The sequence below is a fragment of the Peromyscus californicus genome, unplaced genomic scaffold, assembly GCF_007827085.1.
Source record: "Peromyscus californicus insignis strain IS unplaced genomic scaffold, ASM782708v3 Scaffold_9__1_contigs__length_137607984, whole genome shotgun sequence".
NCBI lineage: Eukaryota > Metazoa > Chordata > Mammalia > Rodentia > Cricetidae > Peromyscus > Peromyscus californicus.
This window is the reverse complement of record NW_026294617.1, coordinates 17,190,892-17,308,100: the sequence shown is the minus strand read 5'-3', so window position 1 is coordinate 17,308,100 and position 117,209 is coordinate 17,190,892. Positions and strand designations below refer to the sequence as shown.

Genomic DNA, 117,209 nt, shown 5'->3' with positions numbered 1-117,209 from the left:
CTACCAAGTGAGTTCCAGGAAAAGGTGCAAAGCTACACAGAGAAACCTTGTCTCAAAAAAACCAAAAAAAAAAAAAAAAAGATTCAAAGAATCTAGATTATCTATTCCATAAGAGACTTCTGGTAACAGGAGTGGGTTTGCAATCACTAAACAAGGAGAAACTAAAACCAGTGCTTAGCTGGTTTCAGCATTAGTTATTCTTTAGTCAGTAGGATTGTGCCTACAAATTCCACAAGTCTCTCCGCAGCATTAAACCTGTGTGGAAATACTCACACAGACACACCTGGAGATTGTGGTGTTTCTGTGAGTGTGTGTGTGTGCATGCATGTGTGCATGTTTTTCTGGACATGTCTTACTATCATAATCACTATGTAGATCAAACTGGCTCAAATTCACGAAGAGATCCCTGGCTCTGCTACTATGCTCAGATATATTTATTTCTAAGAATGATTTGACAAGGACCAGTGGTTGATACCTGAAAAGAGTTTAAGAGATATTGTCCAGAAACTCCAGTGCTCTTTATTATTCAGATTGGATCTTCTTTTGCATTGTTTGTGTGTGCACGTGTGCATATGTGAGTGTGTGTGACTAGATAGCATAGGCTTTCCTTGTAGCTGGAATTTTTCCTAGTCCTGCCTGGCACACAGTCAGGACAAATCTCTCTCACCCACCAGTCCCACAGCCACTCAGTCCCAACCAGGTAAACACACAGAGACTTATATTACTTATAACTGTATGGCCGTGGCAGGCTTCTTGCTAACTGTTCTTATATCTTAAATCAACCCATTTCTATTAATCTATAAGTCGCCATGTGGCTCATGGCTTACTAGTATCTTAACATCTGCTTCTCATCATGGTGGCTGGCAGTGTTTCTCTGCCTCAGTCTTCCGCTACCTCTCTCCTTGTCCTGTCTCTACTTCTTGCCTCTACTGGCCAATCCCGTACTTTATTTACCAATCAATCATCCACAGCACTTCCTCTTTTCTTTTTTTTCAAAAAGGAAGATTTTAATTTTCACATAGTAAAATTACATATAACAAAATAATTATCAAGCAAAAATTACAGTTACAATATCTAGTCTATTTATGCTTGGCAAAATTAAAGAAGATATCCTGTCTACCCTACATTTGTGAGTCTAAGATTTCATATCTAACTTATCTTTTATCATAACTAAGGAAATTTTAACTATCTAGCTTTCAACTACATCAAAGACTTCAGAAGGATATAATATTACCTGAGAAATGGGAGTCAGACGCAAGCAACTTTCAGGAGTCTTACAAGAGTAGACAGAGACAGCTGGCAGCCTGGACAGTTATCCAAAGTTCCTTTGTAAAGTTGGGGCATCTGTCTTTAGCCCACAGGCCTAGAGTCTCTCAGTCACTTTTCTCTGTGTCCTGTAGAATGTCTGGCAATTTTTTTTCCACAAAGCAGGAACCTGAAGGATGCTTTCGCTAAGCAAAGTTCAGTGGTCACCTTCCTATGGGTCCTGCAAGTCCAGTTGATCAAGCAGTCCAAGCATGAACAGTTTCTTGCCCAAATGGCTAATTCTGCCAAGAAGAAGATAAACTCCATATAGAGTGTCCTCAATGCCCATCCTCCTCTCGAAGTAAATTGGTGCTGCAAGGAGTAGACATGTCTCATTGTCCAGAAAGTATAATTTTTTAAACATTTTAAATGTGATATTCTGTAGGTCTTTGAAGTATTTGAAGATTACCTATCTATCTGAAATATATCTATGTATACCTAGAAAACATGACTAAATTGACTATTATAGAAGACTAATTGTTCCATTACAATTTAAATGAGTTGTATAAACATAATACCTTAAACAAGAATAAAAATGCACATTCAATATAACAAAATTAACATTAAATTTGTATCAGTAAACTAAAATCCATAGTGATGTAAAATACTTCTAAACAAGTTGTTACTTTTTAAAAGTAGGTTCGTCAATCTACCCCTTTATCTTATCATTATCTATATCATATTCCCTTTTCTTCTTTAGAAAGATATCACATTTATAATCAACCTGTTTTAAATAAAAATATTGGGTTTTCTCTGTCCCACACCAGAGGGCTCTTCTGATATGGGACATAAGAATCTCTTAACCTTTTCTTTTAGTAAAATGCTTGGGTTTAGAGAAGGAGTGAGCCAATTCCATCTCCAAAGCCAGCTTGCTGTATTTGGGGATATGGGCATAGCTTCTCTTACTACTTCCTGCTGGAGGGGGGCACTGTATCTTATGGGGACACAAAGAAAATTTTAGGATTATGGAGTAGTCTGTGAGGCTATATTGTCTGAGCCAGTTGCCTTGAATCCATTCTGGATGTTGCATCATCTGGGCCATGGTGTCATTGGAGACTTTTCAGGGGATCTTGGCTGGTCAAACCTGATGTATCTTAATCTGGAACAAATCCATAGCCTCAGGTTTCTGTGGAAACAAAAGCAGAGCCTCCTTTCCAAAGCAACATATCCTTAGATCCAAATTTTGAAGTCAAGGTATCTTTACAATATACATATTGGCTTAACTCAACCGCTTTACAAGCAAATGTTTTTCTGTAGTTAAGAATCCCAAAGACAACACAATCCAGATTCTCTGTGTAATATCCATCTTTATATGGCTTATTTCTTATACTATCTTTACTGTTTCTTTAATGACTTTATTTTTAACAACTATCTATTTGTTTATATAACTGCATATATTCCTTTTTCTCTCTCTTTCAAGCCTACGTACATTTTTACACACATTGTAAACAATTTAAAGTCTTGTTTCATCTGAATCTGCCTTATTGTATAACTCTTGCTTTAAACTGCAGCATTTGTAAAACTGAAACAGCTGCTGTGGCTGCTGACTCCACCTACCTCAGCTTCCCAACATGGCAGTGGTATGTTTACCACCAGCTCTGGGAGCCATCAACTCTCAGAAGCGGTAGGTCTATGCTTCTATCAAAGCAGCATGTAGTGCAGAAACCTCTTCTTTTTTTTTAACTAGCAAAAACTATATCCAACACACAGTGTAGTGCGCAGCTTCAAGACACCTCTGTCATAGCTTAGGTCAAGCCCACACACCATGAACCCACCATAGAGTACCTCAAAGGTGCAGGCTGCTGCTAACTTGAGAGAGACAACTAGGAAGCTGTTTTTAGCTCTGTTTTAGAATCTTTTTTCTCAGGTTTTAAGTGGAAACTCTTGGCCCATGTTGGGTGCCATTTGTAGCTAGAATTTTCCTGGTCCTGCCTGACCCACGGTCAGGACAAATCTCTCTCACCCACCAGTCCCACAGCCACTCAGACCCAACCATGTTAACACACAGAGACTTATATTTCTTATAAACTGTATGGCCGTGGCAGGCTTCTTGCTAACTATTCTTATATCTTAAATCAACCCATTTCTATTCATCTAAAAGTTGCCACGTGGCTCGTGGCTTACCGGTATCTTAACATCTGCTTCTCATTATGGTGGCTGGCAGCGTCTCTGCCTCAGCCTTCCACTCCTCAGAATTCTCCTCTCTCCTTGTCCTGCCTATTCTTCCTGCCTGGCTACTGGCCAATCAGTACTTTATTTATCAATCAATCATCCACAGCATTTTCTCAAACTGACAGTGGTTTCCTGCCCCGTCTCTAGTGTGGTACTATTACTGGCTTGTCCACCTATTTCTGGCTCAAGTGGGCTCTTCTAAAGCTATTTAATGAAACTTGAGAATGATTGGACAAAAATAACAGTTCTGTAGAAAGATTGAAGAATCAGAGACACAGCCTCATGCTGTTTTGTAACAAACTAGGTGTTCATAGGGACCTCTGCTAAAGTTAAGCTGGGACACTTTGCTGCATTTTGGAAAAGGATTTCAGAATGCATCAATACAAATTGGAGTTGGAATTTTATTTTATTTCAACAGAGGGCCTTTCTATGTTGCTCTGACTTTCCTGAAACTCGGAATGTAGCCCAGGCTGGCCTGAAACTCCCAGAATTCTGCCTGCCTCTGTCTCCCAGGTACTGAAAAAGAAGATGTGTGCCACATCATCCAATTTGTAATTTTATTATTTATTCACTTATAGTTGCTTTATGTATGTGCTCATTTCTGTGTGGGTGTGGAAGATGTTCATGTGTGCTATGGAATGGGTGGAAAAGTCAGAGGACAACCTTCAGTGTTGGCCTGTCTCTTCACCATGTGTGAGACAGGGTCTCTAGTTTACTATCAAACGCACATAGGATTGTAGGGTTTCTCCTCTCTGCCTCCTATGTTGCCTTAAAAGCATTGGATTATAAGAATGCAATGTTGCAACTGGCTTTATAATGCAGAATTTAAGGTATAATAACTCAGGTTCTCAGTTGCAAGGTGAGTACTTTGTCTGCTAACCCATCTTCTCAGGCCTAACCTTTAAGTAGAGATTTTTGGAGTGAGTGTGTTTTGGGACATAGTCTCACTTTCTAACCCTGGGTGTTAACTGCATCTGTGCTGTAGCTTTTCAATTGTTTGCTAAGTAATGCCCATCTCCATCATGAGAGTTGTCTACATTAATATATTTTAATTTCCTTGTTCCTAATGCTCTTAGTACTCTTTTAAGTGAAAAATAACCTTTATAAGACTTTTATTGTAAGGGAACATGCATTTTGCATTAATTAAATGTATGTTACTAGATCATGGTCAGGGATATTTGACTCCAGAATTAACTTTTAAAATTTGAAATGTAAAATATCCTCCACAGTTAGTGAATTTGAACCCTGGATCCCAAGTTGGCAGTGGAATTTCCTGTTCTTCAATTATTAGGAAATGGAGCCTCCTTTGAGAAATGTATTGCTGTGGACATTCAAGTTTACACCTGTAGGAAATTTCTATTTACTCTGATTCCTAATCTTGGACCCAATTCTGGAGCTAGACTCCCAACACTGTTTCCAAGTCTTCCCCACCATAATGGAGTATTTCCCCATGGAACTTAAGCTATAACATAGCTTTCATTCCTTACATTACATATTGTCAGTTACTTTGTTGCTGCAAGGAAGACAGTAACTCAGACAACTCTCTCATGTTCCCTTATAGGACAGAAGTATATGTTTGTGTCACTAATTTTTGAATCAATGTCAGAACTCATAAACAAACCTCTCATTGGTATAATTCAATGAAATAATAAGCCAAGTCAGTGCAAGGTACCAGTTTATACCCAATTATTTGGCTGTTTGGTTCCTGCAGAACTGTCTTTCCAGACAATTTTGAGTTGTCATGTGGGTGCCAGGAACGGAACCTTGTACTGTAGGAAGAGTCGCCAGTTCTCTTAACCACTGAGCAATCTTTCCAGCCCCTCTAACCTACTTTCAATTAAGTGAAATAGCAATCCATACACAGGATATTGGAAATATGAGGACCATGGTGGCATTGTATGAGAAAGCTGTAGGAATTTGGTGAGCTTCCCTAAAAGAGAAGTTGTGTGTGCTGCAGCTGACAGAGCTGGAGGAAAGGGAATACCTAAGCCCTTCGGAGACCAGGCAATTTCATCATGATTTCACAATGCTTGACAAGTTACTACAATATTTGATGTTTGCTGTGCTGAATTTTGGTCTTGCTTTGGTCTGTTCATTCCTTGTTATGCTCTGATTCTTTTTATGAGAAATGGGAATGTTCATTCTGTGCCATTGTATGTTTGAAACATAACAGTCTCACTTAAGGATAGAGGAGAGTGTGGTGAGATAAAAAGTCATTCTCAGTATTTAAGAAACATGTGGCAGTTAAATGAAAATGGTACCCATAGACTCATGTAGTCGACTGCTTGCTCCCCCAGTTGGTAGAACTGTTTGGGAAGGAGTAGAGGCATGTCATTTTGAAGGAGGTGTCTCATGGGGGTGGGCTTTGAGGCTCCAAAGCCTCTGACCATGCCGAGTGTGCTCTCTACCTCCTGCTTGAGGTTATTAGAGTGAACTCTCAGCTTTCTTCTGCCATGGGTTTACCGGGTCATCGTGGATTCCAACCTTCTGGAGCTGTAAGCCCAATTTAATGTTTTCTTTTAAAAATTGCTTTGGACATGGTGTGTTCCAGCAGAAGAACTGAATGATAACTATACAGAGGGTTCTGTGGAGGATCAGAACAGAAAAATCTCCCCTTCCAACTCTAGAAAACCATGGAGGAGTTTTTTATTTATTTCTTTAGCTCTGAAGCGGGTAGCATAAATCCTATGCTTTTGAGGTGAGGCATGAACCCAAGTTTGACAAGCCTAGACTTCCATGAAGAAATAACCCTGTTAAGAACATTTTCATTTATTTATAACCAGACTAATATCAACTTACGTTGAAACTCTCTCTTCTATAGAAGACTGTAATACTGGGAATATTGGTCCAAAGGCACGGGATTAAATAAATATATAAGAATTTATTAAAGACTCAAAGTGTATTATGCATTATAGTATAATTAGTGAATCAAGATCAACTGGCATATCAAATGAGACCCCATCTCAAACAAAGAAAGCAAATCAAATTATACATACCTTCAAATTTTTTTTTACCTTTTTTGAGATGAGCCTTACTTTGGAAGTGACTATGTCAAGCACCATGGCCTCAAATTTGTGGGTATCAGCCTGTCTTTGCCTTCCAATGGGTGGGATTAATGAAATGTGTTTGCATACTTGGTAATATTTATTTTTGAAAATGATTCTATGGGCACCATTGGCAGACACCTGAAATGACTTTAAGAGGTATTGTATTGTCCCAGTTTTTTAATGGTCCTTTCTGGTGTGTTAGTCAGTTTTGTTCTTTTCCAGTGTGTGGTGTGTGTGTGTGTGTGTGTGTGTGTGTGTAGCTATGTTTTAAAACTCACAGTGACCTTTCTGCTTCACTGCCTGGGGTGCAGTACTGATACTAAAAGAATGTAGTACCACACAGCTTGAAAAATAATTATTATGGTCAAGTATCCTCTTCTTATGGTGGACAGGGAAGCCAGGAGATGGTGTCAGAACCCCTTATACTGGAGTTACCAATAATAGTGAGCTGCGATATGTGTGGGGAATGGAATCTGTGTGCTCTAGAAGAATCTTCAGTATTCTTAACTGCTTAAGTATTTTGCACCCTAAGTTTTCTATTCTTTATTATATTTCCTGTCCTAGGAAGCCTAGTTAGGGTCAGATACCTGATACTTATTAAAAAGTAGAATTCTCCTCCAGTTGAAAACATTAGCCTCAGGCAGGGATGAGCTCTCTAACTGTTTATCCAATACAACAAGGTCAGCCCTTAAACTATATGCACACAACTAACAAAAGCAGATGCAGCAGGCTGTATTCTTGTATTTCAGCATACTTATTCACACATACTTAACAAGGAAGAAGTTAGGAGGGATTTGGGAAGGGATAGAAAGAAGTGATAGAAGATGAAACTGATGTAATATCATTTAATTGACAATTTGTGGAAATGAATTTAAATATAAAAAGAGGGCTCAGCAATGAAGAGCACTGTGTATTGTTAGAGAGAACTCAGGTTTCATTCCCAGAAAACACAGCATTTGCTGTTAATCAAGTCTGAGGCATCTCCTGACCTCTTCTGGCCTCTATAGGTACTGTGCAAGATACGTGCAGGCAAAACACCCATATAACTGAAATTTTACAATACATTAGGAAAAAGAAAACTGGAATTCTCTATAGTGATGTCACAACCCTGAGACAGACAGCAGCTAGGGGTAGTTAAAATGAACTCTTCTAGTCTTGCACAGGAGCAGCTGTGGCCTTCCTCTACCCCAGCCTGCTCAAAGGCAAAAGCAGCTTTCTTCTGAGATTAATAGAGCTCAGCATAATCATTCATCTAAGAGCAGAGTATATGGTGATGTTAGGTGACTTCTCCTTGATGTTTTCTGTATTTGTGTTCTCTCTCTTTTGGATTTGTGAGAACTGTGGCATTGATATATCTATCCTTTGGATTAAACATCAAGATTGACAGGTAGCATAGGCTCCAAAGCAATCAACTTTCACAGTGTCATTTATATGATTTTTTAGCTAAGGCTTTGTGGTATAAGATGAACATGCCTGAGGCATTTCTTTCCATCGTTTTTATAATTTATAAAACATGACAAGAATCCATTAAAAACCGCTTGGTTTGGCTTGGCGGCAGTTCCGGTTTCCGGCCTGGGCAGCCTGGCTCCCTAGCTTGGGCCCAGGCCTGACTGACTCGCAGCTGGAGCTACTTGCAACTGCTACAAACAACTCAGGCCTGCCCTGCCAAACAGGGCCCCTGCCTGTAAAGCCAAGGCTTGACTCAGCTCAAGTGGCTACACTTTCTCTCTCTCTCTCTCTCTCTCTCTCTCTCTCTCTCTCTCTCTCTCTCTGGATTCACACCTCGAACACCAGGTGGGATTCTACTGTTCTATGCAGACTTGGTAAGTCAATTAACATATCTATTTAAAAGAGAATTTTTTTCTACATTAAAAAAATGGGCTTTATGTGTACATTGTAAGAAAATTGGGCTTTGTTTGAAATTTTAGGCACTCTGACAATGGAACAACTATATGAAGAGATTAATATTGATTGAATTATTCAGTTTATTACTTTTCTTATTCTCATTTTACTATTTAAAAAGATAGTCAACTTAAGCGCCAGGATAACAGTCTTAGAAAAACCCGTTAAACCGGTAAAAATGAATTATAGAGAAATTCAAATTCAGACAGAAGAAATAAATAGTGAAGTTGTTTCAAAATTGGATCATAAGGTTAGAGAAAGAAAGCCAGTTTTCACACAATCACCCTTAATTTATCCGGTAGCCATACAGCAGCTACCTGATGAAGAGAATGAACAAAATACTTGGGTTCCAGTTAAAATGTTAGACTTACGAAGATTTAAGGAGGCAATAGCATCTTATGGCATGCATTCCCCATATGTAAAGCAAATGTTAAACACCTGGTCAACTTGTAATAGGATTCTACCAAAGGACTGGCGGGATTTAGCACAGGCTGTTCTTGAACCTGGACAAAATCTCCAGTGGAAAATGTGGTTCAATAATGAAGCTAAAAATATAGAAAAACAATGGAGGTATAGTGGAATACAAGTCTGCCAAGATCAGCTTATTGGAGAAGGCCAATATGCTTCAGTACAAACACAATGTTCATATGATGTCCAAACCCAAGTTCTATGTCGAACGGCAGCTTTGAATGCATGGGACAGATTTGAAGAACCAGGAAAAAAAACTGAGTCATTTACAAAGGTTATACAGGGCCCAAAAGAATCTTTCACAGATTTCTTGCAAAGATTGACTTCAGCAGTACAGAAAATGGTCCCGAATTCAGAGGCTAGTCAGATAATAATTGAATCTGTAGCCTTTGAGAATGCGAATGCAGCATGCAAAAGAATAATCAGGCCGTTAAAGGCAAGGTCTGCACCTTTGGAAGATTGGATTAGAGACACGGTTAATGTTGAAGCTTATGACCATGATGATATGTGGGTAGGAAAAGCAATTTCAAAAGGTTTGAAAAATATTAGATGTTTTGGATGTGGAAAGCAAGGACATTTGAAAAGGGACTATAAACAGGTCATTCCTAGAAATAATGTTTCTTCAAGGAAAACTGGCAACAGAATGCCCCTTCCTTCTGGAGTATGCAGAAGGTGTGGTAAGGGAAAACACTGGACCAACGAATGTAGATCAACAAGGGACAGACAGGGTAATCCTCTGCCTTGAGCTTCGGGAAACTCCCAGAGGGGCCTCAGGCAGGCCCCCACAGTAAATCCAGTTCAAACCTTTCCTGCAGTTGTAGAGGAAACCCCTACTCAAAGCAACTAAATAACCAAATGTCTATTGGAATAAATCATGTTAGTCGAGATGATGAAACAGAGAAAATAGGATATTCAGGAAAAAACATAAAGAAAAATTTTTGGCAAACTTCTATTAATGATCAAAGACCAAAACTAACAATAAAGATAAATGGTGTTTTGTTGTCTGTTCTGGTATACACAGGTGCAGACATTACCATAATTGCACCAGAATTTTGGCATCCAACTTGTCCTCTTCAAGAGGTAAACGTACAACTGTTAGGAATTGGGACATTATCTCAAGTGAAACAAAGTGCAAGATGGCTTGAATGTATAGGTCCAGAAGGACAGAGAGGAAAATTAAAACCATATATGGCTAACATAGCAATGAACCTGTGGAGTCGAGATTTGTTACAACAATGGAATACTCAGATTAATATCCCTCCAATCTCAGAAACAAATCATAAATTAGCACATGTTTCTGAGAGAAATATTGAAAGATATTATTCTAATGAGTGCTCACCAGCCATCCATGTCATACAAGAACAGGGCACAACTGATAATTTTCCAAAAACACCAAGAGCTCTACCTTTAAAATGGTCAACAGACAAGCCTGTATGGGTTCAGCAATGGCCTTTAACAACAGAAAACTCCAGGCTTTACAAGAGCTGGTGGAAGAACAGTTAAATACTCATCATATTGAAGAATCAACCAGCCCTTGGAATTCTGTATTTGTTATTAAAAAGAAATCTGGTAAATGGAGAATGGTAACAGACCTTAGAGCAATTAACAAAGTAATTCAGCCAATGGGCTCTCTACAATCTGGAATTCCTTTGCCTATTCTGTTACCAAAAGGATGGCCTCTCTTAGTTATTGATTTAAAAGACTGTTTCTTTTCAATACCCTTACAAGAAAAAGACAGAGAAAGATTTGCTTTCACAGTGCCTACTTATAATAATTCTCAACCGGTTAAAAGATTTCAATGGAGGGTTCTCCCACAGGGAATGTTGAATAGCCCAACTTTGTGCCAATATTTTGTAAAACAGCCATTAGAAGTGGTACGTAAAAATGTCCTAAATCTATAATTTATCATTATATGGATGATATTTTATTAGCTGACTCAAATGCAGATACTTTAGAAAGAATGTTTGAAGAAGTAAAGAAAATTTTGCCTTGCTGGGGATTACAAATTGCTCCTGAAAAGATACAAAGAGGAGATTCTATTAATTATTTAGGATATAAAATAGCACTTCAAAAATTTAGACCTCAAAAGGTGCAAATTAGGAGAGATAGACTACAGACTCTTAATGACTTTCAAAGATTATTTGGAGACATTTCTCATCTACGAACTATTGTTGGAGTAAAAAATGATGAACTAAATAATTTGTTTAAAACCTTAGAAGGTGACAAGGACTTAAATAGTCCAAGAGAATTATCACCTGAAGCTGAGAAAGAATTGGCCTTGGTAGAAAAGAAAGTACATGAAGGGCATGTAGATCGTATTGATCCAAAGTTGGATTGCATTTTGGTTATTTTACCTTCTAGGCATTCCCCAACAGGAATATTAATGCAAAGGGAAGATATTGTATTGGGATGGATATTTTTACCAAATAAACCAAATAAAAAATTAAAAACTTATGTGGAAAAAATCTCTGACTTGATTTGGAAAGGAAAATTGAGACTTCGTCAATTAGCAGGAATAGACCCAGCAGAAATTGTCGTACCTTTAACTAAGGAGGATGTTGAAAAATTATGGATAGAAAATGAAGCTTGGCAAAGAGCTTGCAGTAATTTTTTGGGAGAAATTAACAGCAAATATCCCAAAAGCAATAGAATTGATCTTATAAAGAGAGCTGATTGGATCTTGCCTCGAATTGTGAGGAAAAAACCCATATCTGGAGTTCAGACATTTTATACAGATGCCAACAAACAAGGAAAAGCAGGTTACAAATCAGAAAATTTAAGTAAAGTGGTTCAAAGTCCTTATAATTCCGTTCAAAAATCAGAATTGTATGCTATTCTGTTGGTATTAATGGATTTTTCAGAACCTCTCAATGTAGTAACTGACTCTCAGTATGCTGAAAGAGTAGCATTACATATTGAGACTGCAGAATTTATCCACGATGCTTCAGAATTAACTCACTATTTATTCAATTACAAGATACAATCAGGAAAAGGAGTCATCCTTTATATATAACTCACATTTGATCCCATACTGGTCTGCCAGGCCCTCTAGCACAAGGCAATGATGAGATTGATAAATTATTGATAGGAAATGTGCTGGAGGCCTCAGAATTTCATAAAAAACATTATGTAAATAGTAAAGGTTTAAAAAAGGATTTTTCCATAACCTGGCAACAAGCCAAAGAAATAGTAAAGAAATGTCCTACTTGTTCCTTCTACAATCAAACACCATTACCAGCAGGATGTAACCCAAAGGGTACTCAGAGGAATGAAATCTGGCAGATGGACATGTTTCACTTTGCAGAATTTGGAAAATTGAAATATATACACCACACTATCAATACTTATTCAGGATTTCAATGGGCAACTGCTTTGAGTTCTGAAAAAGCTGATTCTGTAATCACTCATTTGCTAGAAGTTATGGCCATTATGGGTATACCTGCACAAATCAAAACTGATAATGCTCCATCATATGTCTCTGTTAAAATGAAACAGTTTTTTGCTTATTATAATATAAACCATATTACAGGTATACCACATAATCCTACAGGTCAAGCAGTTATAGAAAGATCAAACATAACTCTAAAGGATATGCTAAATAAACAGAAAGGAGTAACAAAAACCCCCAGAAATTGTAGAGAACTGTGCACAAATTGTAGAGAGCTGTGCATGGCAGCGCTTCAAAGATGGCGCCGGCGTCTGGCTTCCGCCTTCCCGATGGCCGGTGTTCTCTGGGATAAACAACTCCTTATTTGGCTTGGGCATAGAATCTGGATTGCTTGCATATGTCTGACCCTATCGGCATTGTCCACGTGGCACTACGGGGTTGGTTGCCCAGTGGCTATAAAGGGTGTGGGCTGACTTTTCCTGGGGTCAGAAGATTGTTCAAGGTTCCTGAATAAACGGCAGAAAGAAGAGCTCAGTGTTGTGTCTTCCTTGCTGGTCGAGGTGGTCACAACAAGTGGTGGCCCGTATGGGGAACCTCAGCCTCTTCGTGGAGCTCAGATCTTTTTGCTGTCATGGTGGTATACCGGTAAGTCCTCAGGTTATTTGGGGAACCACGATAAAAGCCCATTTTGCTCTCATCTGTAGATAAAGAGAGAGCAGGAAAATGTAGAGCCGTGACAAATGCGGACGGGAAAATTAAAGAAAGTGAAAGCAAGTGAAGGCAAAAGTGTTGCAAGTATCATGGGCACATCTTCTTCGCACCCAATTTTTCTGGCTCTTAACGAGCTGCTCCTTTCACAGAAATTAAAGATTAAGAAGAGTACTTTAGAAAGATTTCTAGAGGAATGTGATGTCGTGGCACCCTGGTTCGCAGTTTCTGGAAGCCTCACAGTAGCTTCCTGGGAAAAGTTGGGCCGTGATCTAGACTTCGCTGCAGAACAAGGGATGCTTAAACATGGGGTTAGATCAGTTTGGAAATTAGTGAGAGGGTGTCTCGAAGACCAGTGCTGCAGCGATGCGGTAGAGAATGGGCAGGCAGCCTTAGAAATGTTGCAGGAGGAAAGATCAGAAAAGGCCATGTCTGCTAAAGCAGCATCTACCAGAAGTAAAACAAAAAAGGGGGAAGAAAAAGCAAGGTTATATCCTGACCTTTCGGACCTAGAGCGTTCCGAGTCCCCTATCTCTTCCCCTGATTCTGATGATGTAGAGTCATTATGTGAAACCTTGCAGAGCGTGAGAATAAGAAAGAAAAGGGGTAGAAATAAAGGAGAAAGAGAAAGAATTAAAGGATGTGAGTCTGAGTGTGGAGCCACTCCCTCAACTCCTCCACTGTATCTGGAATCTGCCTCCATGTCTAGAGTTGTCTCTATGGGGAATTCTTTTAACCCGGAGGTTTGGAGACAGGTTAGAACTGAAATGCAGCTAGCTTGCCCAGTGTTTCTCAATGCCCAGACTCAACAGAGGTACCATGAGCCTTTGGATTTTAAGGTCATCAAGTCTCTAGTGGAATCTGTCCGGACTTACGGCATCACAGCCTCATATACTGTTGCTCAAGTGGAGGCTCTGCATAGATTTTGCATGACTCCATCTGATTGGATGAATCTTGCTCGAGCATGTCTCAGCGCAGGGCAGTATTTAGACTGGAAGGCATTTTTGATAGAATTTGCCAGTGAACAAGCTGCGATTAACAGGGCTGCAGGTGGAGGTCAAGCAGCTTGGGATGTAGACATGCTGCTGGGACAAGGCCGATTTGCCAATCAACAAAATGGATATCCACAGCATGATTCTGCAGTGATATTGCGGATTCTGACCTTTTTACCTATGCCAGTACAAGTCAGGGAAGATAGTTTGCCTATTTTATTGAGTAGACAAAAAAGGGATTTTGGCATTACCGCAGCCATTGTGACAGCCATTGCCCTATCCACCATCGCTGTGGGTGTAGCTGCTGCCTCTCTTGCTACTGCTGTCCCCACCGCCAAGGCATTGAATGACCTGTCAGGGGCTACAGCTCAGGCTCTTAGCGCTCAAGCCGCCATTAATGGCCACTTACATCGGGGCATAATTTTGGTCAACCAACGAGTTGACTTGCTGCAGGAGCAGATGGATATTCTACAACAAGTGGTTACCACAGCTTGCATGGTACCCATGAGTGGCATTTGCCTGACAGCTGTTCAATATGAAAATTTTAGTAGGGCTGCTAACTATTCTAAAGCTTTGAGTGCTATGTTGACAGGAACCTGGTCGGCGGAGTTTGATAACCTGACCCAGATCCTGCGCAATGAGATCATTGAGGTCAACTCCACCGTGTGCACCTGGCCTCCGCTGTGGAAATGATGTCTTGGCTGTGAAATTCTATCACCTTTTTAAAGGAGTGGGCGGGATTAGGTGCCCTGGCAGGCCTACTGGTACTTGTCTCCCTGATATGCCTGTGGTGCATTGTTTGTTTAAGCGTTTCTCAGCACCACAATGCAGCCATGATTATCCAAGCCTTTACAGCCATAGAGGCTGGACAGTCTCCCCAGGCTTGGCTGGCCACATTAAAAGCTTGATTGCGCAGGATGCGAGGTTAGTGCACTGCACTTGGGTCTAGCTGTATTGCAAAACCCAAGAAGAGCAAGTCTAATTGCATGTGGGTTGATACCCTAATTCCCACCTCTGCAAAAAAGAGTATCGGACGGGTCAAGTGTTCTCTGGGTGGATGACACCTGGACTAACACCAGTACAATGTCCAAGTTGTATTTTGGCAGAGATTAGACCTCTGCTCTTGCCTGCTGCTTAAAACAAAAAAGGGGGAACTGTACAGAGCCGTGCACGGCTGCACCTCAAAGATGGCACCGGCATCTGGCTTCCGCCTTCCCGATGGCGGGTGTTCTCTGGGATAAACAACTTATTTGGCTTGGGCATAGAATCTGGATTGCTTGCATATGTCTGACCCTATCGGCATTGTCCATGTGGCACTACGGGGTTGGTTGCCCAGTGGCTATAAAGGGTGTGGGCTGGCTTTCCCCGGGGTCAGAAGATTGTTCAAGGTTCCTGAATAAACAGCAGAAAGAAGAGCTCAGTGTTGTGTCTTCCTTGCTGGTCAAGGTGGTCGCAACAACAAATCGTCTATACTAAGAAACAGTGAAATGGCATATGGGTATGTTATCTAAAAAAATTTATGTCTTCCTAAATGTTTGTTTCTGCTTTTCTTTAAGATTTAACACTATTGGTCTTCTAATAGTCCCAGTTCAATTAAAATTTAAAGCTGACTTTGGAGTTGGAGAATGGCTCTCTCCTTCTTTAAACTCAAGTATGTTGTTAAAAGGAAAATGCAAACTCCCTGTATCATGCCAGAAGAAAAGAGCCATCTTCTGCTATGGGACAGGAGAAAAGCCAAATTAATTAAAGGACTATTCTATTACTAATCTCAACTCTTTGATTCTATTCTGATTCTTTAAACTTTTCTTAAAGTATGAATTTTATATCAAAATTTACAAGATTAATATATATATATATATACATTTTAAACTTTGTTAAGATATAAATGGTCATACAGAGTACTAACTAATTCTAAAAAGCCGCATATATAATCTTTGTGTTCGAGTCTCTTATTAGTTTTTTGCAGGAAATCACGGTCAGGCCTAACATCAACTGAAGTCTCCAGGAAGAAAATGGGGCCCCACAACAACAACAATTCCACATGGACAATAATAACATCAGTAAGCTGACAAACATCATCTACAGATCAGCTTTGAACTACAAGGTGCTCAGAGCAATTTTGAGATGACTAGCTGAGATGATCCAGTCTCAAAGACTACTTGAATAAAGAGTTGAGATAAACCCTAAACTTTGGCATTATACACAGAATGGATAATGAAGGATATAGTTACCTTTCCTAGAATTTGACAATTAGCCTAAAATTTTTCTTTCAGGATAAAGATAACTTTGCCCATACCCAGCAGGAAGCAATTTTAAGAATACGACGCCCACATTCCCAAAGAGTTGGTGTGGGGCAAGTGGTTTTTTTGGTCTTTTTAATGGGTTTTGGGTCTGGGATAATTTTCATTGTTTAAGGGGGTTGGTTACAAGTTGTCATCATGGGTTAGGAAAAAGGCTAAGCAAAGGAGATTAGATTTAAGGTTCTTGTTTTAAAAAAAAGAAGAAAAAAAAGAAGAAAAAGACAATTACTAGTTTTAAATACTTTACATTGGATTGGATTGTTTTATATTGTATATAAATTATATATATTGAAATTGATATTGTTAGAAAATGCTATATGTATATTTCTAATTGTACTTATACCATTCATTTAACAATGCAATTTTCTGATCCTTGAATGTTATTATTACCAACTATTAGGATATAAAGAAATGAAAGTTATGAAATGAAATGAAAAGAAATGAAAGACATTATATAGTTTTTCTTATGTTAGTTATAAGCTTTTTCTTTTTTTTCTTTTTTATTATAATAGAAAAGGGGAAATATGGTGATATTTTATTTGTATTAAAATGTTATTTGTAGGCCGGGCGGTGGTGGCACATGCCTTTAATCCCAGCACTCGGGAGACAGAGCCAGGCGAATCTCTCTGAGTTTGAGGCCAACCTGGGCTACCAAGTGAGTTCCAGGAAAAGGCGCAAAGCTACACAGAGAAACCCTGTCTCGGAAAAAAAAAATGTTGTTTGTATGTTAATAAATAAAGTTGCCTGGGGGTCAGAGCTATTAGCAAGCCATAGGAAAGCAGGGCAGTGGTGGCATACACTTGTAATCCCAGCAGTTGGTAGGCAGAGCTGGGTAAGTCTCTGTGTGTTCAGGGATACAGCCATTATTGGATACACATGCCTTTAATCTCAATACCAATCATGGAAAACCTGGAGGCCTATACAGACAGGCCGTGACGAGGCGGTCATGTGGTTGGGTTTACAACCAATGAGAAGGCAGAACAGGAACTCTATATAAAGACTTTAACACAGGGGTAGCTCTGGTTCGGAGAGGTAGGACCACTGCAGGAGGAAGGGTAAGGTTTTAGCTCTTAGCTCTGACCTCTTGGCTTTCTTCTTTGCATTGGTTCTGTGTTTCTTATTTAATAAGAAGGTTGGTTACATCTACATACATACATACATACATACATACATACATACATACATACATATATATATAAAATGACTTTGAGGTAATATTGCCCCTAAATGTCTCTGCTTTTACTTTGTGATCATGTTCAGAAGATTTGTTAACTGAGCATGCTTAGGAATAGAGAGAACTCTACATGAACATGTTCAGCCTCCCTAAGTAAAATCCCCATGCTTTCCTTGTTTAGGAAAAGCATTGCTTTGGAAATAACTCCCATGCTCTCCTTGCCTGCAGGTAATAAATATTTCTTATTTCTTCTGTCTTGGCTGTTGTGATGGCTATTCTTGGTAGTCAAACTGACTACCTCTGGAATTAACTAAAACCCAGAGAGTTGGGTACACCTGTGAGGGATTTTTATTAAAGGTTTTGAAATTAAAGACCCATCTTTAATCTGGATCATTTGAGGTGATAATATCCACCTTTGGCAGCCTAGTACACGTGCACACCTTTAACTCCAGCACTCAGGAGACACAGGCAGTTGGAATTTCTGAGTTTGAGGTCAGCCTGGTCTAGAGAATGAGTTCCAAACCTACACAGATTAAACCCTGTCTGGAAAATACCACAAAACAATCAAACAAAGAATAAGATCCCTGCATCTGTTTTCATCAGTTTCTGGATGAACGCTCTATGATGACAGGGGATTTTCCAATCTGATTAGGCCAGTTCAGGCACCCTCTCCACTATTGCTAGTAGTCTAAGTTGGGGTCATACCTGTGGAGTCCTGGGAACTTCCCTAGGACCCTGCCTTTCCCTATTCCTATCTATCGTGGTGTCTCTTTCCTTGCTTTCCCACTCTGTCCCTGTTCCTTGGCTGGGTGCCTAGCAGAGCTCCAGGGGTCCAGTCAATGAGACAGAGGAGGGATTCTATGAGCAAGGGACATTGAGATCAGCCAGGCCAAACTAGTGGGAACTCATGAACTGTGGGTCAATAGCTGTGGAGCCCCCATGAGACTGGACTAGACCTTCTGAATAGGTGAGAAAGTTTAGTTTGAACTGTTTAGGAGGCCCCCTGGCAGTGGGGTTGGGATCCCTCATTGGTGCATGAACAGGCCCTTTGGAGCCCAGGGCCTATGCTGAGACACATTGCACAACCTTAGTGCAGGGGGAAGGGCTTGGACCTGCCTCAGCTGAATGTAGCAGGCTCTGCTGACTACCCATGGAAGGCCTTGCCTTGGAGGAGATAGGAATGGGGGATGGGTTGTGGGGGAAGGCTGGGGGCATGAGGAGTGAGGAGGGAGGATCTGTGATTGGTATGTGAAATGAATGGAAAATTTCTTATTAATAAAAAAGAAGAAGAAAGAATTTAAGATCCACCTACATATATAAAGGATATTGAAGAAGGAAGCTCCCTCTCTTTGCCTGCTTGTCCTACCTCTGGCTACCATGTTCATTCCTTTACTAGCATTACGGCCTACTTCCTCAGAATTCTGATGTATACTGAAGATCAGTTGAGACATACAGCCTCATGATCTGAACATCTACTGGGTTCTTCAATTTCCCCTTGGTAGACAGTCATTATTGGACTGGCTGGACCGCAGACTCTGAGACATTCTAATAAATCCACTTTTACAGATGTGAAGAGATTCATTCTACCATTGCAGAGTGCATCTCTGGAGATAAAAGGAATAAGAGAGGAAGAGATGGGAAGGGGGAAGAGGGAGTGAAGACATGGCTTCATAGGAAGAGAATTGGTGGGAAGAGAGAAAGAGAAAACAGACAGGGGCTGAGGAGAGAGAGACAGAGACAGAGAGAGACAGAGACAGAGAGAGAGAGAGAGAGAGACAGAGAGAGACAGAGAGAGAGACAGAGAGAGAGACAGAGAGACAGAGAGAGACAGAGAGAGCATGTGGGAGTGCACGTCCGGCTTTTAGGCTGGGACATAGTCGCCTGTTGATGATGTAATAAGGTGCCAGAGATATCCCCCAAGAAAACTGGAGTGCACAGGATGAGTGCTGGCCAGTTATTTCTTGGCAGTTTGATTTTGATTAGAATCTTGTAGTTCTTGTTCAAGGGACTATGATAATATATTTGTAGTTCTGTCTTTGTGTTTTGTTTTGCCAGTGTGCAATCTAGTTATTGATTTTGTTAATTATCACCTAATTATGTTATTTTTTGGAAAGTGATGGACCTGCACCAATTTATGTATTCAGAAAATTTACTATATTATGTTTTGAGTTCCTTGAGTTTTTCTTGGTTTGCGAACTTTCTGTGGAGAGAGAGTTTTAGTTTCTCTCTTGATCTTAGAGGCCTGCCTCTTCTCATTTCTTGGCATATCTGTGTTGCTATCTTCATGTTTGGATTTTTGCTGCTTAAGTGATTGATATGGTTAATACATTAGCTTTTGATTTTTAAAACCTTCTCATAAATTAATTAGCCTCAACTGTCAACATGACATAGCATAGTGTCATTTGAGGGAACATCAATTGAGGATGTGCCTAGATCAGACTATCCAGCTGCTGATTCTGAGAGAGATTGTCTTCATTGATGATGGATGTGGGAAGGCTCTTCTACTGAGTGGGTAATATGTCTACGCGTGTGGGCCTGGCCTGGGTAAGAGAGCTAGCTGAGCTCAAGACAGTGAGAAAACAAGAAAGCCAGGAAACAGCGTTTCCACATGTTTTGCCTTTGGTTACTGCTTGAGTTTCTATCCTATGCTTCCACAATGATTGCCACGCCCATGACGGTGTCACCCGCGTGACAAATGCCTTGGATGAGGTGGTTATGTGGGAAAGGGGGGCTCGCGGCCCTCGGGTCTATGCCCCCGGCGATCCCTTATCAATCTGCCAGAATCATGGTGCCAGGCTACACGGAACCACGCAAAATCTGCTTGCAGAGGCTGGCTGGCACTCTGCCCTTTTTCTCTTTGCAGCTGTGACTATTGCTGTTTCCTTGTGTATTGATTTCAGGGAGTTAGCTCTCAATGTTTCTGATGTGCCCCATAAAGAGAATAATGATTCCTCAAAAGTGGCATCAATACCCCCACCTATAATTCAAGCTTTTAGGCAAACAGTTAAAGAGGGTCCTAGAAGTTTGGGGGAATTTATGAATGATTTAGAGCAAAAAGAACTTATGACTCAGAGGGACAAGGATTCTAGCGAGGAGAGAATGAAAGTAAAAGTCCAGGAACTCATAAGCAATCCACACACACAGCCAACAGTAGCTGCAAGGAAGCAGTTACAGGAACTAGCCAGTCCTACAAGAATTATCAAGGGACAAATAGAGTTTCTCATCAAGGGTCGGTGGTGGCAACCCCCTAACTTTAATCCTAGATATAATAATTATTTGGAGCCATTGCCCTTTATGGGAGCTTATGATAAACATGGGAACCAATGGGTGAATCATAATCGTATGAAAACAGAATGGCATAAGTTACAGTTCATGGAAAGAATAGCTAGGTCCCAACCCGCCTGGTGCCTTCTCACCTGCAAGCAAAGGTTAAATATTTTCACACAAATGAAACCATGGTTAGAACGTGGTGGGAAGGGTGTAATTTTGATACAAAACAAAGGTCTAATAATTACATAGAAGGAAAACTTCAGCTAGGGCCATAATGTTCTCTATCTGGATGAGGAATCACAATAGAGGAAATAACACCTGTACTCATGAGATCTGTTAGTCATTCTGAGAAAATTGTGTGACCACATTGTTAATTCTATGTCTATCGCCCCACTGGCCGATTGCCATGTTTCCTCAAATGAATGTATAAAAAACACTGCTTGATCTGAGTAAAACTGCAGCAGTTTCACAGCATACTCTCGTGTCTGTGTCTGTCTGTCATTCGCCGAATCTCACTTATCCTGAGTACCTTCGACCTGTTCTCCCTCGGTCTGGTGTTCCTACTGAGACCCAGTCCGTGGCAAATGATGAACTGTGACTTAGGGGTTTCAACCAAATAAACCTGTTCATTACCTGAGTTGTTTTTGGTTAGAGAATTTTTTTTTCAAGACTGAGTTTCTCTGAGTAGCTTTGGCACCTGTCCTGGAACTCACTCTGTAGAGCAGGCTGGCCTTGAACTCACAGAGATTCACCCGCCTCTGCCTCCCAAGTGCTGAGACTAAAGGTGTGCACCACCACCACCTAGCTTTGGTTAGAGAATTTAATCAGAGCAACAAACACCAAGCTCTTTAGTCCATTCACTTTATTCTTCTGAGTCAGTTCTCTGTCTTCACAGCTTCTTTTCTGCTCTCACACTTAGTTCCTTTCTTGCCTGATTCTCTCTACATTTTCTGCTGTTCTCTCTATGATCTTAGTTTTTCCGTCTTATTTCTGCTCATCTTAGTTCTACTCCATCGTAGTTCTATTTTTTTTAAAGTCTCTGAGGTTTTCAGGGATATACCCATGCAATCAGCAATAGTCTGGCCAAACAAGGTCACACAGCTTGAATTCCTTCAGGGTCAAACAGAGAGGTGATAAGATCCACACAAAGAGCAGTAATTTCCAGCTATCATTAGCAACCCAAAAGGGAAGTGACTAATGGGCAATGAGTCAACTAGAGGCTAAATTGAGTTAATATATCTAAAGAGGGAATTTATGTGCTAAAACTATAGTTTTAGAAGTGGTCAGGTAAAATGTTAGGAGTCTATAAGTCACTAAGTCATGAGTGAAAATAAAACTGCCTTTTTTCCTTTGGTGCCCTACCTGTCCAAGGTTATCTTGGCTGTGCCATTTCTGGCAGGGCAGGGAGAGTGTAGCGTACTTGGTAACAAGACAACCTGCATCACAGCTTGATGTATCTGATATGTAAAAGACCTGCTAGTTAATTGTTAAAGGGATCTTTAGAACTAGAGATAAACACTTTGAAAAAGGAGGGTTAAGCTTAAATTGCACATTTGCCTGGCCTGGGTGGTTGTCCTTTTTTTTTTTTTAAGATTTATTTATATATTGTGTACACAGTATTCTGCCTATATATGTCCCTGCAGGCCAGAAGAAGGCACCAAATCTCATTACAGGTGATTGTGAGCCACCATGTGGTTGCTGGGAATTGAGCTCAGGACCTCTGGAAGAGCAGTTGGTGCTCTTAACCTCTGAGTCATCTCTCCAGCCCCTGGGTAGTTGTCTTAGTGTAAGTTTTTTATCTCATCTCAGGAACCAACAGATAGTCTGAATGATTATCTGCAGTCTGTCCAAGGAAATCTGGGAAGTATTTCAAATAAAATACTTTTGCCCAGAGATGGTCCTGGCCGGATATTTGCTGATGACTATAATTACAGAAGGGCCTGAAATTATAGTTGGGGATTTTATCCAAATACTCCAATTGTAGAGGGGAAATTGTGCCCAATGAATAATCAACCACACTGTGCATTTTAATGTTTGATCATTACCTACTTAGAGCAATTACAGAACATGAACATATAATACAAAAATAGCATTTTTTATTTTTACCTTATAAGACTTTTGAGCTATTATTTTTAGAGGTACATATTGTTACTCTGTATTTTTTGACAAAATGTAAGCAAGTTATAAAAGGTAGTGATAATGCAGTGACATTTTTATCAAAGTATATACCTTTGTACTTTTATTTATATATTTATATCAAGGTAAATACCTAGACCATCATGGTGAAAACAGACTCCCAGAACTAAGAATAAAATACAATTCTGGATTTTAGTCTGACTTTGAGGTTATTTAGGGGACTTTAATGGGTGATAGCATATTTTGTCAGATATTAAAATGGCTATACTAGCATGCTTCATAGGTCCATTTGCTTGGAATATTTTTTTCCAACCCTTTTCCCTGAGATAATGTCTATCCTTGGTATTGAAATGTGTTCTTGTATGCAGCAGAAGAATGCTTGTTTTCACATCCATTCTGTTAGTCTGTTTCTTCTCATTTGGTAATTGGGACCACTTATACTGAGAAATATCAATGACCAATGATTGTTCTTTCCTGTTATATTATTATTGCTCTTATTGTTTGTGTGAGTATGAGAGAGAGAGAGAGAGAGAGAGAGAGAGAGAGAGAGAGAGAGATCCATCCCTGCTTTTGGCTTTGCAGGTATGAGACTATCTATTTCCTTTGTTTTCATGGTTGTAGTTACCTTTTGTGGGTTGGAGTGTTCTTTTTTTTTTTTTTTTTAAAGATTTTATTTTTTTATTATGTATACAGCATATATGACAGCAGGCTAGAAGAGGGCACTAGATCTCATTACAGATGGTTGTGAGCCACCATGTGGTTGCTGGGAATTGAACTCAGGACCTCTGGAAGAACAGTCAGTGCTCTTAACCGCTGAGCCATCTCTCCAGCCCTGGAGTGTTCTTTTTAAGAATCACCTTCTTTAGGGCTGGATTTGTAGATAGATACTATTTAAATTTGATTTATCATAGAATACCTTATTTTCTCCATGTCTGGTAATTGAAAGTTTTGTTGGGTATAGTAGTTTGGGTTGGCATCTGTGGTCTCTTAGAGTCTGTGCCCAGGCCTTTCTGGCTTTTAGAGTCTCCATTGAGAAATCAAGTGTAATTCTATTAGGTTTGCCTTTATCTGTTACTTGGTGGTTTTCCCTTGAAGCTTTTATATTCTTTTATTATTCTGTATGTTTAGTGTTTTGATTATCCTGTGGTGAGGAGACTTCTTTTCTGGTTCAATCTATCTGTGTTCTATATGCTTCTTTTATGTTGATAGGCTTCTTCTTTAGGATAGGATGTTTTCTTCTATAATTTTGTTGAACATATTCTCTGTGTCTTTAACTCGAGTTTCTTTTTTCTCTATTCTTTATTATTCTTATATTTAGTCTTTTGTAATATCATAGATTTCCTGGATGTTTTGTGTCAGGAATTTCCTTCAGATTCAACATTTTCTTTGACTGATGTTTCCATTTCTTCTGTCTTATCTTCAGTGTCTGAGATTCTCATTTCTATCTCTTGTCCTCTGTTGGTGAAGTTTGCATCTGTAATATCTGTTTGCATTCCTAAACTTTTCATTTCCAGAATTTCTTCAGTTTATATTTTCTTTGTTGTTTCTATTTCCATTTTCAGGTCTTGGACAGTTTTGTCCATTTCCTTTAACTGTTTGTTTCCATTTTTGTGCCTTTATTTAAAGTTTTTATTCATTTCCTCTTTAAGGTCTTCTCCCATCTTCATATAGTTAGGGTTAAGGTCTTTTTCTTGTGCTTCAGCTATTTTGGAATATTCAGGGTTTGCTCTGCTAGAATAGCTGGGTTCTGGTGGAGACATATTGCCCTGGCTGTTATTGACTATATTCATATGCTGGCATCTAGGCATCTGGGTTTTGATGATTATCGGTCTAGGTGTTGATTTCTGGGTTTGTCTTAGTTGGGTGGGGAGTATGTTCTTTGTTTTTTTATTCTTCTCTGGATTTATCTAAAGTGTGATGGCTGTGTATTACCTGATTTAGTGGCTTGCTCTGCTGGTGTATTCACAGGGAATGACCGCTGGTGTTGGTAACTAGGAAACAGCAGAGTGTGGGAAAAGAGGTTTAGAGAGGAAGGTCTGTGGGATTAACAGGAGATATGGGCAGGGGGAAGGGAAGCTTTATGTTCTTCCTGCTACATCTTCCAAAATGATCCTTAGGACTTAGGAGGGGATTGAGCTATACATGTTATATTAGACTGAGCATTCCCCAGTAATGCTTTATTCTCTTCACTTTGGCCAGATATATATCACCATGTAAATCACAATCTACTTTAATCAGAAACATTTAAGTTGAGGGATGAGAGGTCCATTGATCAATGGATATAATGGTAAATTATTTTTGGTCAGTTTAATTCTTTGTCCACTTAGCAGCATAATAGCAGTACATTCTTCCCTAAGGCCCTTGACTTGTCTATCCTTAGGTTCTCAGTCTGATAATGGTGCCAGGCATGTGTTTCATCATGTGAAGAGGGATTTAGATACAGTCAGGTAGTTGTTGCTTACTCCCATACTTGCGCTACTATAGCACCAGGTCTGTTATTACTGTAGGTAGAAATGTTGTAGTTGAGCATGACTGGTGATTACTTGTCTCCTCAAGAAGCTTGCATAGCACCTTCCAGGACTTTGAAAGCAAGTCAGGAGAGATAAATCTCCTGCTTCTTTACCACTTTGATTTTGCAGTGCTATATGACTCAAGTATAAGGACTCTTTAGCAGTAGGGTTTTATCATCAAGTTCCTGAGGATAGCCAAGAGCAATTGCAATACAATGTAATGTTTCAGTGGTCTTTGGGACCTAATTGGCAAGAGCTCCAAAAGAAGTAACTTCTACATGGCACAGAGTTTTTATATGTTATCCAATGTTGTCTAGTAGGGGCATTATTCCTCTGTTTAAGAGTAACTCCATTTTAATTCTGTCTCTCTCTTTCTACTCTCTCTATTTTCTTTTCTGTGCATATGTTTGTGACTCTCTGTGTATGAGTGTATGTTAGTAATATTAAAGCACATTAAATTTTGATGTCTTTTTCAAAAGGTCTTTGGTTTTATTTATCTCTTTCCCTTCTCCCTGTGGTTGCCCACCTCCACTCCCCCATCTCAGTTTAATTCCATTGGTCCATTTTTCCTATTTTATCTGTGCATTCTATCTCTGCTCTATTCATAGCCGTTCCCATGGCACTTCATTAGTTTCATGAATATTTTGAGTCTTGCAATTGAAACACATATCTGAAGATTTAACACCAAGTTCCACAGGGACAGAAAACATGTGATGTTTATCTCCCTTGGTCTGGGTTACCTTTCTCAAAATAATTGTGCCCAGCTCCATCTGTTTAGTTGTGAATTCTATAGTTTCACTTTTCTCCATATCTGAATAACATTATCCTGTATGACTCTAACAATTTTCATTATTCATTTATCAGTTGATGCAAATCTAGGATATGGTGATATTTTACTTGTACTGAAATGTGATTTTAATTGTATGTTAATAAATTAAGTTGCCGGGGGTCAGAGCTATTAGAGCCATAGCAAGAGCGTGGTGGTGGTGGTGGCACACGCCTTTAATCCCAGCACTTGGTAGACAGAGCTAGGTAGATCTCTGTGTGTAAAAGGATACAGCCACCATTGGAGACACACGCCTTTAATCTCAATCCCAACCATAGAAGACCTGGAAGTCTCTACAGACAGGCAGTGATGAGGCAGTCATGTGTTTGGGTTTACAACCAATGAGAAGGCAGAACAGAAAGAACAGAAAGACTATATAAAGACATACACACAGGAAGTAGGTCCCTTTCAGAGAGCTCTCTTGGCTGAAGCAGGAAGGGTAAGGCTCTTAGTTCTGACCTCTTGGCTTTCTTCTCTGAATCAGCTCTGTGTTTCTTATTTAATAAGACAGTTGGCTACATCTACACTAGAGTGCTTCCATTTCCTGGCTATTGTAAATATAATCACAATGAACATGGTACTGCTGTGGGATGTTTTGTTTTTAAATGTGTTGCTCTGATTGGATAATAAATAAAATACTGATTGGCCAGTAGCCAGGCAGGAAGTATAGGAGCGACAAGGAGAGAGGAGAATTCTGGGAAGTGGAAGGCTGTGTCAGAGAGCTGCAGCCAGATGCCACCATGAAAAGCAAGATGTAAGGTACTGGTAAGCCACGAGCTACATGGCAACTTATAGACTAATAGATATGGGTTAATTTAAGATATAAGAACTAGATAACAAGAAGCCTTGTGCAGCCATACAGTTTGTAAGCAATATAAGTCTCTGTGTGTTTACTCAGTTGGGTCTAAGTGGCTGTGGGACTGGCGGTGAGAGATATTTGTCCTGACTGTGGGCCAGGGAGGACTGGAGAAAATCCAGCTACAGCTGGGTCGTATGGCATATCTAGAGTGACCTTTTTGAATAACCTCCATACTGATTTTTAAAATTGTTGTACCAGTTTGCATTTCCTCAAGACTTGAAATGGAGTTCTTTTTCCTCTTATCAATGACAGCATGTGTCATTTTTTTGTTTTTTGTTTTTTCACCTTAGGCATTCTGCTGGGGTGATATGAAGTTAAAAAGAAGGTGTAATTAGCATTTCCTCAATAGCTAAGTATGTTAAACATTCTTAATTTTTTGTTAGCAGTTTGTATTTTATTTTTTGAGAATTCCCTATTTAGTTCTATGCCTCATGATAAATATTTAAAAGATAAACCCATTACAGCTCTCTTTTCCTTCCTCTTTCCAATCACTTCATGCTCCCCAGTTACTCCATCTCAAATTGATTGTCTCTTATTTTTGTTGTTGTTGTTGTTGTTAATATTATTGCATTTATTTTATATGTCTATGCACATAAGTATTTAAATATAAGCTGCGGAGTCCATCTGGTATTTCATGTACTTATATGATTTCAGGGCAGACCACTTTTTTTGGATAACCAGAATAATCCTCCTTCTCTCAATTATCAATAATTTCCTGTAATACTTTGTCTAGGGATAGATTCTCGTTAGATTCCTTCCCCCAATATTATGCTAGTATGCCTACTGATCATGTTTTCTCCTCTACCCGAAATCTTGCATAATGAAAATTTTGAGGTCCAGCCTCTTAATTTCCCTCCCAGGGACCTAGAAGAGACATAAATAATGGCGAGGAAAAGAATCTAGATACATGGAGCTCTTTCGTCCAACTCGTTTATTCGCCTGCCACCATAATTCTGCCTGGTTCTCTGGTGTCCGGTCTATATCTCTCCAAAAATGGCAACAACCTTCATGTTTACAATATAACACAAGAATTGCAAGGTCCCCACCAGAAGCTTCCTGGTTAACTTCCTTTGCAACCCAAAGGGGGAGAAAAAAGAGTTAGGTAGAAGCTGGAATAAATCAGAAAAGGAATTTCTGGGCTATAAATATATCCTCATATGTGGTTAGGTGAATGTGCTCAAACTACGAACTTACAGGTGATGAGGTAAAGAAATCTCTAAGTCACTAAAAATAAAACTGCCTCTATCTTCCTATGCCTCCAGTTTTTTGACAGGGCCGGGGAGGAGTGTTGACAGCCAGTCAATCTGCATCACAGCTTGAAGCACCTGGTGAGTAGAAAACCCTTTATTCTAGGAAGTTGCTGTGGGGCAGTGAGGGGAGATCTGACTTGATTTGCACCAGAAGTAAAGCTGTGCACCTAGGAGCCAGGCACTTGGCCAGGAGCCAGGTTGTCTACAAAGGATGTTTCACCTTAGTTTAGGGGCTTCAGACGCCTAGCAGGTGGTCTGGTCCACTATTCTGTTCCTTGCTTGTCCTTCAATGCTTTGTTTGGAGCTGGTCTTGTCTTTAGATGTAGCTAAAGGGGATATTCGCAAAAGTCAGATACCCCATTCAAATGCTAAAAAAGGGAGCAGGGAGCTCAGAGGCAGAAGTTGCTTGTGATTTGAATGTTCCTGGGTAGCCACACTAATCTTCATAGGTGAGCTCCTAGATAAAACTGCAGTTTTTAGGCAGAGGAACTCATAACTGTTGTTTTCAGGCATTTGCTGTTTTGTATTTTAAAAACTATTTATATTGGTCATAATAGAATGATGGAGGTTGTTGATATTATAAATTGTTCCTCTTTTAGAAATAGGAACAGGTTTTGGTCTCTAGGTAAGAATTGTGGTAATTGCAGTCAGAAAGGCAAAGACCCACTAATCAACTGACAACAAATGCTGGAGAGGAAGTGGGGAAAAGAGAAACGTAATGAACAAGAAGGTGGATGTGCATAGTTAGTATAACAAATGTTATACTTTATTATGCTGATGGCCATCACACAAGGTTCACTGTCTGAATTCCCAACTATGGTCCTAAGCCTATCTCCCTAGGGCTGTGTGCAGTGGATCTTATCTGAAGGTTAGGTCCAGTGACAGAAGTCTCTGATTGGAGGTCAGGATCCTGGGTGAGACTCTCCAGCCACAGTGCAGACCTCCAGATGTGGAGAGCCAAACATTACTCTTTGTTTCTGCTTATGTACTGTCCAGTGGGCATCATGGGGTTCTAGGACTGTTATCTTGAGTAATGTGATTGAATTCTGGTTAGTTGTAGTGGGGTTCCTGACTAAACTATTTTTACCTGTCTAAAGGATATGTATGTTTTTACTATGCTCATTACAATAAGGCTTCTGATTCAAATATGTTTGGTCATGAATAACAAATAATACACCAGGATGCCTTGGAATTAATAACGGTATGGCTTTTTCTTGGGCAAATGATAAAATGCAAAAAATAATAGTTTACCCTGTACAAGTTATTGGAAGCAGAGGTATTAAAATAGGAATCTCAGAAAACATAACCAGTATTAAAGAAGTGCCTTATTAGTCAGTATTAAAGAAGTATCGTTAGATAGTGCTGAGCAACAAGAATCAAACAAAAGAAAGCTGAATAGAAACTGTGTATAAGATAATGTAATAAATAGTACTTCCTAGGTACAATCTGTTAAACTGAACCTTAGAGAAAACACAAGGCAGTCTTCATATATAATACATGGAATCACTACTAAAACCATGCTTTTGATTTTTAGATTTTAATGAGTATATGTAGGCAATACAAAGAAACAGCAAATACATGACCAAACATCATTGAATAGATGTGTCCAGTGTCCAGTACAGAGCAATTAAGAAATCCCTCTTAAAACTATGATGTTCCAGCTTAGTATGGAGGGATCTTTATACAGAAGGTTCTCTCTATCCTCTCTCCATTGATGCACATCCCATTAGCACATGTATAGACATGTGACCACTCTACATAAAAGCTGAACAAACTATTACATCCTAGCATCTTATTCTGTAACAGGCCTGGTTTACATACTACTTGGCTTTGGGTCTTTTAGAGGCAGAACCCACCCGCCAGCTAAATTCCACTTTGTATGATTTACTATGCCCCAAGAATTGCTAAATCCTTTATATCACCAATTCTACTCTTCTACATCACAGCTCAGTAGAGGAGTGCTACCCAGTACATGAGATGCCATTTGTAATCTCCACAATATTAACTCCAAGTGGATCTTACACATAAATGTCAAATTCAAAGTGCAGAACTTCTAGAAGATACTTGACAAATTATGCCTCTCTCAGTTTTCCAACCTGGGTAGTCTTTGGGAGGTTTCTCTAAGGCCCTGATGTATAGGGAGGAGTGTGGGGCGTTTACCCACCAACCCCACAATTCCCCAGAATTTTCTTGAGTGCGAACAGCAGGAAATATTAGATAGAAGGATTTATTGCAGAGATAAACAGATAGAAAATAAAGGATAGCCTCAAAAGGGCCTGGAACCTTTTTCAATGGGCCCTGACTGTCTCTGCCCAGGGTATTTATAGAGATGCCAAGGGGTGGAGCAAAAGACCTCCTCCCCCAGCCCAGCCAAGTACAGACCTTCTCAAACACCTGCACTCAAGCCAGTGGCCATAATTATCCTCTATGTGGACCTGCTGGGTAAAGCCACAAGGAACCTGAAAACGGGCTCCCACAGAGGGGGAAAAAACGTTCCTTCTCTAAAACTAGCAGTATGCTCGGGAGAGCTGGTAAAAGTCTGGGACCAGGGCCTTTGGGAAGGGGTTACTTCAGATCCTGAGAACCATCTCTTTCCACACCTGGGGCTGTGGTAATTGGTTCCAGCCACTGTGGACTTTTTTTTAATAATGTTCTAGAGATACCATGTTCCTCTTGTGCAATATTGTCAGATTAGCCTCCTTCTGAAATGGAATGCTTCCCTTTCAAACTGTACTCGGTTTTTTTTTTTGTTGTTATTTATTTATTATTATTATTATTATTATTATTATTATTATTATTATTATTATTATTTATTTATTTATTCATTTACTTTTTATTAACTAGAGACTTTCTGTGGAAGTTGGCGCAAATTTTCAGCCAACCTGGGATACATTTGTGCTTCAGTTGGAAGCTAGGGCAGGGAAACACTGAGCTGAGTCCCTTCAGCTCACCCAGTCCTGTCACTCAGGCCTCGCTAGCCTATTAGGGCCTCCAGTGGACCTGCCAGTCAGATGGTAGGGTTCTTCCTCTAGGCAGGAGGCATCTGGCTCAGCTCCTATGCTGAGGAAATGGGAAGCTGGCCGGTGTACTGTGCGGTGGGGTCTGGGATCTGCTGTGTCTAGAGCGCTCCGCAGTCCCCACAGGGAGATCGAGGGGCTTCTGTTCCCAGACGGGAGGAGTGGCCGGCCATGGTGAGTGACAGACTACTTTCCCCAGACTGGGAGGAGAGGCTATCTGAGCCGTGGGAGCCGGGTTCTCTCGGGGCTGCGTGGGAGTCAGCAGCCAGACACAGAGTTCGGCATGGTGATGCCTCGTCCTGTGTGGCCCTGCGAGTCCCACGTGTGCCTTCCTGGTCCTGCGTGTCCTACATGATCCTTGCAACTTCCTGGGCTGGGGCAGCAGTCTCTGAATAACTTCACTCCTTGGGCTGTGTCTGTGCAGAGCATTGGGAACAAGACTTAGAAATACTCTTATTGTTGATGTCACTATGAAATGCTGGCTCCTGTAGTGCTTGTATTGTCACCTTGGAAGGCAGATTTGCCAAACTTGGAAAGCCCTGGTCTCTCTAGTATCTTTCCGAAGTTCTGCACTTTTAACATTTAGGTTACGATTTGTCTGTTGTTAATCTCGTGGAGCATGTAAAGGACATCTCCTGTGTAGAGTAGCACTCCACTGCTAAACTGTGATGTAGAAGAGTAGAACGAAGGAAATAGAATTGACGGTATAAGGATTTACCCATTTTTAGGAGACATTAAGTCACAAAGTAGAATTAAGCTAAGAGAGGGCTGTTTCCCAGATATCCCGAAGATAAGTAGTACTCTTGCTGATGTACCCAGAGTTCCCAAAGGACCATCAAGAGACCAAATTCGATGCAAAAGCAGAGTCTTTTTATTCTTGCTAGTTAACTAGGGCCTCTCCATTCACCTGATGCAGCAGCAGAGCAGGAGAGACCCTGAGCAGCAAGGGGCAGAGTTTTTATTGGGTAAAGCAAGAGGGGTGTTGGGGTCTACAGACTACTTAGGAACAGACTCAGGATTGATGACCGTCCCATCCAGAGTTGCTGTCCTTGGTTAACTTGCAGCTACAGGAAAACTACTAGCTCTTTCAGTGGTTGCTGTGGTAACTCCATTTTTTCTTTATCATGAATCTACTAGCTGTAACTTTTAATTGGCTTCTTCTACTATATGGGGACATCTGAAGGGGTTTTCCTGTAACTAGAGGTAGACCCAAGGTTGGGGGCTCAAGGGCAAATTGTGCTGTTCCAGGAGCCTACATCCTGTTGGGTCTTTTCTGAAGCCTGTCATGGCTGCAGAATAGCCAAGGCAGGGGTCTAGGTAGGGGATTGGGTTCCTCACTTACCATGTTTTTAGAGGTTAGTATCATAAGATTTAAATGTTTTCCTCAGGATTAACCAGCCACTTCATCTGTAATTTCACAGTGAAATCTAGAGAGTTCACTGACCCACAGTAAAGCAGGTGTAGTCACAGCACAGAAAGGGATGGCAAGAAGGAGGTGAAAGCTTTCCTGCTGTGACAGGAGTTGACAGTAGCAATGAGTAGTGAGGTCATCCATTTTAGACATTCCATAGATGTCCTGACTGGCCATTTCTCTGTTCCACAGACCAGACCATCAAGAATCTGGGTAAAGAACTGAATCTTTGTGAAATAAAATTACAGTAGTTATACCAATTAACTTAAATAGAAGAAATGGATAAAGTGGTGTGGTCCTGCCTAACATGACTCTTTTCCAGGTTTAAGATGTACTGCCTGGGAGAAATGCATGAGTAGTACTTAGTGTGCTCTAGTACACATCCCTAGTCTCTGGAGCACATGGCCATAAAGCCTGTTTCAACTTTCCAACATAATTTTTTGGATTATAATTACCCCATTTCCACTATCACTTTTCTGGCTCCAAGCCCTACCATAGACCCTTCATTGTGTTCTAATCCATGACCTGTTTCTGCTTTAACAACAGTTACTGTTTGAATGTGACCTGTGTTTGGGTGCAGGACCTCCCAGCTCTGAAGCAAAGGGTTGGCTTCACTGGGCATTGAGTGTGTAATGGAATATGCATGCAAAGGACTCTGTGCCTTGGAAGTGGAACAGGAAGTGCTCTGGAGAATGGAAGATTCTATTTATTAAACTACAAATTTCCCAGACTAGTGTCTCGTCTGACCCTGCTGTTGAAGGGCAGAGCTGGGAGGGTTTGTGCAGTTTGAGACATTTGATCTCAGCTTATCCAATAGGGTAACTGCTAATGTCCTGAGGTCCAACTGGGTGGTCCTAACTAATGAGGAGCTTTGGGAAGGCTTAGCCATCAGGAGCACCACTGGGAGGGAGCTTACAGGTTATTTCCAGGATTCTCTTCTACTTCTGCTGTAGGGGGCTGTAAGGAAGACCACAGCCATGGTATGGTGAGTGTGGGGGCCACTGTCCTCAACCTATGAAGAGCGGGTTGGCTGAGCTTCAGAGTCTGAGCTGCTGAGACTGGGATGGACCATAAGCCAGACTGTTTTTGTTTGTTCCTGTAGTGACCTGGGCAGTGGCCCTTGGCCTCTGATCCTTAGTGAGTGTGGATTCTCTGGGGATGAGAAGGCTCTAACAGAAGTCTCTGATTCAATGGTCAGAATTCTGGGGGAGATGCTCTAGCTGCAAGACTGATCAAGGTGATGTCTCTTCAGTAGTGCAGAGCAAAGCATTGTTCTTGGTATGTGCTTATATACTGTCCACTGGGTGACCTAGGGTCTTAGGACTGTCTGGTTATCTTAAATGAGTGGTATTATGGGGTTCTGGTTATCAGGTACAGCCTTGGGTGTATTGGGGTTCCTGACTAAGCTATTTTTACATGTCTAAAAGACATGTATGTTCTTTTAATATTATGCTCATTACATTCCATCTCCTGGTCCTTGTGGAGTACAATAGATATTCCAATTACTAATAGACAAATAAATGCAGGAATATAAATCTCAGGCACTAAAACACACAATAATTAAGCAAAATGGTCAAATCAATATAGATTACAGGATGTTGTTATGATCTCTCTGTTACATAGAGATTTCCCCAAATTCATATTTTCTCCAGGTTTGTTATGCATCAAGTTGAGAACACATTCAGAAAGAAAAGGAAATGCAATCACTTTCAGTCTAAAGTGTTTCAAAGGGGGGCATAGCAGGGTTGGAGCTGCAGGACTCGGAGCTCAACCAATCATAGTAGAGCATCGTCCTTACTTGTTCAGTGTCAATAGGAGCATGTGGTTCATAGCCATGGGAGAGGGGGTTCTTCTTTTATTAATGGAAAGAGCAACCAAGAGTCCAGTGAGCTTCATAATTAGCTTCCAATGTTGTTTCTCAGTTTTTTTGTATGTTAATATGAAAAAGCAAATGATGAAGCATCAGGAAGTCTGTTGAGTCTCCAGAGGCATCCATCTCTGGTCTATGACCAATGTATCTATACCTTCTCTTTTGGCAAAAATGACAGTGACATTGTGGGGCAGAACCGAAAATCTGGAATATAATATTCCTGACCTACAGAGTCATCACGGAGATGAGCCAAGAAGTTTCTTTAATCACGGTTTGCGCAGATGTGTTTGCAGGAATCATACATAGCTGCTTTGTTCCTTCTGATGTGATAGTAGTCTCTGGAGCTCATTGCTATAGTTCCTCCTAAGACAAAGTTTCTTAAACAAGTCCAAAATAGCCATAAGGAATTTATATGCCCAAAGGGCCAGTATGATGCATGCAAAAAGCCAAGAGCTCTCCTTTTTCCAGTGGAGTAATACCTACGTGGGGAAGCAAGTGTAGTCAAATCTGAATGTCCTACCAGTGACATAAGATAAAGAGCATTTTTAAAATCCTTCCCCCCCTCTTCAACAGGATTCCCAGAGCTTGGCCCACTGCTTGCCTGTGGATCTCTTCATCTGTTTCCTTAAGTTACTGGATGAAGGCTCTCTGATGACAATTAGGGCTGTCACCAATCTGATTACAGGAGATGTCCACTTCAGGCATCCTTTCCACTATTGCTAGCAGAATAAAGAACATTTTTTAAGCTTGCTAACTATGGGTATAGGAAATAGTGTTTGCTTTGAATACAGGTAATAAATATTGGACTCTGTCAATCTGTCCTCCCAGGTTCTCAAGATCCCTAGCAATCTCAGAATCCATTGACTGTAATTGTGGCATGTTAAAGGAAAGAACAGTGGAACTCTCATTAATGGCTTTTCTAGCCTTTCCTAGCAAGTCATCTTTGGGTTCATTATTCTATAGAGTTCATGAGTCAAAATCATGCCTCTGTTATGCCTCCATTTGGTGTTAGGCTAGAGATCTTGGACATGTTTACCTGTCCTGAGAAATGAACTGTAATTCTAGTAGCATTAAATATAGCCAGACAACCAGGTTCTGCAGAATAAAAAGCAGAGTCCAAAGTATCCATGGTGATGTTATAGATGTCAACTGTGAGGTTCAAGGCCTTCATGGAGCATGCAATAAAGACTCCATTGCCAAGGTCTGTGAGTTGGTTTATAAATACATAAGGGGCCAGTTCTTTGGAGCTCACTGGACAGGAGTGGTGGCCACAAAGATGTTGGCCCCAAGTGAGATGGTATGTTCCTCTGTGTTGCACAAATCCTAATTGGTCTTATAATAAAAACCTGGAGGCATATATTGGGGTAAATGCAGAAAGATCAGAGAGAAACAAGCCATAGCCACTTCTCACCTCGACAACTCATCAGCCGAAAGGGGAAGATCCTGTCTCCACGAATCCTCAGACTGAAGACCCTGAGTCCTCAGCCAAAAGGGGTTGAACTCTTGCCTCCTCCAGCCTTATATTCCTGTCTTCACCCAGCCATATCACTTCCTGTCTCAAGTTTCCTAGTGCTGGGATTAATGGCGTGTGTGACTGCTGCCTGGATGCTACTCTTTCTTCAGACTGGATTACTCTCCTATAGTCCTGGGTGGACTTGAATTCAGAGATCCATCTGCCTCTGCCTCCTGAGTACTAGGATTAAAGGTGACCTCTATGGCTAACTCTGTCTGGCTCTTCCCTCTGATCTTCATGCAAGCTTTATCTGTTAGAATATACACAAAATATCACCACACCTCTGGCTAGTAAGTAGATACCCTTTGTATTTGTCCAACTATTCCATAGGAAGGAATAAATAGGTACAACAAGCTCATTTCCAAGTTTCCAAGACGATGGGTGTGTGTGCCAAGCTGGTACTGCATTGTTCCTATAGACTAAGTATAAATGTATTTTGCAGAATTCATTCTCACACCAAGAGGTTTGCCTTGGGTCCAGTAGAGACTTACAGGTGGCAGTTTTTGTTCCAAATCCTGTGGGAAAGGGCTGAGGTAGGTCTGTGTACTCATTGTAAAGTGAGTCTTGCTTGGATACATTCTTCTTTTTGTTTCCCTGAATAAGTTGTAGCAGATAATTTTGAGAGATCTGGTTGTCTACAGATAGTCTCTTCAAATTTCAGATATTTGTTAGTACCTGCCAATGATTGCTTTAATGCATATATTTCCAGATGAAGGCCTATAATCAGTTCATGAGTAGTAACTAGTCCACCAAAGATTTCAGATGTCTGCTGTGTCTGTGTTGATTTCTGAAAGAACAAAAGAGTAAGTAAGCTAACCAACATAGCTCCAGTAATCATCAATTATAAGGGCTTTCTTGGGGCAAACCTATTTCCTGAGGAGTAGGAGAGACTGGTATTCTCCTCAGTTCAGGCTCAGAGCAGAGTTCTTCAGGTGGTCGCCACGATTTGAGGTTGAAGGTAAGGAAGATCTTCTGGATCCTAGGTGTAATGATGTTTTACAGGTAGACTAAGATCAGGCATCACCATAGATTCCCTAATAACCATTGCTGGGGAAGAAAGGGTGTTGACAAATGCCACCTTTTAGTGGACTGTGAAGAATTTGTTGTTCTCATCCCATCCTCCTCCATCAATAACACATGGTATTAGGCTGCCTTCTTTGATTTTACAGGATTTCCATGTTATGGGGAAGACATATCCATCATCAAATTGGATTCCTTTGTGCAGAGTTCCTCCATGTGATATATCGAGTATGGGCTCAAGGGCCCCAAAGTCTCCAATTCACCATTCCTTGAGCTGTGGTAGTGGAAGAATCATATAGAAATAATAGGGAAATCTGGGGTATGTATGTTTCCAGGTTTCCAGTCTGGAAAGATCCATACCTGCAGTTTTCCACCAATGTAAGTTTCTGTGGTCTGCCATTTTTTTCTTAAGATTCATTTATTTATTATGTATACAGTATTCTGTCTGCATGTATACCTGCATGCCAGAAGAGGGTTCCAGATCTCATTACAGATGATTGTGAGTCACCACATGGTTGCTGGGATTGAACTGAGGACCTCTGGAAGAACAGTCAGTGCTCTTAACCGCTGAGCCATCTCTCCAGCTCCATAGTCTGCCATTTTTATGTGATACTTGACACAAAGGAATCATAGGATCTAGGGCATCCTCTTTTTGCAACTTATATGATGTCCACTCTTGCGTGGATGTAATCCATTTGGAGCTGAAAGAAGTGCAGGCTGGAATTCCAGTAGTCTGGGAACTAATGTTCCATATTTGGGGAGGAAAGAAGTATGTGATGTTCCTGGTGTGGATATCCAGAGGTATTGGGAAGTCTATTGTTTCATTGTCGTGAAATGCATGCATGGAATCACAGCTACAAAAATTTTCTCATTTGGCAAGCAGATTTTAGTTTTTAGGTTGCAATTATGGGTTTCAGTGTATCATTGGTAATTAGTGGAGTCCATTGTTCCTTTTGTTTTATAATTTACCTTAAAAATGTGTCAGTAAATGTAGTTGTCAAGTTGTAAATCTTCTGAGAGTGGTGTATGGAAAAGACTGGTGGGTCAGTTAGGTTTTCCATTGTCTCTTCCACCACTTGGATTGGTTATTTTGTTGCTGGTGTATTAAACCTTATATGGTAGTGGTCCAGTTGAAGTTGGAGCCCTTGATGGACTACAAGGAAATTTGTACAGACTTGCCCTCACAAGTCCAGAGTGAACTGAATGATTACATTGAGTGGTCTACCCATATGCAAGAAGTGACATTAGTCAGTACACCAGTCTAGTTTGCATCAGTTGGTACCCATCCCAGAGATTCTATTATGAGCGTTGAGGCCTTTGCATTAAAAATCATGGCCGTATATAGGCCATGTCAGTACAAAATAGGGCTGGCTGTGCTAAGGTATAATCTGAGTTCTGTAGAACACCATGCAGGCACAAAGTGTCTGAGTGTCTGCATGGATTCTGCTCAGGTGATGGGGCTTCAATATCACAAAGATGTGTGAAGGGTTGTGGCAGCAGGTCAAAATCAATGGAAATCTGTAACATTGTGTCCCCAATGCTGCAGTTTCTAGCCAGTCATTAATATGTGGAAATGAATCATTTTCTGCCTTTTCTATCCATATGTCCATCTTACTGTAGTAGGGTAGGTTAGGGAATTTGGCCACAAACACTACAGTCACATTTGGCCTATTCAGTTTTGGGTATAGTCCAAAAAGTGAATTTGGACATTTGGATTCATATGGTAGTGGTATTGTATTCCAAGAGAGAAAATGCTCCCATCACTTTGTCCTATCACTGTCTGGATTAAAGTACAGTTCTGACAAATCCTGGGTTCACATGGCTTTGTTGTGGCTGATATTGCTGTCAATTTATTCAGTCAATTTATCTCTCTCCTCATTCTGGTTCCAATCGGGATAATTGTATACATTTTTATTTACATCCCTGTAAATACAATCCCTGTAGTTTTATTGTGCTGGTTGCCAAGCCTAGGTCTTCAATATGTATGAGGCCAAAATTGCTGAGAATAATTTTGCACTTTCTGCTGTTTTCATGTCTGACATCTCAAATCTCATTCTCCCCTTGTTCTTCACTGTGAGGTGGAAGAATGATTTAGTAGATATTTCCTCTAGTTAAAGTTGTAGATGGCTGATGCTGCTGTGATATTTCTCCAAAGCTGTGTTAAGTGGCATTTCAGTGGGTTTCATTTGTTAAAATTGGTGTTTTTAATGTCCTCTTGGTCATTGGTGACTATGGCTCTCAAATTTGGCTCAATATGGGCATTAGCCTTTCTCATTCATCACAGTAGCTATACCAAACGGTATTTCCCAAATCTCCACAATGAGCATATTGAACATAGAATGCATTCATGGTGTTTGTGAGGTTTGGGATGAAGTGTTCATGGTTCTAATATTCTGGTAGGAATCTATCCAAGGTATAGCAGGGTAAGTCACCAATATCATACTTGGTTTGTTTGTTATGGTAGCTGTTGGTTTGGTGGTTATTTCATTCATTGTTCCTGTTGCTATCGATATGGTCATTGAAGGCTATGATGTCTCCAACTTTGACCATCTCAGTAGTGTTGGTGATGGTGATACAAACAATGGTATTGCTGAAGAGCCTGAGCTTGACTCTCTGGTTAATCTTAAACTTATGGAATTCAACAGGAGGAGTTTCAGGAACAGTGTCCTGGGTGCCTTTGCCCAGCAGATTGATACCTCTTTTATATCTTGTTACAGTTGTCTATGAGGCATAGGGTGTCAGTTGTTATGGCTCTGCCTTGCTATGTTCTCTTTTCCATTCTATCTGGGCAGAATGTATAATGCCCAGTAAGCATCAGTGCTGAGTAAAGTAATTCTAAGGCTATTACTATCCTTATGAAAGTGCAAATGCATTATATTGGGTTAACTATATTATGTGCATAGATCATCTAATTTTTTAAGGTTCAGATTTGCCTTCTTGTCTGTGGTCCAGGTTATATTGCCTGTTCCAGGTGCCACAACTTGTGTCTCCTTTAAGTCTTGAGTATTTCCGTCCCTGTAAACACATTTATGAGGAATTATTCTTCATGGCCAGGAAATATCTGGTTGTTGCTCTCTTTCTAAGTCTGACTTAATAGCTTCTTCTAAGGGAGAAGTTCTGTTCAATCTTTGTCTAGTATTTGATTCATAGCATGCAATTTCAATAGCCTTTCTCCGGGGTATCTTTGAGTTGTAATAACTTGGTTTTAAGCAGTCCATTCCATCTTATTATATTGTCAGGTAGAGTTGGAGTCTATGCTAGATGGAAGACCCCACTGAATGGCCATAGCCTGCAGACACCTCTGGACTTTAGAACCTGTAAAGTGGGTCCCTTGATGTAAATCAATAGTTATTGGGCAGCCATATGTGGCTTATCAACACCGGAGTGTTTATTTTGTTGCCAACTGGTCTTATCTCTGACTTTCTCTAGTTAATTCAAGCCCTGTGCCTACATCCACTAGGGTGTAGGCATATAGGCCCCTGTAAGTATTCAAGTCCAATGAAATTTATTTGTAGCATTTAATTAAATTTTTTAGGACACCATGTTACAGCTGGTACTTGAAGTCTGGGTCTAGTTTTAAGGTGGCAATCTCTGTGGACGGCTTACAGTCCTGCCACGTTCCTTTTATCAAACCATTATTAGAATAAAGAATGTATGCCTATATATCCCAAAGTTTTATGGAATCTTAGGATTTCTTCTTTACTAATCATGGTAACATTGTTGGGGGGGGGCATGTATGGAGGTCAGAAGTTCTCTCTCTTGCCTATCATGTGGTGCCTGGGGATGGAACTCAGGTCAGGCTTGGCTCAAGCCCCTCTACCGTCTCAGCTTTCTTGCCAGCTGCTCAGGAATGCTTTTATGTTTTGATCTTTTTTAAACAGTGCCCATGCTGCCCATGAATTCCTGGTCCTCCAGCCTACACATTTGAAGTGCTGGAGCACATCTGCAATCTGCATTCTTAATGTTTCAACTCTAGTACTTTTCCTTAATTTGAGAGAACACCAAGGCACACACAAGGTCGAAACATGTGTGCTTGTAAACTTTGATATTTGAACAAGTCTGTGTCTTACAGCTTTTGGTGATGCCATTATTTTTATATTGGTGAAATTATTAAGGCCACTCCATGTAGTTAAAAGGAAGATTTATTTAGTAGGTAACTTACAAATGAAAGGATAGGTAGGTCGTGGGGTCTGGGGAAGGTGTATCTCAGTCCAGCGGTGTTCTCTGAAGCTCTGCTCTGTCAACCTCCAGTGTCAAGGGTCCAGGAACTGAGAGAGCACTGGCCCATCCAGATCTCGGGTCTCCAGGCGCCTCCCTTGGCCCCGCCTTGTAGGCATGACAGTTGCCGAAGCCTCAATGGGGGTTGGAACTTCCAGATCAAAGCTGGAATGGCTACCCACTACATTTTTACACTTTTGAGAGAATTGCTATTATTTTATTGAATTTCTATTTTCTTACACAAACATTTGGATGGTCAACTTTGAGTGTTTATGACAGTCTTAAACTAATTTCTACTTAGCTAGATTTCTAAACAATGGTATAACATACTTAGGGCTTCTGCCCTGTAGTTACAGAATGGTTGTATTTGCTGAAATCAACTCTTGTTGTGTGTGTAAACAGTGTGATTTCGGGGTAGATATCAGTTGACTGATGCTAGAGGGAGCATGGCACTTAGCTGATACCTTGGAGAGACTGTATTAAGTTGTGTGACACTAATTCTCAATCATTCCAGTGCCTGGTATTTCAGGTTTCTATCCAGTCTGAAGGTTTCTACCCAGTTTTAAGGGCTTCTGTGACACCTGATATTTGCAAAGCCCCTTTTACTCTCATCTGATCACATAGCCACCCTTGAAATCACTCTGTAGCTTCTTCTGGTCTACTGGTTTTATGTATAGGGAAGATTCCAGCCTGATACTTCCTGTTGTTGAAAGGATCAAGCTGGAATCTTCCCTGTACATAAGACTTTATCTCTGCCCTGAGAGTGCACTTCAGGTGGACCTTCCCAGTACTTAGGATAGGATGGTTCTCCTGCTCTCTGCCACCTCCTATAGTGATTCCTTAGGAGTCCCTGAGTGGTGGGTTTTCCTTTCTGCTGCAAGTTATTTGGTTATTAGAAGATTTTGAACATACACTTATCTCCCAATACACAGGTATGCCTTTTCCTATACCTGAGTGGTATGGAACTAAATGTATTAACAGTTTTATAGTCTAGTTCTCATGAGGCTATGATTAAAATGGTGATATCTGTTAAGGCATTATTTGATTGTCTTCTTTCTGAGAGGAATGCCTTGCAAACAGAGATCATCTACTTAACATTGAGGGACACAGTGATGTGAGAATTCAGGTAATCATCAATACACTGAAAGCTGTGATTATTTACAGTGTTGTTTTTCCATAAATTTTCCAGGGCAAAGTAAAATTTTTTATATGGAATTCAAGGCCAGCCTGGTCTACCAAGCAAGTTCCAGGACAACCAGGACTTTTACACAGAGAAACCGTCTTGAAAAACCAAATAAAAAAAATTATTCTTTGGGATATTTGTATTATCTTTCATCATAAAAGTTACCTTCCATGTCTTCTAGATCAATGTCCTTTAATATTGTGGTCTTCCCATTTGTACCCTAATATATACCAGAAAAATGTCTGATTTATTATTGGAAACTATGCAAAATTTAAATTTCTTTATCCAGTTTTGTGGTGATATTTTATTTGTGCTCTAACAAATACAGCTGGCCTGAAGATCAGAGGAAAAAGCCAGCCATTATATTAAACACAGAGGCCAGGCAGTAGTAGCACACACCTTTAATCCTAGCATTAGGGAGGCAGATCTTCATCTGGATCTCGGTGAGTTCACGGCCATACTGCAAACAGAGCCAGGCATGGTGGCACACATCTTTAATCCCAGCCCTAGTTAACCTAGAAGTCTGGAGGTCTAAACAGACAGACAGAAAGTGATAGAGCTGGGCAGAAGGAAGAAGTGATGTGGTTGGGTGGAGACAGGAAGTGAGATGGCAGGGCACAGAAATGTATACAGGTGTGAGTATACAGGAAATAGCTCGCTCTTGGGCTGAGGATTTCCTAGCAGTAAGAGCATGACTGGCTTCTTTCTGCTTCTCTGATCTTTCAGCTTTCACTCCAGTATCTGGCTGTAGGTGTTTTTGTTTTGTTTTGTTTGTTTGTTTTTTGTTTTTTTACTAATAAGATTATTTAGCAATTCGTGTTACGCAGTTTACCTAAAAATCATGCCTGACTCATTCACCACATTCTTCCCCTTTATTGACTAAAATTACAGAAGAGCATGAAAAACCAAGAAACCGTTGTCCCCTTATTTTAAATGTTGAAGAAAATCCACAGTCTTACCTATCGGAGTGAGGTTTGGGTAGGTCTCCAGCATAACATCTCTGTGGAGACTCTACTAAGAAGGATCCAGTAAAGCCCACTCCTCCCAAGTGAAGTTGATAAGCACATCATCATAGGTGATAATATAATCACCATGTCAGTTTAGAAGGAAATTGAAAAGGAGGTTCTCATGTGTCATTTCTTGGTCCTTTGAATAGAACTTCCCTTTCCAAGAGAACTGACTATTAACACACATAGAGAGACAAGCAAACAAGTCAACATACTAAGTACATGTCAGAGAAACTGTATGAACAATACTAACTACAAAGAAAGACGGGCAAGCTTTGTGTATTGTCTAATACCTTTAATCCTAGCACTCAGGAAGCAAAGGCAGGTGTTGGGAGTCCAGCCTGGTCTATGAAGTGAGTCAGGATAGCCAGACTTACATATTTGGACCCTGTGGCCCCTCAAAAAAATAACCAGCCAAAGAAACAAACAGCAGGGTCTCACTGAAGTTCTGACAAAGAGATATACATTCATTCCATTTATGTATTCAGCTCCCAGAAGCCTGAAGTGTCACAGTTTAAACTACAGTTAATAAGATCTCACTGAAAGGAATGCATGTTTAACCCATTAGATATGCACAAATGAAAATATAATCATTGTTAGTAGATTAAAAAAAGGGCATGAGATTTGACTCAGTAGTTAAGAACACCTGCTGATATTGTAGAGGAAACAGGTTCACTTGCCAGAATTACATAGCTCAGAACTGTCCATAACCTCAAGTTCAGGGGTTCTGAGACCCTCTTCTGACTACTAGGAGCACCAGGCTCACATGTGGTACATATCCGTGCATGCAGGCAAAATACTCATATTTATTAAAAAAATCAAAGTATATGCAACAAGTAGAAAGAATGTCACCCACAATCTAATGACACAGGATCCTCAGGTATTATTAATGTCATGAATATATGCCATCCAAAGAGAAAAAAAAATGATATCCTCTGCCAAACTTTAAAAGTCAAGATGTTGTTGAAGCTTGGCACAACAGCACATGCTTGGCATGTACAAAAACCTACATTCCAGGTCCACCAGCCAGTAACATAAAAATAAAAAACCTGGGTGTGTTGGCACAAACATTTCTTTTTTTGTAAGAGATTTTCTATTCGTTTTACATATCAACCACAGATTCCCCAGTCCCCCCTCCTCCCACTCCCTACCTTCTCCCCCAAACCACCCCCCATTCCCACCTCCTCCAAGGCAAGGTCTCCCCAGGGAGTCCGGAGAGCCTGGTACATTCAACAGAGGCAGGTCCAATTCCCTCAGGCGCCTTTTTTGACCACTGGCTTCCTATTGCTGGCTTTGTGTGTTGCATGTCATGTGTCCCTACCTCAAGGTTGTTGTTGCCTGTGTTTTACCTGGTGGTGGGATGGGTGAGGGCCCTGGTGGCTTTTTGTGGAAAGGCTCTGTATTTGGGCACAAACATTTAATATGAGCACCTGAAAAGGAGAGTTAGACAGATCTCTGAGTTTGAGACCAGCCTGGTCTCAAGAACTATTTTCAGGACAGCCAGTGCTATACTGAGAACCTTTGTCTTCAAAAGCAAAAGCAAAATAACAAAGACATAAATAAAACAAGCATCCAAAATGGCATAGCAATGAAAAGCAATTGCTTCTACTGTATCTTATGCTATTTAGGGATAAAATCTATAAGGGTGGTGAATCCATGACACCGAGAGAAAGAAGCCAGCTTATCAATTTCAACCCCAAGAAAGTAGACACAATGAATAGGAAATGGGGTGAGGCAATAGACATTCAAATCGCATCCCCAGTGAGATACTTCCTTCAGAAAGGCTGCTCCTACTATAGATTCCATAAGCACTGCAAAAAAAAGCCACCAAATGAGAGCCAAGTATTCATCTATATCATCCTATATGGAGGTTTTTATTCACTCAATCACATGCTGTCCCAGGTCACTATAGACCTATGGTCATCCCATGATGAAAATGTATTTAGTCCGTGCATCTCCCCTAGAGCCCTCCTTGTCATTTAGCCTCTCTGGGTCTGTGGATTGTAGTGATTATCCTTTACTTAACAGCTAATATTCAGTTATTAGTGAGTACATATCATGTTTGCCTTTCTGGACCAGGACTGGCTCTCTCAGGATGATTTTATAGTTCCATCCATTGCCTGCAAATTTTATTATGTCATTTTTTAACAGTTGAGTAATACTCCATTGTATAAATGTACCATATTTTCTTTATTATCAAGGTGAGAGACATCTAGGTTGTTTCCAGTTTCTGGATATTATGAATAAAACTTCTATGAATATAGTTGAGCAAGTGTCCTTGTGGTAGATGTTGCAACTTTTAGGTGTATTCCCAAGCATGGTATAGCTCCGTCTTGAGGTATATCAATTTCTACTTTTCTGAGAAACCTTCATATTGATTTCCAGAGTGACTGTACAAGTTTGCACTCCTACCAGCAATGAAGGAGTGTTGTTCTTTCTCATCATCCTTGGCAGCATGAGCTGTAATTTGTGTTATTGATCTTAGCCATTCTGATAGATATAAGATGGAATCTTATAGTACTTTTGGTTTGCATTTAACTAATAGCTAAGGATTTTCAACATGTCCTTAAGTGTTTCACAGCCATTAGAGATTCCTCTATTCAGAATACTCTGGACCTGTATCCAATGTTTTAATTGGATTCTTTGGGTTGTTGATATCTGTCTCAACAAGGACACAAGGTGTCCTGACTCTGCCATGGTGAGCTCAGAATCCATGCAGGGCTGCGTAGTCTCCAGGCCCTAGTCTTCCATCTATCAGGCTGTGGGGTAGGGGCTGGGCAGGCTCCAGACATGCCAGGAGTCCTCTGAGGTTCTGGGTCCCTTCTCAGGGAGCCAAAGCCCTGCTGCAGTTTGCTCCCCACAGCTTCACCTGGCCAGGGCTATCCTGGGGACCAGGCTGTGGCAGGAGTCCTAAGAGTGCAGGACCAGGTCCTTGATCTAAGGGCTCCATGGAGTTGTGGCCTTGCAGCGTTTTTCTTGCAGCCAGCTAATATGAAAGGACTTTTTGTCAGCTGGACTGTCCCAGCTCTCTGGTCCCAGACACTAGCTGCCCCCAGGATTTTCCTAGACCACTATTGTTGCGAGGCCCCACCCCACCAGTCTCTAGCCTGTGTGCCATTTTTTTTTTGGTACCCTATTTCACTATCTAGGGATCTCTCTCTAGGATGAGCTCTCTAATCATCCTGATTTTAGGTGTGTATCTTTTGCTGTCTCACCACCTCTTCCCCTCAAGGCATTTATTTTCCTGAGTGCCATTCTCAAGGCTATTGGATGGAGTCTGAATTCCCACTTCATCACTGTGTACTACCCTCCCCTCCCTGAGCCTTTTCTGTGTGTTTGTTGCTGGAGATAGAGCCTAGAGAATGGATACTAAGGAAGTGCTCTGTCATGAGCCCACCCTCTGTGTAACAGGAGCATCCATGCTGATTCCAGCTGCCTAGGTGGCCAGGTTCTTCCCAGAGGCAAAGAATTGAATGCACAGGGAGAAAGAAAGGAAGGATTCACATCTCTTGAAGCAAAAGCATTCTATCAGAATGGTGGAGTCTTCTGAGCAGGGACATTTGGGGTTGTCTTTGAGACTGTCCTTTTTTTGGGCCCTGGGTCTTTCTTCCCATTGATCCTCTCTGCCTCTACTCCATCCCTAGCCCAGGCAGCCATCGCCTGTATAAAGGGAACCGAGGCAAGTAGTCCTGGTTGAATGAAGACCCTTTTAGAAGTATTCTCCTCCTTAAGTGGGAAGTTACTTTCTGTTTTCCCTCTTCACCCTCTTCCCTGCCTGCCTGCCCCTCTCATCTCCTGACTCCCAGTCTTGTTTCTTTCTCTTTTCTCTTTTGAGGCATGGCTTCACCCTGCAGTCCCGGCTGACTACAGCTTATGGCCATCCTTCTACCTCAGCCTCCTAGCACTGAGATTTATAAACATGAACCACCCCCCTCCTTCCCCGCAACTTTGCTTATTGGTTATTTCATTCAGTCTGTGTCCTTTGGAGCATGCAGGCCATTGATATTTAAAATTACTGAAATGTATTTCAGTAGTGGTAATGGTGTTGTTGATTTTTGGTAGTTTTCTTCCTCTCTGTGGTTATTTTGTGTTTTAAAAATTAAGACTTGGTATTTATTCCCACAGTCTCACTCTCTGCTGTGTTGAATTCTCTCTTCGGGGAGAAATAAAGCTTCCTATATTTTCTCTAGCTTTTAGTTTGCTGCATATAACTTGGTTACACTGTTTATGTCATGGAATGTTTTTCATTCTCCTTGAATCATCACAGTTTTGCCGGGCATATTATTTTAAGTCTGCTGTTGTAGTCTTTAAGACTTAGAATGCCTTGCTCCAGGCTCTTCTGAATTTGTTTCCACTGAGAAATCAGCTGTTATTCTGATATATTTTCCTTTTTATGTGACTTGCATTTTTCTCTCACTCCTTGCAACATACTTTCTTTGTTATGTATACTTAGAGTTTTAGCATGGCCTGAGGATTTTCTTTTCTGGTCCTGTCTATTTGGTGTTGTGTGTGATTTTTTGTTTTGCATGGATGGGTCTTTCTTTATTGTGGGGAGTTTTCTTCTATGATCATGTTGAAGATCTTATCTATGCCATTAACTTGGTATGTATCTCCATCTTTGCCAATAATCAGAGGCTTGTTTTTAAGATGGTGTTACATATGTCTTGTGTGTGTGTGTGTGTGTGTGTGTGTGTGTGTGTGTGTGTGTGTATTTGTGTGTATGTGTGTGTGTGTCATAAGTGTTCATTCTCTTCTTGCCAGACTGCAACTCTAAAGTAATATAAAGCTTTTATTCTCTCAGTTGTTTGTGGTCATGGTGATATATCAAAACAGTAGCAACTTAGTAAGACAAACATGAAGCTACAGAGATTGTTCCATGATTTGAATTTGTCCATGATATTTAATACTCAAATGCATTAGTATTATACAAGAAATTAGAATTTCTAAGTGTCATCAGAAAGCTATGGAGACTTGAAACTTATTCTCTTATTGATGATGTATGAAAGATACTTGATAGATACTTAAAAAATTCTGATTAGAATCTCATAACTTTATATGTCAGTGAGATCCATAGATGAAATTTTCATGAAATAATTCTTTCCTCTGGGGTATGATGGTACATGAACATCAGAAGTAACAAATTTTATCCAATCACCAACCACCATTGTTTTATGTAGAAGGCCAAAGTGAATTGAGCCAATAATGTGGAAACAAAATGAGTTTCTTTTAACAACAATTTTAAAGTGTTAAATTATTTTTTTGAATGTTGCAAGTATTTCTTGATTTGAGTTTTTGTAGGTTTAGTTATGCCCATGTTTAGAAGATCCTCTGTTTCTGTTTTTGTCAAGCACCCAAGGCCCAAAATACTTCAGAATTTTCAGGATTTTATTTTATAATACAAGAGTGTACAGCACAACAACTTTGAAAAAGCTCTGGAATTGTTGAACTTGTTGACCCATTTAAAATAATTAAATTATTTTTCAAAGTCTGTTTCTTGTTCATTTTTTTAGGACTAAGTTTTCTATGCAGTTAAAGAGTACCTAAATTTGAATAATATTGTGTGTTTGTTAGTGAGCTTATGTTCACTTTTGGTTAACAGTATCACCCATAACAACTAAGAGCCTTCCATAAAAATAAAGGTCTTTTCATTTTATTTTTTTTTTTTTATTTTGGGGGGGGAGGGTTGAGACAGTGTTTCTCTGTGTAGCCTTGGCTGTCCTGGAACTCAGACTGTAGACCAGGCTGCCCTCAAACTCAGAGATCTACCTGCCTCTGCCTCTCAAGTGCTGGGATTAAAGGCATGCACCACCATTTCTCATTCCATAAAGCTCTTTTTATCTTTTGTAGTTAATCATATATTAAATCTCAGAGGTACCTCTTAAATTTAGATTGGACCTTGGCATAGTAATCTTTGACAAATGGGACATTAGTAAACATTGACTGTTCTAGCTTCTGAAAACTCTGCTACCATGTGAAGAAGGATGAACTAACCTGCAGTAGGCTAAGAAAAAAATCACTAGCCAGTTCAAATGGCAGACATGTTAGTGAACCCCAATTGAGGTGCTAGATGACTTCACATTCATGAGATACACAACTAAGACCAGATAAAATGACCATCTGAGTAGCGAACAAAGAACTATATAAGTCATGAACAAAACAAGACTGTCTGGACATCAAATAGTGAAATATATATTATTACAATAAAGAATATGCTTAATACAATAAAATCAAATATATGTAATTTATATAATATACTGAACAGAATTCAAATAATAGAAAATAGGAAAATAGATGAGGTATTTTCTAAGTAGATTTTTCTCAATTGTGAATAGATAAAAGGAGGCAACTCAGATGCTTCTCTTAGTTTATGCTTGGTGTTTTGATTCCTTTTTAGTTTACTTGTTTGCTTTGTATTTTTTGAAACAGGACTTCTCTGTATAGTGCTGGCTGTCCTGGAACTCAGTCTGTAGTCCAGGCTGGCCTTGAACTCAGAGATCTACCTGCCTCTAGGCCTCCTGACTGCTGGGATTAAAGACATGTTACCATTGCCCAGCTTCGTGTTTTAACTCTTTTGCTGAAGAATGCACTTATTTCTATATAGTCAGGAATTAAACCAAGTTCTAACGAATCCTTCCAGTATTTTATTATTAAGAAAAAATTTTAATTCATTTTACACACAAATAAAAGATCATCTTCTTCCCTCTTCCTGCCCCCATCCTCCCCCTGACCCAACCATTACCCTCCCCAAGAAGGCAAGGCCTCCCATGGGGAGGCACATCCAACAGTGGAAGTCCAAGCCCTTCTCCCTATCTCAAGGCTTCATGATACATCCCATCATAGGTAGTGGGCTCCAGAAAGCCTCCTCATGCACGAGGGATGGATTCTGATCCTACCACCAGGGGGCCCCATGCATATCAAGCTACACAATTGTCTTGCCATCCAGAAGGCCTAGTCCAGTCCCATTTGGCTCCACAGCCATTGATCCAACTTTCATGAGTTCCCACTAGTTTGGTTTTAGCTGTCTCTATAGGTTTTCCCATCATAATCCTGATACACTTGCTCATAGAATCCCTCCTCTCTGTCTCCGACTGGACTGCCTGGTGTTTGGCTGCCGTTCTCTGCATCTGCCTCCATCAATCATTGGATAAATGCTCTGTGATGATAAGGCATTCACTGATCTGATCACTGGGGCAAGCCAGTTCAGTTCAGGCACCCTCTCTACTATTTCTAGTAGCCAAAGCTGGGGTCATCCTTGGGGATTCCTGGCAACTTCTCTAGAACTGAGTTTCTCTCTATCTCCATTATATCTCCCTCCATCATGGTATCCATCTCATTGCTTTCCCACTCCATTTGTGTTCCAGCTTGACCATCCCATTCCCTTATGTTCTCATCACCCATCCCTTACCCTCCATTCCCCACCCCTCACCCCCACTTTGCTCATGGAGATCTCATCTATTTCCCCTTCTCAGGGCAATCTATGTGTCCCTCTTTGGATCTTCCTTGTCACCTAGCTTCTCTGGAGTTGTGGGTTGTTGTCTGATTATCCTTTGCTTTATATCTAGTATCCACTTATGAGTGAATACATACCATGTTTGTCCTTCTGAGTCAGGGTTACCTCACTTAGGATGATATTTTCTAGTTCTATCCATTTGCTGCAAATTTCATGATGTCATTGCTTTTCTCTGCTGAGTAATACTCCATTATTTATATGTGCCACCTTTTCTTTATTCATTCTTTGGTTGAGGGGCATCTAGGTTCTGGAATCAAATTAAAGACCTTGATATTAAACCACATACCTATGAACACCTGATTTTTGACAAAGAAGCCAAAATCGTACCATGGGGAAAAAAAAAGATCTCAATATAAAACCAGTTACACTGAATCTGATAGAAGAGAAAGTAGGACGTAGTCTTGAATGAATTGGCACAGGAGACCAGTTCCTAAATATAACACCAGTAGCACAGACACTGAGAGCAACAATTAATAAATGGGACCTCCTGAAACTGAGAAGCTTCTGGAAGGCAAAGGACACAGTAAATAAGACAAAACAACAGCCTACAGAATGGGAGAAGATTTCCACCAACTCCATATCTGACACAGTGCTGATCTCCAAAATATATAAGGGACTCAAGAGACTAGACATCAAAATAATGAATGATAAAATTAAGAAATGGGCTATAGAGCTAAACATCAAATTCTCAAAGGAAAAATTTCAAATGGTCAAAAGACATTTAAGGAATTGCTCAGCATCCTTAGTTATCAGGGAAATGCAAATCAAAACAACTCTGAGATGCCATCTTACACCTGTCAGAATGGCTAAGATAAAAAACACTGCAGACAGTTTATGTTGGAGAGGATGTGGAGCAAGTGGAACACTGCTCCATTATTGATAGGGGTGCAAACTTGTACAGTCACTTTGGAAATCAGTGTGGTGGTTTCTTAGAAAATTGGGACTCTATCCTCCTCAAGACCCAGGTATACCACTCTTGGGCATATACCCAAGGAATGCTCAATCATACCACAAGGACACATGCTCAATTCATAGCAGCATTATTCATAATAGCCAGAACCTGAAAACAACCTAAATGCCCCTTAACAGAAGAATGCATTAAGAAAATGTGGTACATATACACAATGGAGTACTACTCAGCAAAGAAAAGCAATGACATCATGAAATTTCCTTCCAGTATTTTTTAAAAGAGCTGTCAGAAGAATACTGTAACAAGAGATCACAGCTGCCCCCTGAGACACAGACTCCCCCAGCTCCAAGTGGACCAAGAGGTAAGTCTTTCTTCTCCTAACCGATGACCCCAGCCTCTAGGATTTAGACCCAGGGGCACAACACGTACATATGCCCTTACCCATTGTAGTCTCAATTGCAGGCCAGGAGGCAGGACTCCTACAGGCAGGCCAGACTACCACCATCACCAACAAGACCATATGACCTACAAGCCCCACTCCATCCCCCAACCCTACTTATCCTTCAAGATCATAACTGCTCCCTGAGACACAGAATGCACCAGCTCTGAGTGGATCAAGAGCTCTGAGTGGACCAAGAGATCCCATTGGAATAAGAGCTCTCATCAGAACAAAAGTGCCAATTGGATTTAAAGAGCAATATGGCACCACCAGAACCTAGTGGTTGTACATCAGCAAGACCTGAAAATCCCAATGCAGAAGAAGCAGAAGAAGTTTGTATTTTGAGTTTTCCTGCCTGGCCCACATTCAGGACAAATCTCTGTCACCTGCCAGTCCCACAGCCGTCAGACCCAACCAAGTAAACGCAGACACTTATATTGGTTACAAACTGTATGGCCATGGCAGGCTTCTTACTAACTGTTCTTACAGCTTAATCCATTTCCATTAATCTATACCTTGCCACATGACTTGTGGCTTACTGGCATCTTCACATGCTGTTTGTCATTGTGGTGGCTGTCAGTGTCTCTCTCATTCAGCCTTCCACTTCCCAGCTTTATTCTCCTCCTTGTCCCACCTACACTTCCTGCCTAGCCAATGGCCAATCAGTATTTTATTTATTGACTAATCAGCAACACATTTGCCATACAGAACATCCCACAGCAGAAGTTGACCTTAAAAATGAATTTAAGAAGAGGATAGAGGCCTTTAAAGAGGAAATAAAAAATTCCCTTAAAGAAATTGAGGAAAAGACAAACAAAAATTGGAAAAAATCAATAAATCCCCTAAAGAAAGCCAAGAAAATCAAGAAAAAGCAATCAAACAGGTGAAGGAAGCAGTTCAAGACTTGAAAGCTGAAATAGAGTCAATAAAAAAAGACATAAACTCAGGGAATGCAGGAAATGGAAAATCTGAGTAAATGAATAGGAATTACAGATGCAAGCATAACCAACAGAATGCAAGAGATGGAAGAGAGAATCTCTGGCATTGAAGATACAATAGAGGAAATAGATTCATCAGTCAAAGAAAATATTAAAGTCAACAAAGTCATAACACAAAATGTCCAGGACATCTGGGACACCATGAAAAGACCAAACCTAAGAATAATCAGAATATAAGAAGGAGAAGAATACCAGTTCAAAGGCACAGAGAATGTATTCAACAAAATCATAGAAGAAAACTTTCCCAACATAATGAAAGAAATGCCTATGATGATACAAGAAGTTTACAGACTACCAAATAGACTGAATCCCTCCCCAAAAAAATCCCCTTGTCACATAATAATCAAACCACTAAACATACAGAATAAAGAGAAAATAGTAAAACCTGCAGAGGGAAAAGACCAAGTAACATATAAAGGCAGACCCATCAGAATAACATTGAGAATAACCCATGAGAATAACTTCTCAATGGAGACTCTGAAAGCTGGAATGTCCTGGACAGACATTATGAAGACACTAAGTGACCATTGATGCCAACCCAAACTACTATACCCAGGAAAATTTTCAATCAATATAGATGGAGTCAGCAAGACATTTCAAGACAAAACTAGAATTAAACAATACCTATCCACAAATCCAGCCCTACAGAAAGCACTAGAAGGAAAAATCCAAAGTAAGGAAGTGAGAAACACCCATAAAAACACAGGCAATAGATAATCCCACACCAACAAAAACCAAAGAAGAGAAACACACAATACTACCAACAAAAATAACAGGAACTAACAATCACTGGTCATTAATATCCCTTAATAGCAATAGACTCAATTCCCCTATGAAAAGACACAGGCTAACTGAATGGATAAGAAAACAGGATCCACCTGCTGCATACAAGAAACACACCTCAACTTCAGAGTCAGACACTACCTCAGAGTAAAAGGCTGGGAAAAGACATTCCAATCCAATGGACTTATGAAGCAAGCTGGTGTAGCTATCCTAATATCTAACAAAATAGACTTAAAGCTAAAAAAAAAAAAATCAAAAGAGATCAAGAAGGACATTACATATTTACCACAGGAAAAATCCATCAAGATAAAGTTTTAATTCTGAACATTTATGCCCCAACTACAAGGTCTCCCACATTTGTAAAAGGAACATTACTAAACCTTAAATCACACATCAAACCCCATGCAATATTAGTGGGAGATTTCAACACTGTACTCTCATTAATAGACTGGTCTGCCAAACAGAAACTTAACAGAGAAATAAGGAAACTTACAGACATTATGACTTAAATGAACTTAATAGATATTTACAGAATATTCCACCCTAACACAAAAGAATATACCCTCTTCTCAGCACCCCATGGAACCATCTCTAAAATCGACCACATGCTTGGTCACAAAGCAAATCTCAACAGATACAAAAAAATTGGAATAACCTCCTGTATCTTATCGGACCACCATGGACTAAAGTTAGATTTCAACAACAAAAATTACAGGAAGCCTCCAATTTCATGGAAACTGAATAAAGCTCAACTGAATCACCAATGCATCAAGGAAGAAAAAAAGAAAGAAATTAAAGACTTCCTAGAATTCAATGAAAATGAATGTACAACATATCCAAACTTATGGGACACTATAAAAGCATTGCTAAGAGGAAACATCATAGCATTAAATGCCCCATAAGGAAGTTGGAGAAATCTCACACTAGCACCGTAAGAGCACACCTGAAAGTTCTTGAACAAACAGGAGCAAAGTCACAAAGGAGGCATAGATACCAGGAAATAATCAATTTGAGGGCTGAAGTCAATAAAATAGAAACAAAGAGAACAATACAAAGAATCAATGAAACAAAGAGATGGTTCTGTGAGAAAATCAACAAGACAAGCCATTATCTAAACTAACCAAAGGGCAGGAAAAACGCATCCAAATTAACAAAATCAGAAATAAAAAGGGAGACATAACAACAGACAATGAGAAATCCAGAGAATCATCAGGCCATACTTCAAGAATCTGTACTCTACAAACCTGAAAAATCTAAAGAAATGGAAATTTTTCTGGATAGGTACCACATACCAAAGTTAAATCAAGACCAAATCAACAATTTAAATAGTCCAATAACCCCTAAGAATATAGAATCAATCATTAAAAGTCTCCCAACCAAAAAAAAAAAAAAAAAAAAAAAACCCAAGACCAGATGGTTTGGGGAATTCTATGCAGAATTCTACCAGGTTTTCAAAGAAGAGCTAATATCAATACTCTTCAAATTGTTCCACACAATAAAAACAGAAGGAACATTACCAAACACATTTTATGAGGCTAAGGTTACTCTGATACTCAAATAACACAAAGATGCAACAAAGAAAGAGAATTATAGACCAATCTTCCTCATGAACATTGATGCAAAAATATTCAATAAAATATTGGCAAACTGAATGCAAGAACACATCAAAAAATTATCCACCATGACCAAGTAGGCTTCATCCCAGAGCTGCAAGGATGGTTCAACATATGAAAATCTGTCAATGTAATACACCATATAAACAAAATTAAAGAAAAAAAAAACACATGATAATCTCATTAGATGCTGAAAAGGCCTTTGACAAAATCTAACACCACTTCATGATAAAGTTCTTGGAGAGATCAGGGATACAAGGAACATGCCTAATCATAATAAAGACAATTTACAGCAAGTCAACAGCCAACATCAAATTAAATGGAGAGAAACTCAAAGCGATTCCACTAAAATCAGGAACAAGACAAGGCTTTCCATTCTTCCCATATTTATTCAATATAATAGCTGAAGTTCTAGCTAGAGCAATAAGACAGCAAAAGGAGATCTAGGGGATGCACATTGGAAAGGAAGAAGTCAAACTTTCACTATTTGAAGTTGATATGATAGTATACATGAGTGACCCCAAAAATTCTATCAGGGAACTCCTACAGCTGATAAACACCTTCAGTAATGTGGGAAAATAAAAGATTAACTCAAAAAGATCAGTATCCCTCCTATATAAAAATGATAAATGGGTTGAGAAAGGAATCAGAGAAACATCATCCTTTATAATAGCCACAAATAATATAAAATACCTTGGGGTAATTATAACTAAGCAAGTGAAAGACCTGTGTGACGAGAACTTTAAGTCTCTGAATAAAGAAATTGATGAAGATGTCAGAAAATGGAAAGATCTCCCATGCTCTGTGATAGTTAGGATTAACATAGTAAAAATGGCAATCTTACCAAAAGCAATCTACAGATTCAATGCAATCCCCATCAAAATCCCAACACAATTCTTCACACATGTGGAAAAACAATACTCAACTTTCTATGGGAAAACAACAACAAAAAACAAGATAGCTAAAACAATCCTGTACAATAAAGCCACCTCTAGAGGCATCACCATCCCTGACTTTAAGCTCTACTATAGAGCTATAGTAATAAAAACAGCTTGGCATAAACATCAACCTGTGGACCAATGGAATCAAATCAAAGATCTTGACATTAATCTGCACACATATGAACACTTGATTTTTGACAAAGAAGCCAAAATGTCCAATGGGGAAAAAAAACATTTTCAACAAATGGTGCTGGCATAACTGGATGTCAACATATAGAAGACTGCAAATAGATCTACATCTATCACATGCACAAAACTCAAGTCCAACTGAATCAAAGATTGCAACATAAATCCAGTTACAACGAACTTGATAGAAGAGAAAGTAAGAAGTGTTGAATGCATTGGCACAGGAGACCATTTCTTAACTATAACACCAGCAGCACAGACACTGAGAACAATAATTAATAAATGGGACCTCTTGAAACTGAGAAGCTTTTGTATGGCAAAAGACACAGTCAATAAGACAAAATAACAGCCTATAGAATGGCAAAATATCTTCACCAACCCCACATCTGACAGAGGTCTGATCTTCAAAATATATAGAGAATTCAAGAAACTAGACATCAAAATATGTAACAATCCAATTATACAGAGCTAAAAAAGAATTCTCAACAGAAGAATCTCAAATGGCCAAAAGACATTTAAGAAATTGCTCACCATCCTTAGTTATCAGGGAAATGCAAATCAGAACGACCCTGAGATACCATCAGAATGGCTAAGATCAAAAGCACTGCAGAGCCAGGCGGTGGTGGCACACACCTTTTATCCTAGCACTCGATAGGCAGAAGCAGGTGGATCTTTGTGAGTTTGAGGCCAGCCTGGTCTACGGAGCGAGATCCAGGAAAGGCACAAAGCTACACAGAGAAACCCTGTCTCAAAAAACCAAAAAAAAAAAAAAAAAAAAAAAAAAAAAAAAGCACTGCAGACAGCTTATGTTGGAGAGGATGTGGAGCAAGGGGAACACTCCTCCACTGTTGGTGGGAGTGCAAACTTGTACAGCCACTTTGGAAATCAGTATGGCTGTTTCTCAGACAATTTGGAATCAATCTACCTCAAGACACAGGTACCACAAGGACACATGCTCAACTATGTTCATAGCAGCATTATTCATAATAGCCAGAACCTGAAAACAACTCAGATGCCCCTCAACTGAAGAATTAATAAAGAAAGTGTGGCACATATGCTCAATGGAGTACTACTCAGCAGTAAAAACAATGACATGAAATTTGTAGGCAAATGGTTGGAACTAGAAAATATCCTGAGTGAGGTAACCCAGATCCTGAAGGACAAACATGGTATGTATTCACTCATAAGTGAATACTAGATATAAAGCAAAGGATAAACAGACTACAACCCACAGCTCCAAAGAAGCTAGCTAAGAAGGAGAACCCTAAGAGGGATGCATAGATCACCCTGGGAAGGGGAAATAGATGAGATCTCCATGAGCAAATGGGGGCTGGGGGGGCGGGCAATGGAGGTTAGGTCATGGAGGATGAGAACCTAAGGGAATGGGATGGTCAAGCTGGAACAGGGACAGAATGGGAGAGCAAGGAAAGAGATTCCAAGATAAGTGAAAATGTTATGGGAATAGGGAGAAACAGGGTGCTAGGGAAGTTCGCAGGAATCCACAAGGAGGACACCACCTTATACAACTAGCAATAGTGAAGAGAGTACCTTAAGTGGCCTATGCTGGTAAACAAATTGGTGAATACCCTAACTGTCATCATACAGCCTCCATCCAGTAACTGATGGAAGAAGATGCAGAGATTTATAGCCAAGTACCAGCATGAGCTCTAGGAGTCCAGTCAAAGAGAGAGAAGAGAGATTCTATGAACAAGGGGCATCAAGAACATGAAGGGGAAATATACAGGACAACCAATCTAAAGTAGTGGGAACTCATGAACTGCAGACCAATAGCTGTGGAGCCTCCATGGGACTGGACTAGGCACTCTGCATAGCTGAGAGAGTTGTTTAGCTTGACCTGTTTAAGGGGCCCCTGGAGTGGGATCAGGATTCGGCCCTGTTTCATGAGCATCCCTGCCTATGTTGGGACACTTTACACAGTCTTGGTTCATGGGAAGGGGCTTGGACCTGCTTCAACTGAATGTACCAGGCTCTGCTGACTCCCCATGGGAGTCCTTGCCTTGGAGGACATGGGAATGGGGAGTGCATTGGGAGGGAAGGCTGGGGGGTGGGAGGAGGGAGGAGAGGGTCATGGGCAGTTGTTATGTAAAATGAACAGACAATTTCTTAGTAATAAAAAAAAGAGAAAAAAGAACTGTAACAATAAATGTAGAAGGAAGTAAAATATGGGTATAGGAATTCCAGTCTCTAAATTAATGAAAAAAAATATCATGGACATCTATCTAAATGTGCTGATCCAGATGGGGCCTCAGACACCATGCCGCAGCTGGCCCTTATGCAGGATACTGTGACATTTCATGGCCTTGGGTCAAAAGGTTGTTCCATTGTCACTGCTGAATGAAAAATATCTTAGTATAAATATCCACTCAGACACTAGATTACCTCAATCTTTATTGAAATAGATTCTAAAGACTTATGAACAGAATTAAACAAATAATATCAAGCAAAGAAATATCAGGAATTTGAAGATGAAAGTACTAAAGATGTATGACTTCAAGTTCTGAATCTCATCTCCATTCTAGACAGTGAATTATGAACTTATAGTTAGCTGTATATCCCTGGGGTTGTCTGATGCTAACTGCTGACTTCAAAGAAAACTTTCCTACACTCAATTTATTATTCAAGAAATTCATTGTGTACCTATCTATCTTATTTAAACCATTTAGCAAGGCTATTTTTTTTATATTTTACCTGTATTTGGGATGAAGAAAATATGGTGACAGAATATTCTGACAGTAACCACACAGTAAATAGTGCACAGATCTTTGTTCTTTAGAATGTTTTGATCAAGCAATTTTTTTTCTCAAAGATCCTATTTCTTTTATTTCAAAGAACTCTGCCAACTTGTGTAATCCCATGGACAACTAAGAGATAAAAAGATAGGACATGAACTTGATTGTATGAACACCTCACACAGGATTTAACTGGCCATGTTGATCATGCACATGCATAGGTTCCATTTATAGTTCTGACTGAAAATGTTCCCAAATCTAGTCAAAAATGGTATGTCCTGATCCTTTTATCATTTGATCAGCAACTATCTGTACTTACTGATGACATGTCTTTTGAATCAGTCTTTCATCTTCTTCTACTCTGTCTTAGTCTACCTGGTCACTTATCTTTTTTTGGAGTTACTTCTTTAATAAACCAGCTCACAAGTCACGGTACTAGGTAGTATCCTAACTCTGGGAACCAATTCTAAGTCAGTTACTCAAAGCTCTAGATAAGTGTGTTTCCCTTGGAATAGACTTAGAAGACAGAAAACGAGTAAGGCAAGATGGGGAAAATTTCAGGTCATGGGAAATAGAAAACAAGGATATAAAGGGGGAAAGAGGAATCATGGAAAAAGAGGTTACATGATGTGGGAGTGAGAAGGCAGCATAGAGGAGTGACTACTAGGAGGATACTAACATTAATTTTTTAAAAGCTGTCTGAAAGCCAACTCCTGTAGAGGCTGCCTAAATATATACGTGTACATATTTAAAAGGAGTATAAGTGGAGTTATTCATTAGCAAGTGATGATACACTAGACTCCATAGCCTAACAAGTATAAGTATAGGGCTAGAATTGGGATAATCTGTGAGCTTTTGGCCAGTGGATGCCATAGATTCCTAACAGGCTACTGACATTGATCTTGGTTACCCTCCAGAAGTTGACACTCAGCTCCCATTATTGGAGATAACATATGCTTGACTCACAGAAATGGAGAATTCAACCTGGTAAAGACCTGAAAGTTTCCTTCCAACTATGCTAACATTACTAGAGAATAAAAGTAATCATCAGCCTTACCTCACTGTAACCCTGTGAGCTACAGAAATAAATGTCCTGCCAAGATTTGTCCAGTGGTACAACAGCAGCACAAATTCCATGTGGTTACCAACTACATTCTGAATGTATTAAGTACCAATCCTCAAGATGGAACACATATCTGGCACCATTATCAGGGCCAATAACTTCTAGCTAGATAGGTTAAGGCCTTAAGCAAAAAACTATCATTATTTTTTAGTAGTATGTGTGTGCAGTAGTAAACCAACTCCTAATGACTTATGTAATAGATTAGTGCAATTTCAGTCCCCATAAGAGTTGCTTCTTTGGTAGTAGATAGTGATTTAGCACACATATCCATAGCTGGTCAACATGAGGATGCCATATTCAGTAATTCTTTGAAACATTTGAAGACCATTTATCTATCTAAAATAAACCTATTTAACCTGGAAAACATATCTAATATGACTACAAGTTTAATTATTTTGTATAAACTGCTAACCTCATTTTTTATTTATACATTGCATTTTAAATGAACTGCATAAGCACAATACCTAAAATAACAGTAGAAACATACATACAATATGTTGTAACAAAAATAACCTTAAATTTTTAACAATATTCAAAAATCCTCCAAACAAGAACAAAAACATACATACAGTATAATGGAATTAACTTTAAATTTATATCAATATATCAAATCCATGCCAATGTATAGTATCTGAGATTAATAGTTGTCTTATTATCCTACTTCTTATTTTCCCCTAAGTTATAATAAATATCTATAACCCACCAAATAACCAACAACTACCCGCACTCCCTAACTCTTGGGAATGTGGCCATAGATTTCTCCATACTGCTTCCTGATGTCTGTGGATGAAGTATGTTTAGGGTCCCAGAGAGAAAATTGGAGATAATGGCCAAGTCTTGGGAAGACCAGCAAAAATCTTTGCTGATAGATATCACCTGTCAAGATTCAGGAGGTCTCCCTTCATCAAACCTGATCCATATTAACACTGAAGGAATCCACAGTCTCTCATCTCCTGTGGGAACAAAACTCAAAAGCATTTTTGATTTCCATTTGACAAATACATTTTTTACTTCTTTTTTTACAGTTAAGGAATTCCTAATGTATCCTGATTGGTTCAATTTTTCAGTCCTGTTCACAACCCCACGTCTCTCAGCAGCTACTGTTTGCTTGTCAGCAGTCAGAAATTCAAAATCAACACAACAGTGCACAGAGTCCAGACTCCCTGTGTATATCCATCTCACATGGCTTATTCTTTTTTACATTACTTTACTTCTGTCTTTAAAGACTTTATTTTTCAATTATTTATTTTTTCTTTGAATATACACTTTTTCTTTTCTTAAGCCTGTGCACATTGTTAAATACACTGTAACCTGTTTAGAGGTTTTTCTGTTATTGCATACCTTTTATCCTTTTTTGACTGTGTGTGCAAACCTTTGAACTGCTAAGCAGCATGGACATCTGCCTGCAGCTTTGACAACTGGCTGTGCCCACTTCTCAGGCCTGAAAGTCAAGTCCAAAGCCCACAGCCCATTAGGAGGTTTGTGACCAGGAACTGTATTCAACCTTCCTAGAGCTCTAAAATGCTGATACTTGTACTGTGGCAGGCATTTTTTTACTTAGTGTAGCTAGAGTTTTCCTGCCTGGCCCACAGTCAGGACAAATCTCTGTCACCTGCCAGTCCCACAGCCGCTCAGACCCAACCAAGTAAACACAGAGACTTATATTGCTTATAAACTGTATGGCCGTGGCAGACTTCTTGCTAACTGTTCTTATATCTTAAATTAATCCATTTCTATAAATCTATACTTTGCCACGTAGCTCATGGCTTACCAGCGTCTTCACATGCTGCTTGTCATGGTGGTGGCTGGCAGTGTCTCCTCCCACCTTCCTGTTCTCTCAATTCTCCTCTCTGTTAGTCCCGCCTATACTTCCTGCCTGGCCACTGGCCAATCAGTGTTTTATTTATTGACCAATCAGAGCAACAGATTTGACATACAGACCATCCCACAGCAACTTAGTTTTTTGTTTCTACATAATGTACTAGCTGTTCAAGGGCTTACTGTCCCACAGAAACTCTTAAAGGTGACATATCTTCTCTTTTTTTTTTCCCAAAGTTTTCTCAGTCCCTAAGGAAATAAGGCCCACGTTGGAACACCAAAATATTGTTGGTATGCCAAAAAATTGTTGTTTTTTTCTCTTTTGGGGGGCCCATCACCCAGCTCCCAAATAAATCACACATGGAGGCTTATTCTTTTATTTCATTTTTCTTTAATAAGAAATTTTCTACTTACTCTACATACCACCCAAAGATACCACCTCCTCCCTCCTCCCATCCCCCATCCCTCTCTCCCAAGTGACCCCACATCCCCACATCCCCCAAATCAAGGTCTCCCATGGGGAGTCAGCAGAGCTTGGCACACTGAGCCTAGGCAGGTCCAAGCCCCTTCCCACTGTACCAAGGCTGTGCAAGGTGTCACACCACAGACTCCGGATTCCCAAAAGCCTACCCAGGCACCAGGGACAGATCCCGATCCCCCTGCCTGGGTGCCCTCCAAACAGTTTGAGCCAAACAACTGTCTTCTGTATCCAGAGGGACTAGTTCAGTCCCATGTGAGCTCCATAGCCACTAGTCCATAGTTCATGGGCTTCCACTAGTGTGACCGATCATCTCTGCATATCTTCCCATCATGATCTTGATGTCCCCTACCTGCAGAATTCCTCCTCTCTCTCATCGATTGGATTCCTAGAGCTCAGCCTGGTCCCTGGCTGTGGATCTCTGCATCTGGGTGGCTTATTCTTAATTATAAACACCCCAGCCTTAGCTTGGCTTAATTTCTTGCCAATTTTTCTTATCTTTAAATTATCCTATATGTCTTTTGCCTCTGGGTTTTTTATTTTCTTACTCCTGGCTTGTTGTGTAGCTGGGTGGCTGGCCCCTGGAGTCCTCTTCCTTCTCTGGCTACTTCTTTTTTCCCCTTCAGATTTCTCCTTCTCTTTCTACCCTCTCCCTGTCAGCCCTGCCTATCCTCTTTCTTGCCTTGCTATTGGCTGTTCAGTTCTTTATTAGACCATCAGGTGTTTTAGACAGGCACAGTAACATAGCTTTACAGAGTTAAACAAAAGTAACATACCTTAAAATAATATTCTACTATGCTAAACAATGGATGAAGTAGACACTTAGTTCCAGATTCCAAAGGGAACAATGGACCCAGGATACACCTATCAGACCCCAGACCCAGCCAATACTTCAGTCCCTTAACACATCACTGCCTCCCACTCCTCCTGTGAGAGGTCTCAACAGTGTCCAGCCAGGCAGCTTCATGGACCTCCTACTGTGAACTTGCTCAGGAGTGACCAACTCCTAAAAAGTAAAACCTGCGTTTTACTTTTTAATTTGGCTCAAGTAGATTTCTTTCAGCAGTAGGCAGATAAGCCATTCATTTGGTGTGGAAGGCTACAGGTGAAGTTACCCCATGCTAGGCAGGCTGGGTTCCAGGGCCAATCCTCCTCTCCTTTGTTCATCCCTGGCTTTCTACCTGATCAGATCTACTGGTAAGCTGTCCTTTCTGGCTAGCTGCAGGCTCCTGGTGCCTATTTGTTTTTTTCTGACAAGAGTTGCAGCCGTACCAGACAAAGCCCACATTAGAACAAAGGCAGCCTTGTTCAGAAGGGTCTTGGTGGCTTGAGCAATGCCTCCTCCCCAAGTCTTCTCCACCTCTTAATCCAACCTCAGGCCAGCACAGAGTATGCTCTGTGCTAACCTTGGGTTTAAACTGTAGCTTTCAAGAATGGAGCAACTTTTGGGGATGCATAACTCCAGCTCAAAACCCAACCTCAGTCACTCCCAGGGTGTCTTCTGTGATTAATTGTCCAAATTGGGACTTTCCCATATGTTCAAGCCACTGGTTTCTCTTGTTTCTGTGATATGGCTACAGTATACCTTGGATGAGTCCAAGAGGCCACTGTTGTGCCCAAAGTCCAGATCCCCAAAAGATCACCAAGAGATTGAATCTGACACAAAAACAAAGTCTTTAATACGAGTTAACTCAAGCCTCTCTGTCCAACTGATGCAGCAGCAGAACTGGAGAGAGACCTCAAGCCCCATGGTGCAAGGGTTTTTACAGTGGCTGGATGGTGGGAGGAGGGAGTGCCTTGGGGAATTCCAAGACTGCCCAGTTACAGACCTGGGATTGGCTCAAGACCTGGTTAGGGGTACCTGGGCTGTGCTGATTGGCTCTCTTAGGTCTAGAGAATTGCAACATTGTAGCTTCAGCACCTGGAGTTGTCTGTCTGGTTCTGACTGTCCTTCCACAATGGGGTGAGGTATTCCTGGCTCCTGGTAGGCCCTTCCCTGTGGGGTGAGTTGTTTATGGTTTCTGATTGGCCCTTTTCTATGGTGTGGGTGGCTAGCTAGGGTAAAGGCCCTCTGATTGGGCCTTCCGTGTGGTGTGAAGAGTTCATGGCTCTCTCTGTAGCTAGGGCAAAAGGTCAGAGGCCATCAGGAGGTCAGAAGTAGGGGTCTTCCTACTCAGGCCTTTCTGCTATGCCTGCAATTCTGCTGAGGCCTAGGTCTCTCAGCTGTCAGATGGTGTAGAAGTAACCAACCATCTTATTGAATAAGAAACACAGAGCCAATGTAAAGATAAAAGCCCAAGAGATCAGAGCTAAGAGCCTTACCCTTCCTGCTTCAGCGATCCTCTTCAGCCAAGAGATACCTACTTCCTGTGTGTTTGTCTTTATATAGACTTTCTGTTCTGCCTTCTCATTGGTTAACCCAACCACATGACCATCACTGCATGTCTGTACAGACCTCCAGGTCTTCTATGGTTGGTATTGAGATTAAAGGGGTGTGTCTCCAATGCTGGCTGTATCCTTGACCACACAGAGATCTACCTAGCTCTGATACCAAGTGCTGGGATTAAAAACGTGCGCCGTGAACGCCCAGCTCTGCTATGGCTTGCTATTAGCTCTGACCCCCAGGCAACTTTATTTATTAACATACAAATAAAATCACATTTCAGTTCAAATAAAATATCACCATAAGATGGCACCCTTGATTTGAACATCCTTCATGATTTAGAACATTTTTGCAAATTTTCTATTTTGTACTTGCAAGTGAGCTGTGATCCCTTCCCTACATGGATTCTGGCATTTATGTTCCAGCCCCTTCCTCTGAAGCCAGGGCTCCATGGCTGAGGTTCTGCTGGCCAGGGTCAAAGAGCCTCAGTTGTGCTTTCATTTGGAGGTACTGACCCTGAGCCTTCAGCCCCAATTGAGCCCCCTGAATCTTATTGGCCTCTGCCAGCCCTGTCCCCTTCTTCTCTGGCTTTCCTCCTACTTTGTCCACTCAACACACCCTGTCTCCACTGGCAGCCCTAAACCCCTTTATTCATCACTTCCAGCTCCTACACAGAAACCCAAGGCCTCACCTACTCTCTGCCCCTGACTCCTTCTCCTCTTCCATCACCAATATCTCCACCCTCTGACCAAAACCTCTCTATGTACCAGCCTTCACACCAGCACCTAGACTCTTCTCTTCCTGGTCACTGGTGACACAGTAGTCCACCTCTCCAGGGGTCTCCCACACAGGATCCCAACAGAACCTTGCTCACCTCCTTCCCCTCCAGGAGGTGGTTAGAGTCAAAGGTGTCTTCTGGGTTCAGGTTCCCTTCTCCCTCCAATATCTTGCTAACATGGAACAATGGTTGTGCTCTTTCTCCACTATTCCCTGTGCCTACATAACAGAGTTCCATCACCTACTCAAATCTATGACTTAACCTGGCATGATCTCTGAGTTAGTCTCTCCTCCACCCTTATGCTTGAGAAGCTCGACAGAGTCCAGGCAATGGCCAGAGAGTATGCAGAGTGGAACCATTTGGCAGATCCTAGCCTGGCTGGGACTACTAGCAGGGACAGGAGGGCCACCTGAGGAGGGTTTCTATGATTTGCTGCCTCCTGAAAGGCATAGAGACAATTTCTAAGAAGTTAGTAAACTTTGATAGACTCTCCAAGGTTACCCAGCAAATGCATGAGAACCCAGAAGTTTTTCTTTATAGATTACCAAGAGGCCATGACTCAGTATACCCAATTTGACTCAACCTCACAAGCAGGGGCTGCAGTACTGGCCTCTTATTATATTTCCCAATCAGTTTCAGACATATGAATAAAACTCAAAAATTTGAGGACGGTCCCAAAACCCTGCTTCAGAATTGGTTAAGGTGGCCTTCAAGGTCCTTAAGGCCTGAGACACAGTGACCAAGTCTTCCCCACAGGCTCCAGTGTGGCAGAACCTTACCCACCTCACCCAAGCCCTAGTTGTGACCCTAAGGCCAACAACATCCCTATAAATGGGCCAGGGGAGATTTCCCAGTCTCTATCCCCTGGGGCAAAGTCAGTTCCACTGGGAGCCTGCTTTTGATATGGAAAGGAAGACCACTGGTCCCTGCCCACTAATGAAGCCATGCCATCTCAGCCTGTGACCTGGCCACTGGAAATCAGAGTGGTCCAATGGGAGCTTGATCCTTTTGCCATGTCACAGAGGCCCAGCCTCACCATCAGGGGCATTTCAAACTCAGGCCATTGAGCTTCTCAGTTTGGCACAAGACTGATAGCACCCAATTTCAGAGACCCCCTTTACCCTATTCAAGCCTAGGGTGATGCTCTAATTAACACGTAAGTCCACCACCTCCCTATTTGGCAGAGGGCTACCTTTCCAGTCCTCACCTGCACTCTGGCTCTACACTCCCTTCACTAGTCTCAAATATAGTGGTTCAGATACAGTTCATATTAAAGGATTTTAAAATACCCTAACTATAACTCAGTACAGTGGATTGCATTTTGTTATGAGGTTAGTATTATATAATGAATTTGTATAAAGTATTTCAATTTGATAATTGACACAAATAACATGTTTACCAATAAACTGTGATGTTGATCAAGTAAAAAAATAATAGCTGGATATTCACACAGTAACAATCATGAATAAAACATGCTTACCACAATTTCTTTTCTTTTGTAAACTCTTCCCCAATTGATAATATGTTTTCATTAGATGAAGAAATATCAGTGAGGTTACACTAGAATTATTGGTGCAAATGGGGACAGAAGGATTTAAAACCTGTAAATTTAAAACCTTGAAGGAAGTTAAGAGATTCACAGCTCTGGTCTTTGGGTGGATCCTTTGACTTCAGGATTAATAGTCCTAACACATGTGGGGAGGGGAGCTGCTGTGGGATATCTTTGTGTATGTTGTGGATATGTGTTGCACCCATTGCCTAATAAACAAAGGTGACTTGACCTATGGCAAGAAAGCTTACAGCCGGGCAGGAAATCCAAGTAGAGATACAAAGAAAGGAAGGGTGGAGTTAAGATGCCAGCCTGCCCCCAAAGGAGCAATAAGATACCAGCAGACTGATAATGTCACAGCCATGTGGCAACAAATTGATTAATAGGAATGGGTTAATTTAAAATAAAAGAGCTAGCTAGCCAGAAGTCTGAAACATAGGCCATACACTTTGCAATTAACATAAGTCTCTGAGTGATTATTTTAAAAGTGGCTGTGGGACAATGGGTGGGAGAAATTCTTCCCAACCCTGGGCTGGGCAGGACCAGAGAAACTTCTGTCTGCAATTGGTGCCTAACGTGGTAGCAAGAATTTCCACCCAAAACTTGAGACAGCTTTAAAAAAAGATTTGAAAATGTTACAAAAACCAGCTTCCTAGTTGTGTATCCCAGGCAAGCCATGATACAGAAACTCTGTAGCATGCAGGCTTGAACTGCAGTATGGCAGATACCTGCTGTAGTACACAGAGTTATCTCCAAGCCATGCAGTATACTGCATGGTGGATTTAGCTTTTGCTAGTACAGAAAACAAAAGGTTTTTGGGCTACACACTGCTGGATGGAGGCATAGACCCACTCTTCCCAGAGTTGGTGGTGACCATGACTCCCAGAGCTGCTAGTAAATGTACCTGCACCATATTGGGAAGCTGAGGTGGGTGGAGCCAGCAGCTGGAGCTGCTGCTTTGACCCAAGCCATGCTTCAGTTTACCTCAATGGTCAAAAAATGATTGCAGATACACACAATAGGACAGATTCAGATGGAAAAATTTTCTAAACAGTTTACAATATATGTAAAAAGATATGTAGACTTGAGAGAGAGAAGAGAAAGGATATCAATAGTCATAAAAATAAAATAAAGTCTTTAAAATAATATATAAAATATTTAATAAGTCATGTAAAGATGGAAATTACACAGAAAGTTTGGATTCTGTTGTCTTTAGGATTTTTAACTGGACAGAGACATTTAATTGTAATGGCTACTAAGTTAAACCAATATGTATATTTTAAAGGTATCTTGACTTCAAAATTTGTGTCTAAGGATATATTGCTTTGGAAAAGGGGATTTGCTTTTGTTTCTACAGAAGATGAGAACCTATGGATTGCTTCCAGGCTAATATGGTTTGAACAATCAAGACCCCCTGAAAGGTTGGTGCAGCCTCACAGACTACTACAACCAAGATTTAACTATAATTTTTAATTTTCTCAGGATCCCCATAAGATTGCCAGCACCCCCAATCAGCAGGAAGTATTATGAGAAGCTATGCCCAAATTCCCAAAATATTGTTTAAAATGTTTATTTTTATTTAAAGGGGGTTGATTATAAATTCAATCTCTACAGAAGAAAAGGGGATATAGATATGATAGGATCAAAGAGTAGATTATTGAATCTATTTTTAAAAAGCAACAACTTGTTTGAAGTTTTTCACATTGCTACAGATTTTAGTTTATTGCTACAAATTTAAAGTCAATTTTGAAATACTATATATTTTTTACTCTTGCTTAAGGTATTATTTTGATGCAACTCATTTAAAAAATGTAATTATAGTTAAGGAATAAAAATTAGCCATGTGGTGGTGGCACACACCTTTAATCCCAGCACTTGGGAGGCAGAGTCAGGCAGATCTCTGTGATTCTGAGGCCAGCCTGGTTTACAGCGCAAGATCCAGGATAGGCACTGAAACTACAGAGAAACCCTCAAACCAAAAACCAAAAAAAAGAAAGAAAGAAAGAGAGAGAGAGAAAGAAAGAAATGCAAATTAATAGTCATGTTAGTTAAGTTTTTTAGTTATACACAGATATATTTTAAATTAGGTTGGTAATCTTCAAACACTTCAAAGACTTATAGAATATGGCATTTAAAAATGTTTTAAAAATCTTGACTTTTCTAGATAGTGAGATATGTCTGCTCCTGGCAGCACTGATTTACTTAAAAGAGGATGATGGGCATCAAAGAAACTCCATATAGAGTTTGCTTTCTTTATGGCATAAGTTAGCCATTTGGGCAAGAAACTGCTCTTGCCTGGACTGCTTGAGAGTATGTTGTATAAACTAGATATGCAGAACCTATAAGAAGATGACCACTGAGGTTTGCAAGGTGAGATAGTCCTTGAGGTTCCTGCTTCACAGAAGAAACTGCCAGACATTCTATAGGACACGAAGAAGTGACTGACAAATTTGCCAAAATGGGCAGAATAATGCTTCAAATTTTCTGCTTCACTAAAAAGTCAGCCTGAGATTCTAGGCCTGTAGGCTGAAGATGAATGCACCAACATTGCAGAGGAACATTGGATGACTATCCAGGCAGCCAACTGTTTCTGTCATTTCCAGAACTTTGGAAGTTGCTTAAAATGCACTTCCTGTTTACTTAGATACTATTATATCCTTCTGGCGTCTTAGATGTAGTTGAAGACTAAATAGTTATAGTTATAATTTTCCTTGATTATGATAAAAGATAAATTAGATATAAATCTTTAGACTCACAAATATAGGACAGATGACAAATATTTTCTTTAATTTTTGCCAAATACAAATAGACTAGATATTGTAATTCTTGCATGATAACTGTTCTATTATATGTAATTTTACTATGTTAAAGTTAAAACCTTCCTTTTTGATTAGACAAGTGGCTTTCTATGAATTCATGCCTCAAAAGATGGACACCAGGTGAATTGTGAACCTAATTAGTCTTATCAATAAAACCCAAGAGTCAGATATTGGGGTAATAACCTAAAAGATCAGAGGAGCAGACACTAGTGACTTTTTACCTCTCTAGATCCTCCAAATGAAAGGGCTGAGATCCTGTCTACACCCGTTTCCATCACTTTCTCTCCCCACCTCCCAAGTGCTGGGATTAAAGGCATGAGTTTCCTAAATGCTGGAATTAAAGGGTAAGCCTCCCAAGTACTGGGATTAAAGTCATGATCCTCCCAAGTGCTGGGATTAAAGTGGTGACCCACCACCATCCAGGTTCTATGGTTAACTAGTGACTGACTCAGCCCTCTCATCCCCAAGCAACCTTGTCAGAACACAAACAAAGTATCACACAACTAGTAATAATCAAAGAAATCATGGGCCAGGACTCATGCTTTAAACACTCTAGTACTCTGTTTTGCCAATAACAGAAAATGGTGTTTGTGAGATTGTTCTTCCAAATTGTAAATATTTGCTTGAAGTACATTGATGTTTCACCTTTGGAGATATTAGTTTTAACCAATACACAATGTTTCACTCTTTTATGGTAAAGGAAATAATACCTATTATGATCAGTAAGAAATTATTTTATGTTTGCAATGATTAATGACTGAATGTACATCTGTAGCACAGTGAAGAACAATAATGTATACCTTTTATAACCAAAAGCAAGATAACAATTTTTTTAAAGAAAAATTATGTAATTTCTGTTGAACACATAAAGCAATGTGTTTTATTCTAATTCCTTTACGAGCCATAAGTGCTTTGGGAAAAATAAAATATTCCCATTTTAAGTGTGCTTCTATGTGTGAGAGAGAATGTCTTCCATGCTTATGTAAGTGACACCTGAAAGAAGAGGTGTCAGATCCCCTGGATCTGGAGTTGCAGATAGTTATGACCCCCACAACTTAAGCACTGGGATCCAATCAAAGGTCATCCCAAAGAAGACTGTGTGCTGGGCCACTCGTATATCTTCAAAGTAATTTTTATCCAATATACTAAATCTTTCACATGTTATCAAAAATTAAAAGAACTAAATAAATGGTGAAATAGCCAATGATCATTGTGAACAAGATGAATCAATATTATGATGTCAGGTATGTTCAATTTGCAACATGAATTCAACACACTCAAGAAAAACTAATGATTTATAAAAGAAAAGCTGATTCTAAGCCTATATGGAAAGCAGAAAAACTTGGAATGCTCAATAGGATTGTGAAGAAATAATACTGTGACACAGTTTGACTTCTACACAAAGTACAATACCAGAACAACAACAACAAAAAAGGATGATATATTTGTCAAAAAAAAAACTGATGGAGAGAAAAAGTCAAGAAAAAAAGCATAAAACTATAGTGAAGTTTCAAACAAAGGACCAAAGGAAGCTCAGCAAGTAAAATTGTGATCTTGAGACATGTTACCCAAGTTCCTATGATTCTATAGGAATATATGAAGTCTAAGAACATATGTGTAGAGATTAAGTACACAAAGGCTTCTCAACTCCTACAAAACTGACTTAAACTGATCCTAAACTGTTAGGTTACTGGCCCTCCAGCTGGTGATCTTCCTGCCACCATACAGGCCCCACTCTCTAGAGCTTTTTCTGGACATAGAGGAGATCAGAGAAGTCTGCTGTGCCTCTGCCAACTCCCCTATTTTCTCTTTGGATTCAACAAATGCAGCCACACTGATGCTTGTGAGAAATATTAAATATGAATCTTTTCTATCAAAGACTATGAAAATTGAGTTTAAAATATGAAAGTCAAATCATAATACTTCCTCCATTCAGTAAAATATTGTTTATTTCAGGACCCAATCCTAAATTATAGGAATTTCATGGCCTGAAGAAGTGACTGACTCTCCATTCTAGGAAGCAGTGCATATTCCTCCTTCCTTCATACTCATGTAATGAATAAGACTGTGAAGTCTGACTCTAGATATTGGGGAAAAGATGCAGACAGCACTTTCCTTAGGATAAAATCAAGTGCAGTTCCTATCTAGGTAAGATCCCCTTTCACCAGCACACCCTCCTGAGCAAGAGAAAAGTTTGTCTCATCCAGACACTTATTTCTAGCAATTCACAGGTTAGTCTAAGAACATAGCTTATGCAAGGAGCCACCTCAGATGGCCTCACAAGATAAATGCTTCCCAACAGCTTCTGTAGCAGCCCGGTGACTCTGGAACTCTGCAGTTCAGCAAAAGAACCCCAGGGATGGAAGTCTCTGAATATCACAGTGACAGTGGTACAACAAAATTACCAGGGAACACATGACCAATTTGTATACAGACTAAAAGTAAGAAATGCTATGGGAAAGAGAATACTACTCTTTTGGTGGTCTGGTTGTCCAAGGGTTGAAACTTGTGTTTGACATGAAATTTGGGTACAAGCAATCTCCATAAATGGACACTAAGCACAATGTAAACCAAGATGGGAAGACAATCTAGGTAAAAAACAAAACAAAACAAAACAAAACAAAACAAAAAAACTCTAAAGAAGAGGAGCGACAGAAAGAGACAAAGAAACTGAAGAAAGAAAATATTTCCCTTAAGGAGAAGGGGGCCAAGTTCTCAGGCTGACCTACAGGCTCCCTTAATATAATCTGCCCGACCCTGACGAAGGATATTGGACAATGAGAGACTTCAATCTTGGGTTTAAGTCCCTATCTTTCCTCTGCATGCATGGCATTATCCACTGTATCCCTCCCCACCCAGTTCACTGAGAGAATCTGTGAAACATTGAATCAGGTCTGGTGGAAGGAACAAAGCTAGTTTTATGGTGTGGTTAAGTTGGTCTTAGACAATGACATGAGGCAATCCTATTCTGAGTAAAAGTGCCACAAAAAGCTCCTAAGATTTTATTAGGATGAACTCTTTCAAAAACTTTGTTTCCAAAAGATTTAAATTCTATCCCATATGGAGGGTGACAGATCCATCTGATGATCTCAGCTTACTAACCTGGGATAGTTGGGGTAAGAAACACCTTGAGTTTGGGCACTGAAAGCTTAAAACCTCTGGATGACAATGCTTGGCTTCCACAGTTACAATTACAATGAAAGATATATAAACTCAACTGTCTCTGACCAAACCATGGACTCCTTTTCCTATATTCTTTTGCTATTTAGGGCCTACTTGTCTAGGCCATAGGCAACATCTCCTCCTATATTCATGCTAAACTAACTAAAGTGGGTTTTTTAAGGAAATGGTGTGACAGTGCATATTTAACCTGTCATATGTGTGTATCCTACAGGGACTTGTGCCTGATGGGGAATGGGCTCACCTTCCCATGGGGCTGAGCTAACCTTGAGCAGAAAGGAACCATGTTGTCTGCCCCCTTCTTTGCTGGTGACCTCATCAAAACAGAAGGAGCCATGCCAGTCATAACTTGGGAATCTTTTTTGCTAATGGATTCATAAAATGTAAGTGACATGTGACTTCTGGATTACTGTGGCATAAAACAAAATGGAGATATCCATAAACACACAATGAATATAGACTAGAAAATGGTGGAAATCTCATGGTCTGTCCCAGGTAAGCAAGGCCTGTTCATCACCATGTGAGCAAGGGCTCCTCAGTTCACTTGGACTTGCAACACCCTCCCCTGTCACTGTGACTAGGCCTGTGGTTGGGGAAGAGCCAGATGAATAACCACCATAAACAATGGGCTGCTGTGGCTATTTCTGTCCTTGCCAGGCCCACGAACATATAAAGAGACATTATCTACTTGGAACAAATGCTGTCTGCTTAGAACACAAGAGAAGTGAGACTCCAACATTCCAGGGCTCCTAAACTTTCTTCTCAGGCTGCTGAGAAAAGGATGCCCTGATGAGGGGACAGAAGACATCCTGAGACCCAGAGTTACCACATGCTGGTGCCATACACCCTGAAGTTCTGGAGCTTCAGGAAAGACTATGGACATTGGCCTGGGCCAATCCCGTCTCCCTTCACTTACTGGGTTTCCCGCCATACCCCAATGACCACTCTCAACTTGGATGAATTGAAATCATGAATCTCCTGCCTCCACTTTCTAAGTGGTATGATTATAGTCTTGTGCCACCATGCCTGGCTTAGGTGGCTTCTTTTCATTTAGTGAGTCATTAGAATGGGGGTGCAAGGATGATGAACAGTTAAACAAACATATTCAAGAACCACTTATCTCTGTGAGCCTGGGTTTCACTATCTGTAGTATAAGGGCAGAATTCTGCCCAGGTCCTTTGATTAAGTTATACAAGAGTCAATGATAAAGAAAGACAGTACTGCTCACAGTTGGAAGACAGTAAGACAGGAGGGCTGATGGGACCCTTCTTCTTTTACAGGAGTTAGGACCAGAGCCTGTGTCGTACCTACACTTAATCAGCCAGGCTCAGTTACTCTCCTCAATAAGTGAATTAAAAGAGCCAAATTAGTTCACTGTGATGTGTTATAATACAGGTGCTCTGCAGACAAGGTGGGTAAATCTCTCTGATGTTTTGGAAGAACCTAGTCTATTTAGTGAGTTCCAGGTCAGCAAGAGAGTCATAGGGAGACTGTTCTTTAAAATTTTTTAAAATGACAATAAAAAAGAAAAAAAAGCAAATTTATCATGAAAATCAGAAACATGGTATATATTCAGTATGACGAAATTTGGAACAGTGATGAAGATAGAAGTTAACTATTCTTGTCATCCTGTTTTGATAGAAAGCAAGAGGCATTACACAAGCAAGAAACCTAACCAAACCATACAATGAATTTCTACCCATCCTTTAAAGTCTCCCTCATTCTTAGCTTCTCTGTCTCCTGCAAGGCATTGTTCAGGTAGGGTGCAATATGGACTCTGTTTTTTCCCCAGAATGTTATAGTAAGAGAAATTTGTATTTAATTCAGTCCACTGTTTACCTAATTGTTAGCCAAAGGGAAACATAAATGTCTCTTTAGAATATCCTAACTATTGTCAGGCAGTCAGTTGAGAGGGATAAGATTACAGGCTGGGGACCACCACATGGGGGGATGCAGGGTGCTGTCAGTGGCAGCTACACTGTAGTTGCCAAGAATAAGGAAAGAGTGGAAGACCTGGAGGTGGCTAACCCACTACAGCTGTGTAGATATAGAGAGCACAGGAAGAGCCAGCTTGTCCTCAGGTACACCCTGATCATTGCCCTCTGGCTCTCACATTCAAAACTCCATCCCTAACAGTTCACCCATAATCTCTTTGTAAATGCCTGATTGCATTTATAGTGACTTCTGTTTAAGTCTCAGGATCTCCTGGTAATCTGGATTTCATCTGGAGTCACCATCACTCAGGGACACTAATTGAAGCTTTTGAAGACATTAAGGAAACAGAATATGATGCCAGTCAGACAAGTTGGTTTTCATGCCTCCAAGTTCCTTTTCTCTCCTTACAGGAAGCTTAAACTCCAGCAGGTATACACAGAGGCAAGACTCATACACCTAAATTACTTTAAATTCTTTTAAAAATAATATATACATGAAGAAAACCTTTTTAACAATCTGGGATCCCAAATATATCTGTCTTTTCACTATTTGCATATCTGGTGCCCTAGGAGGCCATATGAGGCATCAGATTTCCTGGAACTGGAATTACAGGTACTTCTGAGCTACCTGATATAGGTGCTAGGAACCAAATAGGGGTGCCCAACAGGAGCAATACTACTGAGTAAACTCTTCAGCTCCGCAATATGACATTAAAATGCATAAGATAAAAATGCTTCATTACTCCTTCTGTCTCCTATCACTTGAAAATGATGAAAGTCCCCACTAGATGGTTGTCAAAGGATTTCAGTCAGATATTAGGAAATTTTCCATAATTTTAGATATGCATTTCCTTTTTGTATTCTTTTAAGACAGCCATGGCTGCCCTGGAACTCATTATGTGGACCAACCTGACCTCAAATTCAGAGAAATTGGCCTGCCACTGTCTCCCAAGTGCTAGGGTTATGGGGATGCACCTCTAATACAAGCTGAGATATGTTTTTACATGGCCTATCTTTGAATCAGAGAATTAACAAGCGTTTACAAGGAACCAGGGATGTTTTGGTAAAGAGTAATACTTCTTGAAATTTTATAGTAATAAACTGGCAAATCATTCCATATGTTCTCAATAATAGGGTTATTTTCTTTGCTTTGTTAATTTCACCCAATTAAAAATGCTTAAGTATGTTTATATTTTTACCTGAGCCATATTGTGTATATGGCAATGAGAGGACAACTTTAAAGGTGTCTATTATCTACTTCTCCTATGTGAGTTTTAGAGATGAAATCCATAGTGCTGTTTGGCTACACATGAACTCAATGGCACTTAGTTGGCTTTAAAAATTATTCATGTATGTGCTGGTGTAGGAGTGTGCATATGCCACAACCCAAGTGAAGAAATAAAAGAAAAATTTCTAGGAGTATTATGGGTTTCTTAGAGATTGAATTTAGGTCATCAGGCTAAACAGCAACTCACTTTACCAACTGAGATAATTCTGTGGCATTCATTTGTGGTTCTGAGAAAGTGTTATGAAAAAATGTTTAGTCCTCAGAATAAACTAATACATTCCAAAAGAAAGTGATATGGGTATATTATTTTCAATTGCAAATAAGATTTTTTATTCAAATGGTCCTGTTTTCCACTATCCTTTGATGAAAGTATGTTTACAATTTGAAAAGAAAACAATATTTTAGTTATATGTTTCAACCAATCTTATTTAAGAATCAGAGATGTGCCTCAGTGGGAAATGTCTGTGGTTTGTGAGATTGACAACGTCATCTTGATCATCATATGAATAAGAAAAAAAAGGAGTCCTCACAAAGTTGTCTTCCAGTCTCTGATATGTGTCATGGTTAACAAAACTGTAATCATATCACACACACACACACACACACACACACACACACACACACACACACACACACACCAGAATTTGTTTTTAAACCAATTTCATTACCATTACATTATCTGGCATCTCTGGGTAATTTCCTTAGAATGTAGTATTTCGAGATGAAGTGTTAAATGCATAACTAATGGGGACATGAACACAAATAGAACGTCAAATACTATATACATATCCATAGTGATGACACACACACACACACACACACACACACACACTCACCAGAATTTTTTTTTAAATCAATTTCATTACCATTACATTATCTGGCATCTCTGGGTAATTTCCTTAGAATGTAGTATTTCGAGATGAAGTGTTAAATGCATAACTAATGGGGACATGAACACAAATAGAACGTCAAATACTATATACATATCCATAGTGATGACACACACACACACACACACACACACACACACTCACCAGAATTTTTTTTTAAATCAATTTCATTACCATTACATTATCTGGCATCTCTGGGTAATTTCCTTAGAATGTAGTATTTCAAGATGAAGTGTTAAATGCATAACTAATGGGGACATGAACACAAATAGAACGTCAAATACTATATACATATCCATAGTGATCAAGCGATGTTTTGAAATATACTGCTGATTGCTGATTATCCTACTTTATAACATCTCTACCAGATATATGAAAATGCAGCTTTGGATACATATGAGGTATTTAATGTTTCTTGTATTCTCTTCTATTAAGAATTTTAACATTAACATTGTTAAAACATGCTAATAAAACAGCATACATTATCTACCCTTGGACTTGTACTCAAGAGGGTGACACATAAGCATCAAGAGTTTAAATGTATCCCTGGCTAATTACTGACATTGAATGATAAATTTCAAAGGAATTTGTGAAAATATGAAAAAAAAAATGGGAAAACTCACCACCTTTTCATAGACACCCTTACTTGAATAGTGTGATCACACACTGCCTGATATTTAAATAAACAATAGACCACTTAGATGATGGGCATCCCATTCTATACACTGTAGCAGAAAAATACCTATTACTAAGTGAAAACACAACAGAAGATGAACAGAAGTCAAAGAAAGAATATAAGAACCATAAAGTACACTTCACTAAATGGATTTGCCACATGTATAGCACACTGTAGTATCTACCTCAAATGTTGCCAGATAGAAACCACAATGTAGTCATCTCCACAATCTGTCTTGAGTGAACATGGTAAATAATTTACTTCCTTCAAGGTTATGATGGAAAAGAGATGAAACAAATCTTTTCTTGAAACTGAAGATAACTGTGATGTCTCTAAAGTCCTTACCAAATTGTTTACCCCAATAGAGGTATGAATTATTTCCTATTTTCTGACATCAAGATCATATGTGAAGGCTTAAAAATGTGTACAGGGTGAGAGATATAGCCAAGCAGTTAAGAGAAGGTCATTCCCAGGACAAAGGTTGGGTTTTTGACAACTTCCTATAATTCCTGCTAAAAGGAGATCCAAGGATCTAAACTTTTGGGGAATCTCTATGCACATACCCACACAAAGACACACTGACATCACATAACTAAAATTTAAAAAAAATCTTTAAATAATCAGATTTTCACTCAAGAACATTTTTCTCTTGTAAGCATTTATTCCTGTAACTCAGTTGTTGAGGCATTAAAAGGCTTACTTACATTTTTCTTCATCATGAACTGATTCATGTAACAGAAAGCAAGCACATAGGCTTGAAGTCAGAGAAATCAATCTTTCTTAGTTGGTGGTATCATTTGGGAAGATATATATGTAATGCTCACCCTGCTGGAAAAAGTACCTCCCTGGGAGTGAGCATGAGAGTTCACATCCACACACCATTTCCAGTTCCCACTTTCACATTCATGCCAAAGGTGGAAGATGTGAGTTCAAAGCTTTCTGCTTTAGCTGCCATGTTTGACACTTGTTGCCATGCCACTTTCATGGTTATCCTGGATCCTTCTGGACCCAAAGGCCAACTTTTAGTAAGTTGACTTACTTAGACATAATGTTTTATCACAGCAACAGAAAAGGCACTAATACACACCCATTAAGTGTTAAACCTGGATGCCTTATTTCATGTAACTGAAGAGAATTGTAGAATAGAAAAGTGCTACCTCATCATTTTGTCCATATGAGTTTGATGGTGCAAACAAAATAAGAGGAACATCATAATGCTTGAACAGATAGGTGACACTTGTCAGGTATTTTGTCCAGAATAAACTTGTATAACTGAATGTAAGTCTGTTGGGTAAAGATCTTCCAAAACCTTTATGGCCAGATTTCCTTGAGTATTAATTTTCTCAGGCCCTCAAAGACTACTGTGAATTGAAAAAGCTTTAAGAAGCCAATTACACACTAAAAGTTTTACTCTTGTATAAAGACTAAATGAAGTGCAAAACTTTGCCACACTCACTACTTTTATAGGGTTTCTTTGCAGTATGAATTTTTCTTATGACTTCAAAGAGTGCTGATTCATGTAAAGGCTTTACCACATTGGTCATATTCATAGGGTTTATCTCCAAAATGTGTTCTCTTATGTATTTGAAGATGATTGTGTCATGAAAGGCTTTATCACATTGATTATATTTGAAGGGTTTCTCACTAGTATGAGTTCTTTTATGTATTTGGAGATTACTAGCACATCCAAAGTTTTATCACATTGATAACATTCATAACTCTAGTATGTGTTCTTTTATGTATATAGAAGATTATTTTGTGAAAAGTCTTTATTACTTGGATTACATTGGTAGGGTTTCTCTCCAGCATGTGTTCTTTCATATATGTGGAGATGATTGTGCTGTGAAAAGGCTTAATCATAGGATTTCTCTCCAGTATACGTTCTTTTATATATTCAAAGATGACCTTGATTTGCAAAGGTTTTACCACACTGATCACAATCATAACTTTCTCTCTAGTATGTATTCTTTTATGTAGTCTAAGATTATTGTGACATACAAAGGTATTACCATGTTGGTTTCATTCATAGGCTTTCTGTCAAGAATGTATTCTTTTATGTATTTGGAGATGACTGGCACATGCAAAGCCTTTATCACACTGATTACATTTATAGGGTTTCTCTTCAGAATGTGTTCTTTCATGCATTTGAAGATTACATTATTATGAAAAGGCTTTATCGCATTGATTCTATTTGTAGGGTTTCTCTCCAGTATGTCTTCTTTCATGTTTTTGGAGACGATTGTGTCGTGAAAAGGCTTTATCACATTGATTACATTTGTAGGGTTTCTCTCCAGTATGTGTTCTTTTATGTACTCTGAGATTACTGGCATATGTGAAGGCTTTATAACATTGATTACATTTGTAGGGTTTCTCTCCAGTATGTCTTCTTTCATGTACTCTGAGATTACTGGCATATGCAAAGGCTTTATCACATTGATTACATTTGTAGGGTTTCTCTCCAGTATGTGTTCTTTCATGTATTTGGAGATTTTTGGCACATGCAAAGTCTTTATCACATTGATTACATTTGTAGGGTTTCTCTCCAGTATGTGTTCTTTTATGTACTCTGAGATTACTGGCATATGCAAAGGCTTTATCACATTGATTACATTTGTAGGGTTTCTCTCCAGTATGTGTTCTTTTATGAATTTGGAGACTACTCACACATACAAAGGCTTTACCACATTGATTACATTCATATGGTTTCTCTCCAGTATGTGTTCTTTCATGTATTTGGAGATTATTGGCACATGCAAAGTCTTTATCACATTGATTACATTTGTAGGGTTTCTCTCCAGTATGTGTTCTTTCATGCATTTGAAGATTACTGTATTGTGAAAAGGCTTTACCACATTGATTACATTTGTAGGGTTTCTCTCCAGTATGTGTTCTTTCATGTCTTTGGAGATGACTATGTTGATAAAAGGCTTTATCACATTGACTACATTTGTAAGGTTTCTCTCCAGAATGTGTCCTTTTATGTATTCGGAGATATCTGTATTGTGAAAAGGCTTTATCACATTGATTACATTTGTAGGATTTCTCTCCAGAATGTGTCCTTTTATGTATTGGGAGAGTTTTGAGTTCTGAATAGGCTTTATCACATTGATTACATTTGTAGGGTTTCTCACCAGTATGTGTTCTTTCATATATTTGGAGATTACTGGCACATCCAAAGTCTGTAGCACATTGATTACATTTGTAGGCTTTCTCTCCAGAATGTGTTCTTCCATGAATTTGAAGATTACTGTGTTGTGAAAAAGCTTTATCACATTGATTACATTTGTAGGGTTTCTTTCCAGCATGTGCTATTTTATGTACTCTGAGATTACTGGCATATTTAAAGGCTTTACCACATTGATTACATTCATATGGTTTCTCTCCAGTATGTGTTCTTTTATGTATTTGGAGATGACCATGACTTGTGAAGGCTTTACCATACTGATTACTTTCATTGGTTTTCATTCCAGCACATGTTCCTTTAAGTATTTGGAGAATACTGTTGTGTGCAACGGCTTCACCATACTGAATACAGTCATGGGGTTTCTCTTCAGTATGAAAATTTTCATGCTTCTGAAGATGACTATGATATGAAAAAGCTTTTGCACATTGAGTATATTCACAGGGTTTCTTTCCAGTATGACATTTTTTGAACCTGTAAAGATAATTGGCACAAGTAAAAGCTTTCTCACATTTATTAACTGATGAATATTTTTATCTATATGAATTAATTTTATAATATGTTCTAATCTTTAAGACAAATAAGATCTTAAAGTATACACTCATAGTGTTCTCCAACATTTAGGGATGTTTTTTGTCTTGGAAGGTATCTGTAATGGTAAGAACCTTTATTAGAGGGTCCACATTTGTAACATCATTTTTCTATATGAGATTCTTCACATATTTGAAGAGAACTAGAAGAACTCAGAGCTTTAACATACTGATTGCATTCATAAATATTCCAATAGTGTGAGTCATACTACATTTGCAAAGTGAACCAGGACAAACAGACATATTTATATATTCCAATGCTCATGGAGCTTTTCTGCAGTGTGAGTTTGTTGATGTATTCCCAATGAACTTGGCAAAGCAATTAATTTTAAACTTGTATCACATTCAAAAATTCTACTCAAAGTGACTACTATGTATCTTCTAATTGCTGTGTGTGAGAGAGTTATATTGCTTCCTTTCATATACCCCTGCTCTCATGGCTTGTATCCAGAGTGACATATGATATACTGATAAAGGAAAACTAATAAATAAAATGTTTCTACACTGCATTCACACAGCTTGACTTTCTGTTCCTCACAAACATGTGATATAGGGATTAAGGATTCTCCACAACAACTTCTTGACTCTCATAATCTATCCCTTTCACTAAACTTAGAAAAGTCACAACAAGTAAAAGAGTAGCACTAGTTTACTCTGAATTATTTGCTTACTAGAAGGTTTTGGATATATACATCTCACCTATCCAACATGAATTCTTTATGCAATACCTGAGTGACATGAAATTAAACAGATTGGCTGTTCTATAGCCTAGGTACCATGGAGCTGCAATTCAAATGGGGATATCAGATAAGGCATTGTTTCCCTGTGTTCTTTCTTAGAGCAATGCCTTGCAAACACATATCAGTTACGTGACATTGAGGTAGTTGGTCTCGTGAGAATATAACAATCATCAGTACACTTTAAACTGTGCTTATTTACACTATTACTTTTGTTTTAAACTTCCAGGATACATTACAATTTCTCCATAGGCACATTTGTATCAGCTTGCACATGAAATTACCTTGCATGTCCTCCAGAACTTTGATAATGTTCTTCAATATTATAGTCTTCCCAACTGTAGCCTAAAATACAGCACCAGAAAATGAATGATATTATATGGGAAACTGCAAAATTTAAGTTACTATCTTCAGTGAACCTTAGAGCCATGCCAGATTTATTCACCTCATTCTTCTTCTTTCTCAATAGAAATTACAGAAGTATATCAATAACTAAGAAACTGTTTTCCTATTATTTTAAAACGTGATGGAAAACTCAGTCTTACCTATAGCAGTGAGGTTCCTGTAGGTCTCCAGCATCACATTTTTGTAGAGATTCTTCTGAGAAGGATCCAGCAAAATCCACTCCTCCCAAGTGAAGTCAATATGCACATCATCATAGGTCACTGCAGTCTAAAATATCCCATACATGTGTCCAACAGAGTATGATACTGACAGCATGCTAATGTATACTTCTTTGACAATATATTCACATAATTCTGGGGCTTACCACACTTATTGAATAACACAGAAGTTCTAATCAATTCATTTTAGAAAAAAAACTGAACAATGAGGTTCACCTCTGTAATTTCTTCACACTTTGTCTAGGATATAGCCTTGCAGGAGAAAAGCCTATTAAGAGACATAGAGAGGCAAGAGATCGGAGTATACATCAGAGAATCTGAATGAATAATCACTAACTACAAAAATGATGGGCAAGCTGTGTGTATTGGCTCATGCCCAGTCTCAAGGCAAAGGCAGGTGTATTTGATTGAGTTGCATGACAGCCTGGCCTATGCAATGAATTTCAGGATAGAGTTAAATATTAGTAAGACCCTATCTCACCTATAAAAATAAATTGAACAAAAAAGGTAGAAAGAACTCACAGGTGTTTATGGGACTTTCCACACACACCTGCAATTGAATGATTCAGAAGGCTCAGGCAGTTTTAATGTTATGATTACTGCCATTCTAGAAAAAGAATGATATACTCTGCCAGATTTCAAATTCATGATGTGGGTGAAGCTCAGCAAAACAGCATATGCTTAACATGTACAAAAACCTACATTCCAGGCTCATTAGCCAATCTCTTGAATGTAAAATATTCTAAAATCAAGAAACAAATTAAACCTTTGCAACATGCAATGGCACAGGATATATTCTCATTCAGAAAGAGGAATGTGGCCAGGTTCCAGTACAAAACTCAGGTAGTCAGCCCATGCTCATGTTCAGGCCACACAAGCCAGAAGAACAGGTAGGACACCAGCCCATGGAACTTCCTAATTCTTTTTGTTCCCATAGACACAATCCCCCACCAACCCTCCAGCCACCACCAACTTGGACATCAAGTACAGGTCATATAAGCCAGAAGAACACATAGACAAACTCAGGCAAAGACTCCCTTTTGGACCAGAAGCCATACCAGCCATCCGATATCCATGTAGGATGTCTACCCATGGACCTCCTCCATACTTCCAGTACCCCCAACACTATTCCTGATCTTGGGAATTTTTTCTCCTACTGGGTTGCCTCATCCAGTCTTCATATGAGGGTTTCTGCCTAGTCTTATTGTAACATGTTGTGTCATGTTTGGTTGATAATCCATGGGAGATCTGCCCTTTACTGAAGAGATATGGAAGAGGAGGGGATCTAGGGGAGAGGAGAACAGGGAAGGAGTAGGGGAGGGAAAACTGCATTTGGGATGTATTGTGTGAGAGAAAAATAAATTTTAAAAAAGAAAACAGAGGAATATAGGTACAGAGAGGCAAGATTGGACCAAGGCAAGACTAAAACTCAGCAGAGCAAAAAACCAAATCCTGTAGCTCTATCTAAGATACATGGGGCTTCATTCTCAAAGGGCTTAGATGGCTTTAACCCTGCAACTTTTCATACATGTCTCTCCAGTTCTACTTCTACTCCATGTATGCAGCTCCCCATGGCAGATGTCCCAAAGCTTGGGTATTTCAACAACCCATTGTAAACAAAATTCTAAACAGTCTTATTAAATAAGAAGCACAGAGCCAAATACACAGTTAAAAGTACTAGTGAAGAACCAAGGCCACCTTATCTTACCACCTAGTCACCGTCGCTTCCCCAGAGAGAGAGACCTTCTTCCTTTGTGACTTGTCTTTTTATTGCCTTTGCGTTCTGCCTTCTCATTGGCATGACTTCCTTATCACTGCCTATCTATACAGACCTCCAGGTCTCTATGGTTGGAACTGGGATTAAAGGTTCAGGTCACCACACTTGGCTGTGTCCTCAACCACACAGACACTCTGCCTGCCATGTGATCGGATTAAGGGCGTGGGCTACCACCACCTGAATTCTGTTCCTGCCTCACTAATGACCTCTGATCTCCGGGCAAACTTTGTTTATTAACATACAAATAAAATCACATTTCAGCACAATTAAAATATCACCACATCCTATGGTCTCAAAATGCAACCCAGCTTCATCTTCACAACTTTATGCAATGAACACTCATAGCCTCCTCAGAGTTTCTGACTGCCAAACATAGATGGGTGCAACAGTGCTAAACAGATACCACAGAGAAAGAGTCTATGACCTTTAAATTGTGCATCTTTCCCGTTTCCAGAACCAATACAACATGGGTGACTCCCCCCAAATTTGGCTTCTAAGTTGTGATGGACCCTGCCGTGCTTCGACCAAAGTTACAGCAGGCTCTGTGTAAAGTTGCATCCTGGGAGTAGAAATCACTTTGCTCAATCCATTCATAAACTGAAGGTTTAGCTGATGGAGTCTTACACTTAGAACACACTGATAGGCTTCTACTGTAGAGAGCAAGGGAGTTCTCTTTAACAGTAACAGTCTCCTTGAAAGTACCTATTGGCTTCACAAGTGGACTGTCATCTGAAACTACATAGTGCTGTTTTTCTCTACAAAACACAGACTTTTCATTTCTTTCTGCCCCACTTGTTTTTCACTGTAGAACCTGAATGAGTCATCAGTAATAAGCAAGCAACAGAATCAATATATTGTCTAAGAAATCAGCTCACTACTTTTTATTTATGGCTTACTCAATTTCTAATGGAATGGAGAAAGTAAGAACAATTTTGGGCCAAAATATTATACAAATGACCTCTAGCTAAATTTTTCATGGAGTCTAGTTCCCACTGAATTCCTATGACCTCAAGCTCCACTGTATGCACTACTCTCAACACTCCCATCTTCCCAATCCTACAAGAATAGCCAATTAAGCTATGTGTACAACTATCTATGGATTTTGCCATCTAAAGTACTAATATCTTCAATATTCCTCCAAAAGTCATTAATCCAAGGTCCTTTGCATTAACAAAACTACTTCTGGTATACCACATTTTGTTCTAACTTGCTTGTTTCTTGCTGTGATTAAATTCTCTAACCAAAACCATCTCAGGTAATGAACAGGTTTATTTGGCTGATATTGCCAGATCACAGTCCATCATTTTGAGAGCTTAGGATAGAAATTTAAGCAAACAATTGAAGGCAAAAAGCACAGGGAAACTGCTTACTGCCTTTCTCTCTCCCTTGGTCACTCTCTCATGCTTAGCTAGCCCTCTCATCCATCTCAGGCCCACTTGATTAGGGATATTGCAACCTCAGTGGAAGAGCCTTCTCACATCAATCATCAATCAACACAATCTCTTAGAGACATAGCAGTTCCTGGCTATTATGAATGGATGAGTATGATGGATGAGTGCATATAAGTAAACATCAGAGTAAGCAAAAGAAATCTTATTAAAACCAAATGCAAGATAACACATTTTTAAAGAAACAGTGTGATTTGTATCATACACCTAAAAAAAAACTTTTTTTGCTCTAATTGCTTTGTAAGTCACAAACACTTTCAAAAACAAGTTTATTCCCATTTTTATGTGTATGTTTGTGTTGGAGAGTAAATGATTTCAGTGTGTACAGGGGACAGAGCAGAGAAGTGGGGGTCAGATATCCAGTATATGGAGTAACAAGTGGTTAGGGGCCTTCCAACTAGAGTGTTGGTATATGAACTCAGGAAACCCCCAAGAAGAATATGTGGCAAGTCACCTGCTAAGCCCCTTAGTACTTTCTAATCCAACAAACTAAAAGTCTTTCATTGTGCTGAAATGTGGTGATATTTTATTTGTGCTTTAATAAATAAGGCTTGCCTAGAGATCAGAGGAACAGCCATTATAAGTAAACAAAGAAGTCATGCAGTGTTAGCACACGCCTTTAATCCTGATCTCCCTAAGGCTTTCACCCCTATATTTGGCTCCATGTTTTTTATTTAATAAGACCATTTTGAAATTTGTCTACATTTCATAATTTAACAACAACAATAACAACAAAACCTAAATAATATAAAGAAGTAAATATATGATACTTAGGAACATTATGCATCAATATTACGGTGTTGGCTCTGGTAAATTTGCAGCATGAATTGGATACAATCCGAAGAATATTCCCAAAATTTTATAACATGATATTTAATTCCAAAGCTACATGCAAAGTGGAAAAACTCATAATTTTAACCCTAAGTTTCTCTTGTCCCACCCAGCTCCACAGTTCCGCAGTTGCTTATAAATAATCACTCAGAGGCTTAATATTAATTATTACCTGTATGGCCTAAGGCAGGCCTCTTGCTAGCTAGTTCTTATAGCTTGACTCATCCCATAACTATTAATCTATGCATTACCAGATCTTCCATGGCTTTACCTGTGTCCCACTACATGTTGCTCCTAGGATGGCAGTTTGGCATCTTCCCCACTCTCCTTTCTCCTCTCCTATCTCTCTTGGATTTTCCCACCTGGCTCCTGCCATAAGCCAATGTAGTTTTATTTATTACCCAATGGGAGCAACACATATTCAAGCATACAGAAAGACATCCCACAGCACAGAATGCTCTATAGGATTATGAAAAGATAGCACACACACTGACACAATGTGACTTCTAAATTAACACAAAGCTATGCCAATTAAGAATGTGTGCAATATTTATGAAAGAACAAATCAGATAGAGAGAAAAAGCCAAGAATAAAACAGAAAAATATACTCCTCTTTTAATCAAAAGACCAAAGGAAACTCAGCCAGGAAAAATGTGATCTTGACAAATATTACCCAGCTCCCTATGATTCTATGTGTATAGAAACTAAATAGACACAGATATCACAACTTCCACAAAACTGCCTCCAAGTGACCATTGAACTGTTATGTTTCTAACCCTCTAGCTACTGTTATTTCTTCAAAACAGAGAGGTCCCATGCTCCAGAGTTCTCTCTGCAAATGGAAGTGATCTCCTGCTATGGTTCTGCAAACTATAATATCCTCCTGTGGTTTCAGGCAAACCTAGTCCTATGGACGCCCATACAGAAAACACTGTAAGAGAATAAATGTCAATTTCCTGCCATGCGGATTATGTCATAAGATGTGGAATCTGCCCTATCCACCCACCCAAAACCACACACAACTTTGAAACCTCTGCAGCTCACAAGAACTGTTCCTGCTCTGTGACAGTGAAGACGGTGACCCCACACTCACGATGGCATGGCTTCTGGTCTCCCTCACAGCTCTCTATAGCTACCTCCCATTGGTACTCGGGATTGCTAAATCTTCCCAGGGTCCCACATTAGCCTAGGCCACCCAGCTGAGCCTCAGGACATTAACATCCCCCCAATTGGGTGACCAGAGATCAAGTGACTCATATATCACAGGCCTTCCCTACTCTGCAATTCTACCCCAGTAAACAGGTATTTACCTAGTATTTTAGTGGAAATTCTTTAAGTCTTCTGGACTACTTCTGGTCCCTCTTCCAAGGCATGGAATGCTTTGTGTGAACAATCCATTACACACTCAATGTACAATGCAGCAAACCCTTTGCTTCTTAGCTGGGAACTCCTACAGCCAAATATAGGCCACATTCAAAAAGCAAGTGTTGTTACTGTTTAACTATTTTTAAGGCAAAAACAGGCCATGAATTAGAAAACATGAGGGGCAATGGTAGGCCTTGCAGGTAGGAAAGAGACTGTGGACATGATGTAGTTATAATCTCAAAGAACTATTTGAAAAAGTTAAAAAGGCTTTAGAGTCATGTGCTGCAGAAACTACAGATTTGTATGAGAACACACCAAAGATAAGTCACACCTTTTCCCTCAGGTTGAACATCTCAAACCAGAAAAATAATAGTCCTCTTAGGCAGGGCCACATCATTTTACCCAGATCTTCTATTTTCCTTGAATTCCTGTAACTACAGTAATTTGGTTTCATGATAAGGTTAGTCCTTTATCTAGATTCTTGATTGTCCGGGTCTGTGAATCCCAAGAAATGACTAGTCAGGACATTTATGGAGCATCTGAAATTGATTAACTACCACATTGCTAATCTCAACTACTGCCAAAGCAGGAAATATTTTACCCTCCTTCCTGCCCCTCCCTTTCTGCACTGTCATTATACCAGCTTCAAAGTTGGTCATTAAAGTCCATTCTTGGCCAGGTCCCTCTTCATTTCTATGTCCCCAATAAAAGCCAGAGAGATTGGAGGACACTGATTCACTGGTCTATGTTTCCTTCTCACTGACCAGTCAAGACCCAGCCTAGAAGGAGTTTAAGGACTGTCTTTCCAGCACTGGGCACCAGAGGAAGGATTAGGTTTTCAAAACAATTCTCAATTACGTTGCATGAGGCAAGCCTACAGGAAACATTGCTCTAAACAGAAATAAAAAATCAACAGCACTTGAGAGAAAGGGAATGACACTATTAATGACCAAGAAACACTGGAAAACAGAAACAAATGGAGATTAAAAAAAATGCACTTAAAGAAAAAGAAATGTAAAAAAGAATAACAATAATTGTCTTTTTAGCATGATAAAAGTAATTTATTTTTAAGATAAAAATGCTTAGCTATATTAGCTATATTGACTTAAAAAAAAAGAGTAGGACCTTCCCTAGTTGAGGAAATGCACTTAATAAAATACTGATTGCTCTTGCCTACATGCTCACGTTGGCTGCTGAGATCTGTAACCTGACACACAGAGTTACAGGCAATGGTCTATTTCTCAATCCTCTGAACTGACTTAACTTTGTCAAGCAAGACCGAACATATCTGCAAAGGAGAGTTGTCTAATTAGAATTCAATATTCATTGGCTCAAACTAACTTTCTCAAATTGTACACCCACCAATCTGGTCTGTGTTCATTCACATGACAGGAATTAAAACATGCTGGGAAACTACAAAATCACTCCCCCTGCCACATTCAGGTCCTTTTTCATAATGATGATTCTAGCAGCTGATTGCCTACCCTGTTTCCCCCTGAAGTGCACACAATAAACTATTCCTCCTATCTCCTCTGAAGGCAGAAGTCATGCTCCACATGCAAATCCTTTTCCTCTGACAATGGATAGACAACTACATGACACAAATGGGGAATTTTAAAACTGTGAGGTGGTAGAGTCACTTAATTTAAGAATTTATAATGTTTAGTCATGGACACCAAGGTCATTGCCCTGGGGATCACAGACTGGAATCAAGGTCACTTGAGTCTACATAGGAGAGTTTGTCTCAGAAACATTGTTCTAAATAGCTGGAGGTGCAGCTGTTCAAGAATTAATATGCCTTCCAAAGGAGAAGAATAAATCTCCATACATAGGTAGAAAGTGGATTTATTAGAATGTCTCACAGTCTGTGGTCCAGTTGGTCCAACATTGACTGTCTAGCAATGGAAAGGTCAAGAATTCAGTACTTCTTCAATTCATGAGGCTGGATGTCTCAGATGGTCTTCAGTATATTCTAGAATTCCTAAGAACTGGGCTCTAAAGAGAGTAAATGAATGACCTTCCTAGGCAAAGCCATGACAATCAGGCAGACAAAGAGCTCCTTCTTCAATATTCTTTATATATATATCTATGCATATATATATGCATATATGTATATATACACATACATACATATATACATACATACATATATATAGGCTGTGACCAGAAGGTCTGACTGAGATTAAAGATGGATCATCTTACCTCAGAGATCCACATTAATGAAGGGTCTTCCCATTTCAAAACCTTTCATTAAGAATAATCTCTCACAGGTATATCCAATTGCTACAAACTACAGAAATATGAAATAGGGATTCACTATCATTGACTAGGTCAACCCATTAGAACTGGGGGCCCTGGTGGAGGAGTTAAGCCTAAAAGCAAGGTGTTTTGGAGTTATTGCCTTTTGAATGTATTGGCTGTTTTGGGCAGTGAATTTCTTGTGTGAAATTTTAGCTTTCCCATCTGTTACTACCTTGGGATTCATTTTGCAAAAACTTCTGGCAGTGTGATTGATCATTTATTGGGGACAATTTCCCCTATGCATCTGGAGTATATTAATAACTTCCACTGGCTATGTGTGAAGACAGTCAAGCAGGCAAAAGAAAAAAAAAAACCCTCTTTCCCCAAATGAGGTCTTTGTTCCTTTTTCCAATGTAAACTTAGAATCTGACTTCCTGCAATTATCTGTATTGGTAGGCATTGGGCACTGTCACTTTCTAGGCAAAAGTATTTCATTTGAGACATTTTCAGACGTTCAAGGACAAAGCATTACCACATTGTTGATTTGTAACCCTTAGACAGATAGAAATGTGCCCTGGCTTTACCTCACCTGCAGATAAGAAAAACTATCCTGAGGTAACCTCACTAACCTTAAATTCTTAACTGCTTGTACTTCCTTTCTCCTCAGTTAATCAACACAAGATTTTAGCTTAAGAGATTTATTGCTTGCATTTACCCTGAGATGTAGCAGGAAAGGTAATCAGCTATTTGCTAGTTTGCAGAGAAAAATAAACTTTCCCACTGACCCTCTGAGGACCTGGCCTCCATGGTCAGAGGGCCTGGAAGGTGCCAGATTCTGTTTCTTGTGTAAATTAAGCTTAATCCTATCCTTTTCTGCACCTTTAAGCAATAGGTGCAATCCTTAGATCTAAGAAGTTTCTTTTAAGCAACTTATTATAGCAAAAGTACTACAGCAGACTAAAAACTGCAGGTCTTCCACTACTCCTTACACAGGTTGCCTAGTAACCCAGGATGCTTACCCTGCCCATTTGAAAAACAGCCTTTGGAAGCAGAGCAGAGAGAAAAAAACAGTTTTTCCTTATCTGTGATTTTCACTATTAATAGACTTTTAACCTTATACATAGCCACACTCGGGAATATAGTTTGATCACACAAATCCCCCCTTGGATTCCCTTGATTGATTTAATCCTTGGTTGACCTCACCAGAAAACTTCCACTAGCCACTCCCACCTTGTGCCATCAATGAAACCTTATAGTTATTGCTCTCTGTGTGTGAATCCTATCACCTTTCTCTATGACCCTGAGAATTTCAAGACTTGCATTGCATTGCCAAAGAATTACTATTTGTAATGTATATAGGCCAGTACACCCATTGTAGAGATGACGATTTTTTAATACAGAGACATGGCCTGAAAGAACACATTGTGAGTAGATTCATTCCTCTACCATCAGTTCTAGTTTTCCTCCGCTGGTTGTAGCGTCTCCTTTGGACTCTGAAACTCTTTAGGGCAGGCCCCTAAAGTCTTTCATTACCCTTACACAATTTTTTTGTGTATTGGTTAATTCCAGAGGTAGTCAGTTTGGCTACCAAGAATAGTCATCACAAGAGCCAAGACAGAAGACGTGAGAAAGATTTCTTACCTGTATGAGGCAAGGAGAACAGTGGAGTCATTTCCAAAGCAATGCTTTCTCTAAGCAAGAAAATCATTGGGATTTTACTGGGGGGGTCTAGACATGTTTATACAGAGTTATGCTCTTCTTACAATAACAAAGGAGAGAGAACATAAATACAGAAAACACAAAGAAAAAGTCACTTATCAGCACTGTGGTCACTGCTCTTAGTTGGATGGCTCTTCTGAGCAAATAAGGCCTCTGAGCAGGCAGGTTCAGAAGAAGGCCACAGCTGCTTCCACACAGGATCATTTTAACTAGGAGTTCATTTTAACAAGCCCTGGCTGCTGTCTGTCTCAGAACTGTGACATCACTGTAGAGAATTCCATTCTTTCCTTTTTATAACTTAAAAAAATTTAGTTATATGGGTATTTTGCCTGCATGTGTCTTTGCACAGTACCTACAGGGGCCAGAAGAGGGCAGGATATGACTAGGACAAATGGTTAGCTACCATGTGGGTTCTGGGAATGGAACCTGGGTCCTCTGTAATAACATCCAGTGATCTTACCTGCTGAGCAATTTCTCTATCCCCTTTTATTATTTAAATTTTATTTCCATACATTTTAATTAAAAGATACAGCATCACTTTCCCATTGTTCTCTCTTCACTCCATCCCTTTTCCAGTGTTTCCCTCCCAACTTCTTCCTTGTCAAGTATGTATGAGTAAGTATGCTGAAATACATGAAGGTAACCTGCTGAGTCTGTTTTTGTTGGTTGTATATGGTTGCAGGGCTGACGACAGTGTAATAGAGAGTAGTAAGGGAATGTTCATCAGTGACACAGAAGAGGAATCAAACCTGTATGTTGAAAGTGTGTTTCAGTAAGAGGCCTCGCAGATGCCCATGAATTCATATCCAGGTTCTTTTCATTTTGAGCACCAAACAGGGTGGTGAAGTAATCTCATTTCTATTAAACTGATAAAATAACCTGACTCAAAGTAACTTTGGGGGAAAACATTCACTTGATTCATAATTTTATGGTACATCCCTATCAAACAGGACCTTTCCTGCCATGGTCCCCAAAATATGAACATTCTCAACTTCTTAAATCCCAAAGTCTTTAAAAATTCCAACATTTAGTAAGTCTAGAGTCTCATAAATGTATATTCTGAAAAAAAAAAAGAGTAAGAGCCCACTGTTTTCAAAAAGGGGGAGAACAGGGGAATAGCAGAGAATCAATCACATTTAAGGAAACCAAAACCTAGCAGCTTCCTGTATCACACTGTACAAGTTCTGAGACTCTAATGACTTTCTGGGCTCTCAGAGACTGAGGAAGCTCCATGTTTCAGGCTCTGCCATCCCTAGCACACACAGCTTGCCTACCATCTCAGTTCTACTCCACAACTGTGGCTCTCCTTGGTCATCCTACAGTCCAAGAACCTACCACCCCTTCAGGTGTCCACTGGACTCACTGACCTCTCAGGGCCTCTCCACAGGTGTTTCAAATCTGTTCCAGTGTCATCAGCTCTTCACGAGCCCTTCAGTCTTGGATTGGCAGGCAAGATACTGAGGCAGAAGAATCCCAGCAAATTACCAAACTGTCTGGGCTCTGCCCAGATAGAAAGCAAGGGTAGTTTCTATTCGTTCGGTCTACTGTATGTGGATTCTACTTTCACCTGACAGCTTACTGAATTTGAGGGGACCTAAAGGGGTAAAGAATAGACACAGCAGACAGGAGGAGACGTGAAGGAGATGGGAAAGGACAGGAGGAGACAGGAGAGGACCTGAGTGTCCCCAGGGCACTGGAGGTGCTTCAGTTCTCTGAGTCCCAGTATCAGCTCCCTGGAATCTCTACTGTCTGGTCCATCTAGTCCTGACCTCCTGGAGATGGTGCACTGATGGAGCCTGGGAAGTGATCCTATTCCCAGCCTTGCAGCTACCATTTGTACCTCAAATCAGCTTGGCTTGCCCTCAGTCAAGTGACAAGAACACAGAAATATGAGCAGGGAAGGATAGAAAGATATTAACCCCATCCAATCAGTGGACTGTCAAAGTCTTCTCCCCATCCTGTACACTCACATCCTGAGACCCTGTCACCCTAGAAATGTTGTGAGCCTGATTTTAAGGCAACTGGGACTTACATCTCCCACAGCTTCGACCTTGGGGTTCACATGTCTCATCATAGAACATATCTTAATCCTCAGATGTGAAATTGTCCAGAGGTCCACAGGCTTATTGTAGTCTGGGGAAATATACTGAGCCCACCATAGACTTGTCTGTTCCCGGGGGACTGCCTCCATACCCCACTGTACACTCAGTCCTTGGATGTTGTTGAAACCCTCAAACTCCAGCCTCTGCCTCCTAAGTTTTGGGATCACAGGGTTGGACACCATGTCTGGCTTTGGTGACTTCTTACTCAACTTTACTGAGTGTCATGGCGTGAACATGTGGACACTCAAAAAGTACAATTTTTAAAAATGAATAAAAAGAACGTTTATAAGAAGTAGCCTTGGCTCTCAGGATTCCACAAGGATGACCCCACCTGGGAGTGCTGGCAGTGGTCTAGAGGGTGCCTGGACTGGTCTACTTTGATGACCGGTCTAGTGAATACCCTAACCACCATCATAGAGCCTTTGTCCAGTGACTAATGGAGGCAGATGCAGAGATCCATGGCCAGGTGCCAGGCTGAGCTCCAAGAATCCAATCGATGAGAGAGAGGAGGGATTCTGCAGGCACGGGACATTGAGATCATGATGGGAAGATGCACAGATGACTGGCTACACTGGTGGAAGCCCATGAACTGTAGACTAGTGGCTGTGGAGTCCCCATGGGACTGGACTAGGCCATCTAGATATGGAAGACTGTTGTTCGGCTCAAACTGTTTAGGGTCACCCAGGCAGGGGGATCGGGATCAGTCCCTGGTTCATGGGCAGGCTTTTAGAAGCCCAGCACAGGTGCAGCCTTGGTGCAGTGGGGAGGGGCTTGGACCTGCCTAGGCTCAATGTGCTGGGCTCTGCTGACTCCCCACGGGAGACCTTGATTTGGGGAATGTGGGGATGTGGAGCGGCTTGGGAAGGAGGGCTGGGGGTAGGAGGAAGGAGGAGATAGGATCTGTAGGTGGTATATATTTTGTAGAGTGAGTAGAAAATTTCTTAATAAAGAAAAAATGAAAAAAAAAAGAAGTAGCCTTGGTGGGAAGTAATGGTGGTTGATCACACTGTATCCACAATCAAGAAACGGACAGTGATGAATGTTGGTCATTATTACATAATTCAGTACTAAATCCATGGAATGGAATGGTGTTGTCACTTCTAAAAGGGTCAAGAGTCTTCTCAATGAACTTAATATACAAGATAATCTCTCATTGTCAGGGACCAAATATGAACCATGTAAAAGTACTAGGTAGGCCAGAGTACAAGCCACAGACCCTAAACCAAAGATAAAGAACATCCCACGGTCAATTAGCATAGCAACAGAACAATGGTCCCTGACCAGTGACCTTATCACCTAGCACAACATCCTGCAGCTTCACGACCTGCACATCCCCCCTCAGCTGCATGTCCTGCACCCCTTTCCTCCTTCCTGCCCCCTCCCCCTCCCATGCTATATAAGCCTTGCTGAGGAGAATAGAATTTGCAGCTTGATCAGAACCCTGTCTTGCTGTCTTCCTTCCTGTCTCCCATCCCTTTCATTCTCTCCTGCAAGTGGGTCGTCCATGTTGAGACTGCGCTGGCTGGGGCATCTCATAAGTACACCAGGGAATATCATAATCTAGATAAGCCCTCACAGGTATAGCTGGAGGAGTGTTCCTTGGCTGATTATAGATCTTATCAAATTGAAAATCATTATTAATCATCACACAAAATTAATAAAATTTCTTGTGTATACTGCTTGTGTAGACAGGGACAATATTCCTTTTTTGGTGATATCTCAAATACAAATGAGCCGTGTTTGAGGGCAAAGTATATAAAAACCTTTGAGTATGGACTCATTCCTTTCCCAGATGTAAGCAGCAATTTGCTGAGAATCTTCAGGGCAGGATTATTAACCCTATGCAGAGTAAGGCACCATGCAGAACTCTTCTGACCCATGCTTTTACCTTATTAAATCAGAATCCTATCCAAGCCACCTCAGCAACTGACCTATGATCTTGTTACCAAAGATAAGAAGAGACAGAGACAGAGATAGAGAGACAGAAAGAATTCCTAAGGACCCATTGAAACGTAACTTACAAAGTCAACAGAAATGTAAACATGGCTTTGTGTCAATTGTTAAGTGTGGCTCTCCCTCACAAGACCACACTTTTCCAAAAGTCCTTTCTTTCTACTAATATCTGTGCTAAATCCATGATAAACATCTCTTTACAGACAAGTGTGGTCACATGAGGGAGAGGCAGGTAGATGTCTGTGAGTTCCAGGCCTAGCCTATCGACTACATAATGGTTCCCAGGTCAGACAGGGTTAGAAAGTGAGACTGTGTCTTAAAACAGACCCACTTCATAAATCTCTACTCAATAAACCTTAGGGCTGAGAAAGTGGGTTAACAGATAAAGTACTCACCTTGCAACTACCCCTTTAATTCTGCATTATAAAGCCAGTTGCAACAGTGCATGCCTATAATTCAATGCTTTTAGGGCAAGATAAAAGGCAGGCAGCTACCTATGATTTTATGTATATAGAAATTAAATAAACACAGATGTCACAACTTTCACAAAATTAACTCAAAGAGACCCTTAAGCTGTTATGTTTCTGACCTGATAGGTACTGATGTTTCTTCCAGAGAGGACCCATGTTCTAAAGCTTTCTCTGCAAAGGGAGGTGATCTCCTGCAGATCCTGCTATAGCTCTGCAGCCTTCATGGTCCCTTGTGTTTTCAGGCAAACCCAGCTTCAATGATGCCCACACAGCAAACACTGTAGAAGAGTAATTTAATTTCTGATTCCTCCCACATAGATTATTCCATCCCACAAGATGTGGCATCTGCCCTATCAACCAGCCCTAAACCATGCAAACCTGAGATACTTCTGCAGCTCAGAACTCCCTTTTGTCCGCTGGAACGGAACTTCACTGAATCACACCATAGTGGCTGGCAGTAACACAAAGCTAAAAGCATTCTAATCATGTCTTGTTGAAGGATGATCCCCATCACTCCCTTTCTACCATTTTCTAAACTGTCTGTAACATTTACAAGACAAACACAAAAGGGAAATGTAACATCCAGAACTTGTAGAAACCAGACCTTCAGTTTTCCAATCTGTCTTCCCAGATTCCCACTGTCACGGAAGCAATGCCTGTGTGTGCACACTGGACAGTGATATTACAAGCATCATAGCCTCCCATCCCAGGGTGGCAGAGCCTTCACATCCCCAGGGAATCCACACTCACTAAGGATCAGTGCTGTGGGATGGTCTGCATGTCAAGTGTGTTGCTGATTGGTCAATAAATAAATCACTGATTGGCCAGTGGCCAGGCAGGAAGTATAGGCGGGAAAAGGAGGAGAATAAAGCTGGGAAGTGGAAGGCTGAGTCAGATACACTGCCAGCTGCCACAATGACAAACAGCATGTGAAGATGCCGGTAAGCCACGAGCCATGTGGCAAGGTATAGATTTATAGAAATAGATTAATTTAAGCTGTAAGAACATCTAGCAAGAAGCCTGCCACGGCCATACAGTTTGTAACCAATATAAGTCTCTGTGTTTACTTGGTCGGGTCTGAGCAGCTGTGGGACTGGCAGGTCAGAGATTTGCCCTGACCGTGGGCCAGGCAGGAAAACTGTAGCTACAGATCAGAGGCCATGGGACACTGCCCAGGTCACCACAGGGACCAACAGAAAGTCTGTCTCATGGTCCATCCCAGTCCCAGCAGCTCAGACTCTTGACAGCTCAGCCAACCTGCTCTTCCTGATCTGGGGACAGTGGCCCCAACACTCATCATGGCATGACTGTGGTCTTCTTTACAGCTCCCTACAGTAGAGGCAGAGGAGAATCCTGGAAATAACCTGTAAGCTCCCTCCCACTGGTGCTCCTGATGGCTAAGACTTCCCAAAGCTCCTCATTAGTTAGGACCACCCAGTTGGACCTCAGGACATTAGTAATGCTCATCTCTACTGGGGGAGCAGAGATCAAATGACTCAAACTGCACAAACCCTCCCAGCTCTCCCCTTCCACACTAAGGTCAGACATGGCCCTAGTCTGGGAAATTTGTAGTTTAGTAGAATCTTCCATTCTCCAGAGAACTTCCTGTTCCAAGGTACAGGGTCCTTTCCATGCACATTCCATTACACATTCAATGCCCAGTGAAGCCAACCCTTTGCTTCAGAGCTAGCTGGGAGGACCTGACGCCAAACATAGGTCACATTCAAACAGTAACTGTTGTTAAAGCAGAAACAGGTCATGGATTACAACACAATGAAGGTCTATGGGAGGGCTTTGAGCCAGGAAAGAGATAGTGGAAATGAGGTCATTATAATCCAAAAAAATTATGTTGGAAAGTTGAAACAGGCTTTATGGCCATGTGCTCCAGAGACTAGGGATGTGTACTAGAGCACACTAAGTACCACTCATGCATTTCTCCCAGGCTGTACATCTTAAACCTGGAAAGCAGTAATATTAGGCAGGGCCACACCATTTTACTCAGTTCTTCTATTTAGGTTGAACTGGTGTAACTACTGTAATTTTTTTAAAGATTTATTTATTTATTTATTATGTATACAGTGTTCTGTTTACAATTATCCTTGCAGGCTACAAGAGGGCACCAGATCCTATTATAGATGGTTGTGAGCCACCATGTAGGTGTTGGGAATTGAACTCAGAACCTCTGGAAGACCAGACAGTGCTCTTAACCTGTGAGCCATCTCTCCAGCCCACTACTGTAATTTTGTTTCAGGAAAATTCTTTATCCAGATTCTTGATTGTCTGGTCTGTGAAAAAGAGAAATGACCAGTCAGGACATTTATGGACTATCTAAAATTGATGACCTTACTACTCATTGCTACTGTCTGTCAACTGTCACAGCAGGAAAGCTTTCAACCTCTTCTTGCCATCCCTTTCTGTGCTGTGACTATACCTGCTTTACTGTGGGTCAGTGAACTCAACTCTTACACAGGTCCTACTTCATCTGTAATTTCACAATGAAATCTAGAGAGGTTGAGGGTACTCATTCACTGGTCTATTTTCCATCTCACTGACCAGTCAAGGCCCAGCCTGGAAGGATTTGCAGGACTGTCTTCCCAGCACTGTGCAGCAGAGGCAGGATTTGGTGTTCAAAGCAATTCTTAATTATATAGTGTGAAAACAAGCCTGAGCTACAGGAGACATTGTTCTAAACCAGTGGTTCTCAACCTTCCTAATGCTGTCATGCTTTAAAACAGTCCCTTATGAGGTGGTGACCCCCCAACTATAAAATTATTTTCACTGCTACTTCATACCTAAAATTTTGCTGCTGTTATGAATTGTAATAAAAATATCTGTGTATTCCAGTGGTCTTAGGGCACTCCTGTTAAGGGGAGCCTTGACCCCCTCAGGTTGAGAACCACTGCTCTATAAACTGATATGAATAAATAAATTGCACCCAAGGGAAAAAAATGAATAAAATCCTTAATGGCTAGGAAACATTGGAAAATGTAAACAGAGATTAGAGCTGCAATGCATTTTTAAAAAGTGAAATTTAAATGATAACACTAATTGACCTTTTAAAATGATAGAATTGATTGGAAGAACACTTAGCAGTTCTGACTTTGCAACAGAGTAGGCACTTCCCTGCTAGAGAGAATGGCATTCATAAAACACTGCAGGACTTTCCCATGTAAAGTGTCAGCTGCTGGGTGCTATAAGCTGACACATGGAGTTAAAGCCAATGGCCTGTGTCTCAAACCTCTGAGCTGACTTAACTGTGTCAACCAGGAATGCACATATCTGCATAGGAGAGTTCCCTAACTGGAAACGGAAGACTCAGTACTTCAAGTTACCCTCCCTAAATTGTACACCCACCAACTCTGCCTATCTTCATCCACATGGAAGGAATAATACCAGGAGTTAAATTACACAGAAAGCCACTCCCCCTGCCCAGAGTGTCCTTTTTTATGATGGAGACCTCTGCAGCTCACTGCCTTATACTCCAGCCCATGATCTAGCTATTGCCTAGTCTGTTTCCCCATGCAGTGTACACAGGACACTGTTCCTCCTCTTCTGGCCTGAAGGGAGATGCCTTGATCCACACACAAATCCTTTCCTGTTACTGCAATGGACAGTCTACTATGTGACTCAAAGTGGTTACTTTAGAACTCTGTGGTGCTACAGATCTGCAATCCAAGAATTCCTATTGCTTAGTCAGGACAATAGCAAGGGGAATGCCCTGTGGGAATACAGACAGGGTTCAAGTCCACCTCAATCTACATCAGAGACCCTGACTCAAAATAACTTTTCAAAAAGACTGGAGATACAGCTGTTCTAGACTTAATATATCCTTGATTGGACATCAGGACTTAATGTTGGTTGTGACCCTGTAACATCCCCTTGAATAACACGTTAGAAGCCTGTTCTTTGACAGGGGTCAGGGAATGGGGGGGACCCTTTTGGCTGGTTGTAAACCAGGGTTTTCTCCTTTGTTATGAGAATGTTGTTTAATGGCTGGTTAATGCTGGGGAACAAGCATTTACATCTTATACTAATCTCTAAAAGGCACGGTTAGCATACTACTTATCTTAGGGATATCTGGGAGACAGCCCTCTCTTATCTTAATTCTACTTTGTGACTTAATGTCTCCTAAAAATGGGTAAATCACTATACCATCAATTCTATTACCATCCGTTCTACTCTTCTACATCAGTTTAGCAGTGGAGTGCTACTCTACACAGGAAATGCCCTTTAGAAGCTTCACAAAATCAACTGCAGACAGATACTAAACCTAAATGTTAAAAGTGTAGAACTTCTGAAAGATACTAGAGAGACCGGGACTCTCCGTGTTTGGCAAATCTGCCTTCCATAGTGACAATACAAGCACTACAGGCCCCAGCATTTCACAGTGACATCAACAACAAGGATATTTCTAAGTCTTGTTCCCAATGCAGAAACAGCCCATGCAGTGAAGTTATTCAGAGACTGCTGCCCCAGCCCAGGGAGTTGCAAGGACCACGCAGGACACACAGGACCAGGAAGGAACACTTAGGACTCGCAGGACCACAATGAAATGTGCATCTGGCTACTGCTTCCCACTCAGCCCCTAGGAGGACCCACCAACCGGCACCAACCGGCACCAAGGGCTCGGCTGGCCGCTCCTCCCAGTCTGGGGAAAGCAGCCCCTCGCTCACCGTGGCTGAACATTCCTCCCCGTCTGAGAACAGAAGCCTCTCGCTCACCATGGCGTGGCTGCCAAGCACTCTACCCACAGCAGTGCCCACGGCACAGCACACCGGCCATCTTCCGACTTCCTCCACAGACGACTTGTGCCAGAAGCCTAGCACCCAGAGGAAGAACACTCCCATCTGACTGGCGGGTCTGCTCGAGGCCCTGATTGGCTAGTGAGGCTGAGTGACAGGAACGGGTAAGCTGAAGGGAAACAGTACTGTGGTTCCCAGCCCTGGCTTCCACCTGAAACACAAACCTATCCCAGATTGGCTGGAGATTTGAGCCAAATTCCACAGCAAGTCTCTAGTTAATATAAACCAATGGGTTCAGTTTTAAAAGAAAGTATACATTTTCAGAAGGAGGCTACTCAGACACTATTGCACAAGAGGAACACAGAGTATCTCTAGAACATCATTATAAACAAAGTCCACAGTGGCTGGGACTGATTACCACAGCCCCAGGTGTGGAAAGAGATGGTTCTCAGGATCTGAAGCAAACCCTTCAAAGGCCCTGGTCCCAGACCTTTACCAGCTCTCCCAAGCATAATCCTACTTTTAGAGAAGGAACTCTTTTTTCCCCTCTCTATACATCAGGGCCTTAGAGAAACCTCCCAAGGCTTAGACAGGTTGCAAAACTAAGAGAGGCATAGTTTCTCAAGTTATCATCTAGAAGTTCTGCACTTTGAATTTGACATTTATGTGTAAGATCCATTTGGAGTTAATTTTGTGGAGATTACAAATGGCATCTCATGTACTAGGTAGCACTCCTCTACTGAGCTATGATGTAGAAGAGTAGAATTGGTGATATAAAGGATTTGGCAATGCTTTGGTCATAGTAAATCATACAAAGTGGAATTTAGCTGGGGGGCTGGGACTGCTGCTAAAACATCCCAAAGCCAAGTAGTATGTAAACCAGGCCTGTTACAGAATAAGATGCTAGGATGTAATTGTTTGTTCAGCTTTTATGTATAGTGGTCACATGTCTACACATGTGCTAATGGGATGTGCATCTATGGAGAAAGGATAGTTCAAACCCTCTGGGTAAAGATCTCTCTATACTAAGCTGGAACATTCTAGTTTTAAGAGGGATTTCGTAGTTGTGCTGTACTGGATGCTGTACACATCTATTCGTTGATTTTTTTAAATGTATTTGCTGTTTCTTTGTATTGCCTACATACACCCATTAAAAACCAAAAACCAAAAGCGTGGTTATAGTAGTAATGCCATGTATTATATGAAGACTGCCTTCTGTTTTCTCTAAGTTTCAGTTTAACAGATTGTTCCTAGGAAGTACTAATTTATTGTATTATCTTATAAACAGTTTCTATTCAGCTTTCTTTTGTTTGATTCTTGTTCCTCAGCACTATCTAAGGACAAACAATTGGCACCATCCTATGATCAGCTGTGCCTGCTTATAAGGGATGACCGCCATCAGGTTTGCTGACTATTGATATTCCATCACAGAAAGGTATTCCCTCCTTCTGAGTATACAGCCTCTTTCCCATGCAACTGTATGTGATTCAGGCCTAATGACCTGTGACCTCCTGGGACACTGGGTGGAGCCTGATGAAGTGCTCCTATCCTCAGCCTTATAATTACTGTTTGTGCCTCAAACTTGCTTGGCTTGCCCTCAGTCAGGTAACAAGGGCATTGAAATGTGAGAAGGAAATGCACAGAAATATATCAGCTCCATTGATTCAGCAGCCTGGCAAAACCTCCTCCCCATCCCCTACCCTCACACATCCTGAGATGCTACCACTATAGAAATGTTGTGAACTTGGATTTCAAGGCAACAGGGACTCACATCTCCCACAGCTCAGAACTTGGGGTTCACATGCCTCATGGAAGAAGACACCTTGAGCCTCAGAGGTGAGATTATTCAGAGGCCGGCAGGCTTGTTCTGGTCTGTAGAAGATAACAAGGGACAGATTCCTCCACCATAGACTTGTATGATCCATACACCATTGTACACTCAGTCCTTAGATGTTTTTGTAACCCTCAAACTAAGGTGTCTGCCTCCTAAATTTTGTGATCACAGGGTTGGGACACCATATCTGGCTTTGGTGACTTCTTATTCAACTTTACTGAGTATCATGACATAAACATGTAGAAATTCAAAAGGTAAGATTTTAAAAGTAAATAAAAAGAAGGTTTATAAGAAGTAACCATGGTGGTTGATCACATTGTATCCATAGTTAGGAAGCAGACAGAGATGAATGTTGGTCATTATTACATAATTCAGTACCAAATCCGTGGTATGGAATGGGGCTATCACTTTTGGAAAGAAAAAGAGTCTTCTCATCTCAATGAACTGAATATACAAGATAATCTCTCATAAGCACACACCAGAGAACCACAGGTTCTAGATAAGCTCTCACAGGTATGGCTGGAGGAGTGTCCCTTGGCTGATTCTAGATCTTATCAAATTGAAAATCAATATTAACCATCACACAAAGTTCATAAAATTTGCTATGTAGACTGCATGTGTAGACAGGGACAATATTTTTTTTTGGTGATATCTCAAAAACCAATGGCCATGTTTGAGGGCAAAATACATAAAAACCTTTTGAGTATGGACTTACTCCTTTCCCAGATATAAGCAGCAATTTGCTGAGAATCTTCAGGACAGAATTATGAACCCCACGTAGAGTAAGGCACCATACAGAACTCTTCTGACCCATGCTTTTACCATATAAATCAGAATCCTGCTAAAGCCACCTCAGCAACTGACCTATGATCTTCTTACCAAAGAAAAAGAGAGAGAGACAGAATCAGAGAAAGACAGAGAGGCAAAGAGAAAGGGGAGAGAGAGAGAGAGAGAGAGAGAGAGAGAGAGAGAGAGAGAGAGAGAATCCCTAAGGACCCATTGAAAGGAAACTTACAAAGTCAACAGAACTGTATACATGGCTTTGTGTCAATTGTTAAGTGTGGCTCTCCCTCACAAGACCACACTTTTCCAAAAGTCCTTTCTTTCTACTAATATCTGTGCTAAATCCATGATAAACTGTGGGGACCTGCCCCACCCTGAACTTAGGTCACCTGTGAAGAGGTGGCCTGGAACCAAGGAAAAGTAAGTGCGGGTTGCTCACCTGTTCCCCAGCCTCCCTCTTACCTGGAGAGACAATCAGACGCAGTGGGGAGTCAAGTCAAGCAAGAACTCATTTATTGATAGGCAGTAAGCCTCCTTTATACCAGAAAACCTCATAACCCTAGGAGGGGGTGAAGGAACCAACCAATCATTTTAAAGCTCACCCTATTTACAAGTTGTTTATGCCCTGCCATCATCTCCTGTCTTTAGTATCTTATCTTAGCATAAATAACTTGAGCTAACTTCCTTTCTCACTATTAGTCTTTAATCTCCATACAAACAACCCAAGCTAACCTCCTTTTAGCCGTCCTTTGTATCTATTCTCTGCACAAACAGCTTAAACTAACTTCCTCTGGTACCATTTGTATCCACTCTCTGCACAAACAGCTTAAAGCTTAAGCTCTGTTTATCTGAATTTCTCTCAGTACCCTCTTTGCAGCCCATGTATGCCCCACAATAAACCTCTCTTAATAGCCAAGTGTGGTCACATGAGGGAGAGGCAGGTGGATGTCTGTGAGTTCCAGGTCTAGCCTCTCTACTACATAGTGAGTTCCAGGTCAGACAGGGTTAGAAAAGTGAGACTGTGTCTCAAAACAGACTCACTCCAAAAAAATCTCTATTTAATAAACTTTAGGGCTGAGAAAATGGGTTAACAGATAAAGTACTCACCTTGCAACTATCCCTTTACTTCTGCATTATAAAGCCAGTTGCAACAGTACATGCCAATGCTTTTAAGGTAATTTAAAAGGCAGAGAGGAGAAATCCTGCAAAATATGAATATGTGATAGCAAATTAGAGACCGTGTCTCTAATGTGTTGATGGGAAAGAACCAACAACTAAAGTTCTTCTCTAAATTTTTACACCCATTCCATGACACACATGCACACCTTTCCACACACAAATGAACCAACCCATGCAAAACAGTCAGAAGTAAATATATAATAAAATTACAAGTTGTATGATGTGGACACAACTTTTATTCCAAAACTTGGAGGCAGAGCCAGGCACAATTCTGGGAGTTTGGGGCCAACAATGTCTACATTCTGAGTTCAAGGACAGCCACAAATACATAGAAAGACTCTTTCTCAAAATAAAATTCTAACTCTGATTTTTATTTACTGATCCTGAAATCCTTTTCCAAAATACATCACAGTGTCCAAGCTTAACCTGAACAGAGGTCCCTATGAACACCCAGTTTGCAGCAACACAGCATGAGGCTGTGTCTCTGGGTCTTTCATCTTTTCACAGAACCGATATTTTTGTCTGACCATTCTCAAGTCTCACTAAATAGTTTTAGAAGAGCCCACTTGAGCCATAAATGTGAGTGAAGAGACAGGAAAATCACTGTCAGTTTGAGGAAAGCATGTGTTATATGCTTTTACACACACACACAAACACAAACACACACACACACACACACACACACACACACACACACACACACGGGCACAAATGAAAGAAGAACAAAACTAAATAACAAAGAGCACAAGAGATTCAGGATGATATCTCTTTAAGTCATTTCCAGTGTCACCACTGGTCCCTGTCAAATTAGTCTCAGAAAAGAATGTAGTCAAGCAGGGTACATAACAGAGTCAGGCAGATTTCCTTGAATTCAAATCAGCTTGGTCTACATAGGGAGTATGATAATAAGACATGTCTTAATAACACACACATCATACACACACACACACTCACAAATATAGTTTAATATAATTTTGCATTTTGTTTGTTACAGGATCTCATTAGAAAGTTCTAGCTGGCCTAGAACTCACTATCTATAAACAGCTTAATAAATAATATATATTAAATATTTTAAACCAAATTCCAGTAAACATTTTCTTCTCTACCATTGGCTTATTATTCAAAGTACGGCAATTTTCTATACAAGATGGAGCTTCCAAGGAATTTCCTGTATATTTACTTATATTTCAAGAGAACTGGAAGTGGGAGAAATTTTACAGTTTACATTCCTAGGCTGTTTTCCTCCATCCAATCATTCTATAAAATCAATATCAATTTTTCTTGAACTTTTTCTAATTTAAAAATATTTTAACTAGTTTGTTTGAAAATTAAGTTGTTTGCACATTTTGTTTTATGCTAAGATTCCAACTGTGGAGGCTGAAATAATGCCTATTAAAATAAATATTCCAGCTGCCAGTAACCCAATGAATTTTTAAGAATGTTTTCTAAAATAGTTAGAAATTTTTCAAGCATCGTATTGAAATTTTTGTAATACTACTCTTTTTTAATTTTACTGGGATCAAAAAATAAAGGAGGTTGTTGATACACAATTATAATATAATATGTTGTGCTATCAACACATTAAGTTAAATAGCTGTTATTGTATGTTACATGAAATATAGAATGACTATACTGGATTACTGAGTTTTCTATTAATAACACATGAAGAACAACAACACAAGCTTATGTGTGATATTATTGTATCAAAAGTAAAATTAGCAGCATTCTCATAATATTTTCTCTCTAATGGGTAATAAATCATGTACTGTCTTAATTAGGGTGTCTATTGCTGTGAAGAGACACCATGATCATAACAACTCTTATAAATGAAAAACATTTAATTGAGGTGACATACATTTTCAGAGATTTAGTCCATTATCATCATGGTACAACATGGTGGTGTGCAGGCAGACATGGTGCTGGAGAAGGAGCTGGGTATTGTACAACTTGATCCACAGGTAAAGGAAATGGTCTGGGACATTGGGAGTGACTTGAGCATATATGAGACCTCAAAGCTCACTCCCACAGTGACACACTTCCTCGAACAAGGCCATATGTAGCTAGAGTTTTCCTGCCTGGCCCACAGTCAGGACAAATCTCTGTCACCTGCCAGTCCCACAGCTGCTCAGACCCAACCAAGTAAACACAGAGACTTATATTGCTTACAAACTGTATGGCCGTAGCAGGCTTCTTGCTAACTGTTCTTATATCTTAAATTAATCCATTTCTATAAATCTATACCTTGCCACATGGCTCGTGGCTTACTGGCATCTTCACATGCTGCTTGTCATGGCGGTGGCTGGCAGTGTCTCCCTCTGCCTTCCTGTTCTCTCAATTTTCCTCTCTGTTAGTCCCACCTATACTTCCTGTCTGGCTACTGGCCAATCAGTGTTTTATTTATTGACCAATCAGAGCAACGCATTTGACATACAGACCATCCCACAGCAGCCATACCTACTGCAACAAAGCTGCACCTCCTAATAGTGCCACTCTCTTTGAGCTTATTGGCGCCAATTACATTTAGACTACCACAGGTACTAAGTATTAATGTTCACAAGGAAGTATGATACGTTCTCCTGTGTGAGGAAACAATGGGCCCACAGTATTGAGAAAGATCAAAAGTATGTTTGTTTCCATACCATAATTTATAAGACCATGAAGTTTTTAGTGGAGCCATCCAAGGCCTCGTGATAGATTATATGAAGTATTTGGCTTACATTTAACCCAATGTAGGAATAATGGCAAGGTTGCTCCTTGTCCTCCAATTGGACACAGAGGAAATAAGGCACTTCCTTGACACTGGTTATGTTTTCTGAGATGCCTGTTTTAATAACTCTGTACAGGGTAATTTTATTGCACAGGTAACTGTTATTTTTCCCATTTTTTTCATTTCATGAGAAAAAGCCATACCATTATTAATTCCAAGGCATCCTGATGTATTATTTGTTATTCATGGCCAACCATATGTGAATCAGAAGCGTTAAGATAATGAGCATAGTAAAAACATATATGTCTTTTAGACATGTAAAAATAACACAGTCAGGAACTCCACTACACCCTAGGCTGCACCTGATAACCAGAATTCAATGACATCACTCACTCAGGATAACCAGACACAGTCTTAGAACCCCATGATGTCCACTGGACAGTTTATAAGCAGAGACCAAGAGTAATGCTCTGCTCTCCACATCTAGAGATATGCCACCTTGATCTGCACTGTGTCTGGAGAGTCTCACCCAGGATCCTGACCTCCAATCAGAGACTTCTGTCACTGGACCTAACCTTCAGCTAAGATACATTGCACAAGTGAGCAGCCCTGGGGAAATGACCATAGTTAGGAATTCAGACAGTGAACCTTGTGTGATGGCCATCAGCATAATAAAGTATAACATTTGTTATACTAACTATGCACATCCACCTTCTTGTTCATGATGTTTCTCTTTTCCCCACTTCCTCTCCAGCATTTGTTGTCAGTTGTTTAGTGGGTCTTTGCCATTCTGACTGCAATTACAATTCTTACCAAGAAACCAAAACCTGTTCCTATTTTATGAGAAACAGGAACAATTTATAATACCAACAACCTCCATAATTCTAATAATAGCCAATATAACTAGTTTTTTAAATACAAAATAGCAAATGCCTCAAAACAACAGTTATGAGTTCCTCTGCCTCATACAATTTCCATTTTACTGAGGAGCTCACCTATGAGGATTAGCCAGGCTGCCCAGGAACACTCAGACTCTAGGAACTTCTTATACTTTTGGTTGTGAGCCTGGCCTTTAATGGTAGAACCATCTCTCAGGCCTGACTAGCAATTTCTAAGTGCTCAGAAGGCAGCAGTTGCCCCATGGAAAGCTTTGTAAGGCAGCAAGGCATGAAGAAGTATTTGGAAGGCACTTGGGCTCAAAGAAGGGCATACAGAGTGGCTTACAGGCTAAGGAATCAGAAGGCAACCTGGTGGTGAGAAGGTCCTTAAAAAGTTCAGAGAGATACATGCCTCACTCTCCCTGTATCAGAGGTTCACCTGTATGGCCATGGTGAGCTGTTCCTGGACTGTTCCTAGCATCCCACCACTCCTGATAGCTACAGCAGAATCAGTATGACCTCCACCTCTCTGGGTTTCACCATCGGACTTAGTTGACTCCTTGCTCAGCAAACTCAGGTCCTGGGGATCTCCAGGGACCAGTAATAGGGATGTAAGGGATTAGGCAGAGTTATGTTCCTGGAAGACCTCTTTCAGCTCTACAGATATTCACAGATAGGCAAGACAAATGCTGGGTTGGTAAGCAGAGCCTGTGCAGCCTAGCATTCCTGTCTTTCTGAGCAAAGCCTGCCAATCACCTACTAAATGTACCCTCTCCTTGAGGCAAACCCAGCAAAATCCCTTCAATACAGCAATCTTCAGGTGCAGGCAAGTCTCTCACAGACACATCTAAATAACAGGCTCACAGACACACCATCCTCCTCCTAGGAAATGCCTTTCCAGACTTTCTTTCAGCCTTACTCAGAGGACCTGAGAATCCTGTTGTGACTTTAGCCCTGAGGAAATGGGCAGAATGGGGACTGCTTCTCTGCTACACTGGAGGACTGCTCTAAGATCATGACCAGTGGAGACAGCAGGGCAGCCATCAACTGAAACCACAGGGCCCTGGAAGAGGAGACCTGATCCTCCAGAGAAAGTATCATACAGGAGCTGGGAACCCAAAACCACAGCTGGCAGGGTGGACAGATTCTGAGATCTGCAAGATCTCAGGGGATGGAGAGAACATGATCAGCAGATATGCTAACATAAGGTGAGGGAAAGGGGTCTAATGAGAATCTATCCCTAAACAAAGTACTGCAGGAAACTACTGAGTGTTGAGAGAAGGAGGATTATTCTTTCCCAGGCAAGAGCCTCCCAGTTGGTTACCCGAAACAAAGTGGTCTGCCCTGATTTATATATATATACATGAAATACCAAATGAACTCAGCAGCTTATATTTAAATATTTATGTGCATAGACATGTAAAAGTAATAACAGAAAATAAGAGACAACCAATTTGAGATGGAGTAGGTGGGGGACATGAAATGATTAGAAATAGGAAGGAGAAGGGAGTTGTTATGTGTTTATATTTTAAATATTAATCATGGGAATAGAACTAAATAGTGAATTCTCAAACAATAAAATACAAATTGCAGACAAACAAAAGTGTTTAACATACTTAGCTATTGAGGAAAGGCAAATTACAACTTCTCTCTAATTTCATCTTATCCCAGTCAGAATGCCTAAGATAAAAAAACCAAAAAACAAAAAAATATGACACATGCTGTCATTGATATGAGGAAAAGAAACTCTATTTCAAGTCTTGAGGGGATGCAAACTGATGCAACCATTTTAAAAATCAGTGTGGAGGTTATTCAAAAAGGTCACTCTAGATATGCCATATGACCCAGCAGTACCACTTCCATATATATACAAAAGGGAGTCCACATTCTCTTCTAGAGACATCTGCTCATCCATGTTCATTGTGATTATATTTATAATAGCCAGGAAATGGAAGCACCCTAAATTTGCATCAACTGATGAATGAATAATGAAAATTGTTAGAGTCATACAGGGTAATGTTGTCCAGACATTGGGAAAAAAAATGAAACTATGAAATTCACAACTAAACAGATGGAGCTGGAAACAGTTATTTTGAGAAAGGTAACCCAGACCAAGGAAGATAAACATCACATGTTTTCTGTCCCTGTGGAAGTTGGTGTTAAATCTTCAGATATGTGTTTCAATTGCAAGACCCATAACGTTCATGAAACTAATGAAGTGCCATGGCAACAGCTATGAATAGAGCAGAGGTAGAATACACAGATAAAAAAGGAAAAATGGACCAAGTGAAATTAAACTGGGATGGGAAGTGGAGGTGGGTTACCAGAGGGTGAAGGGAAAGAGATAAATAAAGCCAAAGACCTTTTTAAAAAGACATGGAAATTGACTATACTTTAATATTACTAACATACACTCACACACAGAAAGTCACAAACATGCACAGAAAAGAAAATAGAGAGAGACAGAATTAAAATGGAGTTACTCTTAAACAGAGGAACAATGCCCCTACTAGACAACAGAGGATAACACATAAAAACTCTGTGCCATGTTTAAGTTACTTCTGCTATAGCTCTTGCCAATTAGGTCCCAAACATCTCTGAAACATTACATTGTATTGTTATTGCTCTTGGTTATCCTCAAGAACGTGATGGTGAGACCCTATTGCTGAAGCCACCATATGTTGAAGTATAAAGCATGGCAAAATCAAATTGGAAAAGATACAGAAGCTTTATATCCATTGACTTGCTGTCATAGTGCTGGATCATGCTATGCAAGCATGTCATCATCAGCAAGGAGGCGAGTTATCATCAGTCTTGCCCAACTGCAAGCACTTCAAGCTACAATAATGGCCAACCTGACAAAACATACCCGCTGGTGCAATAGTAGCACAAGTATGGGATAAAGCAACTTCTTCCTGGCTGTATCTCAGTCCTTTCCGCAGGATACATACACATACCTGGTGCTATATCAGACTAAGAACCTAAGGACAGACAAGGGCTTTAGGGAAGAATGTATTGCTAGTATACTGCTAAGAGGACAAAGAATTAAACTGACTTCAAATAATTTACCATTGTATCCATAGATCAATGGCCCTCTCATCCCTCAAGTTAATGCTTCTAATTAAAGTAGATTGTGATTGACATGGTGATACATATCTGGCCAAGGTGCAGAGAATAAAGCATTATTGGGCAATGCTCAACCTAACACAACATGTATATCTCAATCCCCTCCTAAGTCCCAGGGATCATTTTGGAAAATGTAGCAGGAAGAACATAAAGCTTCCCTTCCCCCGCCCACATCTCCTGTGGATCTCACAGACCATCCTATCTAAACCTCTCTCCCCACACTCTACTGCTTCCCAGTTACCAACACCAGCAGTCATTCCCTGTCAACACAGTCATCACACTTTAGAAAAACCCAGAATAATAAAAAAGCAAAGAACATAATACCCACCCAACTAAGACAAACCCAGAAATCAACACCTAGACGGATAATCATCCAAGACCCAGATGTCCAGATGCCAGCATAAGAACATAGTCAATAACAGCCAGGGCAATATGTCTCCACCAAAACCCAGCTATTCTGGCAGAGCAAACCCTGAATATTCCAACATAGCTGAAGCACAAGAAAAAGACCTTAACCCTAACTATATGAAGATGAGAGAAGTCCTTAAAGAGGAAGTGAATAAAACCTTTAAATAAAGCCAAGAAAATGGAAACAAACAGTTGAAGGAAATGGACAAAACTGTTCAAGACCTGAAAATGGAAATAGAAACAACAAAGAAAATATAAACTGAAGAAATTCTGGAAATGAAAAGTTTAGGAATGCAAACAGATATTACAGATGCAAACTTCACCAACAGAGGACAAGAGATAGAAATGAGAATCTCAGACACTGAAGATAAGACAGAAGAAATGGAAACATCAGGCAAAGAAAGTGTTAAATCTGAAGAAAATTCCTGACACAAAACATCCAGGAAATCTAGGATATTACAAAAGACTAAATATAAGAATAATAAAAAATAGAGAAAAAAGAAACTTGGGTTAAAGACACAGAGAATATGTTCAACAAAATTATAGAAGAAAACATCCTATCCTAAAGAAGAGGCCAAGTGGCTTTGCAATACAAATCTGTCAAATCATTCTCCAAGACTTTTAAAAACTTAGCCATTGCAGAATAAGGAGATCTTTTATGCTTTCAATGGGTTTACTTTCAAAAGTCCATTTATTGTAAGAATGTGCCAGAGCTAAAGTTTGCTCATGTAGTACTAGCATTCTCATTTTTTTTCTAATTCAATGTGACTGTCAGTTAACATTAGTCACTTCAGGAATAAAATCCCATCAAAAAATCACTGGTTTAAATTCAAATAGTGATTTTCAAGAATAAAAAGTGTAGAGCAAAATGTGTCAGCATTTGGGGGATAGACAAAATACAGTAACAATCTCCAATTACCAGAGGCCTATAGTGTAGTGTATCAACCACATATGTAAATCACAAATGGCTATTACAGCGCTATAATAGGGGCAAGGGATGTAGCTCACCTAGTTGGTGGCGTGTTTGCTGCTCATCCATGTTACTAACAACATGTGTAATAGCTGTGGTAGTGGTTCACGTTTGTAATCACAACACTTCTTGAGACATAGAAGAATGATCAGAAGTTCAAGGATTCACAATGAGGTTGAGGTCAGTCTGGGATAACTGAAAGCCTGTCTCAAAAAACTGAACAAACAAACAAACAAACAAACAAAAACCAGCTATAATGTCCAGAGACAGGATCAAATAGTTTACCTACGATGGCGGCAAAAACTGAGGGACTGGGGCAAAGGCTCGGCAATTAAAAGCACTGGTTACTTTTCTAGGGGGCCTGGGTTTGATTCCCAGAACCCACATAGCAGTTCAGAGTCATCTTTCATTCCAGTGGCAGGGAATCTGACATCCACTTCTGGCCTCCATAGGTACCAGAAATGCAAGTGGCACACGGACATACATGTAGGCAAAGAAGAATCATAGGAAAATTCAAATAAAAACTGCTATCTTCCAGTAAGAAATTTTCCAAGAAAAAAGTGGGCCAGGAGTGGCTACATGATGGTTTGGGCTAGAAATATAAAGAGGCAATAGCATAAAAAAAAGCACCAGGACTGCTTACATAGTTTTACTCACCAGAGCTGGAGACAAGGACATTCTTGGATTCTGGCTATGCTCAGTCTAATGCTCACCTCATTCTTAATCCAGGGCCTCTACATTCACAGCAAACACCAAGCAGATCTTAAAAGCCAAGATGGCTAAGCAGGTCTAGTGCTGTGACAAAGTGATGCATTGATATTCCCTACAAGGAGCACAGCCTGTTCTCAGTGGCCTAAAAGAACATACTCCAGGACTACAGGAAAACTTTATTCCTTAATTTGTATCTGTCTGGACCTTCCTGGTACATTGCTACTGTTGTAGAAAAGTAATAATAACTTCACTCAACATAAACACACACATTGTCTCAAAACTTACATAGGACTGAAAATGTATCCTACATTTAAGTAATCTGAACTCAAGAATCTTAACTTCCACCTGAATAGGAAACATCCATCCCAATGATTGTCTACTTGTAAGGAACAGCTACATTTGACAGCTGATTTCATATTTGCTGCAATACACAATCATTAATTTAGACATGTATTAGGGAAGAAAATAACTTGAAGATAAATGATATTTTATGCCAGTAGCCATGGCCATGACAGAGGAATAACAGATGACAATTAAAGTTCAGGTGTCAGCTCACCAGAAGAAAAACTCTCTGATGGGTATGTCTCGTTCAAGCAAGGCTTGTGAGAATACAGACTCCAGAATGTATTTTGCTTCTGTTGTGTCCCTGCAGGATTGCTGCTACAATGTATATGGTGTAGGGAGTCTCCCAGTACCTGTATTGTAGTGTGTCTATCTCATGAATACATCCTGATCTACTGGGCATATTTATATTGTGGATTGTTACGAAGATGCTTTATTATTTTGACACAGTCATGGACAATTAAGTTCCACTAAGAAGCTATTTTAGATCACAGCTCAGGTGGACATAGAAAAATAGTTGAATTTCCCAGCTGCCAAGATAGCTGTACACTGTTAGCCAATATAAGACTTCAATGTAGCTTTATATTAGACCAGGTGCCTTGCTAAATTATTTTTAGATAAGCATTCCCAGTCTTTAAGTTCACAAGGACATACTACCAGCCTGGTCTACATAGATAAATTCCAGGAAAACTATTCAGCAAAACTAGCTCAAAAATATCAATTAATTCATTAATTAAAAAATTAAAAACAGTAAATGTAATTAAGCTAAAATATTTCTAGGCTTTGTGACAAAAGGAAAGACATTCTCTTACATGCAGTCTCAAAACAATCCACAAGGGAAGCTTGAGTCTTGATTCAAAGATGCAATACATGAAACAAAAAATGCCTTAAGAACTAAGTCATCTAACTGCACAATTATTCTACTGTGAGAAAAACCACAGAAGAAATAAGAACTAATACAAAATATTTATTAAGAAAAGGGCTTGATCTATTTACTAAAATCGTACAAAAGAAAAATACTTTCAAACATCAAACAAGTATTTTTAAGGAAGGGAGCAGCTCAGTGGTAGAGCAACTGCTTAGCATGAACCCTGCCTGGGTTTCATTTCTAACTTCAAAATTATCTAGAATAATGGGGAATCTAAGATATGCAAAAATATCATAATTGGAAAATCAAATAAGCTCTAAAAAAGGAAAGCTGAATAATAATGGTTTAGAACTAATTTGTGTATACATGGGCCAAAAAGGACAAAACTAACAGAAATCATACAAATCTGAATGAAAAACAAAATTATTCTTCAACTCTGAATCAAAACCTATGCAGTGAACAAAGGAACAACATTGCTGCCTTTTACATGTTTAAATCATGAATTGGTGAATGACCTGTGTGGGGGTAAGAACATCAAGACAAGGCCATCCTTAGGTGAGTATGGAATTCAAGGCTACCCTGGTCTACTAAGACCAGGTCTCAAAATAAGCAAGTTTGGCCTGAAAATTTTAGCCCACATATATTATTCTATTTTTTCAAAGCACAACAACATTTAGTGGTCATATAAAAAGGATCTCAGCCAGGTGTGGTGGCACATACTTTAATCCCAGGGCTCTGGAGTGAGAGGCAAGCAGATCTCTGAGCTTGAAGCCTGCCTGCTGCACTAAGCAACTCCAGGTCCACCAAGAATACACATTGACACTGTTTCAATGAACCTAAAACCAAGGCCAGACATGTTGGTGTAAGCCTTCCTTCCCAGCACTTGGGAGGCAGAGACAGGAGGATCTGTCTGGGAGTTCAAGGTCAGCTTGGTCTACATAGCAAGTTACAAGAAGTCAGGGCTACATAGAAAGAATGTGTCAATAAAAACAAACAAAAACAAAATAATGGCTTTTTATGCTATAGATGAAA

General features: G+C 40.1%; 1 protein-coding gene and 1 long non-coding RNA gene across 2 annotated transcripts; one reads left to right on the top strand and one right to left on the bottom strand.

Moving 5' to 3' along the window:
- Positions 1-31,166: 31,166 nt before the first annotated feature.
- Positions 31,167-77,157, top strand: LOC128105576 (uncharacterized). Its single transcript, XR_008216370.1, has 2 exons — positions 31,167-31,498; positions 72,927-77,157. It is a non-coding gene; the product is annotated as an uncharacterized LOC128105576 (long non-coding RNA).
- Positions 77,158-79,231: 2,074 nt separating this feature from the next.
- On the bottom strand, positions 79,232-102,468 carry LOC128105566 (zinc finger protein 431-like). Its single transcript, XM_052730812.1, has 4 exons — positions 102,303-102,468; positions 83,646-83,772; positions 83,385-83,445; positions 79,232-82,247 (listed from the first exon to the last, which is right to left on the bottom strand). Exons 1-4 carry the CDS (start codon positions 102,351-102,353, stop codon positions 80,780-80,782), a joined length of 1,707 nt encoding a protein of 568 aa, XP_052586772.1. The 5' UTR covers positions 102,354-102,468; the 3' UTR covers positions 79,232-80,779.
- Positions 102,469-117,209: the final 14,741 nt, after the last annotated feature.

Bases quoted from the DNA above. Each gene is read 5' to 3' on its own strand.
- LOC128105566 (XM_052730812.1), bottom strand. From the start codon at position 102,353: ATGGTGAGCGAGAGGCTTCTGTTCTCAGACGGGGAGGAATGTTCAGCC. The intron at 83,773-102,302 runs GTGAGCGAGGGG...GGGATATTTTAG, and splicing joins GGGAGGAATGTTCAGCCACG to ACTGCAGTGACCTATGATGA. The intron at 82,248-83,384 runs GTAATTTCATGT...TTATCTTTACAG, and splicing joins AGTTCTGGAGGACATGCAAG to GTTCAAAAAATGTCATACTG.